At 38.8% G+C, this 119,135-nt stretch overlaps 3 protein-coding genes across 3 annotated transcripts; 1 reads left to right on the forward strand and 2 right to left on the reverse strand.

The window, feature by feature from the left end:
* Positions 1-5,560: 5,560 nt before the first annotated feature.
* Positions 5,561-22,961, reverse strand: RIBC2 (RIB43A domain with coiled-coils 2). Its single transcript, XM_013128756.3, has 7 exons — positions 22,842-22,961; positions 19,067-19,148; positions 17,111-17,455; positions 16,334-16,452; positions 8,444-8,671; positions 6,741-6,907; positions 5,561-5,804 (listed from the first exon to the last, which is right to left on the reverse strand). Exons 1-7 carry the CDS (start codon positions 22,956-22,958, stop codon positions 5,723-5,725), a joined length of 1,140 nt encoding a protein of 379 aa, XP_012984210.2. The 5' UTR covers positions 22,959-22,961; the 3' UTR covers positions 5,561-5,722.
* A 303-nt stretch (positions 22,962-23,264) lies between these two features.
* On the forward strand, positions 23,265-56,940 carry SMC1B (structural maintenance of chromosomes 1B). The gene is made up of 25 exons (XM_034063332.1): positions 23,265-23,373; positions 25,078-25,266; positions 25,798-25,910; positions 26,893-27,096; positions 27,457-27,695; positions 28,193-28,448; positions 29,812-29,952; positions 32,157-32,239; positions 33,219-33,426; positions 35,955-36,140; positions 37,849-38,028; positions 39,024-39,170; positions 40,798-40,935; positions 41,433-41,549; positions 43,501-43,607; positions 45,533-45,674; positions 47,080-47,225; positions 48,247-48,400; positions 49,778-49,876; positions 50,580-50,736; positions 51,465-51,619; positions 53,767-53,918; positions 54,167-54,236; positions 56,451-56,561; positions 56,836-56,940. The coding sequence occupies exons 1-25, from the start codon at positions 23,265-23,267 to the stop codon at positions 56,938-56,940; spliced, it is 3,708 nt and encodes a 1,235-aa protein (XP_033919223.1).
* Positions 56,941-76,181: 19,241 nt separating this feature from the next.
* On the reverse strand, positions 76,182-82,889 carry UPK3A (uroplakin 3A). The gene is made up of 6 exons (XM_031048017.2): positions 82,838-82,889; positions 81,846-82,001; positions 78,972-79,248; positions 77,711-77,793; positions 77,114-77,246; positions 76,182-76,269 (listed from the first exon to the last, which is right to left on the reverse strand). The coding sequence occupies exons 1-6, from the start codon at positions 82,887-82,889 to the stop codon at positions 76,182-76,184; spliced, it is 789 nt and encodes a 262-aa protein (XP_030903877.2).
* Positions 82,890-119,135: the final 36,246 nt, after the last annotated feature.

Consider the following 119,135-nt stretch of genomic DNA (forward strand, 5'->3'; position numbering starts at 1 on the left):
TGTATACTACAGTATTAAACTGCTCGCGAGTTTTACTGTTTTCACATCTATCTTTTCACTAATATCCTCACTCATCCTGACTCCAAAGCAGTGTCGTTGTTTTCAAGTATGTGAACTGATTTTCATGACATCTATTTTAATATCATTTAATTGCCAGTGACAGGCTTAAAATAGTAACTAATATTTTAATATTACCAAAGAAATGTTTTGCTTTAAAAAAATGGTAATACCTTTATGTAGCTGGCCATTTCTTTCTGTCGATTTTTCCTGTATATGCAGTATTTTCCAATTCTCTTTCCTTCCTAGCATTTTCGATTAAGGAAGTGATATGAATTAACTCTTAAATTGATGGCTTGGCTTCATGAGCAAAGATTTCGGAAGGGCTTTAACCACGCTTACTACAAGCACAATGACCAAGGGCATGTGGGATATGTAAATCTGGTTGGAAAGGGTGCTTAGGCAATCAGGGGGTGTCCAACCAGAACTGTCATCTCCTGAGTAATCTCGAGCTACAAATGCGCTGGTCTGCCCTCATGCTTCCCATGTACCTTGTCACCTGCCGTTTCAACCCTCACCTATCCATACAGACAAGTCAGAGTAAGCCCTTCCAGCCTGCACAGGGGATTTTTTAGGTGAGGCACAGGTTGCACAGAACTGGCCCTACCCTTTACACCTGAGGTTTAACTGCCAGGCCTAGCGAGCTAGGACGGTGACAGTAAAGTCCGCAGGTTGTAGGTTTTGTAAAAGTGTCCTTCTCTTAGATGGAAGACCATACAAGGCTAGACGAGCTCCATCAGCCCCGGTTTGAAGATAGGGGTTTTCCTTCTCCTATGAAGAAGGCCTGTCTTCGCTGACAAAGATTCAAGAAGGGCTTTAACCCACACATTCTGAGCAAGACTGTCATTTTGTGGGTCAATCTCAAGCGTCTAGGGGGGATTCTGACTTAGAGGTGTTCAGTCACAAGCCCGCAGATGGTAGCCTCGTGCCAGTGGCTCCTCAGCCAAGCGCACACACCAGGGGTCTGAACCTGCGGTTCCTCTCGTACTGAGAAGGATTATTATTGTAACAACACATCATCAGTAGGGTAAGACTAATCTGTCTCATGACAGTCTAACTCTTAAATTATACTGATGGAAGAATGTCACATAAAATTTGATAAATCTCAAAGCAATTTTTCCTTTTTATATGCTGTGTCACAGATAGCTAGTACTTACAGTACTCTTTCTTTTTTAACATATTTCAAACAGCACCACTGTAACAGCAAATACTCTTAAGAAAGCCAGAGCACATACTAGAGTCCTGTTTTCTTGCAAGTTTCAGTGATGGTGATGTATCTGTATCCTCAGTATTTCCACTCTCCTGGATTTTTGCAAAATGGCATAATTAGATCATATATTATTACAAAAGAATTACTTACCCTTATCCATCTTTTCTACAGATAGAAAGAAGGGGGCTCTTAGGTTTTGGAGCCTAGCATGAATATTTTTTGCTGTGTTAACTGCAATTGTGCAACTTTTACTATGACGTCTAGTGGCTGCTGTTTATTTTCTGTGGTTTCTTTTACAGGCAACATTTTTGTGGTTTCTTCTGTGAGGAATTAGGATTGCTAATAAGAAGCCACAGGAATTGGATTTCTCAGGGTGAGAGTTCACCATAATTTTGTTAAGCAGCACTGCATTTCTGAGTTAAGAGCATCAATAGCAAAAAAATTCTAACAGTAATTCTTCCTTTCCTGACTGGCAAATACTCTTGCCATACTCATACATCAGTGAAGTAACTAGTGCATATTTCTCTAGACCTGAGACAAATATATATTCAAACGGTACTCACTTTTCATAACTAGTCTCCTGTACATATTTTGATCAATTCTTCTGGCTGACAGGTAATCAAGAACTATGGCTTTAAACTGCAGTAAAAAATATCTTTCTGAAGTCAACTGCATAGAACACAGATAGTACATAGTACATCAGTAAGGTGTCTGGCTGTGTAATGAAGTCCCATGTAATAACTATAGTAATAAAAAAAAATACTAAAAAGTTATTCAAAGATTCATGCAATAGGCACAGCTATAGATCTGTAACAACAGAAATTTACAGAAGAGTAGCAATAATCTATTTAGTAGACTAAAAACTAATAAGCTAAAACAACCTTTAAATTTTTAGATAAAATTCTGCTTCCAAAAAGCAGTGTCTATTAAACAATCACCTGAAGTACTTCTCATACTACATCATCAGCCTTTCATTGAGTAGAATGTCTACCAGATACTAAATTTTTCCTGCTTCCATGTGCTGTTATCTGAAAAGCATTTCACTCCATTAATAACTGCAACACTGTATGACAGAAAACACACATACAATTTACTGGAATAGACTGAACAGTAGATTTTTCCCTAATTCATACAGATTATTTTCTTGCTTCAAGAATGCGAAGTACAGTTTTGTTGTATTACAGTGCCAGAAAAGAACATTCCTTCACTAAATGCTTCTGTTTTTGTTTATTAGCATTACTGAAGTAACATCAGATAAGAAGCAAATACTAGTAATATTTCGCTAATAGCTGTAAATAAAATTTGTCTTTGCGGCAGGAAAATTTGGAAAACTTAGTAACATGCAGTTTATTCTTTCAGAAACCGATTTTTTCCCTGATTTAGAAACTATTTTTTTCCAGTTTTAAAATCTATGTGTCCCTTTGTTTATGAGTAATTTGCCGTGTTGATTTGTAAATTGAATTTGTGATTATGTAAGATACCACAAAAAAAAAGAAAGGATACTTCAGTAATGGAAACCAATAAACATTTTCAAACAGCACCTACTATTTGTTAATGCTTCTCTTATACATCTTGTCTACTTATTTCAGTATTCATCAGTAAGAGTGTGACATTTCAAAACCTGAAAATACCAGTCCACATCTTTGTTGTTATAGAACCACACAGGTTTGAGAAGTTCCTGCACCCCCTTGTTATCACCTACTATGTTAAGATACATCTACTGAAAATATGAATTGTTTCCATGCAAAATAAAACAAGTTGGCGCAAAATATCAACAACAATCTGACCTTTTTCATTTTACTTTAGGCATGTTTTCTACAACTTGACTGTGTTTTCTTGTTAACATTCAAAATAGATTTCAGGTTTTGCATTCTGAAATAAGTAGAAGCATGGTTGTTCTTGCAAATATGACTGATTATGTTAAAAGTTTTCCATGGAATTTAGTGGTGACTGATCCTACCCAATTACTGAATTGGCAGAGTCTCCTTCTCCTTACTTGAATTCCTATCTAAGGACTATTCATAGTTCAACTGAGAAATCTACCATTTTTGTAACTTCACAGAAAAAGTTTTAATGCTAGAAAGTAGGTAAATATAAAAAGGCTTTAATCATACAGTCCTTCCTTAATAAAAATGCCATCTGACTAGGTCCAGCAGTATGTTAAACTGTACAGCTGTAAACACATACTCGTATAAAGGTGGACAAACGAAGACAACTTCATGAATTTTTCAACATTTTATTAGTTTTTCTGTTAGTTAAAAAAAAAAAAGTCAGAGCCTGAAATATTCAATGCAGATACAAACCAACTTGTAGCTGAACTGAGATTAACAATTCAATACAGTATTTGTTAATACTACAAGGACATCCAGCCACGTGTGAATACCAGTCTGACAAATAAATGGATCTCCAAATGTTAACACATGAGAATCTCTTGAATACGATCCTCCCTTACTTCTTTGTAGTCTGGCTCATCATTAACAATGCAAGTGTGATCTCCTTTCAGCTTTATCTTCTAGCTTTTCTGAATAGCACATTCTTCAGTTCCAATTCTCCAGCAATGCTGCTTTTCTACCTATTTCTATCCATACTGCAATTAGTTCCAGTTGTATTAATATAGTAAAATTGGGACATATCTTTTTGCTATAGATTATCCTGTCCCAAGACACTTTTTTATCCCTTTTCATGTTTTCCTTGATTTTCTTCCTCCTCTCCATTTAGAGGAATTAACAATGGTCTTTTCCAAACTCCTGTTGTTATCACCTGGTTCAAAATGGTAATTAGTCCTATCAGCCTGATCCCACAGGGCCACTATTTCAGCTGAGCAAGCAGATCTCTTTTGAAAGAGCCCACTTTCAAGGAAAGTAAACAGACCTGTTTGAACAGCCCCCTTTCAAGGAATTTTTCCTTCAAATATCTCAAACTCCTCCTAATAATCTTGGGAACCATACAGTCTTCATTATTTTCACAAAGATGAGAATAACTCATTAGAGCTTACCTCAGCCTCTGTTTTTTTAAATGCCTTTTCTACTTAGCTTGGTGTAGTCATCTTCAACCTGTTTCACCAGAATTCAGTTACCACTTTTCCTGATGCAAAGAAAAGCCAGCAGACTGCATGCCAATGTCAACAGGATGTTTTTACACCAAGTTTACATTCCAGATTCTGGAAAGCTACACAGACTTTTTAAGATTTATTCTCATATATGGCCTATTTTTATTAAGGGTTGACAGTTCTAGAGGTTCTGGATGTTTAGCTGAATCTCTCATCTCTCTCATTCTTTCTTCTGTTTTAGATCACTAAGTCTTCTAATTTTTTCTCCAGTCCCCTGTATGTCATTGCTTTCCTTTCTGGATTTCATTTTCTGGTTATCTCCATCATCCATTTCTCTTGTGCAGTTAGTTTCTTACATTACTTCTCCATATTTTCTTCTCATGGGATTCATTTGCTCATTTTTCAAATACCATTGAGTGCCTCTTCCATTGCTAAATAAATTCTGTAACCATGAACTTAGGAAGGAAACACTTTCCCTGAATTACTGTGCACAAGCTGAGATTTGTCTCCTCAACTTTGTTTGGTGCATGCCTGATTCCTTTCCTACCCACCCCCATCCATCACATCTGTAAACTCTTCCTACACTCTCCCTCACAGGCACACTGCCCTTAAATTTTCTCTGTTATTTCTAATGAGTGGCAATGTATGCAGCAATACTTTCCCTCATTCTTTTCTCTACTTACTATTACCCACATTTCATTTCTGTGTCATGCCCCGGCTATAACCACCAGGGTAACTGTCAAAATCTTCTCTTCTTACTCCTAATATTCAGGAAATAAAAGCAGTATTTCTGACCAACTTCTCCATTTCTTTCTCTTTGCTTGCTTCTGTGTCTGGCTGTTTGTTTTTTTTTCCTTAAAAAAAAAATCCAAAACCCAAACCAAATGAACCAACTAACCAAAAACCAAAAAAACACCAAAACCTAAAAAGAAAATCAAAACAAAAAGCCCCCAAGCAAAGAACCCCAAAATTTTCTGCCTAGGTCATTTTTCTTCCCTCCCATAGAATCTGCTAAGTGTGCACCACCTGTGATCCGTGTCAGGCAGCATTCCCCTCTGCCCATCTGCATAAAGTAGCATCATATTTTAAATTGGGATTCCTTTACAGAAATGGATTTCTAAAGTTATGGATAATGTAAACCTCACAGTTAAGCCTGAGACACAACAATCAAGCTACCTACTACTGAACTACTAGCACTTTGTTAGAAAAATAATCAAGTTTAAAAATTATGACAGTGTTTTCCTTTTCTTAGAACACATGTGGCCTAGCAGACTCTCCTTTAGTTTGAGTGCCCTGTTTGCACAGGGTAGGAAACAGTTAAAAATAAAAAACCATGGGATTGCTCAATTAACAATTTTAATACGTCTACATACTTCTCTATATTTCAGGTTGATTTACCCAGAATGTCATCGGCTAGTTGTATTAAACTGTGCGAAATACTCCTCTGTTGGATAATTTGAATATTCTTCTTCTTTAAGATAAATGTTCCTGGCAATAAATAAAAAAAAATAGAGTTAGTAAATTTTTTCTCATTATGATATATAGAGGTAACCTGAGAAACCTGAAGATGCTATGCATAAACACTCATAAATGCTCATAAAATTCAGAATTAATAATGGAATTCAATAAACTAGGTCTTTCCCTCCAAAATGTATGCCACATCTCAATATAGGAAACTTCTTCTTTCAATCCTAAAATAACCTTTGAAAAATCTCACAGTGAAAAAATAAATTAACACAATTATGAAGAAAGCAGCGGGTGCTGGAAATTCTTCTGGAAAAGCAATGTATGCATGCATGATGGGAAAAAAAGAAAAAAACAAAATCAAAACCAGAGAACACTGAATCACCTGGGTTTTTTTTTCCTTCACATATTATCTTCCTCCTTTCTCATTACAGCAGACACAAGACGTGTCCACCAAGACATGTTCAGCTCTTAGCTAAAGACTCACACAGTTTTGTCATACACAAATGGAAAAACTCTATTTGTGTTCTGAGCTATCAAAACCTGGCAGTTCTACTGATGCCCATCCTTTTTTGTTTTAGAAAACTAAGGCAAATTTAAAAAATACATACTGTTTTACACCTGATAAATATAATTTCCTACATAGATAACTGTATTTATTCTATATTTTGCTATCTACGTAAACCATCTGTTGTCAGTGGAACACTTTTAAGAATTCCAACTATTAATTCATACAAGTAAGTCAGTAAAAATCATAAGCTACTCTTTGAAGATTATTTAAATAGTACCGAAAACCACACTTAAGCTGAATTGTTCTTTTTTTTCTTTCAAGTATAAACTTGTAACAAGTGTATTTAAAAAGTTACAATCAATACAAGTAAAAAGCTCTTTGAAAGCCAAGGTACTGTGTTAATGGTAAAGAATTTTATTCAAAAAGAAGAAAACTCCTCTGGTACTTACTTTGATTTCTGCTCCTGAGACAGGTCTGCGTTAAAGTTATCTAAAGCTCGGCGCTGTTCCCGATTCTGTCGTTGTAGATGCCGCTCTAAAACCAGCTGTGCTCTTGCAGTGTGTATTGTTTGTCTGTCCCATTCAGCATCAACTCGGCGTTTTTCCTGGTTTTGTCTCTTCAGGAATGAAAAAACAATGCTTAATTTTCTCTTTTTTCAAAGATGAAACAGTATATATAAAGGCTGATTGGTAAATTCCTTACAAAGTTGCTTGCCTTTACTGAACACTAGGGGTAGCATTTGAAATAGGGAGAAAAAGTAAGCACTTCCAAACTGGGTGGGAGCTCATGCATTAGGCAGAAGTAGGATACTGCAGATAAGAAAGCCATCCTTTTCTAGGGAGCAAGACAGACTCCTACCTTTGCACAAGAAAATTAGAGTCTGCTGCCTAGCAGAAGCTAATCAGTATTCCCCTCTAATGTATTACGTCTCTCGAAAAACCCAGAGCAAGACAGGTTGGTTTGTGGGGTTTTTAAGTTTTTATTAGCAAGAGCTGTAACTTCTTGAGGTCAGAAGTTAGTAGACATCAGTATGGCTTGTAATACAGCTAATGTGGTGTAATAACTGAGCCACCGATGCCAGATGAGTAGACCCAAACTGTTTTCCTCTGCTCCTGTTACACCATCACTTCCTCACTTCTTGTCTGACATCATACTGAACTGATTCAAGAAACCAGGCTGCAAAAAACTCCCTTTCCTTGGAGGGGCACATTTTCTTCCAGCTTAACTACCTGAATGGGCTTACTTTAGGGTCACAGGAAAGCCAGGAAAACAACTCCCTTATCTTCAGCTTTAATTATAGCACTAGGTAAGACATAGTGCAGCACAGGGCACTTTAGAGATTAAGAAATCAAAAATCAGTATCTACATATTAGCTGTTATGAATCCAGCCTCTGCACTCAATGTCTTATTTAGCAGTAGCTTCCTACTTCACAATACCTAGGCCTGCATGCTCATGTCTGCACAGGAACAATAGCTTTCTTCATTTTGATTTCCTTCTTCCATTCTCCTTTACAGCAACAATTTTTTTGCAATATTTAGTTTTTCTATTGTAATTCTATCCCAGAGCATGGCTCACAGTTGTGTGGGATGGTAAAAAAGAAATTCTGTCCATTTATGAACTTTTAAGACTGTGAAACGTGCATGAGCAGTATCATTGGACCTGCTCTATATGTCTTGCTTGAGCATCCCTGAGTCCCTGAGCATGAGAACATTGCTCTGGTCTGCCCTGCCTTCACCCGCTGCTCGTGGCTCTTCACCTATGGAGCAGCCCTCTCCTCTCATTCTTTGTAGGCAGCTCATGCAGTCTCAAGTCCTGAGCTGCACCATGAAGCCTAGTCTTGGGCTGTGCAAGAATCTCCTCCTCAGCTAAGCCACCATGGAACATGTTCTAATATCCCCGAGGTCCCTTCACTCTGGGCTGCACAGCAGCCTTCCTCCCAGCACACCTCTGGGGTTCCAGCCACTTCTGATGCTCCATGACATTTCCCAGCTGCTTCAGAGACACTGTGCTCAGTTTCATTTGGGTAAAATTCAGCTCAAAGGAAAATACTCTTACAGTGGGACACATAGGGCAAGCAATAATATTTTCATCTTACAAACATTGTCTATTACTAAAACGAGGAATACAGAATGTGCAAGTAAGATTAAATACCCGTTTCTCCAGAACTTGTTGCTGTTGAGTATCACGGATTGCCCTCAGCTGATTCTGATTCATTCCCTTCCATCGATCTGTGACCACACGATGTGTACCAAAGGAACTGATTGCTTGGTCAGGGTTTTCAGAAAGTAGGTCTCCTTGAAGGAGGCTGGAAATTTCATTCATGTCATCTTTCATTTTTTGATACTTTTCCAACTTCTTTTTCTCAGCTAGTTCAGCAGCCTAAAGTGAGGGAAAGGAGAGAACTAAGAGTTTTTCCAAGAGGGAAACAAAGAGATCAATGAAGTCAGCACATAATAACAGGTTTCTTTCCAACTTGTATATAGTTGTCAATTGCATCACTATGATTATGGTACTAGTGGCTAAGATCAAAAAATCTAATGCCATACATTTCTTCAGCACTGTCATTATCACATATAGCAAGTAATGTGGAGAAAAATAATTTTACTTCTTAAGAAAAGACAGGATTAATAAAAAATAATTTCACATTTATTGACAAGCAAATACCAGTTTGGATATTTGGAGGCCAGACACAATATGGAAGAAATTTATGATAAAAGTTTACAATCTTGAATCAGTGGCCTTGAGAGTCTCACCTCTGTGCCCTGCAAAATCTTGGAGCAGATTCTCCTGGAAGGCATGCTGGGGCACATGGAAACCAACAAGGTGTTTGGTGACAGCCAGCATGGCTTCACTAAGGGGAAATCCTGCCTGACCAATTTGGTGGCCTTCTATGATGGGGCTATGGAACTGATGGATAGGGGTAGAGCAGTTGTTGTCATGTACCTGGACTCATGCAAAGCATTCGACACTGTCCCACATGACACCCTTGTCTCTAAATGGGAGAGACATGAATTTGATAGATGGACCACTAGGTGGACAAATAATTGGCTGGATAGCCACACTGAAAGAGTTGTGGTCAATGGCTCAATGTCCAGCTGGAGACCAGTAACAACTGGTGTACCTCAGCGATCAGTGTTGGGACTGGTCTTGTTTAACATCTTTGTTGGTGACATGGACAGTGGGATTGAGTGTGCCCTCAGCAAGTTTGCTGATGACACCAAGCTGTGTGGTTTGGTTAATACGATGGAGAGAAAGAATGCCATCCAGAGGGACCTTGACACGCACGTGAGGTAGGCTGATGACAACCTTATGAAGTCTAACCACACCAAGTGTAATGACCTACACCTGGGTTGGAGCAATCCCAGGCACAGCTACAGGTTGGACAGAGAAGAGATTCAGAGCAGCCCTGCAGAGAAGGTGTTCGTTGATGAGAAACTTAATGTGAGCTGGCTTCAGTGTGTGCTTGCACAGGTGTCCCTGGCCATGGCAGGGGGTTTGGAACTAGATGATCTTAAGGTCCTTTCCCACCCTATTTTATGATTCGATATTAGATAATAAATCTATGTGAAGAGTATGGTTAAGCACTCACAAGATCCAAACAGACAAGTGATGCCTATGTTAAGCCTGAAGGCAGCCTTGAATCTATTCTCTTTGCTGATACAAAATGCAAACTTGAATGATGATCTGTAGTACCAGAAATCACAATATGCACTTCCTATTGAAAACACTGTCCCTGATGACCACTATGAGTTCACAGCTTCTTATTCAGAGGAAGTTTTCCCCTTGGCAAAACTCCAGAAACCAAATATTGTGATTTTACTTCAAATTACCTTCCAAAGAAGAATTAGACTAAATAAACTAATTTGAAGTGCAGTGACAATATATATGCATCATCCATTTCTAATCATGTCTCATTTTTCTGTAATGCATGAACTAAACCATCTGGAAAAAATGTATGGTGTTGGCTTCCATCTGGACAGCAGACAGCTAACCTCCTCTTTGCCAGGGCTCAAAAAGCACAGGATACCAGACCTGTGTCTCACATATACAGCTTTACGCATCTACCTTGACTGCAACAGATCAGTGAATACCTATCTCTCCAAGTTTGCCCAAGATTATCTCATGCTCTGTTAAAACAATCACTGGCTTGAGAATATTCACTGTATGAGTTAAATACAGCAGCTGTCCACTTTTCTTGCCAATTAGTAGTTCACTATTTGGCATACACACTTAGGAAGTGGATGAGGACAAATGAAAAATTAATGCTTAGGCATCAAGAAGTCATAGCAGGTAAAAATAGGGTTCTGTGGCATATAGGTGAAGTTGAAAATTTGTAGGCAGAGTAACTAGAAGAGATAAACATTATGGAGTAGAATCCTCAGCAAGTACAGTGATCTATGCCATCGGAGGAGACTGCAGACCTGGCTTTCTCTCTACATTTGTATTTATGGACTTCGACTTCGGATGACAGGAGTTGTCCCAGGCATCAAGCCTGAAGATTCAAAGTGTGACTTCTACTTGTTCCATGCCAACATGTACAACAACCTGCCAGAGACTGTACAGAAGAAGAAATAACAAATAACATCAAGAACTGTATCCTAGATTAATAAATTTGATGGCTGAAAACAGCCTTGTGGTTTCCATTAAAATAACAAAAGTAACAAAAGAAACTAATAAAAGATACATTTATTATTTTTAGAAGTATAAATTACCTAAGCCACAACTGCAACTTCGATGATGCAGAAAACCTCATACTTAAAAATACTTAACAGCCATCTAATAGGAACATACACTTTGGACCAGGAAAATAAAATATCTACTTTTAGACAAGTGGAAAAACAAGCAAGTAAAATTTCAAGTGGCAAAGCATCAACTTCAGATATAGTAATTACTGGCTCTGCCATCATAACATGGAATAATACCTTGGAGATTAAATGCCATGGTTTTGTCTCATTGAAGTCAGTGAGTACATTTTTTTACCAGAACTTTAAAGCTATACTTTTAAACCAAAATGTATTTCCCTGAAGTTGGGTTTTTCCTCCAGAAGAGTCGACAATAACTTGAGAGGAACTACAACATTACAGCTTCCAAGAAAAAAACAAAACCCTCAAAGATTTTCAATCATCCAATATTTTGGGAACACAGAACCAAAACATTTGGGTATGTACTTGTAGCTTATTAATACTATGAATCAAGCAATTATTTTTAGTTCTGAAAACACTCCAGAGTAAATCACACTTAAAGTAATTTTGGATGGACCTTACAGAATTACTGACCCTGAAACTTAAAATGTGTAACTTTATTAATGTCACTGCACTTTGATCTAGCAATATATCAAGGAAAAAAAGCATTTAGACATTGTAACCCTAACCTTCTCAGTAAGAGGAAGAGCCTAAAATTTCTGAATTGCCTGGGAATCTTACTGGAGGAAACTCCCAGCTCTACACATACCCATGACACCACAAGTGAATAATGATGAACTCAGAAAATGCATCAGATTTCACTTATCAAGTGAAATCCGTAATAAAATATAATCCATTGGTGTACCATGGGAAGAAAACAAAACAAAACCAAATAGATGCACAAATACACACAAATACACTTTATTTATTTTAATTTATGATCCAACATTATACAGCTTCCCTACTAAATGCTTCCTTTTGCTGTTGATCCAAGTCATAAAGTAGAAGAAATGCACATATAAGACTTAAGAGGACAGGAATTCACATGCTTATAAAAACACCAAGTCACACAATCATAGAATAGTTCGGATGGTAAAGAACCTTAAGATCATCTAGTTCCAAACCCCCTGCCATGGCCAGGGACACCTCAAACTAAACCACGTCACCCAAGGCTCTGTCTAACCTGGTCTTGAACACCACCAGGGATGGAGCATTCACAACTTCCCTGGGCAACCCATTCCAGTGCCTCAGCACCCTCACAGTAAAGAACTTCTTCCTTATATCCTGCTGTTTAAATTTTAACCCATTGCCCCTTGTCCTATAACTACAGTCCCTACTGAAAATTCCCTGCCCAGCATCCTTACAGGCTCCCTTTAGATACTGGAAGGCTGCTATGAGGTCTCCACGCAGCCTTCTCTTTTCCAGGTTGAACAGCCCCAACTTTCTCAGCCTGTCTTCATACGGGAGGTGCTCCAGTCCCCTGATCATCCTCGTGGCCTCCTCTGGACTTATTCCAACAGTTCCATGTAAAATTTTATGTTGAGGACACCAGAACTGCACACAATACTCCAAGTGAGGTCTCATGAGAGTGGAGTAGAGGGGCAGGATCACCTCCCTCGACCTCCTGGTCACGCTCCTTTTAATGCAGCCCAGGATACAGTTGGCTTAGTGGGCACACTGAAGCCAGCTCACATTAAGTTTCTCATCGACCAACACCCCAAAGTCCTTCTCTGCAGGTCTGCTCTGAATCTCTTCTTTGCCCAACCTCAGTCTCAATGGTGTGAGGAATTAACTTCTGCCAACACATGATTAAAGGAACACACAGCTTCTGAAGTGCTTTTCACAGAAGCATTAGGGTTGGAAGGGACCTCGCGATACTATCCAGTCCAAGCCCCCTGCCAAGGCAGGGCCACCTAGAGCAGGTTACACAGGAAGGTGTCCAGGTGCATTTTGAATGTCTCCAGAAAGGAAAAGCACAAAGCTCACAGATAACCAGAGTGACCTCTCCAGGATCTTAGGAACTTGTTAAAGAGTATTAATCTGTGGTATTTACTATACACAGACACTACATGAGATACTGCTCTCATAGCAGTGAATTGCACATGCAACACATTCAACCTAGGAATTTAGCTTAGCAAGGTCTGTTAAAAATCAGTATGTGCACTATGCTCCCTCATGCCTGAAAATGTGATAAAAGTTGAAATAATGATTCTAGGCTGTGACTATGAAGAATAGGATAAAAGTGATAAAAGATATTTGCACACCACACTTCAAACAATGACAAGAAGTTCCCATTCTTATTCTGTGTTTAGGCATTCAAATATTTAATTTCAACTGAAAAAACTGCTCTAGAGTTATTGCAAATACATAATTTACTCAAAGCCTGAAAAAAAAACCCAACCAAAACCAAACGTTTCCCTGACGTGGCTGCTGGCTCTGAATGTGTTAGTAACAGCATAATGTTGAATATATATGGAACCAGAATAATGCCATCAAATATCTGTAATAACAACATTAACATTATCATTATCATTAAGCTATTGTGGTATGTCCAGGAATAAATTCTAAGGACATATGGTCCATAAGACTGTTAACAAGTCTATAAATACAAAGTAATTAAGTTAGAGTTCCTCTGTAATAATATCCTCTCATTTTCTTAGCATTATCTACAAAGTCTCTTGGAAAAGATTCAAATCCTGTGCTATATAAAGCAAAATGACTCTTTCTTTCTGATTTCAAGAACACAATCAGTGTATCTATCACTGTACTGCAAAACTGGGTATTTCCAAGTGTTACTATTCTTTCTGAAGAAATCCTTTCTGCAATGGTAAGATTCTGCTATGGAATCACATCAAAGGCAGTGAAAAATACATGTTCTAGTCAGGACTTCAGGTAGTCTTCATTTCTGTTACCTGGCTTCCCAAATTAAAATGATTACTACTTCTTATGAATAATGTCAGCAGGAATAACTGACAGTTTAAGCTAGTAGAAGTCTTCTCTTATACCAAGGACAAAAGCATTATTGGTGTCCTGGTTAATACATACTTAGATGACAGAAAAGCTGAGAGGAAGGATAACATTAATTTCCTAGAAACCACACACATTTAAAATGCTCACAGTACAGGATCCTTCACTACTGGGAAATATGGCAGCAAACATATCAATTAATAGTCCTACTAATTAATTCAAGAGCAAAAAGAACCATTAAGATAAGCTTCTTAGCCATAAAGTCACTGGCAGTGGTATTATGTATGGGAGCTGAACCACTGTCACAGGGGGCAGCAACATCAAATCTTGTACTGAAACAGGCTGTGAAGAACTGGGGTACCTTCACCCATCTGCTGGGATTTTTCACTAACTGACTAGCAGATTGACTAAAACATATTTCTCCTAGTGTACATCATTTGCTGGGTTTTATGTTTTGTTTGTTTTCCCCTTTTTTTTTTGGTTGGTTGTTTGGGTTTGTTGTGTTGTGGGTTTTTTTTATTTTTAAATATTTCATTCTTTACATCCCCTAAAGATACTGGCAACTGTAAGGTCTACAGAGGATGGCCATGGAGACAGTGGCTGATCCAAAGCTGAATTCTAGGAAATTTCTTCTTCTCTGAAGATGAACTCCCATACTAGACTTTACCCAAGTTACAATAACTGAAGATTGCCTTAGAAAGGGTAGTGTTACTTTCTCCCATCCTTTACTGCCACCTCACACTGTGCATTCACACCTCCTAGTCAGATCTAGCAGTCACACATTCCAGACCAGCTAAATTTCTTTTGGATTTGAGAAATGATCCAACATATCCTGAAGCTTCATAATCATTAGAACAACTGGAAGAGCCAGAGAAGAAATAAAACGAATGAAACTCCGGGAACAGGAAAACGGAGTACCTCTCTTGGCAGCCACCAACAGCTAAGGTAGATATGTGTAGACCAAAATGCAGTCTGAGACTGCACCCTCAAGAGGTTAAGATCTTCAAACTGGCTGCTCAGAATGCTGAAACTGCTGGAGACTCCTGTTCAATACATTTGAGGTCAGATACAGAGATTTATCCTGTGAAACGCATCCTCAGGCTAAATGCCTTGGTTTCCTCTCATAGGGAAAAGATGCATAGAAAATCCCTTTGTAACATAGCTTTCTTTTAAAGTCAACACCACTGAAAGGCCTGGCAACCTGAAACCTCTGGTTTCCAAGTTTCAATAAGAACTAACAGGAGACTGTTGCCCTAACCTCCACTATCATGCCCTTATACTAGAAAAAAAACTGATCAAGACTTTAAAATATATTTAAAATGCACACCAGTTGTGTAGAATGTATATGCCCATACATTAAAACCCATACCACACACAAACCTACCACCCTATCCCCAAACCGTATCACAATTTCAGGAATTTTTCCATGGAATCAATTTATGTGACAACAATTATTTGGGATACTACTGCTACCCTAAATGTACCAGCCACTTAGGGTACTTTTGCGGCTATTCATATAAAATACTGTTCAGTAGCCACGACTTCAAGCAGCAAAAGCCTTTTCAATTACCATATGCCAAATGTTCCCTGAAAGGCTCAAGCAATGCTTACACAATTGCATGCTTATGTACTTAAACAAAAAGATACTGTAGCTGATGTAATTTTTAATAAGGCTTATTTTGACATGACCAAATAAATTTAAAGCTAAGTCACATCAAACACAGTTTAACCATGCTCCATGCAGCACCTTGAGCTGTGCGTATAAGCTGCACATAAAAAAAAATAAATAAATCTTTGCATTAAGGTAAAGAACTGAGGCATGACAGGTAATGGTACTAAGACAGATAAAAGTTCATGTCCTGTTTTAACAGGTTCCAAAACATCCTTGGTAAACAAGCAAGAGACGTGCACAAATACCAAGGAAGAAGTCAAAGCACCAAAAACAATGGCTATGGGGAATTAACTTCAATAAAGACAAAAAACCCTACTGGTAGCAATGGTTCCAAACAGAAAGAAAAGCAGGCAGACACAGCTAGGATTATCTGAAAACTGATATAAAAAGAGAAGGAAGGATGGGAGGCTTTTGCTCTTTTGCTCAGTTTACAGACTGGAAGTCCCTGAAAGATTGGGGAGTTATTGCTGCCTTCTAGTCAGCAAGCTGAGAACCTGGAGGGAGAATTTTGACAGAGGGTAAGTAGACAGATAATAGTCAGATCCTTGGAGGGGACAAAGCAAATAGAATCTATCTTCCAGTTACTGGAACAACTTTGGTAGTTAGCTGCTAAGAACCTCTACAAAACACCATTACTCACTGTACTCTTTCACATGTTATTTTACTTCTGTTTCCACTTAAAAACAACAAAACAAACCAACCAACCCAACACTAATTTACCTGGCTTCTGTTGAAATCTTTAGTAGCTGCACAAACAGCACGCCTGTTTTCTTCTTCTTTTTGTTGTTGCTCCATAGTCTTTTGGTCAAGTGTAATCCTGTATTTGTCATGAAGATCATCTAAATTAGGTTAGAATTAAATTTAGTCAATATTCTTGGACATAATGGGCTAGAGAAGTAAGCCAATATACGAGAGAGGGGAAGACAGGCAGACAGATGAGTTCAAGGCATTGTAGGCTAAATTACATAGGATTTCCAAATACTACCACCAAAGCTTTCCATCTTGGAATTTCAGATGACTCATTAAATCATTATTTAACCCATCTTGTCTTAACAATATAGAAGTTAAAATGAAAAAGTATAATAAGTACTGCAGAAAAAAATGTTTCATGACAAGCTAGAAAAGAAAACTTGGTATTATTTGGTCTGCTATAGAACAGTAAAAACTGGACAATTTGGTCTGATGAAGTAAACATACCATCTGGCATGCAAAATATAGATGACTTGTCAGCATGTTCGAATATGTCATTTGAGGCATGAAACAGAAATGAAACCCAGGTAATATTACAATCACATGTTATTAAATAGATTTCCTAAGTGAGATAACTGAATACATTACAGCTTGTGAAGTAAAAACTGCTGCAGTATTTCTAAAAGTTAAATACTGAATACACTAAAATACTGTTATGTCAGACTGACACAATGGGCTATATCATATTTTTGTCAGCTACATGAGAAATTCAGAAAAAGGAGATTAAAAGCTCATTATCTTCATTACCTGCAAATTTTTGATCAGCTAATGCATTCTTTAAGTCTTTCTGTTGCTGAAGAGACCACTCTCTTAACTGCTCCTTTTGAAATTTCATTCTTTGATCATAGTTTAAATCTTCACCCAAAAACTTCTGCAAGCCAGATACAGTACAGCGAGGATCATTGTCTGAAACTCGAGCAGGTCTGTCCTTCTTTAGGGCTTGTGGGTCATTCAGGTCAAATTCACGCCTTGTTTCTGGCTTCTGCAAATTCTTCTGAAACTCACTGACAGCTTTATTTATGTTTCTGATATCATTTTTATGTTGTTCTTCTAACATACACATGATCTTGTAATTTTGCTTCATTTCATTAGCTAGAGAAAAACAAACACAATGAAAACAAACTCTTAGAAGTGTACATGTAAAATGGAAAATATAATTAATGCTACAATGAAATATATGCATGTGAAGCAAAGACAACAATAAGTACTTCTAGAACTGTGACGTTTCATTGAATAAAACTTGTAGCAACTCATGAAATGGACTGTATAGTAATTCTTCCAATTTACTTTACGCTTATGGTCACAACTGAGATAATATTTTTGGGCTCCCAATAAAAGGAATGCAGATAGTTGTTTCATAGTTTAAATAATTTTTCTAACATAGCACTAAAATAATTAGTGGGCACTAACAGTTTTGCCACTAACGGGCACTAACAGAAGAAAGAAAGAAAGAAAGAAAGAGAGAAAGAGAGAAAGAGAGAAAGAGAGAAAGAGAGAAAGAGACAAAGAGACAAAGAGACAAAGAGAGAAAGAGAGAAAGAGAGAAAGAGAGAAAGAGAGAAAGAGAGAAAGAGAGAAAGAGAGAAAGAGAGAAAGAGAGAAAGAGAGAAAGAGAGAAAGAGAGAAAGAAAGAGAGAGAGAAAGAAAGAAAGAGAGAGAGAAAGAAAGAAAGAAAGAAAGAAAGAAAGAAAGAAAGAAAGAAAGAAAGTTAGTTTAATAGCTCTTGCTCATTTAACCAACATAATTTAGTTTGAAAGAAAAATAACATCCCCCACCCCAAACTAGCCATTTAGCCATTTAAATATAATTCACAAGAAAATATCATTTCCTCTGTTGACAGACTACACATGGCTTCTGGCAGTTTCCTAGGAGTCTGTCTGACAGGTATTCTGCCAGGAAAATCACAAGCAGCCCCTGAAGTACAGCATGGAAATTGGCAGCTCCATTCTAGCTCTTCTTCGAACCCACAGAGACCTCAGTCTGTGAGACCTTTTCACATGATATCTCAGGAAAGCATTCCAAACACAGAGGGCCCCAAAGGTTTTTGATGTCAGGGGACTCATATGAAATATTTGTGTATCTGTGTGTTCTGACTTAGCAAAGGCTCCTACATACAGCCCTATTGCACATGACTTCTAGTAAGAATAAGCTATAGAGGATTCTACAGAGTCTGTATATTCTACTGAAGAATGGCCAGACAGAACAGACTTATTCTACAAGAAAGCAAACAAACAAATTTGCCACTACTGTTCTGAGAACAGTAGTCTTTTTTGTAATACTCCCATATCTTCAGGTCTCTAAACAATGCTATTTGACAATCACTACTGTTTTAAAAGAAAACACTGAAAATTCCAGCCTATGAGAAAACGTATACCAGTTTAATCATCTCAATATAAATCTCAAGATACTGAGGAAAACACATGCTTTACCAATACAAATACATGAACTTAAGTAGGCCTATGCATTATAGAATTCACTTTGTATGTCTGAATTTAGAGAAAAGTACACAAATTTGCCTTTTTATAGATATATGTATATCTATCTATATATATCTTGATTGAAATAGCAAGATTCAAGGAGAGAGGCTCCATCTGGAAATAAATATGGCAGCTGGAAATATATGAAGGCAAAAAAGAAAGCAGGAAACAGATGTTATATTACATTTATCAATTCACAGAAATATCACTGTATCTATGAATATACCAAGTTCTTCATCTCGTGCTTTTTCAGCTGCTTCTTGAATTTTCCTCTCCTTAACCTGGGTATCCAGTGCATCTTTATCAACCTATTAAAATGGAAAAAAAAAAAGAAAAGCAGCTCTGAAAGAGATACTAGGATTGAACAATTACAGGTACTGTCAAGCTACACTGAGTCACAGTTGCACAAGACAGATACAAAGGCACTACCAACAGAGTATATACACATCACTATTTAATGCAAGTGACATAAAAAGAAAACACAGAAGCAGTAATATTCCTGTTTACTTGCTTCACTTTAATGACGACAGGCATGTTCTTGCACCAAATGAGAATTAAATACCATATTACATGACATATAGATCTATAAGCATTTTAAGCTGCATTACAGAGAATATGTTTTCCCCATTATAACTGGAATTTTTACTTTTTCTTGTTGCTCTGCTTTTGATTATAAAGTGGGTAAGCATTTTGACAGTCAAGATGACAGGAAAGTGCAATAGTTCAGATTTGAAAAAAATACAGGTGATTCACTAAAAGCGCATTGGAAAAATAATGGGGAATGGAAAAGAAATTTTCTAATTTGATAGACCTGCCGTGTAGTTTCCTGTAGTTGCCAAAATGCAACACCAGGTGCCATTTCTGATACATGCAGGCATCTACAGTGACCCAATAGGTAGGGTACAGAATATTCATATCCCTGGAGAGCTGTACCTGGAACAAAGCATAATACCCTAAATCATATCATCAAACAGTAGCAGTAGCCATCTACATTTTAGGCAAAAGAATCAGGTTCTTTATTTGTTGACAAAGGTGGTAAATTAATAAGCAGAAACCTGGATTTTTTTTTTTTTTTTAAACTGGCCAAGTCACCTTTTGTCAACAATGACAATTCTCCAAGAATCTGGTAAACTATTATGACAGTCTTTACCTAAAACTGTTCAGACTAAGACAGTAAGGCCTAACCAGATTATGGCTGAAAATGCACATAGTTAATGCTGTTAAGGACTACTGATGATACCAATTAGGAAAAGAATTCTACAGAGTATCATTGTCCAAAACCAATGGTGTAGTAGGTATTAAGTATCAACTCATTTAGAGGTCTAATTTCAGAAACTAAGCTTTCAGTATAACTATAGGAAACATTGTGAAGAGAAATTCAATATGACTTAATTAGTAGTTTCTGGCAATGTGCAGGAAGTCAATGTATTGACTTCTGTGTGCAAGTTTAGCTACACGGTCAGCTCTCTCCCATTTGAATAGCTTTCACTTAGCAAGAACACAACCCTAAAACAACCATTCCTAGTCACATAAATCTACATGTTTAACTTTTAAACATTAAAATAACTAATCCCTTACTACAAACAGATAGAAGTAGCTAATTTCTAGAGTACTTGTATTTATGTATAATAGTTAATCTATAAATGGAAAATAAATTTTCACTTGGATTAATCTGAACTCTTTGGGGAAATGAGTAATAGACTGAGGATAAACTATTAAATCTGTAAGTGAAGAGAGTGGCACCTTACTTTTACATTACTCAGACAAGGAAAAAGATACAGAGGTCAAAGTAATAATAAAACTAGCAATAATCAAGAAAAAAATGCTAATATCCTGGTTCCCATTCTCTTTTCCAGTCAGTATATCATCTCATGCTTTTAAACTACTTGGTCCTTGCTTACGGATTTGTGGTGTCTAAGTCAACTATCATTTTGAATTTTTAATTTTGTCAGAGACAGCTGCTCAGCTAAACTTGTGAGAAAGAGAAAGCAAAGAAGGCAAAAGCACACTGGAAATACTAACACAACATATCTCCAGATGAACTTGTTGACTTTTCATACTTTGGAATTGGCTCAACTTCAAAGCACAAGTTTAAGCTCTTCTGTCAGCAGTCATTGTTCAGCCAATGAATAAGGTACATCAAATGATGTTAATAAAAATATTTACTAAATTTTTCCAATGGGCTCTCTTCGATTTCAGATGACTGTGTCATGTAAATGGATCTATCAAAACCTGTCTGATACGTTAGTTCTGTGAAAAACTTTAGGAAACTCTTCAGATGGCATACTTCAGTATTGCTCAATACACCAAGATACACTATTTCATTCTCAGCTATTCCATTAGCTAAGAATTTATGGCTTACGTTTAGTTTCTTCTAGTAGAAAAAACAGAAATACCAGAAATATGTTTCCTGATGATGAAATTTGAGCTATCTTACTATACTCATCTCACATTACTTAAGAAAAGGTTATTAGCTACTTCCATTTATATATGTCTGTCAGGATGCTGTACCAGATGGACATGTCCCGTTTGTTAACTGGTAACTGCTATACTGCTCTGCAACTACGAATATGCTAGCACAAGCATTACAAGTACAAATCCAAGGTGCTGTCAGAGATAAAGTGAAGATATCTTTCCACTGACTTGAGACACATTTCCATACCTGAGACAAGATGGATCAAAGTGACATCTGCTGTAATTCTACCAGTCCAAAGAAGTCAACAGACTAATTTTCACCAGTTCTACATTTGGTTCTATGCTACTTAATTCTACAGACAGAATCACCGAATCATTAGGGTTAGAAGGGATCTCTGGAGAGCATCTGGTCCAACAGGTCTGCCAAGGCAGGGTCACCCAGAGCAGGTTACACACGAATGTATCCAGGCAGGTTCTGAATGTCTCCAGAGAGGGAGGCAACCCTCGTGGGCAGCCTGTTCCAGTGCCTCAACATAAAGAAGTTCTTCCTCATGTTGAGGAGAAACTTCTGGTGGTTTAGTTTACAGACGTTGCTCCTCATCCCGTCCCTGGGCATCACTGAAAAGAGTCTGGCACCATCCTCCTGGCACCTTTGAGATACTGATTTGCACTAATGAGATCCCCTCTCAGTCTGCTCTTCTCTAGACTAAACAGGCCCAGCTTGCACAATCTCTCCTCATAAGGGATGCTCCAGACCCCCTGATCATCCTTGTGGTCCTCCACTGGATGCTCTTCAGTAGCTCGTCTTTCATATACTGAGGAGCCCAGCACTGGATACAGCACTCCAGATGTGGTGTCACCAGGGTTAAGCAGAGGGGGAGGCTCAGCTCCCTCGACCTACTGCCACGCTCCTCCCAGTGCACCCCAGAATACTATTGTCTCTCCTGACTGCAAGGGCACACTCCTGGCTTATCATCAATTTATCATCATCCACCAATACTCTCAGGTCCTTCTCAGCTGAACTGCTCTCTAGTAGCTCAGCCCCAACCTGTACTGGTTCTTGGGGTTCTTCTTCCCCAGGTGCAGCACCCTACACCTGCCCTTGTTGAACCTCTTCAGGTTCCTCTCCACCCAATTCTCCAGCCTGTCAAGGTCCCGCTAAACTGCTGCACAGCCCTCAGGCGTATCAGCCACTTCCCCCGGCTTTGTATGATCAGCAAACTTGCTGAAGGTACACTTTAGCCCTTCATCCAGGTCTGTCTTCATTCAGACAGGCACTCACACACACAGCGACAAAAATAACTGCCGACGATACCTAGACGACAACAACTCGCTTTCACCAGCTACTTTTACAAGAGCCTCAGCCCTCTAAAAGTGGCAAAGAGGCGTTTGCTTCCCGTTTTCCTCCCTATCTGGCACCACGCGTGCTCGGGGCCGCTCCTGAGGCGCTGAGGGGGCGCGCGCTCCCGCCACCGGTTGGGGCTACCACTGTCCGCCCTCGCCCGGAGCCGGGGCCCCCACTCCCTCTGCTGCCCCCTCCTTTGCCCTGCCCTAGGGTTTACCCCCGCCTTAAACCGCTCCCTCACCCCTATGGTCCGGACTCGAGCGTTGAAGATGCGGCTCTGCCGCTGCAGCTCCCGCTGCCGCCGTCGCTCTAGGGCCGCGGCCTCCTGCCGTTCCTGCTGCAGCACCAGCTTGCTCATGGTGCCCAGAGAGCGCGCGTGTCCCCACACGGCCGGGACAACAACACACCGGGTCGCGATGGGAACGGCGGCTCCGCCCCCTCGAGCCTGCGAGCACGAGGCGTTGAAGGCGCGGCCTCGGCTGAGGGGAGAGCTGTGGGGGGATGAGGGAGTTGGGGACAGAGTGTGGAGTGTACGCGAGGGGATTCCCCTTCCCCCGGAAGATAAACCTGTAAAATACACTGGTTCTGGGGTTAAGGCTTAGGGGAGGTGTGGAGAAGTGTTGGAGGTGAAGGTGTCAGCTCCTCACCACCTGCTGCTGCAGGGATGGGTTACCTCAAGCTGCTGATGATGAAGGATTTCAAGTCGTGGCGGGGGCAGCAGGTTATCGGCCCCTTCATGAAGTTCAGCTGCATTATCGGGCCAAATGGATCAGGTAGTTGTGTGTGTCTGTGTGGGGGGCTCTTTCTCCAGTGTAGCCATCAGGATTGAGGTTTCAGTCTGGGGCTCTTACCCGGTTCTTTCTGTGAACACCACAGGCCTCATGGGGAGGAAACAGTAGGCACAGGAATAGGGCCAGCATGGCTGCACTGAATGACTGGGGATGGTTGCAGCTTGTCTGTTGAGGAATAGAGTTGCAGGGCTTGGTGGAGAATTAAAGGCTCATGGGCCTGCTTAAAATCCCTTCACATGCACCCAAGAGAATGGCAGCTCAGTCAGAATTCTGAAGGCTTTTGATCTGCCATTGCTTCTTTGACTGGAATTACAGATTTATTTATTTTTTTTTCCAGCATGGAAGGACAGAGGTGGAGTGGTTAAAGGAATTTTGGTTAAAGGAACTTTAGGTTTTAGTTGTCTTCTCTTTTCAGCCTTTGTAGAATGAGCTGTTTGCAAACAGTGCCCCATGCCTTTGCCACTCCAAATTGTAGTTTGGCTTACTAAGGCCACTTAAAGATGGTTTATAAGTTGTAAACTGTAGCAGTGGAAAGGTGCTGCTTTAGTTGAGTCTGTGGTTTTTGCCATGCGAGTAAATGCCTCTGGGAAAGTGATAGTAGCTTTGTAAGATGATGGCTGCTTTGTAGTTTAACCCACAAAAAACATAGTTTCTAGATGTGATTCTGGGTTGTTATGGGGTTTTATATTATGTTTGCCAGAGAGAAGTACAGTAGGAGGTGAACATTGTCCTAACAGAGTGCCAAAATTGGATTAGTATTTGGTACTACTTTCTCCAGCCTGTTAATGAAATGTTATTTTATGAGTTAGCTATCTAGATGCTGTTGTTTTTTCACGTACCTAGTTGAAGTCAGACCTATAAATGTAACTTATTTATAATTCTTATCATATTGTTTATCTTCCTATCCTCACTGTTCCATACTGTAAAGTCTCAAAATTATAGATACTTTTCCAGGTACACTTCCTGGTAAATCTAAGTATGCTTCATAGATGAATCTGGGCAAAAAATTATGAATGTTCTGCTATCCCTGAATTGTGTATTTTATGTATGTATTTTTCCCTTAGTATTCTGCCTTTTATGGCATTTTGGAGAATTAAGTCAAAATGTTGCTAAGTAGTAAGGCTGAAAGAGGAAATAATTAAGCTCTTAACAGAATGCTCAAGACTGAAGGTGGAAAACAAAAAGATAACTCAATGAAGAGAATTTTTTTGCCAAGGAGTATCCTCAGAAAACTTTGTTGCTGTGTATTTGTGCTAGGAAAGTATTTGTGCTCTCCAGAACACTGGCATTATGTTGGAAAAGTTGTTGTAATGTGATAGCTTATGCAGCAAACTTCAGTGACTGCATTGCATAAAGGAAAATAGAAAATCAGGATTACGATGTTGATTGCTCAGTTTAAGTGAAAACCTCTAGAAATAAATGCCTGTGTAAGAAAACTGTTCAACAAGGCTGAAAAAAATAACAGATCAGCTTTGTGATTATTTTTATTACAGACAGGCTTATCTGCTGCCAGTGTGTTATATCTTAGAAATGTATTTCTTTATTATGTATAATATTAATATTACATTAATTAGTAAAGACTTTTGCATTTATGTATGTGATTTTTTAGTTGATTGTTAATCAAATGTCTCCTTTAATTTCTGTCATGTCAAAGCAATTTAAATTTTTATTTATTTATTTATTTAGGTAAATCTAACATAATGGATGCTGTTAGTTTTGTGATATGTGAAAAGACATCTAATTTGCGAGTTAAAAGTGTTCGAGAACTTATTCATGGAGCACATGTTGGAAGGCCAGTTTCTTCTACTGCTAGTGTGCAGATGGTATATTGTGAAGAAGATGGGGAAGAAAAAATATTTTCAAGAGTTATCCGTGGTAGGTAGTAGATTCTGTTGCACGTACTTTCTTTTGTCTGATGTATAAAAAATGGAGACCAAGAATATTCAACTTTGAATTTCAGATGCCTAATATTGTCGTGTATTTGGGTTGATTAAGCCCATGAGTATCATGATACTTCTTAGAGTCCTTCAATAGCATTTTGATAGCCAAGTGTTATAATTGAAAAAAACATACTGAGGCAAAGTTAAAAAATTAAACAAGTGATTAATACAAGTTTTTTGCTCCATACTTTGATCTGTTGATATTCACTTGAAATATGTAGGTGGCATAGGCTCTAGAGAATGGGATCTGACACCTTGCTGGAGGCATGAGCACTTAAGCATCTATTAGTACCTTTTGGAAGTATGCAATTAGAATTTTTTATTGACATGACTAAGAGAGTAACTGAAATCTCTTTTATTCTTTAAGGAAATTGTACAGTTAAATTGTTTACTAGTTTAGTTCATTTCCTGTGGATTTTACGTTGTATTCATTTTGTAGTAATTTCTTTTTTCTTTCCACCTTTAGGTAATTGTTCTGAATTTTTTTTCAATAATAAGTCTATCAGCCGATCTGCTTACATATCTGAACTTGAAAAAATAGGCATACTTGTCAAAGCTAGGAATTGCCTGATTTTTCAGGTAAGTATTTAAGGTACTCTGTAAAGAAAAGAAAAGCTTCTGAGATAATTTCATAGAAATACCTAGTTACCTGTTTGACAGAAAAGAGGGCAACCTTAGGTAATTTCAAGCCAATACATTTTTTCCTGACCTTGGCCAAGATTACAAGACTACAAAATGGAAATAATGGGGGTTTGTGTGTACATGAGTGCACTAGTAAGAAAGAAGCTAGTCTGGAAGAAATTAAGTACTTGTGTTATCCAAAGTATATAAGAAAATGTGGTGCTCTATTTATAAATGTTTAGTATATTAAATTTTCAGAGTATTATAAATAAGAAAAGATAATTGTATCTTAAACCACTCCTGTTAGTTAAGATATATGAAAATTTAAAGTAATTTTTGTAAGGATTGAAAATCCTGCTGGTTTAGTTCACAAATATTTAACAATATAGGTCAGAAATGCCATATACTTTAAATGAATATATTTCACATGATTGTCTTCCTTATAGTTGCTGAGGAAAATTCCCAAGGAAGAACTGGGTTTTTTTGCTTTTACAGAAACCCCTCTATATGGATTCCTACTGTGATAATGGCTTCTATGATGAGGGCATTTGCCCACTGTACAAATAGGATAAAAATCACCAACCCTATTTCCTGTACTTCATTGAAAATAGTAACTCCTTCAGATCAGTGAAGATTTGAGTAGCTCATGCATGGGGAAGTCTGTGCTATAACTTTCACAGTTATGTAATCTTTTGCATTAGTTTCAGCTGGCTTTTGAAATACTGAGAGGATGTTAGTTTATTTTTCATTGAAAATGAGATTCAGTTCTTTTAAAGAGCCTAAGAAGATTTAATCTTGTCATTCTGCGTATTAATATGTGCAGGTTGATTTAGTTTGAAGGTGTTTTTTATAGACTTCTAAAGCCGCTTCTAAGACTTCTAGTGACATTCTAAAACATTTAGTTTAAAACAGTGCTGCTTTTTTTTCAATTTGGTTTCAGGGAACAGTAGAATCGATTGCGATGAAGAAGCCAAGAGAGAGAACTCAACTTTTTGAACAGATCAGTAATTCATGGGAATATGCTGAAGAATATGAACGGAAAAAGAAAAAAATGCAGGAAGCAGTAGAGGATACACAGTTTAATTACAACAAGAAGAAAAGCATTGCAGCAGAACGTAAGCAAGCCAAGATAGAGAAAGAGGAGGTAGCTCAAAGTTTTTCCCTTTTTGCATGTTATTGGATATTACATCTTTTATGAACTTAAATACAGGTTTTCTTAAAAACAAAAATCTTGTGTTCTTTTCCAGCTAGTATTTGTTTCAGTATGGTATAATAAGAATGAAAGAGTAGGGTAATATAATTAATATAAAATAAAATATGAAGTAAATGAAAGTGTAGGTTTTCCAGTCTAATTAATTCAGTTGTTGACTTACGTAATTTTTTATTAGTGCATATTAGTGGAATACAGTTACTGGTATATCATCTTATATTACTTTGGACTTGAAATTAAACTGCTACTGATTAAAAATCCTTTTTATAAACCACAAATTTTTTGTGTTTGTAGGCAGAGCATTACCAGACACTTCTCAAGGAGCTGGATGAAGAAAAGATAGAGTTGCAGCTTTTCCGGCTTTATCACAATGAAAAAAACATTTACTTTCTGAAAAAAAGTTTGGATGAAAAGAACATGGAGGCTAATCTCAAAAAAGAGTCTCTTTCTACAGCAGAGGATGCATTTAGAGCCAAGAAGAAAAGGCTTGGTGTACTAAACAGAGACCAGCAGCAAATGGAAAGAGAACTGAAGTAGGTTTTATGATGAGATTCTCTTGACAGTTGAGCTAAAGCATAATTTGCAGTGGGAATAGTTTGACAGGAGTGCGTTTCATGTTACAGCAGTTGGGTGATATCCCAATGTTATGGAATTCAGTTTGTAGCAGTTTACTAAAGTAATATCCAGACACTGATTTAATTTTTTTTCTTCCACCACCATGCCCAGGTTATCAGTAATTTCATCATGTAAATACTTGTTTTCTATTGAATGTTTAGAAAGTTTTATTTCATTAATTAAATTTCTATTTTCAGTGGATATTGAAAAAAAAATCAACTGTGGATATGTAACTCTGCAGTGACAACTGATTGTTTGTATGTGTGGTTGGAAGGGGGTTATTCCATTTCTTTTTTGTTGTGCTTTTGATGGTTTGGAAGTGTTTTGTGGTAGTTGATTTTTTTTTTTTATTCTGGTTTTGTGGTCAAGTTGTTGGTTTTGTTGGTTGTTGTTTGTTTGTTGTTTGTTTTTTTAGGACTGTGGAGGCATTGCTGATTCAGCAGAGACCCCTCTATATAAAAGCAAAGGAAAACACTTCCTACCAAATCAAGAAAGTGGAAATGTCAAAAAAATTGCTAAGGGACAAGGAGAAATCCTGTGATAAGGAAAAGCAGAACATAGAAGAACTAGAGACAGAATTAAACGATATTGAGAAGGCATGGAGAGCATTTGGGAAGAAAGCTGAAGAAATATTGCAGAGAGCAGCAGATATTGAGCTAGGAGAAAGTCAGGTGAATTGAGAGACCAAAAAGTACTGTTTACTAGTGAAGCCCCAAAATCTCTACTTAGACGGAGAAACTGTTGTTTGCCCAATAACCTGTAATTTCTAATGATCCTTTTGTTGTTAAGCTCAAACAAAAAGAAAATTACAACTTTTGTTTAGGGACTGTTTCATCAGCAGAAGAGAAATGATGATGCAGCCTGTTGGGGAAGTGGGCTGTCCCCTTTTGGGGGGTGAAGTCAGATCTCACAGAAGTTCCAAATCTGGAACACTTGTGGGAAGTAAATCTAAGATGCACAGATATTTAGAAATTCACCATTGTGAGACTGCAAATCGTAAGCATCTCTCCTAGGGTGTGAAGAGTGTCTGCTAAACTATGTGAGAAGATACCGAATTGGAGGAAGTAGTGAATTCTTAGTGAACAGGAAGTTGGGAAGGGTCTGATGGAAATTTCACAAGGGTTGTACGCGGGGACTGTCATCTGTGGATTCGGGTTGTAGCTACATGTGATTATCCATGGTTAGGTTGTTCTGTCTGGTTTTTTTTTTCCCTTCTTCAGAGTAATATTTGATATAATATTCAAGTAATGGCTTGTCAGCGGGGGTACGGAAATGTATCTTCAATTAGGGAAGAAGACACCGAAATTGCAAACAAGACTTTGTAGTATATATAGCATCTACTCTGGGTCAGAATCTAGAAGTGAGCTGTTATAAGTTACTTTAGAAGGAAGGGACTGCCTCACTTTGCAATGTATTCACATTTGAAAAAGTTATTTTTGCAACCATGTGGCCAGAAACACTTTTAAAACTAAGTGCTAGCTTTTCTTCCCTAAGATTGTTTTGGATCAATCAAGGGAGAACCCCACAGGGTTGTCTTAGTTTGTTAATCTTCTCACTTTGAACTTTATTTCTAGATGACCAAATGTCTCTATCTTTGCAGGATTGCTTAAACTATTTACAGTTACCTTAAAAGAAAAAAAAAGTATAGATCAATAGATATAACATGAAAATTGGTGTTCATAATGCCAAACAGCAAATTTGCATTGATTTTGGGCTGTGCAGAAACTTAATGTTAGTCTTAAGGTTTACTGTGAAGTACTGTAAAATATAAACTTCCCTGAAAAATAAGAGTCATTAGAAGCTTAAAACAAGACTGTAGGTAAGAACTATTAAGTCCCAAGTTTTGGGCTGAGTCTTTCTGTCATAAAATATAACTTTTTATAACTCAATTAGTAGATAGACAGTTTTTCTGGAGAATTGTGTGGTTTTCATACTCTTAATTATGGTAAAGGAGGTAATTATTAATTGAGAGTGTAACTGAACTTGAGCTTCCCCACTTTCAGTGGAGTGAATTTATTTATTTTCTTTGTCCAGTTGGAGCGTTACAAAGAGCTAAAGGAAATAGCAAGAAAGAAAGTAGCTACGCTAAACCAGCAGCTAGAAAAGCTTCGTTGGGAACAAAGAGCAGACGAAGAAAGGCTGAAACTTAATTGGAGGAAGAAAAAAGAAGTTGAGGTATTTGTATCAAGCTAAAATTATGTGTTTAGGAGAAAAATGTTTCTCTACCTTTCTCTCTGGTATAAATGTCTATATAAGTGCTTTGTCATGAACACACCCTCAGTGAAGGAGTTGCATTGCAAATGTTAGTTTAGTTTTAATGTTGCAACAGGCTTAGCAAAATGGCTTCTAAATTTGTTCACAGAACAGCTGTGTGAGTCTACACTGAGGATTTGGTTTTGAAAGCTTTGCCACTAATCTCTTACACAGAATATATGCTTGACTGTAATCAGTTCCTGGTTTTGTAAATATATTTTTCGAGATGTTCTGCCACTGTTGTACCTCTGTATGATACACCATTTAGATGCTTATTTTGATCACAGTTACCTTTTTGATGGAAATGTTTTTAAGGTCAGTTGTGCATACAAGTGTGTTGTAGCTGAATAAACCTCCTTGGTGTCCACTCCTGTGTTGCCCTTCAGAGGCAGGGTTTTTGGTGTGAACACAGATCACTGCTGTCATTTTGTCTCTGATTTCTGTTATCATTGCAGATCCACACGTATGACAATAAAATACCTACATTTTTGACTATAACTTGGTCACCATGCCTGAAGTTCTCTTCTTAGAAAAATGATTTCCCAACTCATAGTTCAGCTTTGCATGGGGCTTCTGATAGAAGTAGAAAGGACAGAAACTCAGTTGATAATCTGTCTTTTGCTGAAAACTTTGCCATATTCAGTGTTTTGGGGGTTCTTTCTTCCCCCTTTCCCCACCTCTTTTTTTTTTTTTCCCTCCAAACTGCTAACTTTGTAGTTTTGTCATCTACTAAGAAGTCAGAGAGGAACATGTTTGATTGTAGAGTCAAGGTTTAGAGGAGACTTTTTATGTTGAGAAAATTTAAAAATCCATCAGATGAGACTATAATTTCTAAGAGTTTCTGACACCTCATTCTTGTAGATATAAATTTGTTTGTATGGAAAAGTCTATATTTTACTGTGTATCTATGAGGATGTAAAGTCTTTCTTGCCATGATATCTTAAGTTAATGATTGTACATCCTTTTTATCGTGATAAAATTCTGCTTTTTGAAGTACTACTTAGCAGGAAAACCTAGTTAGTATCTAGAAGTGAAATAAACTCTATTGCTTGTGTTTCTAAAACTTGGCAAATCCCTGTTAAGAAGGAAACGAGGAATAATTGAGAGTTCATAAAATGCATTCAGAGCTGACATTAGTTATCTGTACTAGTGGCACTTGGTGATCACTCCTCACAGCACAGCATGTATGACCACATCTAACATGGTCTCTCCAGCTGTGGGCTCCCCAGTACAGGAATGATAATGGTATTCTGGATTGAGTCCGGCAGAGAGCCACCGAGATGGCTGGGGCTGGAGCACCTGGCTTATGAATAGAGGCTGAGAGAACTGGGTCTGTTCAGCCTGGAGGAGAAGAGGTACAAGGGAGACCTTATTACTGTCTGCAGCTACTTAATGGGAGGGTATGAATAAGAGTCTCATGCTCTTAGTAGAGTGGCACCTATAGTGATAAGATGGGGGACAACAGGCACAGCTTAGAATTCTGAATACCTATAAGGTAAACTATTTCATATTGAGGGCAGTCAGACATTGAAGTGGGTGCACAAAGAGGTTATGGACTCTCCATTCCTGCAGCTATTAAAAATGTCACAAGGATTTTAGAATTAAGGCTTATTAAAATGTGTAGGTAACTATTTTTTTTACATGCTTTAGTTAATGTATTTTTATTCGAGTAACTGAGAATACTTGTTTCACTGTTAGTTTTATAGTAGAGTGCTGTTGTATCAGGTTGGAACCTCTATGTCAAATTTTTATTGTGTCCTTAGGAAGAAGCTTCTGTTAATCTTGGGCCAAGAAAAGCACCTTTCTTCTTTTAACACCTGTAATTTACTGACAGTATGTTTAAAGTTGTTTTATTTGATTCTGTCATGATTCTTTGCGCTGAAGAGACCTTCTCTGAACTGTAGCCAAACATGAAAAATCCAACAATGACCTTGAGAAAATAATTATTCATGGTGCAATTTGGCATCTACTGTTGAAAAGAAGTGTTATTGCTTCAGCATGAAATATGAACAAGTGAGAAAAAAACTGTCTCAGTACTTGTTCTGAGATAACAGTTTTTTACCGTGCTATAAAACTGTCATTTTCCTCTGGTTTGTTTTTAACAGATTCTGTTTTTGATTGCATAGGAAAACATAAAACAGACTGTGGAACAGGTAGAAGAGCATAAAAAACGGATAGAGAAACTGGAAGAATATGCCAAGATATGCAAGTATGTTTAAAAAAATTAAAAGCTAATTCAAATTCTGTCATATTACATATTCTCAGACTAACATAACAGGCTTATTATTCTTTTCTGTGTTTTAAAATTTTAATCCAAATGAGAATTCATCATAGTTCTAATTAATATTTCAGTTACTTTGCCTGTTAAAATAAAGTAGGAGGTCTGATGCCTTATCCATATTTTGTTTGAAACCAGTTTTATAATTGCTTAAAATTTCTCGTAGGTGTGTAAATTGCATCACTGTGGGGCTGTTGGTGTACAAATTCTGAGCAAGAGCTCAGGGTAATACCGTAATGGTGCTGCTCTGGAAAGCATTAATATTTATGTTGCAAATGAGCAGCTCAGGTCTCACTTCCTGGGTCTTGCCTTTGACTTGATTTTTACCGTCTGAGCAACCTGGTGAATTTTGATGGTAGCCTGCGTTTTGTGCAGGAGGTCAAAGTAGGTGATCTGCAGTGATTTTTTTTTCCCCAGCCAATCTTTTTTTGTACATCTGTAAAGTGTGCTTTGTCTTAATGCTCTCTGTGTACTGAACAAAGTTTTGTCATGGACTCAGAGCAGCAGACCCATTGTGATTGGTGTGATGTAAAATTATTTTAATTAAGTACTTGTAGTAGAGTGCAGTAGAGCCTGAGTGATTTTGGCAAGTGTGTAAGGTGAGTAATAATTTTGCATGAGAATTCTCAATCCTTCTGATTTTTGCAATACCAGACCTTTTACTGATGGAGGGTAAAACAATATAGTTGCCTATTACACAGGCAAAACCTCTCACTTGAACTCAATTTTGAAACCTTAACAATAGCTTATACTTCAGAATGCAACTTGTATAAGTAACTTCATACAGATACTTTAGGTCTTTTATTAATTTTTGTAGTTTGTGACCATAGAATGCCTTTACTTTCATAATCCTAAAAGCTTGTATAAATGAAATAGTAAATTGTTTTCCTTTTTTTGCTTCCTTTCAAAGTGAATCATTAGCAGAAAAAAAGCAGCAAGAGGAAGTACTAACTAAGGAAATTGAAAATGCAACAATACGAATGGCTGAAGTGAATGAAGAATTGAACAAAATAGTTGGTGAACTGCAGAATGCCAGAATGGATTACCATGAAGGAAGGCGTCAGCAAATGAGAGCAGAGATCCTGGAAAGTCTCAAAAGACTATATCCAGATTCTGTGGTAATTGAATGGCCTCATTTAAAGCCTTATTTTAGAAGCAAGATTTGAGAGTTCTGCCTTAGACTGAATAAGCAGCTAGAGTAAATGAGACTGTCTTGAATATTCTTTTAAAATATATGCTTGCATGAGTGTACTTGGTGAAATAGTATTGCTGAAAGAATAGCAACATAAACTGTCATTATTTTTCACAATTACCAGAATATATTACTGATTTCATCGAAGAATAATTTTGTTCTCTTGTGTGATTTTTGTGCCATTTGTTTCTTTTTTCTTTCTGGTTTTATATTCTTCCATCTTCAAACATATTTTTGACTGACTTACTTTGAACAAATGAATGGGAGGGTTATCTGAGGGGACATTTATTCCAGAAGGAATGCTTCTTCCAAAGGACAATGTTGCTTAGGTGCATGGAATTTTTATTTTACCAAATGGTCTGTCTTTGCTTATCAGCTACCATATTTTACTTAAATTAGTCCTTAGTAATACCATTAAATGTTCTGTGTATTGATTTTTTTGAATTGTGAGTAGACACTGATTGTGAGGCATATCTACACCGTTTTATTGACACATAAAAGTATTTCCTCCAACGTTGGAAGTGATTCTAAATAAGAATTTTTTAATTAATCAGTTGAATAGGTGGTCTCTGAGTATGTCAGTATAATCATTCCTTTCTGATCTGTATAGTTGAACTGTATGAGCGGGGAAGGTCCCCCCTGTTCCCATTTTAAAGGTGACATACCTGCTTCCTAGTGCTGCTGTAAGAACATAAATGAAAATGAAAGAATATTTTGAACACCAGCTCTCCTTTAAGCCAGCAAGGTGTCAGTAGTCTGATCCAGTTCTTTTCAGAGCTGAAAAGCAAATCCTTAACCCCTTGAAAAAACAACAGGATCAGACACTTGCCAGATTCTGAGGTTTTACAAAAGACCAAGGAGCAAAGAACAGCAAAACTTTTTAGCTGTTCTTCAGAATCTTTTAGTCCATGTTAATGAGGTGTTAAAAAAAATACAATTTTGATATGTGTCTTTTTGCTCGCTTTTTGCATTATACCCTATTTGAAAAGAACTGGATCAGACTGGTGATACCTTGCTGACTTAAAGGACAGCTGGTATTTAGGATGTTCTTTTTTTTTTCCTTCAGGAGCTGCAAATTTAAAAGTACTTAAAGATATGATGACTTGTAATATGTAAAAAAATAGATGAGTAAAATTGGTTACATAAACTATTCCATTACAGAAAATCTTAATACTTGCTTCAGTTGCCCTTCTTTCTGCAATAGTTTTCCCAACACCAGCATATAAGGTGACGGTTTCTTCTGAGCTGCTCCTTAGGCTCGGGTATACAGAACTAAATACTCGGGCAGAAATGGAGGAAGTCTTGGTGTCTGTCTTCTGGATTTCATTAGTGAAAAATGGCATACTGCTTTTAAATATTTAGATTTTGTGTCCATTTTAAAGCTTCTGTTTTGATAAAACAATCTTGTAATGGCTGGTGAACGTTCCAGGTACTGAAACAGCCATGCAGTTCTGTGATTCCACATGTATGAGTGACATGCATTTTCATGGATTTTTCTGATGAACAAAGTGACTTTTGTAGCTGATTACAGTTTTTCACAATTTAATTTTCAGAATGGCATTCCTACATTGGTAATTTTAATTGTAAGATTATGATTGTTACAGATTCAGTTGGGCTGTCAGCCCATCTACTTGGATATTTCTATCTGCAGCTCAGACAAATGTTTTCATGTAAATACAGCATTCCAGCGGGACTTAAATGCCTGTGTCTGAAAGTATATATATCCTCTGTATAGTTTGGAATGTCTGAAAAATCAAATGTTATTGTGTGAATTTATATGTTAAAATGTTCAGAATGTGGATTAATACCTTTAATTATTCAGGGAAAGTTCAACTATACCTATAATTACAGAAATGGAACAAGAGACCTTTAGAGAGAGCATGTACTACAAAAAACTAAGTCATTCTGTCTGTGGCAGTGGTATATCAATATCTGGCAAAACAGGTTTGATTCTTTGGACTATGCAGTAAAAGAAAAGCAGTTCTTACTCTTTTCATGCTACTAATGAAAGAAGATACTTCTTTTTGGGGTTGAAACTGGAACAGTGTCTCTGTTGCTACCATTTTCCAGCTAACAGTTCTATGTCTTAAGTGACCTTATTATCATTCAAAGGTCTTAGTGTTTTTAGATACTTCTCTTCCTCTTCAAAAAAGAAACTTGGCTGACCACTGTTGTCACTCTGGCATGTTTATGTATGCTAAGTTGAGTAAAACATTGAGATGTGTAACGTTAATCTTGGGAGAAAAAGTTTAAACCCTCCCTTCAGATTTGAAGGCATACTTTGCAGTTTGGATGGATGACTACTACAATTTCTCTGACGTACAGCTATTGTAAGAGAGCGCAGCTCATAGATATGTAACACGCTTTCCTCTTACTACTTCAGCATCTTGCATGCAGAAATATTATTTATATCTAAAGTAACATACGAATATTTCTCTGTATTTTTATCTTCAGTTTGGAAGACTGCTCGACCTGTGTCATCCTATTCATAAAAAGTACCAGCTTGCTGTTACCAAGGTATTCAGCAAATATATGACTGCTATTGTTGTTACCACTGAAAAAACAGCAAGAGATTGCATTCGCTTCCTAAAACAAGAACGAGCTGAACCTGAAACTTTTCTTGCTCTGGATTACCTTGATGTAAGTATTTTTTTTTCCTGTCATCAGCAAGTTAATACACTTGTAAATCTTGATATTGGCTTGTTTAAGCATAAGTAAAATAGGCTTAAATGTTAGGGGAAAGCACTTATGAGGTGAACTTCATGAGGTTCCTGGTGGCCCATTTCTCCAGCTTACTGAGGTCTCTAGGTGGCTGCATGAGCCCCTAGTATATCAGCTATTCCCTCTAGTTTTGTGCCATCAGCAAACTTGCCCAAATGTGGTTCTCCGTCCTCATTCTGATAGTGAAGATGTTAAACAGGATTGGTCCTAGTTCTGATGTGGCATGTTACTGGCCTTTGACTGGACTTTGTGCCACCAGTTACCACCGTGTGCCACCAGTTACCACCCTGTGTGTCTGTCTGTCCAAGCCAGTTTTCAGTCCACCTTACTGTTTGTTAGCCAGTCCATATTCCATCAGCTTCTCTATGACGATCTTGCAGGAGACGGTGCTGAGAGACTTCCTGAAGTTTAGGTAGACAATATCTGGTGCCCTCATCTACCAGGCCAGTCATTTCATAGAAGGCCATCAGGTTGGTCACACATAACCAACTTGGTGAAGCCATGCTGAATAGTCCTCCAAGACTTTTGTTATGTTCCTGTAAATGGTTTCTAGAGTTAGATGCTCTATCATCTTCACAGGGATCAAGGTAAGGCTGACTGTCTTGTAGTTCCTTGGGAGTGTTGGCCAACAAAAAACTTAATGTAAGCTGGCAGTGTGTGCTTGCAGCCCAGAAACCAACTTAATGCTGGGCTGTAGGAATAGGAGCGTGGCCAGCAGATCAAGGGAGGTGATTCTACACCTCTCTTCTGAGACCCCACCTGCAGTCCTGTTTCCAGCTATGGGTACCTCAACATAAGAAGGATGTGGAGCTGTTGGAGAGAGTCCAGAGGAGGGCCACAAAGATGACCGGAAGGCTTTAGCACCTCTCATGTGCAGACAGGCTGAAAGAGTTTGGCTTACTCAGCCTGTAGAAGAGAAGCCTCTGGGGAGACCTTAGAATAGCTTTCAGTGCCTAAAGGAGGCCTACAAGAAATCTGGAGAGGGACTTTTTGCAAGGGCTTGTAGTGACAGGACAAAGGGGAATGGCTTTGAACTGACGGAGGGGAGATTTAGATTAGCTATTAAGAAAAAAATTCTTCGCTATGAGGGTGGTGAGACACTGGCACAGGTTGCCCCATCCCTGGCAGTGTTCAATGCCAGGCTGAATGGGGCATTGAGTAGCCTGGTCAAATGGAAGGTGCCCCTGCCTGTGGCAGGGGGGTTGGAACTAGATGATCTTGAAGGTCTTTTCTAGCCCAAACCAGTCTGATTCTATGATGCTGATAGGCAGCCTGTAGCAGACACCCACTACAATTTTTACCAGATGTTCCTTCAGTCATTACCTATGAGCTCTCAGTTCATCATCCTTCCCCAGGCAGAGCTCTGTGCATTCCAGCTGTTCTTTCACAAATGTTTTAACTAATACTGTTTATTGTCCATTCTACGTGGACTTGCATTTCATGCACAGCAAAATAAGTTATACAGATTTAAGGACTACAGTATACATAGAATATGAAAACAAGATCTGTATCTAGTTTTACAGAACTATGTTCTGTTGATCTGTACATCCTGTCCCCAGACCACTCAGATTTGGACATGCTTTGCTATAACAACATGGATTCTAAACATTGCTTACTTGCTTTACAGGTTAAACCAATCAACGAAAGGTTAAGAGAAATAAAAGGAGCTAAAATGATGGTGGATGTTGTACAAACTCCATTTGCTCCACTGAAAAAAGTGATTCAGTTTGTGAGTGGGAATGGATTGGTCTGTGAAACAGTTAAAGAAGCAAAACAAATAGCATTTGATGGACCAGTGAGGTTGAAAGTAAGCAGCTGAATTTTGTTGCATATGTTTTTCACTGCAGTTATGTATTTGATGCCATTTAAATAATTCTTTTATAAACATCCCACAAAGTATTGCAGAATTATATTATGCTGTCTAGTTTGTTCCCACATAAATAAGCCCCCCCCAGATATTTCACATGGTTATGTTTTCCTCTGTATGATAGTAGGTTTTAGTGATTTCCTGCAAAAAGGAGGCAAATTAGATAGTATCCAAGTATGTTTCTTGATATGGTCCTCAGGATGAAAAGGAGGAGAAAGAGGGAGGAGTAATTCTGTTCTTTAAACTGTCTGATTTAACAGTGCAAAAAAAAATTATTTAGAATCTTTGACAGAATGTATTAGTTGCAGATGCAGACTGTGTTGTGTGGGCTGAAGCTTCTCTGATTTTTCTTGCACTTCTTTTTATGCTTATCTCTGTTGCTGTAGATAGTCTGTAGAAACCTTTAATGCACTTGGTAAACCTTTTAAAATCTTCATTACAACAGCCTTAAGTCAAAGATGAGTGTGAAATCATTTTTACTTGGAATCAAGTCACAAACCCACCTATGTTCTTTACTAAAATTTCTCCTTTCTGTTTACAGATGAGCTGTTGTCCGTTACTCCATTATCACATTGCTTGGTTTGCTCTACTAAGCCAGACGTAGCCTTCTAAGTTGTCAGTGTATACACAAATGTCTCATATTAATTTCCTATATAGAAGAATTATATATATAGTGAATATACCATTTCATTTCCTTTTCTGATCAGTAGTAGTAACACCAAAATGTGACTAGTGCCAAGAAACAACAGACTTTTTTTGTAGTTTCATGTATCTCATGTTAGCAGGTTTGGAACAGGAAAGAATGTTGGAGTCCCACTAAAATGTCGTTGATGCTTGCTTAACCACCATATCTGGAGCACTAGTTCATGTCATGTTTTGGATGCTTTGTATTCAGATGTATTTGATCTTTATTATATTTTTATTTTGTCTTCCAGACAGTGGCTCTAGACGGAACTTTATTTTTGAAGTCTGGAGTGATTTCTGGAGGATCAAGTGATTTAAGATTTAAAGCTAGATGTTGGGATGATAAAGAAATGAATACAATGAAAGAAAGAAGAGATAGCTTGATTAATGAGCTGAAGGTAGGTCTCTTAAAAAGCACTTAACTGCAAAAAGCATAAAGAACTTCAATAATTTAATTCAGCTATGGGAAGATGTTTTTCTAAAAGGTAATTTTCAAAACTTCTAGAAGATGCAAACAGGACGTAATAGTTGTTTATCCTCTTCTACTTAATAATAATCAACTGTGAGTCTCTGTTCTTTCCTAGTGGGTTGGTTCACATATGAGAGAGGTGGAGAGCCAAGACAATACTGAGAAAAGTTTCTTCATGGAAAAAAGCTGTTGTTCAGAGTACCTGAAAACTTTTAGTGAAGAAGATGCTAGATCACAGAATCACAGAATCCCAAGGGTTGGAAGGGACCTCAAAAGATCATCTAGTCCAATCCCCCTGTAAGAGCAGGGTAACCTAGAGTACATCACACAGGAGCTTGTCCAGGCGGGCCTTGAATATCTCCAACGTAGGAGACTCCACAACCCCCCTGGGCAACCTGTTCCAGTGCTCTGTCACTCTTACAGTAAAGAAGTTCTTCCTGATGTTAACGTGGAACCTTCTATGCTCCAGTTTACACCCATTGCCCCTTGTCCTACCACTGGATATCACTGAAAAAAAACTAGCTGCATCATCCTGACACCCACCCTTTACATATTTGTAAACACTGATGAGGTCACCCCTCAGTCTCCTCCAAGCTAAAGAGACCCAGCTCCCTCAGCCTCTCCTCATAAGGGAGGTGTTCCACTCCCTTCATCATCTTTGTGGCTCTGCGCTGGACTCTTTCAAGCAATTCCCTGTCCTTCTTGAACTGAGGGGCCCAGAACTGGACACAATATTCCAGATGCAGCCTCACCGAGGCAGAGTAGAGGGGGAGGAGAACCTCTCCTGCCCTAATAACCATGCTCTTTCTAATGCACCCTAGGATGCCATTTGCCTTCTTGGCCACAAGGGCACATTGCTGGCTCATGGTCATCCTCCTATCCACCAGGACCCCCAGGTCCTTTTCCCCTTCACTCCTTTCCAGCAGGTCAACCCCCAACCTGTACTGGTACATGGGGTTGTTCTTCCCCAGATGCAAGACTCTACACTTGCCCTTGTTGAATTTCATCAAGTCTCTCCCCACCCAACTCTCCAGCCTGTCCAGGTCTCGCTGAGTGGCAGCACAGCCTTCTGGTGTGTCAGCCACTCCTTCCAGTTTAGTGTCATCAGTGAACTTGCTGAGGGTACACTCAGTTCCCTCATCCAGGTCGTTGATGAAAATATTAAACAGCACTGGTCCCAGCACCGACCCCTGAGGGGCTCCACTAGTCACAGACCTCCAGCTAGATTCTGCCCCATTGACCACAACTCTACTGTCAATGTAAAAATATTTGCACAAACCAAAGCCTGTCAGTGTAACATGATTTGTCATATTGAGTTATTTTGGAAGAGGGATAGAGCAGGAATTTAGGAATTTGCAAGCGTTTGCTCTGTTTTGAGAAACAATTCTGTTACAGAATTGGTATTGAATGTTATCAGTGCTCTCAGCATTTGCCTTGAATGGGGCCTATGTCAGTGAGGCTAGCTTTATGTAGTGCATAAATCTGAGAAAGAGTAATTTCCAAATAAGTCATGGTTTGTTTCAAATGCTTTTTCTCATATTGTAATATTTTTCTAGGACTTAATGAAGATCAAACGTAAGGAGGCTGACTTGAAGCAGTTGTATGCTCAATGCCATGGAATGCAGACACGACTTAAGTACTCACAGACTGAATTAGAGCTTATTAAAAAGAAACATCTTGCTAATCTCTACGTGGTATAGTACTAAGCTTTTATAATTTTTGTGTTTAATAACTGCCTTTTTTTGCCTAAGCTGTAATTACTAGTGAAAGAAAAGGAATTAGAAAAAGCTACTTAAGGAAGTAGTATTCATGTTTTACATACAGCAGTTATGACTGAGGAATTAATAAAATGCAAAAGTCTTCCACCCAAGATTACAAAGTAATTTACATGAGGCTTGTTCTTTTTTAGGTTTTAAATTTGAATTTCTGGTAAGATTGGTTTATCATTTAGTCTGTAAGTCAAAATGCACTTTAAATGATACTTGGGTAACTTGTTTTTCTGCTCATAAAAACTGTAATGGTTACATGCAGATTGGCAATAATAGCGGGTAAGTGGCATTGTAGAAGAAAATATTCAATGTTTTTAATAAGAAAAATACAGCTATTCTGAAACAGAACCTTCTCTTGTTTTCCAGAAAGTTGACCATCCTATTAAGAAAAATTACCATCTTTTTCTTTTCTTTTTATCTAGGAGAAATCAAAACTGGAAAGTGAACTGGTAAATACTGAGTCTCAGCATGATATGCTGAAGGAAGGAGTAGCACAAAGAAAAGAAAAAATAGAAGAATTTCAGAAAAAAATTAATGAGGTAACGCTTCCTGTCCTAGTCATGACAGCTTATGCTGTTGTACTGCAGAAGCTTCTTTCTGTTACTGCTGACTTCTAGAAAGTGAGCAACTTTTAACTTTGTAAACAGCTTAGTTGACAGGGTTATAAGTTACTCCAACAATCTTACTACATTCTTTGCCTTTTTACCAAGGTAACTATGAACAGAGGTGCAGTTGGATCTTAGTATATATGTATCATAGCTTTGCAAATCAATTTCCTTAAAATTCTGTGACTGTTATGTGCCAAACACAAACCAGCTAAATCATATATTTCTTGAATATTAGATTATTAAATGAAGCTTAATATATATGCTTAATGCACAAACTATAATTTCATTTCATTTGACATAGGAGAAAATTTTTGAGTTTGAAAAGATTGGTTGGTTTTTCCCCCACCTTCTCCTGGTCTACTAATAAATATGATTTACACTTCGTAGTATTGAGCAGGCACAGTCCATTGTAGTTTACAGCTTTAGAGCTCTCAGTGCAAGCTTCAGCTGTAGATTAAATCCCAGCAAATTACTCTCTAGGTTTTGGGGTAAATTTTGGTATCATTTTATTCTTTCTCAGACTCTTAACAACCAAATTCTTTGTAAGAAACTGTAGTCACAGGACCTCTCCTTTTTGTGGAGATATTAATGCAGCATGATTGCACGACTAAACTGTACCTTTCCTTTGGCGTGAAGTCTTCCTGGCTGATGTGGATCTGTGACAGCACGTACATACACTGAACTCAGAAAGCACCTAGAAGAGTTGCAGATCTTTCAGTAATTAGTACATCCACTTAGACAGTCCTCGCATGTGTGATTGTCCTCTTGAAAAGCATTCTCACTGCAGTCATAGCAGATCCCATTCAGTGTCTTAATGGAAATCCTCTGTTGATATCTCTTAGAAGAAGATCCATCAGGTCTGCAACCCACATTCAGAATAGAGCAGGCATGCTCATGCCATTAGGAAGAGAGCTCTGTCAGCCTTCTGGAACTGCGAGCAGTTCTCAGCGCTGCTAAGAGTGCTTTGTTCTGAATTCTGCGGATATCATGTCTAGGTGATAACCTGTTACACCAGTGTATACTAGAAAAGTAGATAAAGAGCAGCACAGAGTGATGATTCCTTTCTTGGGAAGTGGCCAATATCTGCTCTATTTTCTGTGCACTCTTACTATGCTGGGAGAGTGGCTGAGGTATGCATGATGATTGTCAAGAAATTCCTTATTTCACTGTGTTTTTTTGTTTTTATTTGGGGAAGAAGGAGTTTTGGGGAAGGAGGGGTGTTTTGGGTGGTTTGGGGCTTTTTTGGATGTTGTGGGTTTGGGGTTTGGATTTTTTCTGGGGGGGTGGGGGGTTGGTGTTTGGGGTTTTTCTGTTTGTTTTGGTTTTGTTTTGTTTTTAAGATTGTTGTATGCTTGTCTGATACCTGGTTAAACAAGCCTGCATATCAAAACAATGTAAACAATATTTGGGTTTTGACCTATGAAGTTAACTTAAAATTTTGTTCAGTCCATTGGGTTATCTTTCAAATGCTGTAGGCTGTTGCTGTTCCTTTGTTCATTCTTGCCATGTACACTATACCTGATCTTTACCTGCTGTAGTCTTTCATTAAAATTTTAAGATTGGTTTTGGCTGAAGCTTTTGTTAGTATTTGCTGTATAATTAAGAAATAAGAGATTCTGTAGCAGGTCTTTTGCTGTGGCTTTGCTATAAATGGAACATAGTAATTAATGTGTATGAATCACTTGAAAGGACTGGAACAAAGAACTGAGCTACACTGAGAAACCTGATGTATCTGATTAGTGTCCTGTATACCATTCAGCCTTCTCTTCTTCATTTGATGGGGAACAACAAACAGAAACAATAAACTGAATTGATTGTCTAGATGTTTGACTGGTTACAAGATAGCATGAATAATTTTTGCTCCATTTCTTTTTGTTTGAAGGTTGAAGATTCTGTTTTCCGGGAATTCTGTGAAGAAATTGGCATAGAAAATATTCGTGTGTATGAACAAGAACATGTGAGACAACAAGAGGAGATTGATAAGAAAAGGTAGTATTTGTAATTCAAATGTTAAAAAATTATTTGTATTAGATTTGGCACACTGGTAAATTCTCTCCATCACAGGAAATACCACAAAAACCTAAAAGACTGTAAAAGGTTACATTAGCATTGCAAAAATTTGTGAGCAGTTGCACTGTAATGGTTTGGATTTATCTGACAGTTAAAGTCAGTGATAGTTGCAACAACCTGGAAAGGTAACATTTGCTATTTTGGTAACGTTGTAGGAAAATAAAGCAAAAAGTATTTAAATAAAAACCACATAGAAAAAAAAGTCACAAACTGACATGGCATTGAGGCTCACTCATGTATCAAAAAGCTTAAAGGAGAACTGGGTGTGAGATGAGGTGATCTGGTAGAAGAACATACTATTAAGGAAAGCAGGATATTTTCTCACAGGCAACTTCAAGTGGTATTCCCCTGTGACAGGCATATGTCACAGGACAGCAAATTTATATTTTAAAGAATGAGAATGTTAAAATGCACTATTTCCTTGTACTACAGGTATTTGCAGGCAGCTGATAGTTTGTGCATTCATTTATAGAAAATATGCCTTTCCTACATGACTAGTATAATGGCTAGTACTGAACTCCATTTTCTTTTCAGCTATCTCTTCAGCTGGCAAGAGATTCACTGACTGGTTTTCAGAAAGTAGTCCAAACATGTATGTTTGGTTAGGGCTGCAGTGAGGTAGTAATGCAGTATGTTTAGTTTCAGTTAAAGCACCTGCTGGCTGAAGTGATTTGGTCATGTACTTATGTTTGCAAGAACTGAAGTCTGGTAAGTGTATGAAGTTAGTAATAGAACAGTGAAAAGAATAAATTTTTGCATGGCCTTATCTTAGAATCACAGAATGGTTTGGGTTGGAAGGAACCTTCGAGTTCATCTAGTTCCAACCTGCTTGCCATGGGTAGGGACAGCTTCCTTTAGAGCAGGTTGCTCAAAGCCCTGTCCAACTTGGCCTTGAGCACTGCCAGGGATAGGACAGCCACAGCTTTTCTGGACAACCTGTGCCAGCACATCACCACCCTCACAGTGAAGAATTACTTCCTAATGTCTAATCTAAGTCTGCCCTCTTTCAATTTAGAACCATTCTCCTTGTTCTATCTCTACATGCCCTTATGCTACACTGCGTTGGCCTTGCTGCTACCCTGCCTTGACAACATTAGACCTGTAAGCCTCTACTATGGTACTGCCTTCTTGCCCAGGTTTAAAGAGCCTGGAGCTGGTGTTGGGCCAACCCTTTTGCTTGAACAACAGATGCAGCACCAGTAGGAAATCATTCAGTAAGCTCAGAGGCAGACTAACAGCTGAGAGGAGACCTTTCTGTAAACAGGTGCTTTCTTCAGTCCTTTCTCACAGAAAGACATGAAGAAATTTCTGTTGTACCTCATAAGCTGATACAGATCTCCATTGAGAGATAACAAGCAAGGCTCAACATGGCTTGAAAAACTCTGGTCTCATGCTTCCTAATTGCCATCTATTAAGTAAGATAGTTTTTTTGCAATACTCACGTAAACATATATGCCAGCTGACCAGGAAGCTTGCAGTGGCTGAGCAGGGAGCACAGGCATCAGTGTAGCTTTTGCCCAGTTCATATCTATATTATTTACAGGTATATCATTCATGCTGAGATACTTGAACTTTTAGTGTCACTTTCCATATTAAACATGGCCGTACTGTATATTGGGTTTTTTTACCTGTTAACACTGTATTTTTGTACCTTCCAGTATATCCACAGGATGTGGTGTAGTGGAATCAATGATCCAGATGCGTGCAAATTTTTGTGTTCATATAGATGATACAAGAATGCTATCTAAATAGTCAAAATGAAAATCTAATTATAATAACTTTAGATAGACTTAGTTGTCAGCCTGTTTTGAAAGCATTGTTTTGAAATACTGTACTTTGACTAGACTGGAATTTGAAAATCAGAAGACACGACTAAATGTTCAGCTGGAATATAATCGTGATCATCTACAAAAGTTAACAAACACCATCAGCAAGTTGAGGGAGACTGTTCATAAAGATGAAGCTGAGATTACCGGGCTACAGCAGGTAACTGTAACATACATCTCTCTACCTGGGACTGAGGAAAGAGTGCATTGAATTAATAATCTTGAATAAACATAGTTAATGCTATTGAGTAATTTTTCTAGGATTTAATTTAGTGCTGACTTTGTAAATTTAGAAAAAATGCAGTTGCCTATTGTCATCTTAACCTTGCATTACCTGTCATATTAGGGTACTTACAAATTACTAGTATGCAGTGTTATACTGTCCTTAGTTTATATGAAAACACAGCATATGACTAGAGATCGAACTAGCAGGAGTGGCTGAGATTCTTTAGAAGATTCCAGGAGTAATAGTAAACAAGTCCAGTGCTGTGCATCTTTTAAGGTGCTTCACAGCCTTAATAGACTTAAAATAAATCTGTGAAAAATAATTTAGATTTTTAGGTAATTTGTATGGATTCCTTCTTCATAGCATTCTTTACTTGTAAGTAATTTTTTTGTTATGCTGATGTTGCTTCTGGTGCACTGGAAAGTGAAGGAGAAAAGATGTGTAATAGTGCTTTGAATAAAGAACAAAAGTGAAATGTAAAACTCCCCTGAAGTGGGCAGAAAACCCCACATGCTTCATTTGAGCTCCGTATATTTTAACATTAGAAGATACGTATTTCTGATACTGAGGAAAAACAACAGACCTTTAGTCATGCACGAAGACATGTCTGACTTCATGCCTGTGTGCATAATTCTTCTGAGATATGACATTGAACAAATTCAGATGGTTTTGTCCTGGAGAAGGATTATTGGTATTAAATTCTGAAGGTACTTTGGATACTGCAACAGCAATGAAGTCTTGTTTAGATTGCCATAATACTAGTCTCTTAGCTAGTCTCATAGTCTCTAGGACCATGTCTTCATGCATATGGCATTAGATTTACGGTATTCTAGCACCTACTTTCTAGCAATTTAGCAATTTGGGTTATATAGGGGAAGACCCTTCTAGAGTATCTCCACAGATTCTTTGTTCTCTTCAGGTTACTTCAGGATTTCTCATTAATGAACAATACTTTTTAAAGCATTTCAGGTTACCTTGGGTGTTGCTGAATACGTTGTAGATGTACAGCAGGTGGGATCCTTCTTGCAGGGACAGGGGACTAAGGAAAAAGGAGTAGCCTACAGATTTCAGGCATCCTAGGATCCCTGCCTTGTTTGATGGCTGCATAGTTTACTCTAGTACAGTCATAAAACTGGAGCCGGCTATGCCTATGTATACAAAACATCTGGATATTCCTATGTATAAGACGGGCAGTTTTCCCAGACCTTTCAGATTTTGTGCTGTAACACATTTGAATGTATTTTAACGGGTTTGAACTTTAACTCTTTCTTTTTGTATAATAAAAGCTCCATATCAATATTTTTGGTGAAAGGTTAAAATTATAAATATTTCTATGCAGGATGAGGAAAAGCTTCTAAAAAAAGTGAATGAAATTATGGAGGAGCGGCAACAATTTAAGGATAGATTAAGTGCTCATAAATCCGAGGTTAAAAAAGCCCAAAATGAAGTTGAAGAGTTCAGAAAGACATTATTAACTCTTAATAGGTAATTGCTAATTCTACTCCTAGGAAAATGATAAATGTGGTAATATTTAGAAGAGTTATAGTGATCAGATGTTTTAATTTCTTTTGTTCTGTTTTCTTGTGAAACATTCATTAGAGACATGGTAATTTGCATTTACAGTATGCATTAGTTAAAAAGAGTTTCTTATTCAACATTTGGTTCCCAAAAATATTGTGAATGAGTTTATTTAATGAGAACCACCCCATAAACTGTATAGAAGAATATTATGTTATTATCTACCTCATGTTAGGTCTCATTGTGATTACTGATAAATATGTAGTGACTTCTGAGAAGTCACTTACAGCTTGGTGGAGGGGGCATATTAAGTTTACTAGTAGTTTCATATTTTTCTTTGAGTAGTATGGTTGGTTCAGTTACGTCTCTTAATCAGGAGCCTGTGTTTAGAAATAGACTTGTTGGCACAATATGGCTAGGGAAACTTCTGGAATTTTACACAGGCTTGCAGATTATGTGCCTAGTAATTAATTTTATAATGTGTAATCTTTACAAAATAAGGCTGTTGTGTCTCTGCCTTACTTAGCAACTTGATGCTATCAAAGGAATTCATTGCAAAGAGTCATGTATTTCAAGCAGGGTAATGATAAAAGATACTTGCTTAAATTTCCAAAGGATCAAATTTCCATGCTTGTTCTGCAGAGCTGAACAAAAGATAGTACATTTGCAATTAGGAAAGGTGGATATTTGAACATGCTGTAGTGAGAACTTGGCAATATGCTGAAACTAAGTCTGTGCTACTAGCATTTACCTTGCAATAGTTAAAGCTGATACAGAGCAGCAGAGTGTTAACTTTGCCTGCTGGAATAGCTTGTGTTTCCCAGGTGTCTCCTGAGTGATTTTGGAGAATGAAAGGGATGGAAGAAGTACAGTTTTCCTTTATGTTTGATGGGGTTACAGAGGAAACTCGGTAACTTTTTCATGCTGTATGTCTGTGGATGTTCCTGGCTTCTGCTTTTTAATTGTTTTGTATCTTTTGTCTACATAGAGAAGCTACAAAATTACAAAAAGAAGCTGCAACTATAGAAACCGCTCTGGAAGAGAAAAGATTGAGACGACATAATATGCTTCTCGAATGCAAGGTGCAGGACTTGAAAATAAAGTTCCTATCTGGAGTACTGGATGACATCAGTGAAGTTGAGGTACATAAAATGTTTATAAAAGATGGATATCATGGATGAGCAATTATTCAGTCTTGAATTTAGAGATACTTATTTTTCCTTACAGGACTGTTTATCTTGGACGGTAATATTATTTTCATGTGCTTAGGCCTTATCCATTCAAGAGAAGGATTTTTTTTTAATTTTTGTAGACAAAAGTATTGTTGCAAGTATTTTTTACTTGTGCTTGAAATGTGTTCTTGTGAAATATGTAAAATTGCTGTGGTCAAAGAAAATCAGTATAAAAGAGTATTTGAGATAAACATATGTAAATGGACACACAGGGATCACTTCAGAAATATAAATAAATATGTCATGTACATGAATTGACATAATCTTTGGTTAATCATCCATAATATAAATGCTGTCTAAAATCGTCCATTTGTCTTCAGTAGATACAAATATTCACAGCAATTGGGGGTAGGCTAAAATAGAAATGCTCTGCCATCAGGGGACTTTTCTCAGTCTTCCCTCATTGTCCAGCATATCTTCTGTGAGGGGAAGTTAAACTTTCTTCATTGTTTCAAAATAAAATAGCTAGGGGTTTTGAAGGACTTGTAGCTAGTCTGTGAATTTGAAAGGAATCTTGCTGATACCTCTCCTTAGAAAAGTATTTTCTGGAGGATAGGTGTGAATGAGTGGGTCAGAAGACAAAATGAATGCAGAGAGATGGGCAGTCTCCGAAGGGAAACGACTGCTAATCATCAGAGTATGTAGACAGCTCAGCTCTTGATGTTAATCAGTGAGGAAGAGATGAAACTGAGGAGATGGGCAGTAGGAATAACAACTTAGATTCCTAATGGATATCCCTGAGAAAACCACTAGGATCCGGTTCTGAGAAGGAATCTTGGTTGAGAAAGGGACTGACAACAACAGGCAGCACATGTTCTACTCAGGGGAAAGCAGTTGCTTGAAATCCAGGTGTACAGTGTCTATGAGCTATTCTGCTTATGCTGTACAGAAGTGATGCTACTCACTGCTTCTAAAGCCAACTCAGAAATGCCTTGACTTACACACTTCAGAGCCTTTACTTAAAGGGGCTTGAATTATCAACCTTTCCAATCAGAAAATTTAAAGTATGCACATTGTTCTAAATGTATTACGAATAAATTCCTGCTGCTTTCCTCTAAGCTTCAGACTGAAATAAATTAGCAGGTGTTTTCATCTTCATTTAGAAGGTATGGTTTTTAATTAGACTCAGCTGTTAATTCAGTTTTGGCTATGGAGGAGCTATGGCGTAAGTTTACCTCATACCATGTTACCACTGTTTCCTTGTTTTATATCCTTTTAATGTATTGCTTTAATGGTTTAAAAGTTAACTGTCATATTTCTCAACTGGAATGTCCTTCCTATTTATAGCTAGGACCTGAAACAGAAGACACTCAGACTACATCCAGTATCTATGAAAGGGAAGAGGCAATTCAGATCGACTACAGCAGCCTAGCAGAAGACCTGAAGGTAGTCTCTTTGCTTGAAGTTACTAGAGATTGAGTTTTTATTTAAAATACTTTGTTGAAATTATTTACTCTTCAACCTAGTCTCTAAATCACTGTTAACTAAAACCACTGTTAAGCTTAAGTGCATGTGTATTTGTGTTTTGCTTTTGCAATCATACATAGTACTAATTGTATGGAATTTCTGGATAGATCAATTTCCCATATAACTAAATTTAATTCAAAACTTTTCTAAACCATAAAAAATAGTAAATATAACTCATATTTTTTTGCCTCCTTTACCTTCTGCATTAATTTCCAACACTCTGTGTCAGAGGCTAGTTACAGAGCAAGGGAAGAATCTGTTACCACTGGAACTTGTTTGAAGACAAGCTCTCGATGAATTAATCGAGACGTTTTCTTCACAAATGAAGTAATGAAGCCAGCTACTCCTCCTCCTGTGTTATATTTTAACCCAGACTTCAAGGCTGAGGGGAATTTGTGTCTGCTTCTAAAGGTCTTTGTGGAACAATACTTTAGACCTTGTAAATTTATTCTGAGAACTAAGGCTCGGAAGTGGAGTTTCTTGTTTATTGTGTTTTTTAGTTAAAGCTATTGGGTGGGAGGGGGAATTCTTTCAGAAACCATGGGTGCTTGCTGTGTATGTTGAAACTTCTTGGAGTAAAAGCAGATTTTACTGCTTTGGTATTTTTACTTTTTTCCATTAGGAACTAGACTCTGATAAAGATATACAGGATCATCTGAACCAGATGCAGCAGGAAATAAAATCTAAAGAGAGTACTTTAATGAAGACAGCTGCTCCAAACCTGAGAGCAGTAGAGAAACTACAGATAGCTCGGGACAAGTTCCAAGAATCAATAGATGGTAATGCTGAGTCTTTCTTACTAACATGTGAGAGTTTTCACCTTAACTGAAATTCCTCTTTCCAGGGTTGGTCCTGCTGCCTTTGCTTCTTTCAGATATTAAGATACCTTTTATGTTTAAGTGTTCATCCTCAATTGTCATTGTATGTAAACTATTTATTAACATACTCTTAACTCTGCAGTAGTTTATTGAAATGCAGTTTAAATGATTGGAAAGATGTTTTGTTTGCTAAATGACATAAAATATTTTTACTTATTTTCTAAATAGTACTCACTTTAATCATAAAATTATTTAATTTTTTCTGAAATCATTGAAGGAACACATACATGTTGTCCAGAAGTCAGATATGAGCTTTACTGCAGTTACTGTTTCCCTAAAAGAGCACTGCAGACATTACATATTAAGAAAACCAAGGAGTTCTAAAGGTGCAAAAAGCAGATGCTGGTGCTGCTTAAGGCTGTCCAGCTTACAGAAGGAATTGGGAGAATTTTGTTCATTGCTCCAGGCATAAAGCAGGTTGAATACATTCCCACTGTTCAGTTTTTGGGGCCTCCGTTTGAAATCTGGAAGAAAACTCAGAATGTTGGTATACTCCTTGTATCTGTATTAGAATCTTTTTCTGCAATAAGTATTTTCCTTGATGCTTATTATGGTACACAACATATATTCATTCTGTGCATTTGCTCAGAGGCTTACTGTGGCATAATTTCAGTAATCTTTTTTCATAGCTTTTGAGACCAGCAGGAAGGAAGCTAGAAAATGCAAGCAAGAATTTGAACAAGTGAAAAGAAAGAGATATGAGCTATTCAACCGGTGCTTCGAGCATGCCTCTGTAGCTATCGACCAGATCTACAAGAAACTTTGTAGGAACAGTAGTGCTCAGGTGTGTCATGGGCTTGGCTTCAAAGCCTAGTTGATGTTTTGCTATCTAGAATAAGAGAATTAGCAACACTTTCGGTTTCCAGTGACAATTTCAGTCCTGAATGCAGACTTAGAATTTTAGGGTCAGAGGAGGAATAGCTGCATTTGAAGCTCCTTATACCCTACTTAAATAGTTAAAAAAGATAAAGCATTCACAACTTTTTAATCTTTGCAAGTGTTCCAGTATTACTGCTGAAAATAAAGAGGAAACTCCCAGATGTTTTGGTTACGTCAAATCGTCTAGGTGGCTGAATGTTCAAAAACTCAGGCTTGAACTCTTTTCTGTCTTAAATGAGATTTTGTGTTCCCCTGTCAAAGTCAGATACCCAGTGAACATCTTAAGTATCTTAAAGTATATCCTTTCTGCATGTAGGTCGGACAACATAATAAAGCATTTCCTTCTTCCTGATTACTGGGCACATACCTTTTTCCCTGGACTGAACACCAGTCAGATCTTGACTTTGCATCACTCTGAAACAACGAGTATTTTCCAGATGCATTGCCAAAAATAATTAGTTGGGTGCTTTCTGAGGTTTGGGATGCTGTGCCTTGAGTCGCGCCATAGTGGCAGCCTGGTCAAGAGATTATCCTGTGATTAGCTGGGAAGCTAAAACTCGCCTACTAGATACAAACATAGCAGCTGAAGGAAGCTGGTCTGATTGTGCTCGGAGAGAAGTGATAACTCTGTGTGCTCTGGTTAGCTAAAGAAAGTATTAGCTCTGATTTTTGCCATCAGAGGAGGTGGCCTAGTTTGCAGCTTGAACAGATGCTTTTTAAGCAACCTTAACAACTATTTGGAAATTGCCTTTAATATTTCTTAATATATTAATAACATTTATTAATAGTGATTTACTGTCCAGTCAAAAGAGAAGCTTTGGTCGATTAATTTAACTTCCAGAGATTCTGGACTCAGAGCATTCATGCACTGAATATATTGCTCAGTAGAATTTATTTCATCAGCACATTGTGTGCTAGGAGTAATTCAAAAGAAGCTGCAGCCCTAAGAAATTGCACATAGACAGATTCACTCCTGGGTTCGACACCAGTTCTCTTCCATTCCTCTTCTGTGGAGAGAGAAATGTCTTTCCTTTTATATCTCGATGAACAAAAATATATGTGCGTAGTAAGCTATAAGATGATTTTTGCTAGTAGTCTCCATCCATCTGAAAACTTCTTGCATAAATAGATGCAGTGGCACACAACTCAGAGCTGCGTTGCAATATATATGACATGCTTACAGCTTGAAAAGCAGTGTTATTACAATGATAGGCATTCTCTCAGCAGAAAAAAAGAGGAAAATAAGTGTACCTCAAACAAAACAAAGATCCTGCAAGCACTGTATCTTGCTTCCAGCACTATTTACCACAGAAATTGTTTCAAATTGAAGTACCTATAGTGTTTTGTTTTGTTTTTCTTCCACTGCAAATATGAGAAAAGCCTTTTGAAATGAGTGTCACTTACGGAAATTTTATCTGTATCCACTTGTGCAGAAGGGAAGAGACTGAATTGTTTTCTTGTTTCTTCTGTTAAATGGGAAACATAAACCATGTAGCAACAGGCTTACCCATCATCCTTTTTAATGGTTTCCTAAAATGGCCATTCCTTTAAGATAATGCTTTTAGTTTTAGAACCTGGGAGCAAGGATACATAGGAGAAAAAGCCTACCTATATTAAAATCTTTCTCTACCTCAAAGGAAGATTTTGTAAAACTAATTTTCACAAAAAAGTGTAATTTTGGAAGTAGATTTACTTCCAAACAAAAAAGAAAACTCTTTTGGAAGTCTAAATTTTTAGTAATGAAAAAATTAAAGCATTTATATGAAAGGTGATAAAATGGAGCTTATTTAGTGGTTGAGAGTTTGTAAATAACAGATATGTGGAGTTGCTCCCAAGGTTGTTTTGTTAATCAGCTTCCTGGCTCATGGTTCATTGAAAAAGGCATATTCACTAGGGAATTTTATAATGCTGCTCTTCAGTCTAGATGAACAGGGGTTTCCTACTGTAGTACCAGTAGTTCCAACACTACCTCAATCAGTATTTAAACCTAAAAAAATACCCATCTTAATTGTATATCTGTCACTATTAATAATGAAATATCTGTGTTTCCAGGCATTCCTTAGTCCTGAAAATCCTGAGGAGCCTTACCTGGAAGGCATTGGCTTTAACTGTGTGGCTCCGGGAAAACGTTTTATGCCAATGGACAGTTTGTCAGGAGGTGAAAAATCTGTGGCAGCCCTGGCTCTTGTGTTTGCTATACACAGGTAAAAGTAATACTAGGCTCTTACCCAGGTATGTGGCTAAAGTGGCAGGAAGATAGTGTTATACTTACAAACCTGTTGGAAAAAAAATCTGCTAATAGCGTAGTCAGACATTATTAAAGTCTTTATTCTTTACTTGGCATTACTTCTTACCAAAATGTTATGATAAAGTAAGGGAAATCTGTAAAGTGCTTAGAACATTCATTATCATTTTTGCATCTAAATGCAAACTACTGTCTTGTTTTCTACAGTTTTCGGCCAGCACCTTTCTTTATTTTAGATGAGATAGATGCTGCCCTGGATAACACAAACATCGATAAAGTAAGTTGGTCCCTTTCACTTTATCTTTCTATCAACAATATAGTGCTATCCTTTTGCATAAGGATAGCTACTTTTCATTATAGGTTGTTGGTATAAAGAGATTGATTACGCTGTCTTAACCTGTTTTAAAACATACTGGGTTTAGAGTAGGGCTAGATTTAAATTTGTAAATCTAAGTGTGTACTTAGTTCCCAAGTTTTGAAGTTGAGAAAAATTGGTCAGGAGTCTGAAGGCATGCCACGTTGTGCCATGTGTGGTACAGTCTGACAGGAAGGTCACTGGTGAAGTGCTGGTGGGTTGGTTCAGTTGGAATTTTTAAGGCCTTTGAGTCCCCTTATCTCTAAGTATTGAAGAGTGTATGTGCCTATTGGAATTGAGTCATTCTATCACTGGAGTATTGCTCTTACCTAATTGGCCAACTACACATTAAAAACAATTGAGGGCTATCACTCCCATTGGTTTGGCCACATGAATTCTTGCTTGATTAAAATACCTTTCTGTCCTCCTCTTTCTCTTCCCCTTTTTGCTAACAACTATGCACTGCAACAAAACATTACAATAGAATAGAAACAGTACTTTGGCAAGGTGTATGCTTATAAGATGTATATCCAAGAAAATAAAGAACATCAATGCAGAAAGTTTTAAGTATTTTAAGTTCTGGTCTAATGTATATTTAGGAAAGTATAATCTATAAAAAATACTTCATGGCCAAAGAGCAGTTAAACTTGGATTATATTACATATCGGGGTTAACTCTGAAATTGCCTTAATACTGTCTGTATTAGGCCTTTCATTGAGTCCTTGGGGCCCAGCTTCCTGCTTTCAAGTTGAATTGTGCTTTTGCCTGTTTTGTGATCATCCTGGCTAGAGCCACTCATCTGCCATGAGGCTGCAACACACCAGCTTGGATTACTGCTCTTCTGCAGTCCTCTGCCTGCTCTGCCCTGGCCAGGTGCATTGCAGAGGGGCTGGGGCAGAATGACAAACAGAGCTGCTCTTTTCTCATCAACAGTGTGCGATTCAGGTGGTAATGTGTAATGTGCTTGGAGAGCAGCTGTCCTTGAAATGCGTGAAGACGTTGACGGAACATCTGTTTCCTAGAAAATTCCTTGAATTGGCTTGTTTATCTAGGGATTCTTATAAGGAGAGTCACATTATTATTTGAGTATGTGTGAAAAGCATTTTAAATTGCAGAATGAGCAAAAGCAAAATTGCCATAATCTGCAGGTGTAATTAAGTCAGTGTTTCCCTGCACCCAGAGTCTTTCATATCTTGTTCCTTACCTCTGAGATACAGGTGTTAGTGGAAAGTACCAGAGCCTTCAGACAGAGGAATTAAATACTGCAAGTGAGCAAAAAGGATGCACAGTATATATGTTGCTAGTACTCACTGATATCCAGGTTTTATGAATCACAGAATGGTTTGGGTTGGAAAGGACCTTGAAGATCATCCAGTTCCTGGCTCAAAGCCCTGTCCAGCCTGGTCTGTAACACTGCCAGGAATGGGGCATTCACAACTTCCTAAGTCTTTTTCTGTCCATTCTTACAGTTTACGTTGAAGCAGACCTCCAATAATTTACTTGTAATTGCACTGTAAAATGAATGTGAATTTTGTAACTCCCTAAAGACAGTGACTCCATTAAGAAAATTACTTCCATATCACATCGATACAACAGTGCAGGCAAAAGCTGAATTAAAAATATACAGGTTTTCCTTCATTCAGCATATAATTTCTATTGTGGTGACACTGCCTTACTCAGTCACCAGTTTACCAGTTCATGTTTGTCCCTTTATTTTAAAGGTAGCTGAAAAAAATGATGCTGTCTGCAGTAAACTAATACATACTGAGGACCTTACTATACTGCCAGTAACAATCTTTTCACACTTTTTTTTCTTGCTCAGGAATTTCCACCTTTCTTTGTTGTTCTGTGAAGTGCAATATTTTGCATTGACACTGGCCTTTGTCTGTACCTTTGCTCATTGGAGTGAATGATTATTTTCTTGAGCATTCTCACAAAGCAAATGTGAGGAGCTGTCTTAGGAGCATGCAAAGTGTCTGTCATAAGACTTTTACTTCTCATTTTATCCTGCTTCCTAACTGAGTTACTGAATTCTGGAGTTAATGTAGTTTTGTTCTTCCCTCATCATTCCCTAATTACTGCATGGTTTAAGTCTGCTAGAACTAACTTACTGAAATATTTGGCTTCTTCCCAAAGGTATCAAGTTTCATTAGAGAGCAGGCACATGAGCAGTTACAAATGATAGTTATTTCTCTAAAGGAAGAGTTTTATTCCAAAGCAGACGCATTGATTGGAGTGTGTCCAGAGGTAACAATTAATTATTACCATCTTTTGTTAAATAATACACACTGGGGTTTGTTGAAATACTGATTTACACTTTAAGTGTTACTCCAGTGAATCATGTATGTAATTGTGTTGCTGGATTTGAGCTACTCTATGTTCAGAAATAGGTGCAGGTGCTGGCTCAATGCAAAGATCATTTTGGTAACACAAGCTTGTTATTGCATCTCACAGTAATTTATTAAATTCATATTTTGAATGACAGAAGTGTTTTCAATTGTATGATCTTTCCTCCTTTTAGCACGATGACATTATGTTCAGTCGAGTCCTGACTTTGGATCTCACAGAGTATCCAGACGGTGATGACCAGGAAAGAACAGAGACGCACAAACACAGTTCAGAATAAGGTGCGGATGATTGGCAGGGCCTGGTGACAACAGCAACAACTGTGTTTACAGGTGCCTGTTACAAAGCTGAAACTGCATGTGGCTGTTAGAGGTTGATAGACGAATGTTTCCCCTTCAAATTAAGCAGTTTTCTAGAATGTTGAAGTAACTGTTGTTCATTGATACAGTTCTGTTAACAAGAGAGTGCCAGGTGTTTTTCCTGAAGTGCAGGTAAGCCTCTCACTTTTCTGATGAACAGTAACCTGCTTAGCCATATCCCCAGTCACTGCTAGGACACACACTACCACTGGTCAAGACCTTTTGCAGTCTTGATCTTCTGTACTGCAGCTCCATCCATTTGCCTTCACATAAGATTATTTTCTGTTTCTTAAAACAAGTTACTGGAATCTGTCCATTATCTCAGGTGATTCCTGTGCTGGCCAGTAAGACTTCAGTCTTCTGCTGCAACCTTACGAAAATACTAGTTACTTTACAAAAGCACATGATACGTCTCTATAAGCATGATGCAAGCTGGAGAAATTTCACCTGTGAGGTATTTCACCCCACCCCAAAGAAGAAGGAATAGAACAGCCTTAGAAAAAAGTCTATTGGTTTGCAGTTAAGACTGTTATTACCTAGTTATCCCAGTGAAGCCCAGTTTATTTTGATGTCCATGCTTCATTCAGGGGGCCAAGTTAGTGAAGTTGGTTATGGAACACTGAGAGAGCCTGAATCATTTCATCTGGCTTATGTTTCACCTCAGTGTATACTGAAGAGCTTAATTTGGTTTATGGTTGTTCATTATAAGATTTTACTTGCTGCGACTAAAAGACTTTCAGAAGTGATGTATGCATAAATACAGTCTCCCAAATGTAAAGGATGAGTGTGGTCTGTATTCAAGCTGGTCTTGCTTTTGATTTTTACCTTTAAAAAAAAAAACACATCAAGCCTTGAGAACTGATACTTGAGATCCTTAGCAATTGTACCGCATATAAAAAGCCAAGTATGGGTTTAGGAGAGAGGAATACAGCATTCATGCACTATTTCAGATCACTTTTCTTAACATAATGTCTTCAGGTCTTTACTTACTTCAGAACAGGGACAAAACCCCACACACCACAAAAACTTGACCCATCTCAGTAATTAGTCCAGAAAGAAGTGTGCACCTTGCTTCTAAGCTCTTCATTATGTACACATACATACTAGGGAACAAGCAGAAGCTGTTTCTGTGACCTGGGAGTAAGGAGTTGACATACCATGATTCAGACAGAAAGGTCATGTGACAGATCCACCGCTTTCACTCCCTGTACATCCTCACATTGGTGTGGTGTGACCTCAGCAGGCATTAACAGATCAAATCCATGGGGAACATAAGCAGAGATACCTCACCGAATCAACCCTCCAGGACTGCCAGATGTGTCAGTGTCAAAACAGTATGGCCCTTAAGGTGCTCTTGTGCAGACACTGAGGTAAGAGGCAGCTTAGAAAGTCCGAGATGGTTACCAGTGTTGGCAACTGAGCTGGTAATTTTATCATTTTAGTGCTGAGAGAATTCAGTGGTTGGTGAAGTAACACCATCTTAGAAAAAAAAAACAAATCCAAACAGTTAATGTAGTGCTTAATGATTGGAGTAGTTCAACTTAGGTAAAACTTGCATACTAGAAATTGTATCCAGATACATGCTTAGATACTAACTGGGTTTAATTCTGCTGCATTGAGACTATCCATTATCTGCTTGCTGAGAGAATTGGCAGCATACTGTTTGGGTTTAAACAATGTTTAAAGTATTTCCATAGAAACCCACTGCAAACAAGTCAGCCCCTGTGTATATGTATGTCATATGTTCTTGCTAGTACATTACTATTGCATCCTTTTCTCCCTGTATGATCTCAACATGCTGACAAATGCAAACAAATACTCATGGTAAAGGTGTAAAATATGCAAGTTATGAGTTTTATAACTATGACACAACACTTCTGATGGCTTGGGAAGCTACATCAAAGCTTGTAAGCAGCCTTGTGCTGACAGAACCCTGAGGAGTTCAACCTCCAACTGCCTAACTGCTGTTCAGCTGATGAGAACAGAAATCCCTTCATTTTAAAGGCAACTAGAGGAGAGCTGCAGATATGACACAAGTAATTTCTGAGAGTTTCAAACATTACCTCTGTTGAGGCTTCACCTTGGTAAGAGCTTGGTCCAAGTGGCTTGAAGCACAGGCAGAGAAAACTTGCAACTGCTTCTGGAACAGTTTTAGTAGTGTGGAAGTGCCCACAGAGCAACTTGTGTGACTCTCAGTCTTTACATACACAACACATTTACAGGTCTAGAAAAGAAAAGGCTACAATGCACAATTTTTATTCCACTTAAAACCATGGGAATTCTCAGCTCAAAACTTTCTAAGCAGCAGATGTAAAACTGTAACTTGACAATTACCAATTCTCAGTCCACTGGGCTTGCCAAACACCATTTCAAATGAATTTGTGAAAACAGGACTGTCCAATCATTTACCTAATACATGTCTGATGGAAAGTAAGCACAACTGTTTCAAAGAGACAGGTCACAGTATTTCAAAGAAATTTCTGGTTTTGTGAGAAAAGCAGTAATGTTTGTTCTCACTTTAAGAGACACAACCATAAGAACAGTCGAGCTTGTTCAGATCAAGTGTTCATCCAGCCCACTGTTCAGGAATTACTGACCACAGATGACTCTGACGTGTATTTGGTTCTACATCAGTATTCACCACACAAGCTATCACAACAACTGTTGAGGAAGTCTGGTTTCCATGGTTAATTTGCAAAGAAGCGAAAATGCGTAAGTGATACCATTGTACACAAGGATTTAGTAACACCCTTGACTTTCAGAACTACCTTTACAGATTTCTGATTCCTGTTAATGTGGTAATGTGGATGTTTAACACCTCTTATTTCACAATCCTCTGAAACCATCTAGCTGAAACCATGTTTTACATGAAACAGCCTCAGCCAAAGCAATTAATAGACATGTAGGTAAGGTTGCTAGCTAATGCCTACACAGGATATGTGGCTGAGAATCCCCATGCCCTCCTGCTACATTCAGCACAAACTTTCAGTTTGCAAAGTACTTAACCAAGTATGAAGCACTCAGTGGAGAAACTTATTTCTGGGATTAGTTCAAGTTTTCAAGCATGATGTTCTTCTCGTATCCAATTTTCAGGGATGTATTTCCACTGTATTTTCAGAGCTTCCTTAAGAATCTCTTCTGTATAACCTTTGTAACATAAGTTACCTCTATTTCTGTTCACTTTCAATTGTTGATCATTCTGATTAATCCATTGCTGAGTTCTAAGTAAAACAAGCCTAATTCTTAATGCTTCTGTCTTAAAAAAGGCCAAAATTAAGCCCAGCTGTATTACTGTTAGCATTTTCTATTTATTTTTATCAAGTATTTTAAAATGTCATATCCCAGTTAAGGCAGACACTGACAGAAACCAAGCTGACAAAGTATGAGTGTAAACCTGCAACAGCTCCATTTAAGTTCAGACAACTGACATTTTGAAGCTAACGGAAATAGGTTATCCATGTAGCTGAGAAATACTTGTGCCTTTATTCAAGATAAAATTTGTCATACCCACAAAAGTTGATGATGGTGAGAGGCCCTGTGACAGCCACCTGGCTGCTTTCATTTGACCACATAACACGAGTTTGTTCTTTGCAAGTATTTTAAATAAAACCTTATTTCTGTATCATCTCTACTGTCTTATGTGTAAAGCACAAGAAGGACTGCATCTTGGCAAGAGAACCTGGCTACAAAGTTTGGCTACTTAGAAATCCCCAAGTTTCATAACATTAATTATTGGGATTAGTTTTTATGAGGATGTATTTTTTGTTTGGCTTTGAAACATATCTTAGTTTGTGGTTGTGGACATTGCAGACTGCAGACCCTAGTCCCTCAAATAAGCATTCTGCCAGACCCTACAGCTTATAAGGCCACTTACCGACTCAGGTTCACATGCTAGAAGCTAGTTTGGAAGCAAGAGGCCTATGGTTGGAGATGGGAGACAAACAAAAAGAACAAAACAAAGCAATCACCATATGCCAGAGGTTCATCAGCTTTTTTTTTTTTGAGGAAAAACACAGATCTCTTCTGCAAATGCACCCAGAATGTCTTTTCAAGTAGAAAAATCTTTCCTTACCTTCTCCATGCTCCCTTCCTTCACCAACAGTATCCTTCAAAGATGTTCCACCATCATCTGAAGAATGTCAGGACATTCAAAATTCAGAATAACCTATCTAGAGCAAAACACTTCAAAATCTAGAGAACAATATTCCTTTATATATGAAAAAGTTATGATGTAAAAAAACACATGAAGGAAGTGAAACTTATTTATTCTGAAAAAGACTGAATTATTTTATAACCCCATCCAGGGTAGTATTTGGGAAAGAACGCCCAATAAAGCTTTAGTATTTACATTAGTAACTTCCCAAAATGAATAAGCATCTAACCAAAGGATGCTGACAGTACCAACATTTTAAACCTTACTGCTTCATTTTATCCCTGAAGTTGCTTTCTGGAAGCAGAAGCTGTGCAAATAAGTGGCAGCAACTATCATTTAGTAATGGTTAAATGGCTACAAATGATCAAGTTCAAATCTCTCCATGCCTTTGAATACCAAGCAACTGTGACTCGTCTCGAATATTCCCTTATTAGGTACAATAAACACTTCTTCAATGAGCATGCCTAGAAAAACAGAGGTCTGGGGCACCAGTATTCAACACCAGTTTCCTTTTAAGGCACACTGGGCTAACAAAAGGTGTGTGCAGTGGCTTTTCAAAGATCGTAGAATCACAGAATGGTTTGGGTTGGAAAGGACCTTAAGATCATCTAGTTCCAACCCCCCACAGAGGCCTCCCACACGACCATGTTACCCAAGGCTCTGTCCCCACTGTAATCCAGGAATGCCTGGAAGCACTGAATGGGAGCCAGGTCTGTACTCCAAACACAGGGGGGTTCATCGCACAGAATTCTAATTGCATATTTTTCTGCCTGGTCAAGAAAGTAAATTTTATTTAAGCATCTACCCATGGAATAACAGCTCTATTCACTGACTGAAACACCAGGTCAGCGCTTTGACTGAATAAAACCGTTTTCCGAGGCAGTTTAATACACGGAGACACCCAAAAAGTCCAACACGAAGCAAGCGCCAGGAAAAGGTAAAGCCAAGCCACCTTCCCCATCCGTCCCACCCCGGACGCGGACGCCCTCTGGAGGCAGACGGGGGTACCGCCGCTCCGTAACAGCAGTCCGAACCTGGTGCGGCCAGTGCCGCACGGCCTTCCCCTCCCCACAGCTTGTTCCGCCGGCTGAGAAACAGCTGCCCCGGAGCAAGAGTCCGCCCGGGAAAGGTTCCCTCTTGTTGACCTACTCATACAAATGGGCCCGCTGGGAGTCTGCGGAATAGAAGAATCTCCTCTCGGCTCCAAGAGAAAGGGAACTCGTAAACTTGAGGATCAGTGGTGTTAGTGCTGTGGAAACTTACAGTTGACAGCATTCAAGATGAGAAATTATTATTAGGGTAAGGAGAAAGCAGAGCAAAGCACACATAGAAAGATAAATAAACAGCAAAAAGAGACTGCGGTTATCTTACCTGGCTCTACAGCAGGCTGGTCTTGATTGCCTGGATTGATGGAGGCATAATCAGGGGCTAATGGTGTGATTTGCAGTTCACTTTTGAGAGGCAATAGCTGAAGCTCTCTTCTGCTTCAAACTGCTTGTCTTTTTGGTTTGGGGTTTTGGTTTGGTTGGGGTTTTTTTCAGTTGTTTGGGGTTTTGGTTTTTGTTTTGTTTTGGGTTTTTTTTGGGGGGGGAGGAGGGTCGTTAGTTTTTATCTCTTTCAGTTGTTTACACCCAAATTCCAGTTGCAAAACTGTGTTGAAAATGCCCCATTCTCTGATTTTAATCTCTTAACTGGGGTTTTAAAAACTGTTACTGTCTAACAGACTTCTGAAGAATTGAAGTTCTTATTGGCATAATAGGTTGACCAGAGAAGCTGTGGCTGCCCTATCCCTGGTGCAGTGTTCAAGGCCAGGTTGGACAGGGCTTGGAGTAACTTGATCTAGTGGAAGGTGTCCCTGCCCATGGCAGAGGCGGTGGAACGAGATGATATAAAGCTCCTTCCAATCCAAACCATTCTATGATTTTGCATATCTCTAAGCTTCCCAAACATAGATCTTAAAAGACTTTTATTGTTTTCTCTGGTCAGTCACTTCAATTGTTTTGGGATGCAATCAGGATTCAGAGGTTTTGCATGCCTGAATGATAGGTTTGACTGTTCTCTTTTGTTCATTAAATGTTAGTGTTGTATAGATATAACAGGATGGTTTCAGCAAGAGTTTTGGTGAGGATGGCCAGTTTTGCAGATAAAACAAAACCCCACTGTTTTTACTCCATATTCACTATTAGTTTTGGCAGGAATAGTTTTGCTGGCTGCACTGACTTCACAAACTTCCAATTTGCATATGAACATTGTGTCTTTGTGAACTGTCCATGTAATACTCCCTAGACATCTCTTCTCACTTTGTCATATTTTCTTGTATTACTACATTGCAGTGCCCTGTAGAACACTTCATAAGGATTTGGAGATTCATTCATAGTGATAGGGACAAGAGGATTAGAGAGAATGGGAAAGGAGATAAAAAAACATAACTCACCTGAAACCCAAAGTCTGGTTGGGTTAGTGAAGCTCTGCGATGCTTCTAACTCTGCCTTGTACCCTTCACTCCTGCCAGTCAGTCAGCAAGGTATTTCATTCAGGGTTCAGTAAACCTGAAGGTCAAAGATGTTTTAGAAGTAGCAGATGATATTCTTCTCCCTAAGCCCCAGTAACTATGTGTGAAATCCAGCTTGGAATGCCATTTGACACTGCGTTGTAATAACATTAGAATGTATTACTAAATAATTTGCTGAATAACTCATAATATTTTTTCAGCTGTAGATAGGAGTCACAAAGACTTGTTAAATATTTTCCTGAGCCTGAGACTCAAGGTCAGACCCATCCTGTAGATTTACATACCTAATACCCTTCCTTGTTTCACACAGATTTAAAAAGTAATATGAGAGGAAATACTTGTAAAGAAAGGCCCTTGAAAGCTTTCCCATTTTTCAGTCTGAATCGACTCCTCTGCTAAATGCCATTATCTTTTCCTGGAAGTCTTGCTCTTTTTATTTCCTTAGACTACAATAACCATTATTTTAAAACCCCAACAGTGTTCCCTACAATAATAAATTACATAAGCTCTGGATTCTTTTCTGAGGGGTTGGGAAAGTCACTAAGGACAAAGAATGTCATCACTTGCCAATCAAATAAAGTACAAAAGTAACCATATAAAATGCAATCAAAAAAGGAGGTTTGCCATGCTTTTCCAAACATACGAAAAGAGGTAACAACATATTATTTTCTATTATATTTCCTTGTCATTGTTTGAAATATATACGACAGAGACAAGCAAAAACCGTTACAAGAAAAGTAGCATGAAGTTTGGTAGCAAAAGTGGCAGCGAGAAGAGGATTCTGCAGTGTGTTGAAACCTGTAAGTTTTGAAATAGGAGTTTCTTTCAAGAAGGAATAAAGAAAGGCAAGTACTGTTGCTACAGTCAAAAATATAATAATTACAGAATCTTACCACTTATTCAGCCTGAGATTTCTCTTTCACATTATAGAAAGTTCAGATATTTCTCTTAAGTGTACTAAACAATAAGTTAATTTGACTGTTTATTTTGGGTTTTCTTGCAGACTTTGGAAATACTACTCAAAGTGATGTAATCAGGATAAGAAATGCAGCTGGTGGGTTTTGGCTGGAAGGGGCAACACATCTGATTTATTAATCTATGCTTTTACGCACTGAGATGTGATAGAATCATAGAATCATAGAATAGTTAGGGTTGGAAAGGACCTTGAGATCATCCAGCTCCAACCCCCCTGCCATAGGCAGGGACACCTCACACTAAACCATATCACCCAAGGCTTCATCCAACCTGGCCTTGAACACTGCCAGGGATGGAGCATTCACTACCTCCCTGGGCAACCCATTCCAGTACCTCACCACCCTAACTGTAAAGAATTTCTTCCTTATATCCAATCTAAACTTCCCCTGTGTAAGTTCTAATCCATTGCTCCTTTTCCTATCACTACAGTCCCTAATGAATAGTCCCTTCTCAGCATCCCTGTAGGCCCCCTTCAGAAACTGGAAGGCTGCTATGAGGTCTCCACGCATCCTTCTCTTCTCCAGGCTGAACAGCCCCAACTTTCTCAGCCTGTCTTCATATGAGAGGTGCTCCAGTGTCGATTTACTTTTCACATCTTGCTTTTTAATAAGTTATGAAAAAGTAAATATAAAGTAAATCCTAGTTTACATTATACCAGAACCTGCTAGTTTGAAAGAAAGCAAGTAAAACTTGTAATGAAAGTTTATTGAGCTTGCTGAAAAGTGTCTTAAAGACACTAACTCATGTCTTCATTTTTTTCATAGCAGGAAGCTGATTTGCCACTGTTGATTGAGTTAAAATTCCTTCTACATGAACAGTGAAACTTCTAATTACTCCTTGATAGGTGATTACTTTTTTCTACCTTGGAGCTGGCTAGATCTTAATAATTTGTCACCTTTGTAAACAGAATAGTTTATAAAATGTCTTGAAGAGCAAAGATACTATCAGACATTCAAAGTATGTTTTCAAAGGCTAGTGTCAGTTCACTTAGAGTTTACCTATGATTGAATGTAGAGATTAATTTTTAAGGGCAACCTTTGACTTCCAGTACTGTTCATGCATAAGCCCTGCAGAGTGACATGATCTATAAAATGATTTGGTATGTAACTGCAGGTGTACTCTAGAGATTTTTAAAACTGCCAAATGACAAGCACACCTTCAGTGACAGATACCAACAAGGCCTCTCTCTGCTTACAAGAGCATTAACTACAGGCAAGTTCTGCATTACCTTGTGGCCACCTCCCACACCATCAGAATTGCAGTCAGTATTCTCCTGTGTGTACAATTTCTTACTGCTGTCAGTGACACAGGGAAGGGATGATAAGCTACAGCTTCTCAGGAAAATTTTTGAGGTCTCTTTTGCACAGTAGTGTAAGATTTAATAGTATAATAGTTAAAAATTAATAAATATTATTTAATAAAGAATATTTAGTAGTAAGATTTAAAAGGTTTCAGTACCAGATTTTACACAGAACACAGGATAAAATGACAGATTATAATTTATAGCCTGCTCCCTTTTAGGATTAAATACAACCTGTTCAATCCATTTACCATGGCTTTTTTGCTTTTCCCCACAATAAATTAATGCAATACTTAACAGTTATTAAATTATTATTGAAATAATAATCATAAATTAATATAAAAAAACCTTTCTTCTGTAATAAAAATGCATTTTCCTATAATAAAAGTTCATACAAATAAAATTGCTTTATAAATAAAATCCAAGTAACATTAGCATCAGTAAGAGTGTTCATTTCGGTATAGGCAAATGTGGAAAAATACATATTAAAAAGATTAAATGATGTGGGAAATTGGCTCTGTTAGCTGCAGGCTTTCTGACCTTGATTGTAGTTTGAGCTATTTATAACAAAGTCTGAATATATGAGTTTGCTCTGAAAAACTAAGGAGTTGTCTTTTGCACCTTTCTGACAAAAAAAATCCAAACCAAAACCCAACAAAACAAAGTAGCTCTGTCACAAGGTCCTGTTCTGAACAGCAACAGTGTGTGAAGCAGCATGAAAGGGAGATAAACCATTTTGAAGAAGAGGCTGAACTGTAACAGAGGAAAGAAGAGAAACAAAACCAAAGAGAAGACAGTAAAAAGAAAAGGGGAGGGGGGGAGAGAAGAGAGAGAGAAAAGGTAAAATTAAATGAAACATTTTAAAGACTGGAGGGAATGAATTTAAATCAAGCATATTACTATAAAGAATGGGCAGAGAGGAAGCCAGACAGGAAGTTGCAAATACTCACATTATATGTTTTTTACCCAGTTCTCTTCTCAATCCAGGGAAGCTGCAAATGTAGCACTTAAGTCCAGGGATGTAAGCCAAATGAAATCTTACTTAAGAAGCAATGTTCTTTGTGTACAGCCAGCTGCTACGCCTTGTATCCTGCACTGTGCCTAAAGAGAAATGAGGCATTATACAACATTTACATTATGTTTGCTTGGATTAATATCACCAACAGATGAGAACCATATTATATATTATATATCATATATGATTTTTGGTGTGAGATCTCAGTTACAGATCTTATTTGACACATGTTATAACAAAGTTTTTCACTATAATGTATGCTATCATTCCAATAAAGACTGTAGATCCTGGCCCAGGAATATCAGAACACTTTTATTTTTTCACCTGGGAATTTGGGCCTTCATGCAGAAACTCACAAGAAAGAAGACATTCATGTAGGATTATTGTAGCAATGCCTTCAGGCCTCATCTTTAACTGTTTACATACTATGTAACCCATAAATGCTTCAAAAGTTATATTATGAAGGTCCTGCATTTACAGAAGAAAAAACAAAAGCTATATGGTTACTTTTGAGTTTTAATATTTTACTAGAATATACTACAATAAGAAATTTCTGTAAGAAATTTTCAATGTTATTTTGTTATGTGCGTTGAAGTTTCTTTAACTAGATGAGGCATAAAAGTTTCCAGAATCTCCAGTTTTACTTGATTTATTGTGCAAGTTATCAGCTCCAGTACTGACTCACTTTGCAATATGGCTCTCTCTGGAATTCCTCATTCTTATGAAAAGACAAGTTGAACTGGCTTTATTCTGCTAATGCAATCTTAATTATAGCAATTGCTAGTTAGTTTATGGGTAACTTTCTATGAGTCAGCTTTCTAATAAATAGCTGCCTTCTCCTGCTACATCCCTTCCTGGGACTCTTTGGTAATAGGGATATAAAAAAAAGAAAAAAGAAAAAATTCAAACCCAAATTACCTCTCAGAGTGTTCCAGGCTGAAAAATTTCCTTGTGAGAAAATGCAGATGCCTACAGGTAGTTTCACCTAGGTGTTAGTCCCTTTTTTTTTGTGGAAAGATAAGATAGTTAAAAGGTTTTAGTAACAGGAATGTCCCAAGATTTCAGTCTCATTCAGGCTCATTGTTCATTTTCACTCGGTATCTCCTCATCTGCTACCTAGAGCAAATGCTCCACACCAGGAGATGCCAGAGCTAGAAATCCTGTGCAGTGACACTCCTATATAAAAGGCTAAGATAAGATTTGGTGTCTTGAACTGAACCAGCATTGTAATTAAAGCTTTTCAAGAGTTTTAGTACAAAAAGCCATTGTCATCTCTACTTCACTCTTCAACTTCAGCAAACTAAACAAACCCCACAGGCTTTTGATTCTTTCTCCACAACAGAACACCTGTACAATCAAAAAAGAAAATCTGTATTATCACTAGACCAGATAGTATAAGGGTACACACTCCACAAATATCTGTCTGGTTAACATTCATAAAGGATATTTACAAAGAGGCATCCCAGAACTATTTCCCAGAAAGGCATCAGAATATGTTGTAGCAATGCAAGGCTGTTATTCACAAAAGGTCAAATTCAGTCTGCAGCCATCATGCTGTGGGCTGTATTCCTATTATGCTACAGAAATTGGTATTTGGGCAACAGGTTCAAAACCAACAATTAGTATACGGAGAATAGGTAAGTCAGTAAGAACTTCCTTTTGCCCATACTAAAATAAAATTAAAGGAAATATAAAAGAATGGTGCTGTTCTCCTGGTAACACAGAAATTTAACTAACACAAATACTAATACTTGTGACTCAGTCAAATCCCTTTTTTAATAGTTTAGTTCTGTTTAGTTTCCTGCAGTAGTTTTAATTAGATAGCTCCTGTCTGTGTGCTTAAACCATTCCATGACTTTATACAGGAGCATAGTCAGTAGGTTTACAAGTCCAGTTCTATATTTTAGGTGTAGTAGAAAGCTGAGCTGCACTGATGGGCATAGCACTCACTTTCCAATATAAATGCTTTGCAATGAAAGCGTTATGTAAATAGCCTCATTGTTAATACAAAAGGGATAATTTCCTTCAAGTGACTGAAAGTGAGCAGAGCAAATGATTTAACTAGAGGCTGAAGAGAATTACAGACTTACTTGAAGAAACCTACTGCAAGGTTTGTATACAAACAGATTTAAATAAATAACTTGCATAGGGATTAAAAGAACAATACCATAAGGTTTAATCTCAGACACTAAGAAGCCACAAAATATAAAGGTAAATATTGCCTGTACATCGCCGATTTGCTTCACCATGGACTTGCATTATGACACCTCTTTATAAGAATACTTACTTCTTTCCTCCATCCTTTTGGGGAACCAAATGAAAATAAATTGCAGTAAACTGCTTTTTAATCAGCAGAATTAACACATGTCTTTCCAATGGCTAGTTACAGCCACTGGTTTAAAGCTAGAATCACGCTGCTTCTGCTGCTAAGGGACAGGCAACAGCTTCTGCCTCTGGCAAAACACCATTTCCCTCTATCAGGACACTTCCCTCAACCCAGCTGCAGACATGGCTGCTAATTAAATGGAATTGTAATGAGCTTCGAGATTACCAGGCTTCACCCAAATCTGGCTGGAGGTGCCCGCAGCTGCAAGAGCTGTAGGAGGAGCTGGCCTGTTTCTTTAGATGGTCAAGCTGAAAAATAAAGGTGGAGTTAAGCTCCTAGCCCAGGTATTGGCAGGGACCACTCACCTCAGCAGGGTTCAGCTGTTCTTGGTATGTGTTTAGCCATGGTGGCTGCTGGTACCCAGCTGGAGGCCACAGGCAGGTGTAGGCCTAATGGTCATGAGCTGCCCACCACAACAGCCAGTCCTTCAGGGACATTGCCAGGGGCTCTGGAGCTGAACTGGGCACTGCAGGATCTGTGGGTCTGGAGCTTGGCTGCCCATCACAGCTGGTAACTGCTCTTGGTGCCTTTCTCTTACGAGATTAGTCCCTTTGCTGCTTCTACTGGTCTGCCTGAAAACCAGCACCCACACCCCAACCTGATGGCAGGAGCCATCTTCTCCCTGCGCAGCCACAGCGCCGCCATCTTGGGAGAGAGAACTGGGGTCCCTGTTACTCCACCAGCCTCCCCTGCAGCCCCTGAGCTCTGCTTCATTCCCACTTCTTGAAGAGAAGTGTTTTGGTATTTTATCCAAACACCAGAAAAACAGCTTCCCAAAACCATCAAGTGGAAGCTGGTCATGCAGCAGCCTGGCATGAAGCACACAGAGGAGTCATCTCACCTTCAGTCCCTGGGCTGCTGGATTTATTGTGCCCAGCGCTATATCTGGCAGCCATAGTGCCCTTCTGGTGTCTCCAGCTCCCTCTTCTATCCCCATTTTGGAGAGGGGGCACTTGAAAGGTGAGAGCAGAGTTGGATGATGGGATAGGAGATTGCTGGGTCTTACTGGGGGCTTGCTTAGAAATACATTAAAATATGGTTTAGCTTGTTATGATTTGCTTTTGTGAGGAGAATAACCTGAGGTAATTTGTGCTCTGCATATATGCTATGTCCTTTCACTTCACTTTCTGACTAACATGAAATTTCAAGCTCCTGTGCCATGGGCACTGAAGGAAGAAACAAATAGGACAAAGCAAACTGTTTTCATTAGCCTTGATCTTGGAACATGTATTTAAGTCTATTTCATTGAGAATTTTTTAGTCTGCTTCAAAAAGCCTGCCAGAACAGTTGGATGTTGGGAAGATCATAACATAGCTAAAACCAGGTTTCTTTAATAGAAAATGGTGGGAAAACTCAAGTATGTGTGTTAGTGTTATTATAAAAAAGATAGCACACCAGATAGAGACATGGTAGAAATTCCAAATTACTTGTGAAGAAACTTCAGTCAGGAAGAAACAGTGAAATATTTTACCTGACTCCTGTTTTCAGATGATCAATAATATACGTAATATGTACTGAAAATACATATAGGTAATGCATGAAGCTGATGCAAGACATAACTTACCAAGTCAAACTAGAACACTAACAGTAAAAAAAAACCATAAATGTCTCTTGGAGTTTTATCTAGTTGACTAAATGCATTTATGGGTTTTACTGGGCTGTTTTCCTACAGCTCAGAAATGGCTTTAAAATCCTCCTAGAACCCAGTGCTTCCCTGCGCAGAAGTGCAGGACTTGTGGGATGAGTGCCCAGGGGGCATTGTAACTGAAACAATATACAGAGGTTCTGTTACAGATGATTCAGTGCTCAGTGTAGGTGGAAATACTGATGTTAATATTCCATTTCTTAGAAAATGGTGCATAACATTGGGAACATGCCAAGTATGTGCAATACCTCAGGCTTCAAACGTAATGGAGGAATGAAAAAAGGGAATATATGGTCTTGAAGTAATAAAATGTATGATATAAATGTTTACCTTCAAGTACATGTCTTCTTCATCCTGGGATGAAGCATCTTGAATTATATAAGTGGAATCCTAGGTTCCTTTTATGATTTTTTATTCCGTGCTAATAACATGGTGTATAAAAGCACAGCAGTTTGCAAAAATCAGTCTTCTCCATGTATGGGATCTCAAGTTTTTTCTGTTGTGTGGAACAGATTCTGTGGTAGCAAACAAAGCAACACTGGTCTATCCTAGTCTGAGCAAGGTTTGCAGTCTGTTTGCAGAACAGATAGCACGATGAGCTCTTGGTTTTTTGCAAGAGAGGATCTCTTAAATGTTGCACAGTGCAAATAAGAAGAACAGTATACACACAAGTAGGTCAACTCTTGATGCCTTGTGTCACTTCATAGTTCCTTGGAAGTGTAACTGTGTACTCAAGCAGAAACAAGTCCTTTTAGAGATGAACTCTGTGCAAAGTGCATTCTGACTTCTAGGACAGTTTAAGCATTGCTTGTCATGATACCCTGCAGCTGAGGCACCTGTCAGATGGTCTTCAGAGAAAAGTAAAACTTATCATGTTGTAATAGTACTTTTGTGGAGGATGTACTTTGTGTTATAGTTTATATGTGTGGCAACTCTACTGCATAGCTTATGTACTCTATACTATACTATATTTATTTGTTACTGTACAACTATGCATTTATGAATAGTTTATTTCTGTGTTGCAAAACACACTTGATTCCTAGTGTATATATATGGTCAGGCAGGATTTCCCCCTAGTGAAGCCATGCTGGCTGTCACCAAGCACCTTGTTGTTTTTCATGTGCCCTAGCATGCCTTCCAAGAGAATCTGCTCCCAGATTTTGCCAGGCACAGAGGTGAGACTGACCGGTCTGTAATTTCCCAGGTCATCCATTTTCCCCTTCTTGAAAATGGGGGTTATATTTCCCTTTTTCCGGTTGTCAAACATTGCATATATATTCCTTATCCAGAATAATTTGTTGGCTTATTTTCAGTTATTTTTCTTTTGCTATGCCCTATTTCTGTTTGCCATCTGTGGGAGAAAACCTTCTCTTTGAATCAGCTTTGTAGTTTTTTTACCAAGGTCACATATTCTAACTATGGCAGTTTTTAAGTGACTAAGCCATTGGACAGCAGAGTTTGGGCCTAGGTTTTAAGCAGAATGAGAACTGCTGAGGTGCTCGTGCCTTGCTATACTCCTCACCAGCACTGCAAAACCTCTGCTTTGTGGCAGCAGTCACACCACCCAGGGCAGGGGTCCAAGCATCCCAGCCCACAAAACAGAGCCCCAGCAGGCAACATGCTGGCTCCATCTGTCAGTGAGGGCACCATGGTCTCTTATGGGTCTGTCATGTCCAGATCGCTGCACTGGGATCTCCCACACCTGAATGCTGGGTAAGTCTCAGAAACAGAGAATGCACCTTCCTCTCTCCAGACTCTAAAATGCACACTTATGCACCTAAGTGGACCATGGTTTTCATGTGATGTGCAAGTTAACCTTTGCCTTCCATAGCTACCACTACTCCTCTGAGTCTAGATGGGCACTATGAGTGCCAGTTGTACCTTCTTCTCTTGGGATGGGTCTCTCTGCCCTCATCACCAAGGAAATAAGTCATCAGGGTACTCCAGGGTTAATGTTCAGGGTTTCTTCATTAGGTAGAAGGTAGCAGTATCAAGACTTGTCCCAGGTGGCTGACACTGACCAGTCACCTGTGGTTTGACTGAACTGTAGGAGAGTTCAGGTGATGACTATACTATGTTTTAAGAATGTATTTGCATCTAACATTTGCAATGACAGCCAGTTTCTGCTTCATCTGTGCCTTCACCAAGCTTTCTGCTACAGCAGATGCTACTAACTGGGATACAGTGCTTGTCAGAGTTGCTTTTCAATCAGTATTTTACTAAATACTCTGACTCTCTCATGCATAATAAATATGCTTCCTAGGGTACTAACTGGGGTCACCCATAGCGTCAATCTGCAGTAAAGTCCACATAAGGGCTTTTGCTTGTAAATAGTTTCAGAGGATTTTTTTTTAAATAAAAAAAGATAGCCCACTAATGTAGGTGCATCTTGCAACTATTGAGCAGTTCTATATGAATTTGGAAAGCACATAAAAAGTATTAAAAAATCTTATGTTTTATTATGTGGTTCTGACTTCTTCCATAATTCACCTTTATAAGCAAATAAGTTGTGTCTCTTTTCTTTTTTTTGTTAAAGAATAGTCCTCCTTTCATCCAAGATTCAGCGTTACTGGAATTTTAATTCAGAGGTATCTTTAGTTTACAAACACCATTCATTATTACTTGACATTCAAAGTAATGGCCACAGTAGGCAGGGAAGAGTGGGAGAGGAAGGAAAAGGAATTCACCTTTGTTGAAAGCCCAGATTCATAATTTATCAAGACCATAAAAAGTAGGTTATTGTGCATTTTTCAGCTAAAAATGTGAATGCTTAGTGAGAAACTGAGTAGTGAAATAGTAAACTGTAAATAATAGCACCAGCAAATATGAGACAACACTCACTGTTACTATATTTTAGATATATAGCTTGTGGGTTATTTGGGGCTTTTTTATTTCAACAGAAGTGTAAGTTTAATTTGCATTGGATTTATTGCTTTTAAATCAGTCATCGCATTCTATTGAGTACTACAGAGTAATTTTACCCAGCACAGGCTGGAAGAGCACCCTTTTCCTCACTATGGATTATCAGAGAACTACAGCTAAACTTCTATTATCATAATTAATTTTTATTTCTTATTGTGGGTTGTCACACATTTTGACAAATCACTGTCACTTTTATGAAGGTACTCACAAATCACTGTCTTTAGCTAATTCCTAACTGTTGGAAAAGTTCATTTTCTGAAAGGTAAAAGCCAGAAAGGGTGATTTTAAGTACACTGCATATATAGAGAATGTTTTCTATACGAATTTAGTAGGCTTTGGAAGAACTCCAAAGTAATAGTCTGGTTGTGCTTAAACATGTGAGGGCCCATTTAATTCAGTGGGCCATTGATGAGTTGGATTGAGAATGGTCAGTTGAAACTGAGGGCTGGCCAGCTTCTTGACCAAGCAATACCTTATGTGCAAGTTGTTACAGAATTTTGGAGAGGCTTGCTATATTACTGCTTTATTCACTCAAACATCACTGTATCAATTTTCAACATTGCTTTCTTTTGTAAAAAAGACTTAATGTTTCCTCCCCGAGAGCATAGCAGAAACTATTTAGATGTAAGTGCAGCTGTTAAAAGATCAACATAAATTCTCATCACTGAGATCAGATCTACAAGCAGTAAAAACTTGACCAGGTGAAAACAAATCAGTTATGTGAAAAGTTTAAGTAGACTCAGGCAAAATATTTCAAGTCATAATTGTCATAGAACATTTAAGAGATTAAATTCCCAACAGCAGTATGGACAAGGCCCCTCTGCTTCAAGAGGAAAATGTTCAGCCACATGGAGGTAAGCCATGCTATGTCACTTGTTCTCAAGGCCAAAAGAAAGGGCCGTGATGTATTTCATTTACGAGTGTGGATGTAGCCAGGGATCTGACTGTTTACAAAATAAATGTGCCATTTTGATATAGTCAAATCTATCATAGAATGGCTTGGGTTGGAAAGCACCTTAAGATCGTCTAGTTCCAACACCCCTGCCATGGGTAGGGACACTTCACCCTAGACCATGTTGCCCAAGGCTCTGTCCAGCCTGGCCTTGAACACTGCCAAGGATGGAGCATTTACCACTTCTTTGGGCAATCTGTTCCAGTGCCTCACTACCCTCACAGTAAAGAGCTTCTTCCTTATATCTAACCTGAACTTCCCCTCTTTAAACCCATTACCCCTTGTCTATCACCACAGTCCCTATATTTTCTATAAAGAAATAAAGTTAAGATCTTTTAAATGAAAGACATAAGAAGCACAAGAAGAAATATAAGCTATTCAACCAGGCCCGTTAGCAGGATTAAACTAAATTCAGCTATCTTTTAAGAGAGACAAACTGCTTGATATGCGTGTCTTAATACATACTGTCAAAAAAGCAGACTGGATTATTCTAGTGTTGTATTTTAAATGATAGCTGTACATACTGACACACAGACTCAAGCAACTCCTTTGAACAAAATGGAAAAACTTCAGTTATAGAATTATGGCATCCAATATAATGTATATACTGTCTACAGCTGAAAGTATACTTACATGGCTTTTTCCTACTGTTAGATAGCCTGATTTTACACTGGGTCAGAACAAGGAGTTAGAGTTCTCAGTTACATACAGGGCAATTGGAATTTGCTTGTTTTCTTTTAGGGAAGGAGAGGAAAAAAGGAAATTCTCATGACACAGATAGTCACTAAAATCCTGAGGATGTAGTTGTAGCTCCCCACTGACTAACCCTTAATCCCTAGTTTTCTTCTAAGACAATTTTTTTCTGAAGCTGCCCGGGTTTTACATTCCTAATCAGTTACTATAGCAAAAGGTTGAAATACAAATGGCAACATCTCTCATTGTGAGAAGCAGATGAGAGGTCTGCAGTAGTGCTTACTCCAGATAAGACATATGTACTAGACAGCTTCCAATCACATTACTGAAGTTGAAGGACCTCATGAAGAGTCTTTTCTCAGTCTAGGCATTTGATATGTACTTTACACAGGAATCAGCTAAATCAAATCTTGTTAGGACAAGACAAACTATCAGGTACTGAAAGACTTAAAAAAATTGTTCTTATTTCATCTATGCCATTTATCTTCCATTGTCTGGTTGTGTTCTGTAGCTTGTTTTGAACCAGTGCTGCGTAGAAGAGACAGTCCCATAGGTCTAGCACCTGTAGCAATTCAGTGGCAATTCCACCTTTGCCTTGAATCAGGTTGTTCACTCGGAGCTTAACTGTGGTTTTGGTTCACTTTGTTGGATAGTCTGAGACATTCTCCTTGTCTCTGCAGAAGAATCTTCTGTTCTCCTGGTGGGCAAGTGAAAATCTTTATTAAGTGTCAGTAGAGACTGAGCAGAGCCCAGAGCCTACTATCACAGCACTTTTCAAAGACTGATTGCTATTGAAATAATTTAGGATCAGAGAGGCCCATAGATTTTTTGTTTGTTTTAGTCATTTTCAGTGCAGTTTTTGCTTTCCACACCTTTAATCCAGGAGAGCCTGGCAGTGCTGACTGAATACAGAACACTCATCACTTCCAAGCAGACGAAATAAGTGGGTGTTAGCAGCCCTAACATTCACCATTTCTAAAATTTACTTAATTCTCTCAAAAAAATCAACTTCAGCATTTAAGACTACAGAACATGCATAGATCAGCTGAGTTAGACAGCTCCAGCATAGACTTGCTTATTAAATGAAAGGGGTAACTTACTTCTCCTGGAGATGAGGCAAATCAATTAAAAAATCAAGGCATTAATTAAGACATTATGTAATCTTTGCAAACACCTGCACTCCTTAAGACAGTTTCCAAACTCCTGACTGGATGGAAAGCTGCAATATTTAAGAAAGAATGTACAGGCTTAAAGTATGTGTAATTCTAGTGAGAACTACCAGGGAAAGAAATAACAGAAAACCAACAGTAAAGTCTGGCAGGTAGTAAGCTTAAGGCTGTATAACAATGACAAGATCTACTGATCTTGAGGAAGATTTTGATAAAGTAGCCTTTTCCTGTTACCAACTTCAAAATTTGGAGGACACCATCTGGTCTCATCTCAAACAAGACCAGCAACAGTAGCTTGGAGACTTAGGAAATAAGGCTGATGACAGAGTTTAGGTATTCTTACTGGAAGTTGTAAAGAGTAATAGTACTTACATGACAACAGAGGACACAGAAGCAAGAAAGCCCGCAAGCAGAAGGAACATGAGAACACTTAGGATCGATGTAATAACAATCATGTCTCCACTCCTTCGACCAGGCCAGGTATCAATTTTCGAGGGAAGTTTAACTGGAACAGCATGGAAATAATGTTCCTATGACCTATTTTTGACCATGAACACCACTACAAAATGCGAGAAAATCGGTGGTTCAGGAAAGTCTGATTATGTCTATACCTGAAGTCTTAGATGATTTATGGGAAGCAGGTTTAAGACTCAGAGTCAGCATTTCGGGTTTATAAGCTTTTCTCAGCAGGTTAGCCAGTATGACAAGTATCTGTATTACTGAGAAATGTCAACAGCACCAGATACCACAACACACATCAAATCTGAGACCACATGTACAAACTTTATATTTACTAAGGGAATTCGTTTGAAGTACACAAAAGTAGAAAAATGTTCCACATTTAAATCTGCTAACTCCAATACTGAATATCTGTTCAAACTGTAGGAAAGGCTAGGTGTTTCTTATAGAGCAGCAGTGTCCTAAGGCAGCACAGCTATTCAGAAGAGCTGAGCAAAGGCAAAGACTTACCTCGTCTGGTTTGGATTGGGTCAGACCAGAGAGTCTGGTCTTTCACAATACCTTCTGTGGTATCTAGCAACAAGTATTTAAACCTGTGAGGAGAAAGAGTTAAATTAGGTATTTGAAATTTGATCTTCCTGACTAGCATTTTTAAGCTACAGGATTAGCTGGTGAGACTTCAGGATTTGTCAGAGCATTAGATGGAGACCATCAAAGATAACAGAATATTTCCAGTAATCTTATAAAGAACAGATAGAATTACTCATGGAAGAGCATTCTGTGCCATGTCATGCACAGTTTGCACTTCATTCCTGTGGGCCTTGGCAATGACAGCTTTCCAGATGATAGCTTTTCCCAGCTTGCTATTCCCTGTTGTGAACAGCATCATTATTTAGGACAAGTGGTTTTGATTTCCGTATGGAAGTCAAAGATTTTGTCCAACAATAGAGATCTTTGGCACTTTTCCTGTTAGAGGAGAGACTTTAAGAGACAGGATAACGCTGTTTTGGCAAAGAAATTAAGTTCCATTCCACAATAGTCTGAGATTTCAAAAATGTCCCAAAGAGACAAGACAGTTTTTGCAAAACTAAGAGCCCATAGTGTTTTGTTTGGGAAGCATATTAGGTCTTCACAGAAGATATGGCTCCATGTGACAACTATTTTTACTATGTCTTTTAAGTAGCTGGCAACAGCAAAACAAGTGTTTCTTGGAAGAGCTGTCATGGTGCCTACATTCCCTAGATGGCCAGCTTCATCAGACAACAGGGGTCAGATCAGCCTGCAAGCCACCTGGCCTCAGTGTGAAGTCTCTCAGAATACTTAGGGCTTCCTGGAGCTGGAGACCAAGGAGAACTTTGGCTCTCCAGGGAGCCGTCAAAACAAAGCAAGCAGAGCCAGATCAGCCAACATGAAATACATGGTGAATAATTTCAACATCATTTTCTAGTCAAAATCGTTTTCTACCAGCAATTACTAATCAGAAGCTGTCACTGGATTATCTACTCCAGCACGCATACAGATCCAGCAGTTCACACATGGATTTTCCTGCTGATCTAGGAATTTAACCTGATAGAGCTCACCACTGCTAGGGCACCACTGCAAATCACCTGCAGGGTGCTAGACCAAAGCCGAGCCATCTTCATATAACTACCTTCACAGCAGATAATTTCAGTTAGGGACTGGTAATTCACATCATACATTTATAGACTCAGTATTGCTTCCTGCTACATTTTAAGAGCAGTATTCACTTAGTAAGAAATAAGAATTGTACCTGTATGTTGTGTCTGGTGCAAGAGGTGGGTTACAGATACCTAGGAAGTTTGGGTCATACAAACAAGTCCCATCATCCCCGACTCTGAAGAGGTATTGTTTTAGGACATCAGAAACTTTGTTAATGTCTCCTACATCAGCAAGTTTGGGAGGTGATGCACAATTGGGAACATTGAACGAGGCAGCCTTGTAAGGTCCAAGCTGCCCCCCTCTTGTTTGTTGGAAGGTGCTGTCAACTGGTTTGCTGCTGTTGATTACGAGGGAGCTTACTGCACTTGCTGCAAGAGAGAGGCATTTTAACAAGGCTGTTAGAACTAGTTCAGCCCTTCCTATTCACCCTGTATTTATTTGGAAACATGCACTTCTACCCCAAAAGTCTCAAAAGGGAAACCAAAAATTTGCTGTATAGGGTTCTACCTCTTCCTCTTTATTTGTTGCTGAAGTTCTTCACACTTGTCTCTCAGAAGCTGGGAAGGATCCACAGCATATCTCAAAGCAATTCTTTTTAATAGGCACCCTCCCAAAATTCCTCTTTTCCAAGGAAAATCTGATGGAGCAGGGAAGAGGATGGCAAAGGCTGCTCTTCCCCCATTCCACACCTGGCTCAAATAACCATCCACAAAGTCTTGCCATTTCAGATTTGGTACTATAGCCAGGGCAGAGTTCCTACATAGTCACAACTGTCCTGTTTCCCAGAGCAGAAACCCTTAGACCTCTGGTCACACAGCACCTGGACCTCCCAGAACCACACAGTATGAAGCCCAGTGTGTAGGGGCTGCATAAACAGACACAGTATCTAAATTTCCGGCCAGCCAGGCATGTCATTGCTTCCAGATAGCATGCCTTAGGAAGTGTGAAAGTCCTCACAGCTTCAAACAAAATGTGCACCTGCACCCAAGCTGTACAGCATAGTTCAGAAGCTCAGCTGCAGCTCACAAAGCTTTCCTGCTGCAAAGCCAAGGGCCAGGTCCCAAGAGATGCTCCCAAGTTCTGCAACTGCAGGTTAAGTTTTCGAAGGGGAGGGAGCCCCCTTCAGCTGTTCAGTACTGTCTGCAGCAAAACAATGGCAGTTTTCCCAAAGTTGTAGCACATTGGGAACTACTTCCACTCGGAAGCATTCTGTTGTGTTCCTGGAGATGAGATTTTGCAATGGTTTGGTCAGGGGAAGCTTTAGCTATAACCCAATGCAAATTTAAACCCGTTAAAAGGGAAGTTTCTACCACAGGTTAGAAATACATCTTAAGGATCAGTGCTCAAGTTCATTGAGCTCTGACACCCTTCTCTTCAATGAGAGCCAATCTGCGTGAAAGCAAATATTAAGACATGCTCCATTTTTAAGCTTGCCTTCCCCAAAGAATTATACTTCTCACAGATAGGTCTTCCTGCTCACCCAGTGTCCAAATCTGTAGCTCTTAGCCTGGCACTGGTGATAAGCAAAGCTGGGGTTTGTTGCTGTTTAAATTTTACTAGGTAGATTAAATGTGATAGTAACATTAAGAAGAACAGAGAACAAAGTTATATTATTTCTTCAGAAATTTGTTAGACACTCAGCTGACACATTTCCATACTAGTAAAGCTGAACATAAGGTGTTAAGAAAATCAATTTCTCTTTAATCTTCCTTCTCCTTGCTCCAGGAGGCATCCAAGGCTGAGCCAATGTGCTTCTCTGCAGACCAGATACAAATCCAAACAAAATTCCTCCCAGTCTGCCAAGTAACAAGTTTGCATCTGCTTGCCTTAAGAGCAGCAGAAGAGGTTTCTCCATATAGAACCCCTTTTGCTGAGATTCACTCATCTGTGTAGGAAGCTTTTGCCACAGAATCCGCAGAAGTGGGGTGGTTGATGTAATTTGCAACCCAAAACATATTTGCATGTATAACTAGACATCACTAGCCTTTTATATGATTATAATGCACTTACAGTCTATTTTAGACTAATGCACGCTTCAGTCGTGGGACATGTCTCGGGTGGCCCTGCATTCACAAGTTGTTCATGTTAACTGTATGGGATGGTGTCTCTGGTTACAGCTTCTACCTGTCCACAGTCACATCCTTCCACCTTGTGCATAGTGGCAACAGTCAGCAGTGGAAGTTTTTAAGACCATGCTATCTTCTGGCCAATTTCTAATACCATCCCTTTCCCTCTCCCCACCAAGATCTCTTCTTTATGCCTCTCAGCAAAGGAGACTGCATACAGCTTACAGGGGAAAAGGTGTGATATAAGGAAGTAATTTATTTCTATCAGCTTATAGAGTAGCTCTAACTGGTGTTCAAAGCAGTCTGCCAGAACAGCAGAGAACAGACAAGGCAGCTCTTGGTCACTGCCAGCAACATTTTATTGCGAAGCAGTTATGAAATTCATTTCATGACTGAACCCGTGGACCAGACATCTTTGACCACAAGTCTACCATGACTACTTTGTCTACAAAAAGAATGAAGTCATTGCAAGAGCTGGCTACCTCACCTATGAAATAAAGTTACCAAGTTTCTCTCAGCAGGTTTACTTAGGGCAATTCAAGCTTTTATGCAAGAAATTTGTGTTCAGACAAAGATAAGGTATTGGACTGTGGACCACTTGGTTTCATAAGCAACATTTGGACAGACATCCATAGTTAATAGTTCTATTGAGAGTCAACTAGCACAGTACTAACACTTGCTATCATTAATCAATCCCATTGAAGTACTAGTTATTTGTATTATATTTTGTAATAACACTTTAGAGAAAACTCAGACCAGAGGCTTACCTTATACACAGCTTACACCTTTTTTTCTCTTTCCCCCCAATTCAGATCCACTTCCATCAAACTGTTGGGAACTGCACTCATTGGCCACATTATGTAGTTATCTTCAAGAGAGACATAATACTGGATACTCACCTGATTCCTTCATTGCATATAAGTAGATGGCATAAGATTTATTTGGACGCAGTGAGCTGTCAAACATACAGAAGGGTTTTTCTAGAGTAACTGTAGTAAGTGTAGGATTGTTTGTAGCAAGCCGAGAGGTTGCAATCTGAGGCTTCAGGCTCTGACCTAGAAGAGAAAGTTACTCAAAAAACATATGAAAAAGTCTTTCTTCTCTTGCCCTGCAAGCTCTGACACAAAAGGGAGAATCTAGAAGCACTAACTACATCCAAGCATAAAAAGGAGTGTGAACTGCAGATAGGCAGGAAAGGTCTTACCTGACCTGTGAAAGGTCAAGATCTGGGAGTTTTGCTTCAATGTGAAATGGGGAAGACAAGGATTTAGGGAGATAAGAAATGCTGCTTCTCAAACATACACCTCCAAAAGACAGAAGCAAAGCCTCATTATAGTGGAAACTTGAACCACCGTCTTAAGGGTCTGATGTACAGCCCCCCCCCCCCACCACCAGTGGCAGCATCAGAAGCTATACAGTCATTTCCCAAATCCTTTAGCAATGAGTCTTTACAAGGTTTGAAGACCAGACTTTTTTAACATACAGAATGAGAGATTTAGCACAGTCTTACACAACGGAAAACTGCCTGGGTAAGGCACTGGAAGGAGCAAGTAGTACTAAAGTCTGTGTCAGAAACTTCTTCCCTCCCCACACAAGTTAATCCTATCTCCAGCCTCTGAGGAAAGATTAACTAAAAAACAAACACTCAGCAGCTCCTTGTCTTTCCCAGCCTATCTGCAGTAGAGCCACTTCAGCAACCTTCCAGCAGAATAAATGTTTGAAGCCCTAAACTTCCCTTCCAACACAGATCCTAGAGCAGAGTTGACACCCAAGACAAAACAAAAAAAACAACAATCCCAAAACCCAACAACATAAGAGAATCAGAAAGGGAAGCAGTGCAAAGAGAGGAACAACAGAAATGAAGGAGAGACTGCAGATAGATGCCTTTTACCTGCACACAGTTGTCCCAGGCAGAACACTAATACAACCCAAGAGCTGCACATGCTTCAGCCCTCCAGAAACTTGCCACAAAAGGAAAACCAATGTTTTGATGTAGCTCCCACTGAAGAACTCCCACATCCACTTGCTCCCTGAAGTCAACCACACCTGCTCCTTTCCTCAAGGTCCCTGTAGTTAGAAGTTACCTGCCCCTTCAGCACCTCTTTATATGCTTGTTGCCCCTCCTGCTCAGGTTTCACCAGTCCCCCAGCTGGTATCTGCTCTCAGGTGAGGCAGCTTTGCAGCTTTGATTTCCAGCTCATAGGCATTGTTTTTTTCCCCTCACCTGTATCATTGGTAGGTGGTTTTGTTCTTTACCTTCTTCTGTCTAAAAACTTCTGACATCTCTCATGGAGGAAAAGTTCAGAACTGAATATCTGAGCCCTTCATCACGAATGGTTCTAGTTCAGAGCTCTAAATCTGGGAGCCTTAACAGAGGCTAAAAGGGCCATCTGAATTATATTTCATGGGTTACATCCTTAAAAACATAAGCCTCCTGCTTTTGATTAACCCTAATGTGATTCAAGGTAACTTCATGAAGAGCAAATCACTGGGAAATCTGAATCTGACCTGTTGTATCAAATTGTTCAGCTGAGAATATGCTTGATGAGTAATTGCTGGTATGAATGATCTATTGTATGAAAGCTCAGCTTACAAAATTCTTAATCACCCACTTAAATAGGCTGAGGGGAAAAAACAAGTATCAACAAGATTTTACAGAATTAATGGGGCTAACATGATGTCACTGCAGCAACTCTAGGTTTACACTAATATCACTAAAGTTACCAAATCCATGTCCTTTATGGTTACGCCATGGGCCCCAGAAATCTGTTTGAAATATGTAATCAAATGATTATAATGCAATTTCCTCCCCATATGTGTTTCATTTTGTTTCAAATTCTGCATCTCATCTTCAGTGTGTTTGGTTTGACTTTTCCCACACTGCTTTTGAAGGAGAATATTGAATACAGGAGTTACTCTAAATTTTCACTGCTATAGAATAAGTTGCATTATTCCTTCTCACTCTACAACACACTCAGAGCCCGTGCTGGCATAAGTACTCTGGCAAATCAGATTAAGCCAGAAAAGAGCTTACCCTTCTGTCTTTTATTCCTTGGAACTGGATTTTTAACAATTACGCTAGGGGGGTTAGTTGTACAAATTTGGTACTGATCTGCTCAAGAGTGGGTTTATCCCTTGGAGCAATATAGTAATATACAAACATGTAAGATTTCTGACTCTGCAGTAAAAGCAGAGCTTAAGAACAACAAGGTCTCTTTCTCCATCATAAAATCAATACTTTCTCCAAACAGTGATTCTTGTAAAATAGGATCCCAAATTCTTTAATTCTTTAGTTGTTTGGGGGTTTTGTGTTGGTTTGTTGGTTTTTTTTTCATTAAGACAGAAAATAGGCACATTATTTGCCTAATTTAAAAAATAAAAAAATAGACATCAGGACATACTGAATGGCAGAGAAAAAGAAATATTCTGCTTCATGACATGCAAGCCACTTGCATGAGTTACAAAATACTCTTACAAATTTTATAAGAAGGTGCTGCTCCTTCATTCACTTATTAACGCATCAAGATGTTTGCCCTTGACATTCCTGGCAGTGTTCAAGACCAGGTTGGATGAAGCCTTGGGTGATATGGTTTAGTGTGAGGTGTCCCTGCCCATGGCAGGGGGGTTGGAACTAGATGATATTAAGGTCCTTTCCAACCCTAACTATTCTATGATGCTATGAAAATAAACAACAGAAATATAAAATCAGTTTTAAAAATCAACAGATTAAGGGCCAGAATCACAAAAACATTTCTGATTTAAAGGTAGCAATTCTTGGTTTTAGTTTGACAGCTATCAAACAATAAAACCAGCAGTTATTATCAGGCAAATTCCACATGAACTTCTTGGAGTCTTGCCCGGGTGAAGAGTGTGGCAAACTGCTCTTTGGGCTACAGTCATGCAAACTGTTACTCAGGTGATAATTTTACAGCAGCCAGGAGTATGCCATAGAACACAAAAAGTTAATCACCTTGCAAAGTAGTTTCAGGATGATAATTGTAGCCATTATTTTTCAAGAGGTTGCCTTTTTAAGCCATCATGATTTACCTGAGTTCAAAACCTTCTCATGTTCTGGTGGAATTCAGCAGCCACAATAAGGGGGGATAATGTTGCCTGTGCTGCAGGATTTTAAAATGGTTGGGGTTGTTCCATGCTCAAAAGAATTGCAAACGAAGGTAGAAAACTAACATGACAATAAACTCTCTCAGCTCCATCTGTGCTGGCAGATGTGTCCTAAATTAGGACCAGATCTCATCCTTGCTAACATTTGTGTAATCCATATTAACTCCACTGAAGTCAGGGGAGCTGGTCTGGATTTAGATGTTTCCTTGAATACACTTAACCTCAGCATAATTACAGTGTTCCCTGAAGGAAGCACAGGAGAAGAAATCAGTGTAAATTCCTATGTCTTTGTTTAAGCAACAGTGTCAATTTTCTTGCTGTATGTTGCCTTATGGGTAATTCTGGAGTAATTTATAGAATCATACAGAGTCAGTTTGGATCGATGGCTCCATGACAACAAAACTTGCCTGTAGCCTTGGCTTTCCAGGGCTGTGTGTAGCCCGTAAGATTTTGAGGGGGAATCATAGAATACAATGTTGGAAGGGACCTCAAGCATCACCTGCTCCAACATTTCTCAGCAAAGTAGGACCTAGGCTACATGTCCCAGTACCCTGTCCAGCTGAATCTTAAGTGTTCAACATCAGGGAGACCACCTCTTCCCTGGAAATATTATGTGGATGACCCATCCCTGGCAGTGTTTCAAGGTCAGGCTGGACAGGGCTTGGAGCAATCTGGTCTAGTGAAAGGTGTCTCTGCCCATGGCAAACCGGTTGGAACTAGATGAGCATTAAGGTCCCTTCCAACTCAAGCCATTGTGAGATTCTGATTCTATGTTTATTCCAATGGCTGACTGTTTTTATTGTGAAAAAATTTCCTCTTCTTGCAATCAGAATCTCCCCAGGAGTAACTTGTACCCGTTACTACTTGTCTCCCCTTCAGAATGAAGCCTGAAGCCTCAAAATGCCATGAAATGTATGGAAACCTCCAGGATCCAAAGTCCAAATCTTCTTTACATTTTCGGTTGTGGGTGTAGTTGAGATAATCTTCCATACTCTGCTGTGATTCATCTCTCTGGTTCACTACAAGGGGTAAAATTTATGTCTGTAGAGACATTAGTGTTTAATAAAGAGATTAAAAAGCCTGGTGGTGATATCTACCAGGCAAGAGATAATCTAATCCAAAAGGCAAAAAAGACAAATAAAACATGGATCTGTTTTAAAGTATTTTGAAGATCCTCATTAGTTTTCTGCATAGCTATTATTAACTTGCAATTTCCTGCAGATATCCTGGTGGGTGTAGACCTTGAGGACTGAGCTGAAAGGGGAGTAATGCCTTTGTGAATTAATTCTTAAGAAGTATTCCATGAATATAGGATATCTGGAAGAGAATGCAGAGATGGTTTAAAAAGATTTTGATGAAACAAGTCAATGTTTGTGAGAGTGCTGGAGAGCTGACACAGTTAAAACACAGGGATGTACAGAGACTGTAAAACATGTAAGAATGAGGACAAGCTGGAATGAGAAACAATGGAAAAGCTTTTCCTTCATCCAGTCACTTTACTTCAGACATAATCTGGAAGGAACTATAACCACCTCTACAGTTCAGTCTTAATGCATCATCTGGTTTGCAGAGGTTAACCGCAAGGGAAGCAGCTGTCTACTGCTGTTACAATAAGAGCATCTGTCCATTTGGGAGTGGCACTGGAACCGAAAAATCTATTCAAAGGAGTTACTAGTTAGTGACTACCAACTTCAGAAGTGGTTGTTTTGGAGTCTGGTATTGGTAACAGATTGTCATTGGCATTTTCGGGAAAACTGAGCTATCCTAGCAATGGAAAATGTCATCTAATGGTAAATAATTTTCAGCCACTTCTGCACTGTATTTATGAGGCTGCAGATGAAAGGGGGAAATGTCCCATTTATTCAGGGAGAAAACTCCTTACTGAAGCAGGAGGTGAAATACCTGTTGTGGCATATTTCTAAGTCTTTCCAGAATACTTCAAGGCAGTAGGAGATTAACATCTCACAAGATCTGCTGCACAAAGGCCACACAGATGCCTGGTGCTGCCATCCAGTCTGAAATCTCTTTTTGTCTTTGGCTTCATGGAGAAGTATTTCTGTCCTTTGCTGCTGCCACAAGGGGCGTTTACTTCTGATCATAGAATCTACACATCTATTAATATGGCCTCAGGATTTATTTTCAGGGTCCCTCTTCCTCCTTTCCTAAGAAGGCATGTACAGAGAATGAATCTTTGGAAGAGCTCAGCAAACTGCTTTGTTAAAAAGGGACCAATTGGTGGGATGGAGATAACCCCATCCTACATTTACTCAGCACAGGAATGTGCTGAGTGGGGATCCCATCTGTGCACAGATCAGAGCAGCATGACTTACTGAGCCATTGATTTCTTTAAATTAGAAATCTTTCATGTGTCCATAAGGAAATATGACGTCTCACTTAGAAAAATGAGAACTTGGAACTTATTTCATCATCTGGTGACAATTAATTTTGTGCAAAACCTGAAAGGTTAAGGAATGGAAACATCAGGAAGGTCAAAATTAACTTTCTACTTAGGAAATCAGGGCCACACCATTGTCTAACATAAATTGGCATGGCTCCATTGAGGTAAATTTCTTACAAACAGAAGAACCAGTCCTTCTTGCATTCCTCTCAAAAATCACATATAAGATCTTATCACTGCAGTAAACCCTAAGCAGTCACAGAACACTGAAACATCTGCAGCTTGGAGGAGCCAGGGTGAAAATGAAAGGCCTCTTTGTTACACAGAAGTTATTGTTTTCTTTGCTGAGAAAATGTCCTACTATCTACAGTTATCTGCTTGACCTTTCATCTCATACTGTTAAGAGCCACTAAGATGTACTTCTTTTTATGAAAGTCCTGAAGTTTGCTGCAGCCTACTCAGAACTGCCTCTTGTGATGGATCATTTGTGCCAGACAGGTCAGAGCAGGTTGGTCCCACATTTTTCCACTTACAAAATGATAATATTTTCCTACCTCAGTGAATCCACTGCTGGTTGAGGGGCTTGCTCTAAATGTCAGTTATAATGAGGGGTCATACTTCTGTAGAAGAAGAAGAAGAGAAAGTTTTTTGGTACTGCAGAGTGGTTGGTTAACTGTGTAGTATCTATGGCCAAAGTAACATGGTTTTTCATGAAGAGCTAAGCAAAGATGACAGGGAATGGAGTTAATATTCCTGGCCTGTGAATTGGCTGCATTCCCTAAGCCACAGTTTCTGTTAACTGGCTTTGTACAAAAGTAAGTTGATGGAGTTGGCATGATGTGGGTTTGTACAGTGACCCTTTCTGTGGCTGATGTGAGGAAGCAGGCCTCTCTAAGCGCTGGGTGTAATCCCTCACCTTTGTTCTTAGGTTGCTCTTGAGTATTTGTATAATGGAGCCCTTTTAATTTAATCTTACCAGGTAGATAAAATTCAGCTAGGGTTTGCAGGCAAGGGTGAATTTTAAAGCTATGAAACTTGATTAACATTTGAGGTTTTGAGAATGATCTGTCTGTGATGGCTGATGAGTAGGCTCTTCCTTCATAAAGATTTTTTTAGAGCTTGGAATACCTCTCTAAACCTAGAGTCTTGAAATATCACTTCATGAAGCCAGTTTAATACTCTTGAGACTCAGCTGAACTTTGCTGCCATAGCTGTGGTTTTATATGAATATGAAGTACAACTTGAGGCTCCTGTACTGATCAGCGTGCCAAATTCCACTGCAGTCAGACCAGGGTAAAAGTTTTCTAACAAAATGGTGAATTCAGTCCATAATGTTGTAATTGAAAATATAAAATCTTTCTGTTAGGACTTCCTTTACTCTCTGAATCGTAACCCACTAGCTAATTCATCATTCCCAGAAGGACAAAAAGTATATGCTGGTTTTGACTGTTGAGCTGAAATGGTTTATGCTAAATTCTGATAGATGCTGTTTGAAGTTAATCTGAAAAAAACTCTAAAGGACTACTCCTCAAAAGAGGTACACGAGTTACATGCTGCTTGGTCTGGATTCTTGTTCTTCAGACAGTATCACAGAAATGCCCCAGTCATTTGCCTTCCAAGAGGTGTACAAGGACCCCAATACCTAAAGGCACATGAAAAGGCTGGACCAAATGGAGTTACTGGACTCTGTACAAAGGGGTGCCTATCAGCAGCATAAAAAAAACAAGTAAGAAAAGGCTTTTTCACAGACTCATTCCAATGATTTAGAAATATTTCATCAGAAAGGCTACAATACAGCCTGATGTGAACTTATTTTTAAGTATACTGTAATCAGGATAATCAAAAAAGTCAGATTAGAAAATGCCTATGTGAAGCTACATGGATCAAAACTACTGTGATCTTGATCAGAGATGAAACAGATCGTGTGATTCCAAGATCAGGAATTCAGCATGTAGTTTTATTTGAGAACATTTTTTTGCTCATTTGGAGATAAGAATGGAGTCTGATCTCTAGTGCTGCTTTTGGTCATGAAACAAAAGCACAGATGACTTTGGCACCTCATTTTCTGTGCTGGATTTGGGATTAATAACAAACATTCATACACAGTGCCTGCTAAAGCACATCCCTAGTTAAAAAGTCCTGAAAATGAGAATGAAAAGGTACTAAATAGACTTTTTCAAATTCATAAGAGCTTTTCATCCCTTTCTAGTCTGGCTGTAGTTCTTGTTCTACCAGACAGGCCAGAAAGGTTTATTGCTGTCTTCTGTATTTCACATTTTTAACATTTTTCCCCCCCTCTCCCTGTTATTAAACATTCAAGAGAAGAGCATAGCTCCAAGAAGGCATTTCTATGTGGTAGAATTCTTAAATTTCAGCAGAGGTAACTCTAGAAGTCGAGCATCCCAGGTCATCATAAACATTAAGTAGCCATGTGCTATTCCAGCCTTAAATATTTTTAAAACTGGGAATGAAATAGGCCCAAATTCTTCTTTCATGGCAACTGGTATGATGAATGTGTTACCTGGTGACTGTGTAGAGGTAATAGCAGGTAATCAGTAAGTTTCTGTAGTTTACCAGCTTCCAGCTCATCAGCTGAGCCATCTGGGCTGGATCTCCCAGGCCTTTTTAGAGTGAAATGAGTTAACTTAAACCAGTTAAGTTAGCCAGATATGTCATGTTTCATTACACATCTGCAGCACTGAAAGAGCACATTACACTGCCAATTACTGTTTATTATTTGATGAATGGCCAAGCTTTAAAATGGGGAAATTTGATCATTTGCAACTATCTGTACATATCAATCACAAATCAATTCCACTGGTAGTCTGAAATGAAAAGTTTGAGCAAGCTTGATTCACTTCCTAGCTCTTCTAGCTTAAAAAGGATTAAATTTAACTTAGCACTCATCCGATCTGATGACTTCGTATCAACATCTCTGCTGTTTCAGTGCCCTGACTAGTAGTGGCAAGACTAAAGCAGCTACAAAATTCCCAGATAAAAGCTCCAAACTTGTACCCAGATCTCAACCAGGTAAATCTTATGTCCTGGTGCTTACCTATCATGCCAATCTTTTAATTTGTTCACCTACTAGAGGGCTGCATTTAGACTCACAATATTCACACACTTTCCTCTACTTTGTATTAATCTCAATTCTTCTAATTGCACATCCCAAAAAAGATTGCTTATTACAGATCAAGCTTTCTGTAACTGCATTTATAGCTCACATAAGGCTAAAGTCTCCTCTTTAGAGTCAGTTCTCCTAAATGCAATGGATGTATGGAACACAACATAGATACTTAATGAGAACCATCCAGCAGCTCAGGCATTTGCAGCTGTATTACACAGCCATAGTCCTTGGTCAAAGCAATTTTTCTACTAAAAGCTGATTAGTGATACTGACATGCCAGAATTTGGAGAACACTTGTAACACAGGCCAAATGTTATCAAGCATGGCTTTTTACATTAAATATTGAAGTACCTCACTAATCAGAGCAAAAAAAAAAACCCCAAAACCAAACATTAAAAAGCAAAGCATGTAATCTATCTAGTTTTATAAGAAGTCATTGCCACCATCCCAGCTGTATTACCACAAGGCAATACACATCTGTCATCCAGGAGGATAGCGTCATAAATCCAACATCATGAACATGAATACCACTTACAAAGCCAAAAGGAGATGAAGCCAATGGAGCTACATAAATTTATACCAAGTGTTACATCTGTAAGGCTCATCCAAACAGTAATCCCTTTTAATTGACCATAGTCTTTCTTGAGTGTTCTGCAGACAATGACAGGGAAAGACACAAGGAAGGGGAGGGCAGAGCTGTGTTTCTTTTAGAGAGAAAAGTTAGATGAAGGACATGGTACAGCACATATGTGAGGGAGGCAGATTTCTCAGCTTGCATAAGACTCCCATGAAAACTAGTGACTGTCAGAAAATTAACCTCCTTCATTCCAAGAACACAGAATAAATAGCAGCATCTGTATAAGAAATGCAAGCAAAGCCTTCCTGGATTAAAGCGCACTCTGCATGCACAAATGTCTCCTTGGAGGAGGAGTGAAAAAGGGAATGAACCACACATGACAGATGTTCCAAGTGTTCCTTGGTACTGCCCCTATTTCTTTAGAATGGACAGTTGAAGAAGAAAGGAGAGAATGGATCTCACTGAAGAGAGATGGGGAGAGAAGGTGATGGAATAAAAATTTTGAAAACACAGAGATGAGAACCAAAGCAAAGAGCTCCATGGTGTCAGAAACATAGAAAGAGAAAAAGCTCTCCATGACTAATGTGAAAAGAAAGCCAGCACATACCAAGTCAGTTTTTCTCTGCCTATTTGTCAACAAGTTACCTTACACATCCCCAACACAGGGACTTGCTCTGAAGCAGTAAGTAGAAAGCAAAGGAGCAGCAATGATCTCCTAAGCAGCATGCCTGTGGCTGCCACTGCAGTTCCCCTATGTCCCTTTCTGCTATCAGGGAGCAGAGACTGGGTAAAGCTAAAGCAGTGCTGAGCCTTCAGCAGGCTGAGAAAGTGACAGCTCAGGTAGCACTGAATAAAAACAGGGCTGCTGTAGGAAGCGTTTCAGACTTACAAAGTGGTAAGATGGTAAAGTAGGTTTTGAAACAAAATTAAACAAAAAAAAAGAGGAAGTCAGAATGGTAATCCGTACAAATACCGAGTTACAGAAAATTCCACAGCAAGGCAAGTTGTAAGAGCATTCACAGGCCATAACAAGAGCTTGGGATTATATAAATTTTTAACTTGAAGCCACAATCAGTAATAGAATAGAAATAAAACCCTTACAAGTTACTGGAAATTCTTATCTCTGTGCAGTGTTCCCAAGTATGTTATCTAGATATTGCCTGTCCCCTCCATCTGCCATATAGTTCAGAGATGATTTCTAGGTGCCCCATGGCCATCCTTTCTGAGGCCTGCCCGTACTCACACCATCCCTTAGCATTTACCCACCAGCTGGTACTTGAAGTCCAAGGTTTGCCTGGGCCTTGGCTGTGGCCCAAGCGCTGCAGCACAAGTGCCCTGGAGGTAGAGCAAGGACAGTTCTAATGCTTCTTTCCAAGTCCTCAGCTTTGAGATCTGCTTTACTTCATTTTAAACAGATTAATTAGTGAAATAGGCAATAAAAAAAAGGTTTCTGAAGAAAAATCTAGGATTGAAATGGGTTGAAAGAGCATTGATCTCAGGACTGTGAATAAATGGTTGCAGAACCCTGTGATGGTGACAGGAGAGATCAGGTTACAAAGTGTAACACAGGAAAACAGGGTAAAGAAGTCTTTTCTGCTGTCTGCAAATGGTGTTCCAGTGAATTTGGAACAATATGGAATTCAAGCTATGCTTTTAATGATACTACATTTTTTTAAATAGAATAATTTACTGATGAGTAGGTGCTTTACAGGAACTATTTGTCATACTGCTACAGATCCAGACCTTGTGACTGTACAGATGTTGTTCGCTGACATTTTTACATCAGTGCACCATGCTCTGGTCCAGTGATCTGAGCAGCAGTCTGAAAGTCAGGATTTTGGAATAATCTCTTTGATATTCGTTAGCTGATAACTGAAGAATATAATTTCAAGACAGATTGCACTTACAATTTCATCGGTGTAAGGGGGAATTTAACATTGTCAGGAATATAAACACACATTTTGTGAAACTGTGTTAGAATTTGACCTTTTTCTTCCACATCTCAGTCTGCTGAGAAATGGCCCTTGTTTGATATTCTTCTGGTTTACAGGCATCCAGGGATGTAAACCTAATGAACCATTTCATGTTGGAATTTACACTGTAATTGCAGAATAGGCTAGTATCTCCCAGGAAAAATCACGTATTTTCTTCAAAAAAATCTTTTCTTTGATTGAAGTAGTGACATCTGATCCAAAGCTTGCTAAAAGAAGAGTCCTGTATCTTTAAGGATATTAGAGTCTATTTTGATTTGAAAGAAATGCACTATTAAAGGTGAGCTCTAATTCATCTTACCAGCATCCTGAAAAGCTTCATCTAAAGAAAAATATAGTCTGAGGAAAGAGAGATTTTTGTTTCCTACAGAGCATATTAACCACACTGACCATTTTAAAGCATTCTTTCATCCACCGAAATATTTATGAGTGAAGTTAACATCTCCATTAACATTTAATATTCTCCCTCCCCTCTTGCACCCAAATACTAGTTGATGGATGAAGCTATAGCTTGAGGGCTGAAGGCACAGGTCTTACTGATAGCAATCTCTCACCTTTATATAGCACTTTCTCATCCAGATGAAACTGGGCACTAGAGCCAGCTTGCTTTACAAGCTAGCTCAGAGCTCTTGAAATTGGCCAAGTTTACAGTGACTTAAAGAGAATATTTACTGTCAGTTCTAATTTAAGAGCATATTTGTGTGTGCTCAGGTGGACACGTATTTATTTGCTCATACTTCAACCTAGCCTGCAAGAATTGAGTTCTACTGGCTGACTATATAGCTCCTCTCAATCTTACAGCTCTCTGAGATCTAAAGTCATTGAAACCTGGGTGTCTAAATTTATATTTACATTATTTTGATTAAATACAATAATTGCATTTGTATTATGAGTTAAATGAATAAAAAATAACTTCACGTATAAAGCTTAGTTATCTAAGCCAGAGAATTTTTAATCTGTCTTTACTAGAATTCTATTTTGGACATGGAATGAGTTATACAAGCCTTGAATTTCAAGATGGAGGTCTTTCTGGAATGAAATAATGTTTATGATATAGACACATGGCACAGAATACAAATATCCTCTAAGTAACAGGGAAGGAAAAAAACCCAACACTGAATAAGATAAACTGCATACACTTCTCCATTATATATCTGAAATTGCTGCAATTAATATTTATCTTTCTATTATCTTTCAGCTGGACACAGAAATCCCACAAGGGATGCTGTCTTCACTGTGCAAGTCTCTATACAAACACAGAAGAATAGCCTCTCCTTTGAAAAGTTTGCAGTATAAATAGGTAAGTGAGGAAGGAAAGAAACGTGCACAGAATATAGTTGCTACCAACAGAGAATGATGTTCTTGAATACTGTTGTCTCATTAGTGACATTACCAGAAAAAGCCTAAGTGTCAGAAAATGAGATTTCATCTCCAAATGACCCCTCAGATTTATGGTTTGCTTTAATTCTGATTTTTGAACAGTTTGCCCCATATTTCTACTCCCCCATGGTAATATGGTCTGTGTCTGTGGGAGAACTGTGCAGGCAGCATGCTTCTCCTTTCATGCAATCCAACTCCACAATGCCACACTGGAACAAAAGGTATTTTCTCCTTTTCCCCAAAAATGCTTTATTCCAGCTCAAGCTTATAAATTACTCAGGTTAGTACAGAATGGCTTTACACCATGCATGGAGAGAAACATGCAGGGTTCATAGTTTTCATTTTGTGCACAAGAGACCTGTTTTATTGATCCAAGCCTGGATTTCAGGTCTGACCTTATTAATCTCTCTCATCAGGACCCATCTTTTCTATCCTTCTGAATAAACCCTACAGAAGGTAGTGATTGCAGGTAGTACCTGCAATTTGATGGTATTGCGAAGATAAAAAGCAAACAGAGGAGATGAAATATGGTGCTGGGGTTCTGAGAACAGATGTTTTTAAATTGCTATCTTTCCACCAGTGGTCTCCTTTCACTTCACAGCCTCATACTTAAAAACATACACAGTGATCATGTGGTCACAGCTAATGAACAATCTGCTTGTTAGTGTTGCACTTAAAGAACAAAAGCACTTCAAGCTTCTTAGTGCTGCTTCCATTGTTTGAGGCATAACACATTTAAAAGATATGGAGCAAAAATTTGAAAGGGGAATTTTTTTCAGATAATGAGTATCTGGTAAAGAACTAGGAACTGGAACACTAAAAATATAAATGAGAAGATCCTAAAAACTAGGGCTGTTTCAGTATTGCCTGGTCTCTACACTTAAGTGTCTTATAGTTCTCTAAGTGTAAACCTGGATAAAATACTCTATTACTAATTGATATTCTTCTGTAACTACTACTCTATTTGTGCAACATTTTGTATGGTATGATTTATGTACTCTGAAGTCAATGTAGTCTTTCCATGGCTGATTGATTTGGCCTATGTGTCAAAATACCCTAAGGAAAAAAAACCAAAACCCAAGTTGTTGTCTTTATTTCTGATTGAAGGGAGCAAGAAATGCAGCACACACTCACTCACCAGGTCAGAACTGGGAGTAGAACCAAGAAAGTGTTTGCTAACATTATAAGCACTTTGTGAGTAGTATACCCATGACATTAATAGCACTAGGAATGCTAAAAAGGGAGGACTACAAAATTATCTACTGATAATAAGATGAAAAAAATATAGCTCAAAAGCTCTGTTACTACTCAAGAATGAACCCATCTTTCTCTGGCTTAGACTTAATCTGGCATAAAATGCTTACCTCTATTGCATTTGCACTTTTAAATTGCAATGCCATTGCTGATTCCATGATAAAAGAAGCTATCATTCTACAGTGAGGTTAGGAATGGCTGGCTACATAAACACTGCATACAGATCTACATCTGAAAAAGACATTTTTGTAATTTCCAGTATCACTCACCATACAAACCCAGCTGTTGATGTACCCAGCTGTGCATCCCGCAAACAGTATTACCTAGAAGTACCAGAGCCAGGGGTACGTTTGTATCCTGCTGCTATCTGAGGCTGTGAAGAGCTGTTCCCATTTTACACCCATAAAGCTGGAGCAGAGTATGTTGGCAGATGCATGAGGGGACTGAACAGGAACGAAGGGGAAGGCACAAGAACTGAACACCTCTCTTCCATCCTTCATCAGTTGTGCATTGAATAGACTGACAACCTAGTGAGGGTGACACCCCAGAGTATATCTTTCTGCCTCAGATGAGTGGCTGGAATACTGCTAGAAGCCCAGAGGGACTCTGAGATGCTCTCAAGCTGTGCAGATGAGAGATGACAGCTTCCTTCTGCACAGTGGCAGTGGCAGTGACTTCAGCAGAATTGGAAACTCAAGGAGAACCAAGAGCTCACAACCACTAACTTGTATCTTTAAAGGTGTTGCAGGTTTCTCAGCCTAGGCCTGCAGTGGCCACATTGTGACATCTAAAAGTCAGCCATGTGCCAAGTTTGTCATTGAGGCCAAAAGAGCTAAGCTCTTCACTGGCAAGGTAGCACCCTTTTCTGGTTTGAATCTGTATAACTGGACAGCTGGAAAGAAAGGCTGCTAGGTCCATGAGCAAGCTGATGTTTAGAGCAAACTGCTACCAGCAGCAGATTTCAAAGGGACTTCTGACCCTCATCACTCCTGCTCATTAGGGGCAGGATAAGTTGCAGCATGTGCGAAACTTGTCAGTACTCCCACACCTGCTTTTTCTGTTCTCACATGCTTTCACAGCAGCAGACTTTGACTATCTCTAACTCCAGACCATATCAGGTTATAGCATGGACCAGCTGCTCCCTTGGGCTAGGAACCACAGGAATAAAACAGCCAGCAGCACAGGATTTTCCACCCCATAGCCCCCAGTGAGCAGGGTAGGCCTGTGACTGCAGAGGAAGCAAAGGGTCCAGGCCATTGGGTTGAACTGTGGTGATGACACAGGTCCAGCATCAAGACAGGAAATTAATCCACAAGTCAGGATCAGGTCTGGTGAAGATAATCAGGGTCAGACAGATCCCAGTGACCACCAGGCAGGCTCATGGTGATACAGCAGGCATGAAGTCAAGGCAGAACGTTAACACACAGGTCCAGTTCAACAGGGTCCACAGTCAGGTAGGAGCACAGCTAGGCTGAAGACCAGCATTTCTATTGCAAAGCTCAAATATAGGCTATACCCCAAGGCCAGGCTTAAACAGACCCCTAGGCCTATGAGCAGGGGGTGTGGTGAAGACTCCAGGTGAGGCTGGCAGCCACATTAAGGCATATTTGTGCCCTCAGGGCTTTGACACTTCCGCAGAGTTGCCTCCATTTACAAAGAAATGAAGAGCATGAAGTTTGATTCATATACTGATATTATTTCTTTTTATAAATGGCTCAGTTCAGAGATTTATAAACAGAAAACAAAAAGTGTATATTTCAACTGGAAGAAAAATATACATTTAAACTGTGTGCCACTTTGTTTACTGACTTACAGCTGCCATTACTCTAGGAGAATAAGGGAAGAGAAAGACCATGTCTCCCTTGGAAACCCATATTCAGTAAAGCGGGAACATTTCAACACATGTAATTGATTTATACTTCCAAGAAAATAAATTATATCTTTTCTCCACACTCGTAAGCTGCTTGATTGGAAAGTAATTGCTCTGCTTTCAGGAGGCAAAGAGAGTTATAGTTCCAAGGCTTACGTCAAAGCTGGTAGCCTCAATGCCACATCAAAGTCACACAAAGGTGGCTGTGAGTAAAACCAGATAAATGCAGTGATAGTCGGCCAGCATGAGCACTGGCCAACTGAGACAATATTTATACATATGCAGTGAGTGTACTTTATTTAGTGTTTAGAAGGTGGTCATTTCATCAACCAGAACTTGTGTTTGTTTGGTGAAGATGACAAGACAGGGGGGCTGTGAAGGTCCAACCAGATGTTCTGGCTGAAGAAACTAGCTTTGATTTCTTACTCCGCGTTGCCACCTAGTGAATTCAAAGGTGGTTTCATGCCTGCTCTGCATTTGGTGTTTTAGGAGCGTTTTTTTGGTTTTTATTTTCCTGTTTGATATTTTAGTTTATTTTGTTTTCTGAGGCAAAACAAAAGGAAAGCCCAGCAAATGTAACCATTCTAGGGAAGGAGTGGAGTGAGCCTTTTCTGGCACATTTTCTGATGTTCATCTATATGGCCAAACACAGGCAAACTCAGGAAAGCTCCAGAAGCTCACAGGGTCATAAATTTTGCCTCATGTTGCTTTAAGTGCACCCTGGATTCCTGGCACCTTACCATTCAGTAGGATCTCTAGTTGCTTCTTATTGTCCCACAACAAATTTATTCCTCATCAGCTCATACCCCTTGCTTATTTTGTCTTCTTTCTTCCTCTCCATTTCTGTTCACCCTGTCCTTGCAAATATTGGTCTTCATGCTGCCTCCCTTCCACTCTTCCTTACTACGAGTAAAGCACTTTCTCCATATTGTGTTTGGGAAGTGTCTCCTTTGGTCACTGTCATGTGTTTTGACAGGAGTAATGAAACTCGCTTCTGATCAGTCCTAATTCTGCCCCCTGTTATGGCCCCTGAAACAACAGGTAAAGGGCATAATATGAGGGAAACTTCTGGCTAAGATGCTAAACTGGTCACAGTTCCTGAACCTCTTCTAGCTTTCTGTGTGACTTTGGCAAGTCACTAAATTGTCATGTGCCTCAATTGCTCTATCCTAAGAATGCCTGTGGCCCTTATCCTTTGCACTGTGAGTCTGCTTTTACAATTAAAAAATGTGGCAACATGCAATAGACATTACAGGATTTGTCAACATATAGGGAGTACTGTAGTATCTGATATGACTGTGAGAATTAAGACCTTGGGCCCAATGTAGGAGAGGATCTGGTTCGAGACCATCTTAAGAATCTGAATGTGCACAAGTCCATGGGACCTGATGAAATCTATCTGCGGGTCCTGAAGGAGCTAGCGAATGAAGTTGCTAAGCCACTGTCCATCATATTTGAAAACTCACGTGAGTCAGGTGAAGTTCCTGACAACTGGAAAAAGGGAAATATAACCCCCATTTTCAAGAAGGGGAAAATGCATGACCTGGAGAATTACAGACCAGTCAGTCTCACCTCTGTGCCTGGCAAAATCTGGGAGCAGATTCTCCTGGAAGGCATGCTAGGGCACATGAAAAACAACAAGGTGCTTGGTGACAGCCAGCATGGCTTCACTAAGGGGAAATCCTGCCTGACCAATTTGGTGGCCTTCTATGATGGGGCTACAGAAATGATGGACAGGGGTAGAGCAGCTGATGTCATCTACCTGGACTTGTGCAAAGCATTTGACACTGTCCCACACAACATCCTTGTCTCTAAATTGGAAAGACATCAATTTGATAGGTGGACCACTCAGTGAATAAAGAACTGGCTGGATGGCCACACAGAAAGACTTGTGGTTAATGGCTCAGTGTTCAGCTGGAGACCAGTAACGAGTGGTGTCCCTCAGGGATCAGTGTTGGGAATGGTCTTATTCAACATCTTTGTTGGTGACATGGACAGTGGGATTGAGTGTGCCCTCAGCAAGTTTGCCAATGACACCAAGCTGTGTGGTTCCGTTGATACGCTGGAGGGAAGGAATGCCATCCAGAGGGACCTTGACACACTTGTGAGGTGGGCTGATGCCAACCTCAGGAAGTTTAACCATGCCAAGTGCAAGGTCCTACAGCTGGGTAGGAGCAATCCCAGGCACAGCTACAGGTTGGGCAAATAAGAGATTCAGAGCAGCCCTGTGGAGAAGGACTTGGGGGTGTTGGTTGATGAGAAAATGAACATGAGCCAGCTTCAGTGTGCGCTCACAGCCCAGAAACCAACTGTATCCTGGGCAGCATCAAAAGGAGCATGACCAGCAGGTTGAAGGAGTTGATCCTGCCCCTCTACTCTGCTCTTGTGAGACCTCACTTGGAGTATTGTGTGCAGTTCTGGTGTCCTCAACATAAAAAGGACATGGAACTGTTAGAACAAGTTGAGAGGAGGCCACAAGGATGATCAGGGGACTGGAGCACCTCCCATATGAAGACAGGCTGAGAAAGTTGGGGCTGTTCAGCCTGGAGAAGAGAAGGCTGCGTGGAGATCTCATAGCAGCCTTCCAGTATTTGAAGGGGGCTATAGGGGTGCTGGGGATGGACTGTTCATTAGGGACTGCAGTGATAGGACAAGGGGTAATGGGTTGAAACTTAAACAGGGGATGTTTAGATTGGATATAAGGAAGAAGTTCTTTACTGTGAGGGTGCTGAGGCACTGGAATGGGTTGCCCAAGGAAGTTGTGAATGCTCCATCCCTGGCAGTGTTCAAGGCCAGGTTGGATGAAGCCTTGGGTGATATGGTTTAGTGTGAGGTGTCCCTGCCCATGTCAGGGGGGTTGGAACTAGACAATCTTAAGGTCCTTTCCAACCCTAACTATTTTATGATTCTATGATTCTATATAAGATTCACCCCTCTGCACTAAAACTGCAGATTTTTTGTGATCTGGCTTGCCTTCCCTCATTTGTTCCACTATTTTCCTTATGCTTTGGTGTTCTCAAGGGCAACATGGTGTACAGGGTAAATAAAAGTCCCTGCATTTCTGCTCCTTAGGAAAAGCCAATAGACTCAACATAGCATGACAACATTTCTATTTCAAATACCAGCCTTATTAATATGTATCAGCACCTAAGTGATTCTTTGAGAGACCATGCATTTTACAGATTAGTAATTTGATCAACAAAGATCTCAATAAGGTAACATTTCAAATAAACATCCCTTGTTCAATTTAATACTAAATGAAGCAAAAAAGTACAGGAGTGAAACACTCAAAAATCTCAGAAGCAAGAATTCACCCCTTAGAATGGCAAACATTGATTCATCTGTATCTTGGAAAGGGAAGGGTTTGGTGCCGCAGAGGTGCTTCATTTAAAAATTGCAAAAAAAAAACCCTGCTGATTTAAAAAAGTTAATAGAATTAAAGGATTTTTTTCTCAAAGAAACCACATGTTAAATTTAAGAGAATAGTATTTCTGGAATACTATCTAAGAGTATATCTATAGTATAGATATAGAGAATAGATAGATAGATAGATAGATAGATAGATAGATAGACAGAAAGATAGATATAGGTCTTATCTATAGATATATAGAATATATCTAGTATTTCCAGAATGTCTCTAAGACCAAGAGAATTTATTAGCTGAAGACAGAAAATTAGTAGGGGTTTTCATACTTTGCATTTCCAAAGCATTTTAGAGCTGAAGATTTCCATACTCAATACTTACACATAGTTGTGTCACTGCTACATATAAAACATTCTGGAACATGTTCAGCTTCAGAAAAATTCTGTAAGGTGAGAACTTATGTATCTTTGAGGCACACCAAGGACATCCTATCTATAGGCACATTCCAGTTATGTTGTGTAGGTACTTATTACCAAGAAGTAGGTAACAGTTCTGTAATTTCATTTGCACATAAGAGTTTCTTCCCCAGGGGCACCTGTATACTGCTGATGCAGTATAAATGAAAGTAGTGTCATTCCCTTTATGACAGGGAATGGACACTGATGATAAAATTGCAAGTGACACTAAAATTGGCAAAGAGATATGTAATGATAGAGGTAAAGCAACACACAAACAGAGCCTGCTTAATGCATAGCAAATTGCAAATATTACACATCTGAATGAGAAAGGTAAACCTTGTTTATGGGATCTCTGAGAAGGACTGAAAAATCACAGGGAGAAATGAACTCACCCTAGAGACAAAACTGCCAGTAGGATGCTGAAATATAAATGACTCATATAATTCTTTGTGAGCAGAAGTTGGGACAGAGATATTTTTACTAAAATATTAAGACAGCATGGTGAAGATCGCTGGATGCAATAATGTCTGCATAAAATACCATAAAGTTCTTATGACAAAGATTTCAGCTCGTCCAAGCATGATGCATGAAGAGAGAACTTGGTTACAGCATATGAGAGCCTCTGACGGAAGAAAAGACCAGGTATTCTCATATCTTACTTTCTTCTAAGACAAAGGCAGGAAGAAATAAGAAAGGAAGATTAAGCCTGGCAAACACAAAGCCTGGCAAATCCTTCTCCGTGAAAAACTGAGAGGAACTTTTTAAACACATACATAAACTAATTGAACAAGCCATGGCAAATGATGCACTAATGAATCACTGGCGAATTCCAGTAATTATTGGATAACTGCAAGGTAGAAAGCAGCAGTGGTTCAAAAGCCACACTCCATGACATGCAGGCATGAGACTGAAATCATTTAATGCTTCATTCTGGGTTTAAATTGCACATTTTGAACAAGAATAATTTTCAGATTTCCTGAGCACAGTAGCATCTAAACCAGTGTAATCTCTTTTCCAGCCATTTCCATGTTGGAAGGGTTACAATTTGTACTAATATAGATACTGTTCTTCAGGCTTTAAACTTTAATATTCAGACTTTATTCTGTCATAATACAGGATCTGATTCCATTTTTACTTAGGGTTCTTGGTTCACTTTATTTTGCATCCAGTATTGTAACTGTGTTACATCTGAGCTAAGAAATAGTTGGCTTTTAATTATAGAGTTTTTTTGTTTTCCACTAATTAAGAATTCTTGGAGATTCAGATATTGCCTGACTAAATTACTATTCATCTCAGTTTTCAAGAGATACTGCCTTTGATTGTAGGAGAGTTCTTCTAGGTAAGGTTGTTTTATAAGAAGAAAGGGAATACTCTGCATCTTGAATGCATTACATGTAAAAATGGACTTAGATGGAAAGAGAATAAAAGAGCTGAAGTCTCAAATGGAGTGAGGTGAACCATGTAAGAAAAGCCTAGCTCTTACTCTGGTATCCAATATTCAACTGAGTGCCAGCATCTCAGAAAACCTTTCTGCCTTTTATCCTATCTTTCTTCCAAAGGCAGGGGAAATTTATGTCATATAGAGGAAAATTTGCGACTGAAAGAACACTGGAAAACAGCTGCTGTTCTGTACCAGAAATTTGCAGTCTCCTCTGGTTGGCTTCCTAGAAGGATCTGCTAACTGGTATGAAAAGGCAATGGCTCCCTCTAGTGAATTACACTCCCCACACAAGCAGGTGCACAACCATTGGGACTCATTTTTTTTCTGCCAGAACACCCCCAAAACGCTTTCCCAGATCCAGTACTATTACATACTAATTGCAAAACCAAGCACCAATTTGGAAAAGCTCAAAATGCATCTGTATCTAACTACATGATGTTGTAGTCCATACTCTGTCCAGGCCAGTCAAACCATCCATTCTCCTACATCCAGGGTGAGAAAACATTGGGTTTCTTGAAGTTGTGTTTATAAGAATAGACTTGAGGAGGTGTCTGCAAGTGGTCCAGTTAAGCTCCTATTTTGTTCAGCAGAGGATCAGGCCCAACGAACTTCAGTTTCCATTTCTCCTTCTCTGTCAAGGAAGAGGAGAAACAAGAATTTAAGAGGTATGGAGGAAAAGATTTTTAGCAGAGGCTGCCAAACTGTCATGCCTAACCAGCAGTATTGTAAATACTCCTCTGTCTTGCAGATTGTTCATTTCTAGTGCACCACCTCTTTTCTTCTCTCATTCCAGCTAACATTGCCTCCTTCTCCCTCCCTCTTTCCAAGCCCTGAGCTTCACCTCTTTCCTTTCTGCAAATAACAGGTACAACAGAAACAAAAGGGAATTGGTGTATCTGTTTGTCTTTCAAGATAAAGCAAACTCCTGAAAGGAATCACCAGTTATTCTGAACACTAAGATATGAACTGTGTCTTCATGGCTGTTGCTGTTTGTGCTGCATAACCCCTTGCGAAAGCTTTTAGTGCAGCTATAAATACATAACTGTTTCCTTGTCACCTAGTTATTTTATTGATTTTCCCTTCCGAATTGATATTAATTAATCAAGATTGCAGCCTGCAGGGTGCTGAATGACACACTGCATGTAAAGCTGTCATGAAAAGTGAGTTTCCCCTGGCTGTGGAACGGAATGAGACAGTAGCTAAACTGGAAATAATATTCCTCAAAGTTAATTCCTGTGATGTCTTAGATTAACACAGTAATTCTGAGCCTCCTCAGAGAGAGATGTATAAGCTGCTAACAAACACTGTTCAACAAATGATTTTATGGCCATCTTTGATAATTGTTGCACAATTTGGAGTACAAATGCTACTATGGGCGTATGGAAAGATTCACATATCCTTCCTATGTGGCGTTGGATAGAATTAATCAGGCTGAAAATGAAAGTTTCTTGAGATGCTTCACCTACTGTGGGGTGGGGAAGACATCTGGGAGTTGTGGAAGGAAATCCAAGAGCTGAGATTCCATAAAGTGTTGGACTGGTTAATGCTAAACTTGGAGTGAATTAAATTCATCATAAACTTGGTCATATTCTTAGTGCATGTGCACAGTAAACACCTTTTACCTTCAGTTGGGTAGTAAACTAGCTTGCATTAAAGCTAATGAGGGAAGGAAGAAATCTTTTTATGAGCAGGCAAAGTAAGGGGTGCTGTCATCAGCTTCAAAAAGTCTACAGTCTGCAAAGGAAAAACTGAATTGTAAATCTTCAACTCAAAAGATTCTTTCACCCTTTATCTTTGACTACAAAACCTGGAAATTCACCAATGCTCTGAAAAATCTCAGAATACCTTCTGAAGACAAGTACCTCAGGAAAATACTTGTTCATATACATAATGAATTCCTATTAAGTGTTGAGATTGTCATATAACCCATCAGTTTTATCCAGAGAAGCTGGATAACACATGACACAAAGAAAATGAAGCCAAAGTATCTCCTGTGATAAGTATGCCTTTGGGCAGTCCAAGAATAAAATGAAAGAGGTCAATCAAAAGAATCCCTCTGCTGAACAATACTGAGGAAAGAAAACTGAATTGATTTTAACCTAGAAAATACATACAGCATGAGCCAGGACTAACATGGAAGGAAGAGCCTTGTTCATGACCTCAGCAATGTTCATCAGCTTCAAGAGCAGAGAATAATGTCATTCTAGTTTTACTGACCATATTTCAACAAGTAGAGCTCTTCCATAGCTTTCATTTTTATATTGAATTAAGAAAGCATTATCTGCAGAAATTATTTCTGATAGGAATACTAGAGGTGGTAGAGTTTGAGAAAAAAAATACCTGATCATTCAGATTCAAAGTAACTTTGAACGCTTTCTCTAGACCTTCCTGTAGTAGTCCATCCTGCCCCCAGCTATATCTCAAACCATTTCCACAACTGGAAGAAATATAGGAAGAAATACATAATAGTTATATTGTTTTTGCAAATAGCTGGGCACAGTTCAGTTGTTCCTGGTGTTTAGTTAAGGATATGGGTGCTTTGCACATCATTAGCACTTCACACTTATCATGCAGCCTAAGCAGTTGTAGTTTTTGACTGTATTGATATTTCTATATTGCAAATTTTTGCACCTTTAAACTGTGTGTAATATGGAGGGGTTGTTGTTATAAGGGAAGCCATACTAAAAATAGTGAAGTTGTAGTCATTGCTGTATTACTTTGCATTTTATTTCTTTCTGATTAAAAAACTCAAGGTTTTTTTTCACCTAGTTTTCTTCTTGTCCTATTTTATTTTTATCCCTTTGTTTTCACATGTTCTTACTCAGCTCTGACACTTCCCAAGCTGTTGCTCACAGAAGTCACATGATAATGTGAAACATCTCTGTTAGCACAAATCCTGCATTTTACTGTAATTTGGTCTATTTAAATGATGAGGAGTGTTTCAGGGAAATAAAAAAGGACTTTGTGATAGAAGTCTGAAGATTAACAGTCTGACTGCTGCCATGGACAAACCTTTTAATATCAAAACACAGAAGGAAGTAACAGAAGTGAATACAGTGTCCATATACAAGCAAAATTTATTAATGCAAGTCAACGTTGGTTGGTTTGTGAAATAAATCATCCATTGCTGTGTGCCACAGAGTCATGTGAGGGGGGGAAGAAGGAACAGAATTATCAGATTTTATGTGGTCATGTTGCATAGTGCTGGCTGTGTTCTTCAGACTTTCAGTGCATGTAAAGCATGCAGAGGTCTCTCTTTTCTGCTTAACACTTCCTGAGAATCTATTTTCAATTATCATGTATGCACAGATTAAGAGTCTGTTTTAACATACAAGTCTGAGCTGAGATCACAGAGAGAAGGTGGAAGAAGTGATTCAGTAAGACAAAAAAAAAGAAAAATCCCAACAAACAAAGGAAATCAGTAGAAGAGGCAGACACTGAACTCAGGACTGCAGGCCTTCCAGCAAAGATTCTCTGCACTGCACTGGGTATCTCTTTAAAATGGGATATTTTATCCTTAATAGAGAAAGCAAATGTAATAAAATAAAATAAAACAAAACAAGACAAACCAACCTGGAAATGGCTTTTGATAAGTGATTTGCTGTAAGGAACTGTACTCTGACAGATGGAGAGAACCTCAGTTTTCCATGCTGTAGCTGACACTTTCTAATTTAAAGAGAATTTAAGCAGATGTATTGGAGCACAATCAGATCATGTAGAATGAAAGGTATGTGATCTGTGTTTAATAGTATTGTGCAATACTGCAGGGACATTACTCATGGATTTGAAACCTCAGAAAGAATACATAAATGAGTTGAAAATATCAGCAGAAACATAAAAGGTCGTGCTTTGTATGTTTAAAAAAAATGACATATATACTTCTTAAAATAGCTCTAGAGGCTTCTAGAACAGGTAGGCATGTGCCACAGCACGGCACAATTTCAGATGAGAGAAGAATAATTCTTGAGGAATTGAAGAAAAGACTAATGTATGGCACTTGTAATCATTTCTCAAAGCTTAATCAGGCTGTATACCAATAAAGATGAAATATTTCTCAGTGGTAATGGCACATTCAAAAGATTCAGTACATTTCTATAAAACATCAATTGGTTCAAAAAGCAAACACAGATGCTAACCACAGGAACATGTCAAAGAGATTACTGAGAATACAATAAACATTCTCTTAATATACAAATTATCTGTAGTAAGCAGCTATGGGATATTTTGAAGAGGAGGATTTCCATTACTTTAGGTATGAAGAGACTGTTTTGTCATCCTGCAAATTTTATTCTTTGTTTCCCCTATGACAGCTAGAAACTGCACAATGAAACAGCAGCAACTAAACTGAGAGGTGAAAGACACAAAACAATCGCTAGTTGTTTTAGAGAGAAAGTCTTCTTATGGACAGGTTATTTATTATTTTTCTCAGTGGGCTTTTTCCCAGTTTCTTCAGACTCCTCCTATAAAGCCAGATTAAATGACTAAGGAGGCTGGTAGTGTGAACTGAGTGTTCAACTCCTGCAGTTCCTGCTGTGTGTGCAGACTGCCTGAGAACCTCTGAGTGCCTCACACACAAATGCAAAGATTGGGAAATATTTCCAGTTTGTGTGCAGAACAAGGATATCACCCGGGTTCAACAAATGGCTAATACCCAAAGCAGTTTCTGTTGATGCAATGCTGAGTTTAAGATGTTTTGCAGAGAACCAGGCAGATTAGCTCAGGTGCTGTCATGTCAATACTGTGAACTGCTTGCCAGATGGGAGCGGGCTCATATGGGTGACTTGGAGAGAAGGTTCAAAACCATATAGGTATATATTCACATTACCACAGTGAGATAGCTACAAAAACTAGAAGAGAGGTCACATGCCTAGATTTCTAGTGCCCTAGCAAAATGAAAATAAAAAGCTTTTGCTATTGGTATGTAAGATATTCATGCATCTTTACGTGTATTGGTGGTAATTAGTCAGTGCTTTGATGTGTGTATCACTGTAAATTCTTAACATAAAAATGATTGACTCAAAAGGGAAAAGCCAAAATAGAAATCAAATTATGTGTATCGACCTGCTCTTGATAAGCTTCATTGGATGCATCTTCTGAATTGGCTCATCCTTAGGCTGTCATGATTGTATGGCTGAGAACATGCTTGAAGTGATTACTATTCTGGCTTTTAAATTTAAAGGCGGCTGATTGAATCAGCTGAAGTATTAACCAATTTTATCCCAATTTTAGCTAATTGGAATCTCAGTAATGGAACATCCCAGCCCTTTCATATCTTGTTATGGAGACACGTATTTCTGGCACAGCTGGATGACTGAACTGTTGCTTAAAAGAGACATTGGGTTATTTCTGTCAGCTTCTCCCAGAGAATTCAGGGAGAGGGTTTTTTGCCTTGTTTTCATGCCTGAGTTGGCATTTGGCAATTATTCTGTGTATGCACCTTGTCCTCTAATGTCTGAAGTGGCTGATGAAATGTGCTGTCATTGCAGGGAGGTGTATCTGCCATGGGAGCTGCCCTCTTTCCTTACTTGATATATTGCAGTATCAAGAGTAATAACAAAGTCTGATTTCTAAGGAGGTTTCAGCCACTCATACTGCCACTACACACCTTTTCCTGGCCAGTGTTCTCCTCATCAGACTCTCACTTAAAACATAGCTATTTGCCAACAAATTCCTCTAAAAAGGCTTGAGGGAATAGGTCCATGAGCAGATTGCTTTTTTGGGGTATTCTCATCTCAAGCAGTTACAAAGTAGCTTATTAATTTATGCAGCACATAAAGGTTTACTGTGGAAATCAGGGCACCTCAGTTTCAACAGCTCCTTCTTGAAGTTTTTCACGGTGTTGTAACTCCAGACTAACTGCTTCTACCATGTTTCTGCAATTTGTGTGTGAGATCAGCCTCTTTAATGCCAGAAGAAGGAGGAACAGGAGAGCATTAGATGGTCTTCTAAACTAAGCCTCACTGCCTCCTTTCTGCTTTCTAAAGCAGTACAATTGTCAAGGCAAAGTAAAACCTATTCCAAGGAGGAAGAGTCGAATGCTACTCCTTTGTCCTGTACTGCTTTCTCTTCGCATTCTGTACTCTGAGCAGCGAAGTATCAAACTCCCATGTGAACAGGCAGCAGATGAGGCAGTGGGCAGAAAGTGGGAGTTGTAACAAGAGAATCACTTGCCTACACAAAGGCTGCTGAGCATTTCCTGTCAAAAGTGTTTTTCATGGAAAAGTATTTCTTTCTTTTATTTTTTGTTTAAGATATGGTACTTTTTTTTTGACAAGTTACACAGCTTCTTAGATTGTCTGTGGTCAGGACTCATGGCAATCATGTTTCTCCAGAAGACTTCCCAAGCTAGTTTTGTGAACAGCTCTAGTTTTCATATTTGACAAGGAATTTGACTAGCTTTGCTGTATGAATTAGATTTTATAGAAAGACAATATGGAAGAGTTTGCATCATGTTGGAAGCTGGAAACTGATTGCAGGAAGAGAAAGTGGAACATAGCTGGAGGTGGGCTAACCTACACAAGTATGTTAAATACTTGCAGTACACAAGTGTTTTTTAAGCTTTCCCAAATTGTCTCTCCTAATTAAACAAAAAAGGAAATGATAAGAATTTACAATCTCTTCCTTTCCTTCAGACAGATGGAATAAAGTGCTAGAAAAAGGTTGTAACCTTCTGTCATGGTTTAACTCCAGCTGGCAACTAAGCACTACACAGCTGCTTACTACCCACCTCTATGGGATGGGGGAGAGAACTGGAAGGGTAAAAGTGAAAAAAACTCATGGGTTGAGATAAAGACAGTTTATTAGGTAAAGCAAAAGCTGTGCATGCAAGCAAAGCAAACCAAGGAATTCATTCATCACTTCCTATCACAGGCAGGTGTTCAGCCATCCCCAGGACAGCAGGGCTCCATCATGTGTAATGGTTACTTGGGAAGGCAAATGCCATCACTCCGAATGCCCCCCCCCCTTCCTCTCTCTTTCTCCAGATTTGTATGCTGAGCATGATGTGATATGGTCTGGGATATCCCTTGGGTCAGTTGGGGTCAGCTGTCCTGCCTGTGTCCCCTCCCATCTTCTTGTGCACCCCCCTCCCATCTTCTTGTGCACCCCCAGCCCATACTCTGGTAGGGTGAGGAACAGAAAAAAGGTCTTGGCTCTGTGCAAGCACTGCTCGGCAGTAACTAAAACATCCCTGTGTTATCAACACTGTTTTCAGCATAAACCCAAACCACAGCTCCATACAAGCAACTATGAAGAAATTTAACTCTATCCCCACCAAAACCAGCACACTCAGTCCTCCCTTCTAGGAGAGGAGTCATGCTGCTCAAGACATAATATTCCTTCTTCAGAGTACACATTATCACAGTAAAAATGCTTACTGATTAATGCTAGGCACAGGAAAATGTTTTCTGTGCTAGTAGGATCTGTTGCTTGGACAGAGTCATACAAACTGTATAAAATTTGAGACTAGGAATCACAGATGCAGTGGTTGTCAAGGTCATTAACTCAATCATAAGCTCACAGACTATCCCAGTAGAAACAAAGATGCAGGAACACAGTAAGATAACCATTCTGGCAAGCAGCCTGCTAAAATAATAGTTTTTCTCTTGGCAGGCTTTATAAGCCTGCAAAATCTACTAGGTAACTGCAGTGCTGAGAATCCTTCATTTTAAAGACGAATCAAAGTATGTCTGAGACACTTAGAAAGCTGGGTGCAACAGACGAAGATATGAGGTGGCAAAAACTGTACTAATGTGGTTCCAAGACTTGGAGAAAGCCAACATCAGTATTGGGGAGCTTATAAAAGTCACTGGCAGCTTTTCCAAACATGTGAGCTGCTCCAATACTTTCATCACCCTTGTGACTCTTCATTGGACATTGGATTCTCTCCAGCATGTCTGTGTCTGCAACCCCCTCTACCTGCTGGCGATACTTTGTCTAATGCAGGACAAATTCCAGGATGCCATTCACCTCCTTTGCAGTAAAGGCACCTTGCTGGCTCACGTTCAACTTGCTGTGCACTGGGACACATAGGAAAGGGACTTTCCTGCAAAGCTGCTTTCCAGCTGGGTGGCCCTCAGCATATACTGGTGCCTGGGGTTGCTTATCCACAGGTGCAGGACTTTGCACTTCTTGTTAAAATTTATTAGGTTCTTGTTGGCCCATTTCTCAAGGTCCCTTTCGATGGCAGCATGGCCCTCTAGCGCATCAGCCACTCCTCCCAGTTTGGTGTCATCTGCAGACTTGCTAAGGGTTCATTCTGGCCAGTCATCCAAATCATTAATAGAGATGTTAAACACAGAGATGTTAGACTTACTACTGTACTAAATGTGTTCTTTAACCCAGCAGATTTCTGACAATAGTCTTAATTCATGAAACCAAAACCAAGTAAATATTTGCAAATATTGTTTTTATAAAGGATTACTTTTGATCAGAACTAGATGACTAATTCTTGGAAGTATGAGGTATTTTCAGTTAGTATAAGAAAGCTCATGACTACTTAAAGCTGTACTTCTCGTGGATTAAACTGCTCTTTCTCTTTAAAACTCAGACATACTTTGTGTCATTTTTTGTGCTCTGTTCAATTGGCAATAGAACAGACATTATATACTCCTATTTTTATGGTGTGACTCACAATTATTAAAAAAATCATTATTTAGGTAATGTAACATGATGTATTCCAGAGATTCTGCAACCAGAGAAAACTGCTACCACTGAAATATCATTTGAATAGCTCTGTATTAGTGTCTTTCACTTTAGTTCATTGATCCTTAGGCTTTGTGCTTCCAGCAGTCTCATCTGGGGATTCTAGCTCACAAGGTAATAATGACTTTCAAAAATGCATCATTAATGTCATTCTTTCTCTGTGGTAAAGGAAGAAAAGCTGGGAAGAAAAGAGAAAAAGAACCTTTTTTTTCCTGTGCTCATGGCAAACAGTGCTGATGATAATAATGCTGATTCAGGGTCAACTGCAAACTGCATTAAAACTGAGATTTTCTGAAGCTATTGATTGTCTTTCTCCTAGTTCATGGGGATGAGTTCTCCCCCTTAGCCCATGACAGTATACCTGCCTTACACTGGCATTTCAGGTTCGGGGAAGATATCCCTCAGTTCTTCAAATGCCCACCTGGTTTATCTACAGCACTACTTTGGTATGTACCTCTAGAGAAATCGAAAGCATCCCTAATTTGTCAGGCTCAGTGGAATTCCTTTTAAATGGCAAAGAAATTAAAAATTAAAACAGGTTTATTTAAAGAAGACAGACTTAAATTTTCATTTAAAACTGGAAATAAAAGCAAGAAACACAGACTGTGAGTGTGCATAGACTTAGGCTTTGGTCTGGGTTTGTCTAACACACCTCTTAGATTTCACCAGCAGGGGTAACAGAACAGAATTAAGCCTCAAGAGTGCTGCTCAAGGCTACCTGCTCATCTCCATTCATAACCCAAGTATCCTGAATACTTTTGAATGTCAATGAAGCTTCAAAGTCCACCACAAAAAATCACTAGTTTCAGAGCACCTCACCTGAGGTGCTGACACAGGCATCTGAGAGATTGGTGCCAGAATGTTCTTACCTGAGAATGGCTGCATTTGAAGGGTAGAAGGATAATACAAAGCCTATTTCTCTTCTCATGTTTATCTTTTCTTTTGAGAAGCCTTTTGAGTAATAGACTTCCTAAACATATTTGCACCATAAAGTGAGATGCCAGTTTTAAGAGACATCTGATCTCAGTGTATCTGCATCTAGATTTTTAGCAATCTGTAAGTAAGAAGTGCTCTGAACAGAGATGTTGGCTTTAGTATAAAAGGAGAAGATCCACTTACAAATGAAGACCCAGTCCTTCATAGGTTGAAGCATCTCTTGACAAAACAACATCCAACGAGTAAGATAACATTCTAAATTGGACATTTACTGCAAATTCTACTTTTGACTATTCTTTGGGTTTTTTTACCTATTTCTATAACTTTTGCAAATTTGAACAAAGTTTGCTACTTCAAAGTTTATTCCCTAGTAGGTTTTTTTTGCCAGCTTGCCCCCAAAGTGAACTTGCCAAGGATACATGAGTGTAAGAGTCCACTTTTAGCTTGTATTTTGATGTTTATAGCAAAAGTCATGTAAAAATTCAAACTTCCAGACTTCAAGCCCAGAAGTAGGGTCAAAAGATGGGCTCATTTATCACAAACATTGTTTTCTGTCATAAAGGGAAGTGTTTAGCTGTGTTTTAATAAAGTATCTGTTCCCTCTGGTGTTAGTATCATTGTTAGAAAGAGTTCACTAGAAACACTTACTCAGAATCTGAAGGGCTCTATTGTTTTATTGTAGTGTTGGCCATGACCTAGTCAAGCTGTAACACAGAACAAAACTCCTGCCTGCTCACTGAAGACCTCACAAAACTGTAATTTCTGGAGCTCTGGCCAAATTCAGCCAACTTTTATCTCAGATCATTCTGTATTTTACTGCTATTAATTCAGCTTGTGTTTTCAGTTGCAGAATCCTTACACCTCCCTTTCTGAACTGTAACATTATAGTAAGTTATCACATAGCTGGGTTTTTGCATCCTGACAGCAGCAGTTTTTTACCAGTAAACCACATAATGGCAATACAGTTTTCATCTTCCTTTAAGAAATATTTGAGACTTCACTAATGCTAAATAAGTTTCTTTGAAAGGTCTTGTTGAAAGACATTATACAAACATGAACTGGTTTTGTTCATAATTGTTATTATTTAAGTACCTTTTTATTGCTCTGTGTATGTCTCTAGTATGTGAAGTTCAATCATTTACAGAGTGCTTGGAAAGCTTCTGAACTATGTTTGTGACACAACTCAAGAATAGGTAATGAGAAACCTAAGGGAAAATGGGCTTTGTGCAAGAGCAATCCACAGTTTCTGTCTTTCCCCTCCAAACAAAACATAACATTAGCATCTACTGTTCACAGCAGAAAATAATTTCTTTTGAAATCACTCTTTTTTACAGTGCTTCTGTGTGAGCTGTCTCTGCTGTTGTAATAAATTAATAGTGATACCCCTAATGAGAAATGCTGCACATGGCAGCAAGATCTGAGCCTTAGGCAGTAGAGGATGAATTTTGATATAGAGCAACCTTTCTGAGCATAGTGCTGTCTGAGGTAAATTGAAATGACTAAACTGCATTGATTAGAACCAGTCTGAAAGACACAAGGAAAAACAAAGGGAAAAAATCATACTTTGGGATACTGGATACTTTCTGACTCATTATTACACCTATTGTGTTCAGGACAATTCAGCCTCTCTTTTGGCCTATTTTAGAACTACTAGATAAAGTTAAGGAGTTTCTTCAGAAGAGATCCAATAGTAAGAACTGAAATATAAACATAGGGCTGGATTGCAGTTTGAGGTATATGCTATCAGTGGTAGCCAGGAACAAAGTACTGATAAGATATGAAAAGCTGAATATGTAGCTAGGAAATGCAACAAATATGGTACTGTTGACCATCTCTGCATTACAGTCCCTCTCCTCTTGGGGCTTGAGTCTTCATGAGAAACTACTGCAAGAATACGCAAGGGTTTGAGTGTTGGATGAAAGAGGTTCCCTGAACAAATTTTTTTCTCACAGTATAAGTTCCTTCTAAGTATATGTCCCTTCCAAGTTCTTTTTGGAATTAGTCAAAGTTTACTAAATGACCCTGCAGAAAAAAAACACCCTTCTATTATAAAAATGCAAAAGCGAAACAACTACTCTGCCACCAGCCTTGTTGCACACACACAGCCAAACCCCTCAGGTCAAGATGCTTTGAATTAGGTTCTTAAATCCTCAATTTAAATTTAGCATCAAGAGGTTTCTAAAGCCTAAAGACCTTTCAGTATCTGGTCCCTATATGAACAGCTTGGCCCTTGAAAGCCTAAGCACCTTAAGGATTTCCCAACGACTTAGATATGTGCCATAGGTCTTTTAAAAAACAAATCATTTTGGGCACACCAAAATATGACATCAGGGTTCACACTGTACATTCCTTGTTTTGAAAATATTAATAAATACCTGCAATATCTAATATCTCCCTTCTAGGAGGCTACGAGTACTCACATCCATCCAGGGCATGAACTGGATTATCTATCCTAACCTCTTTTTCTAGAACTGAGCATGCTACACATTGTCTGTACCCAGGTGCTGCCACAGGTCAGTGATGCTGTAACTCAGAGGGAGCAGTGCTGTCTGCAGTGGAGCAATGCAGCATCTCTGCAGCCCACCTTACAAACCCTGTGTGAATCTCAAATACTGGCTGCTTTAAATGATTGTTCTTCTTGTCAGGATATAAGCACATACAGGCGGGAAGTGGGGAAGGGGTTAAAGCTAATGCGTTCTCTCATTCAGGTCAATCCTTTCGTAGTCGATTCAGGCTTCATAAATTCAAATTCCCCTTTGTGCTGGGCAAGGGGAAAAGATAGGGTGATACATCTTTAAGTACTGAAGATGAGATCATCTTCTTTTTATAGAAACTGAAGTAATCCAAAAGCTGTACAGCAGCAGGCTGAGCGCATTTCTCAAGCTGCATGGAAAGAACACTATCTGGGAATTTCTTTTCAAATGAAAGGGAGAACATATCCAGCCAGACCTTATCTCGGAATATGACACTGCTTTCATTTCCTGGAGAGAACTGAGAGTTTGACTGGTTTTATGTTATTACATCTCCAGTCATTTAATTCCATCTTTACAGTCATGAAAGTGAAACCCAGGTCTTTCTTTTTCCACTGGGCATGACTGAGAAATCATTATAGCACTTTGAATCTCATCTCAGAAAGGAAAAATCTGTTGCAGTTATGGAGATACTACTACTCAGCAGTACAAAGCAATAAAACCCACATAGAAGTGTATCCTGCCATAATACAGTTCTTTATCAGGTGGGTAAATTAGAAAAAGAGTGAATAGTGTTCTTAAAAAAGACCTTGAGCCCCCATGCAAGCACACATATACACTCCCATACAGAAACAAACACACTCATGCAGGTGGAGTTACTAGTGTGTCAAGTGTGGCCAGGCAGAGGCCAGAACTGGGATTCCTGCAGTAGCAAAGATAGCATCACAGGGCATGTTTGCAGTCATGGCTTGCCCCTGTAAAAACCCCAATAATGAATTCTTGAATTAGAGTACCACAGCTGAATCTATAAACCAAAGCAATGCCTATGTTTAACTATGCATCATGAAAAATGAGTGGCTTCACTGTTTTCTGACTGTTCTGTACCTTGCATTGCTCAGTATAAGTCATGCTGGGATTAGCTTTTCCTGTGGTTCCTAATTTTAGTAAAAGTTTAGTAGTCTCATACAAGAAATGAATATATGTTGTGGCAATTGTCTTTGACTGGTTTCATATACTGTAACTTTGCCTGGCAGAGGAGAAACAGTCCTTAAAGCTTCATAAAGCTCACAGGAAAGTGATTTGACCAATGACACATGTTGTATCAGTTGTGGACAGAGGTCAGGTCTAGTTCCCCAGTCTGGTATCTTGCTCACCAGACCCTGGTGCTTCCCCATGCCATTTCAGAGGGCAGGACTGAAACATGATTTTAACACTAGGTATAAGCGGGACTGGAGGGAGTGGTGAGTGAGGTGTTAAAGGTCGGTGAAGGTCTTTACTTGCAGTAAAACAAGAAACAAGATAAGCACTGCTCTGGTTTTCAGTGACTTGGGTCTGGATCCCACCTCTCAGTCACAGGTTCCCTGAGACACAAAGGAAATAAGGTGGTTGTGCAGTTTCTCTTTTTTCTCTTGGTCATTAATGACCCTAGGCTGTGACAACAAACTAAACCCACAGTACAAGGATACATACTGTGCTGCTGGATCCTTATACAGATCCGAAGGAATCTGTGCAGCTCTGTTCCATCGTGACCTGAGTGAGTAGCTGGTGGGCCAAGCTGTACCAGGAGACCCAGCTGTCCTTCACCACCCTGCAGCACTGCCAGCTCTGAGCCAGCAGAGAAGGGAGGGCTTCCTACACTGAATGCATCAGGCTGTTGGAAGGTAGACTTCTACAACCCGCTTTGCTAACTGAAAGCACTTCAAAAGCCAAGTCCTGTGTTCCCCAGTGTTTTGGGGAAGGGTAAAGCATAAGACTGGGTGAGAGAAATTACCTCACCTAGTTTTCAAAACCAGTGTGTTTGTGTATATGTGCACTCCACAATAGACATTACTTTGATTTATGAGTTTATTTGCTGAGTTTTACTATTGTAGAGGCAGACAGTTGCAGTATAGTATTACACTGTAGTGGGTCCTATTAGGAATGATATAGACGAGAAAACTACAAATAGGTGATTACTTTTGTAATGTGAGCTTTATTTCTGAAATAGTCTATTGTGTTACAGTTGTCCTTTCAGGTTTGACTTTCATAAGCATCTTAGGAAATCAGCTGTGAAATTTCACTCCATGTTCATTAACAACCAAAACCCAAGTACACTGCATGCTACAAAAAGCACGTAGTGTGTCCAAGATAGTTACACTAAAGATTTATGTTATTTACAAACATATAGCCATATCCTTAGCCCCTGTAGACTGGCACAGCTCCACTGTTACATAGCAAATACATCCCAACTGAGAACTTCAGAATCTTACGCCAAAGACGGTCATAAAGCAGTCATTATCAATATAAAGAAGGTTTCATGTCTTTGGTCTCTTTTTCTTCAGTCTAATTTTTGTAAAGGTAAAGCCCTCATTTTACGTATTCCTTTGAAAGACTGTACATGATGGATGTATGTGATGTTTTCGGGTTGGGTAGTTTATTATAATTGCATTCTTAAAGTTCATAGCAGGAGAGTACTTTAATTGCAAAAAAGACATAGAAATGTTCTGATTTCAAAGTCTTTCACTATATCTTATGGTTTTAGCTTTCCTTGAACCCTAAATTCATTCGTATAACAAGATGGATTAAGACCAGTAAATGGAATTATTACTGATACCTTGTTTTACCTTCAGCAGTCATTGCCTGACTGTTTCACTATGATGAATTCAAACTCATCCTACCATGGAACAACCAATTGTCTCACATACATTCTTACAGTTTTCATCATTATTATCTGATTATCTCAAAACCAACAACTGCATTATCATAAAAACTTTTTACATGAGTGATAGCATCAATTTTACCATTGTAAGGCTGAGGCACTGAAATAATCACCAAAAAAATTACACTTATCTGGAATACCCTGTGAGAGAAAGCAAGAACTATGTATCTTTCACCTCTATTTTCTGTCATTTGTTCCAGGCACAAAAAGCATGGACTTCAATTTCAATTGCGTTAATTTCAGGAGATCATATTTACCAGACAATATTTACCTAGTTTCTGCAACATCTGAACCAGAGATATTATAGACAACAACCTAGCTGTCTACACAGTCCTAAATTAACTCAAGAATAGCTCCAGGTCTGGGGTCACATGTTAGAAATAGATGGGTAAAGTGAAGAAGACTGTTTTCTTGCTGCACAAATTGTGTTAAACAATGTATTGCAGAAATCCTGAGCACTTAAGTTATGCTACTTTTTTTTTTCTCATGCCTTTTTTATACCACCTCCAGCATTTAAAAAAAAAAACATCATTTATCAGAATATTTTAATGTGACAACCAAAATCCATCAACATAACCACGTAGTTCTTACTCACAAGTAATCATCAAGTCTAGGACATCTCAATACACTGCAAATCACTCTGCCGCTTCACCTGAAGGTAGGATCATGGCTGTAATCAGTGGCTACCCCTCATATAGATGTGCAGTTAGCAGCATAATACTGCTCTTCGACAGTAGGCTCAACAGCATTTGTGTGCATATAATGAAACAAGAGGACTGAAAGGAGTGGAACACACATGGAAGACAATATTCCCTTGCAATCACAGCCCTTCTGCTCATCAGCATTCAGCAATCATTTTGTTCCTCCAATTACACCACACCAGCAGAAAGATATTCCTTATAATTTGCTAACAGACAAAGATAATGGCAATCACTACATCTGTGGGATTTCTGTACCTTCCAGGACATGTTGGTACTCAGGTGGAACCCTGGTCAGCCAGGGAGCTTGGAACCACTTTTCAAGGCTTAAGAAAACTGATGTAGTCATTAAATAAAAGCACCAACCCACCCTTGGGATCATTACCCAAACTGGACAGCTAAAAATTGTTAGTAATTTACTACCAACAAAATGCATATTTAACCACGAAACCAAGCAGAAGTAGGAGAGAAAGTTTAACCTG

This window comes from Melopsittacus undulatus, chromosome 5, assembly GCF_012275295.1.
Source record: "Melopsittacus undulatus isolate bMelUnd1 chromosome 5, bMelUnd1.mat.Z, whole genome shotgun sequence".
Taxonomy (NCBI): Eukaryota; Metazoa; Chordata; class Aves; order Psittaciformes; family Psittaculidae; genus Melopsittacus; species Melopsittacus undulatus.

Bases quoted from the DNA above. Each gene is read 5' to 3' on its own strand.
- RIBC2 (XM_013128756.3), bottom strand. From the start codon at position 22,958: ATGAGCAAGCTGGTGCTGCAGCAGGAACGGCAGGAGGCCGCGGCCCTA. The intron at 19,149-22,841 runs GTGAGGGAGCGG...CCATTTTAATAG, and splicing joins CTCGAGTCCGGACCATAGGG to GTTGATAAAGATGCACTGGA. The intron at 17,456-19,066 runs GTATATTCATAG...GTTTTTCTCTAG, and splicing joins AGCACGAGATGAAGAACTTG to CTAATGAAATGAAGCAAAAT.
- SMC1B (XM_034063332.1), top strand. From the start codon at position 23,265: ATGGGTTACCTCAAGCTGCTGATGATGAAGGATTTCAAGTCGTGGCGG. The intron at 27,097-27,456 runs GTAGCTCAAAGT...TTGTGTTTGTAG, and splicing joins CCAAGATAGAGAAAGAGGAG to GCAGAGCATTACCAGACACT. The intron at 28,449-29,811 runs GTGAATTGAGAG...TTCTTTGTCCAG, and splicing joins TTGAGCTAGGAGAAAGTCAG to TTGGAGCGTTACAAAGAGCT.
- UPK3A (XM_031048017.2), bottom strand. From the start codon at position 82,889: ATGTGCAGCTCTTGGGTTGTATTAGTGTTCTGCCTGGGACAACTGTGT. The intron at 82,002-82,837 runs GTAAAAGGCATC...TTTCTCTTCTAG, and splicing joins CCTGGGACAACTGTGTGCAG to GTCAGAGCCTGAAGCCTCAG. The intron at 79,249-81,845 runs GTGAGTATCCAG...TCTCTCTTGCAG, and splicing joins ATATGCAATGAAGGAATCAG to CAAGTGCAGTAAGCTCCCTC.